The sequence below is a fragment of the Durotheca rogersii genome (assembly GCF_024521655.1).
Source record: "Durotheca rogersii strain YMJ 92031201 chromosome Unknown GGS23scaffold_40, whole genome shotgun sequence".
Lineage (NCBI taxonomy): Eukaryota > Fungi > Ascomycota > Sordariomycetes > Xylariales > Xylariaceae > Durotheca > Durotheca rogersii.
In genome coordinates, this window is record NW_026251271.1 from 117395 (window position 1) to 250213 (window position 132819).

Below are 132819 nucleotides of genomic sequence, written 5' to 3' on the forward strand. Positions count from 1 at the left end.
GTCAGGGGCTCTCTCTCTCGTTACCGTCATACCAAGTGCCCGCGATGCGAAAAGAGGATGGGGGGATGGGGAGGGAAAAGGAAAACAATAAAAAATAAAAAAAAGTCTGGTGAATGAAGGATCAAGGGGTGCCTCATTCGTGTGCTGCTGCTGCCGCTGCTGCTGCTGCTGCTACTGGTATGCCTACAGCACGGCGGCTGACGACCGCCTTCGGCGCCAGGACCCTCGGGAGAGCTCTGCCTTGGTGGTGGTAGACGGGTTGGGAGATGGAATCAAACTCGTGGTACAGGGTTGCTGTACCGAGACTTGCAGGAGGATCTGCGAGTCCAGGGCCGAAAGCATCCAAGGGACCCTATAGGGGCGCCATGGGCCAGCATGTAGGCGGCGGGCAGAGTATTGTATCTGGTTTCTTTCTTTCTTTTTTTCTTTTTTTTTCTGCTTTTCTTTTTTCCTCCCTCTCTCTCTGCCTCTCTCTACCTCCCCCCCTTCATCCGCCCTCGCGCTACTAGGTTTCCGATCAGTTCTATGGTGGACTACGATAAACTAAAAGTCGACGCTCTGGCAGGGAGGTCTCCCGAAGAGCAAGCGAGGGGCACGAGGTGGTGAGGGGAGGAGAGGGGAGGGGGGCGAGCGAGAACAGCAGTCCTTCTCCACCAAGCCATCAACGATACAGCCCTCGCGGAAAACGGCGGTTCTCTTCCTCGCAACGAAAATGGGTGATGATTAAGACACGATCTGAGCATTTTAAACTCCGGCGTTGCTGAGATGACCGCATCTGTCGGGGTCCAACAGTTGGTCGCGGTCGACGCCTCTCCTATGCAGCAGCTCTCTCCAGTCCAGGACCAAGTCTCCAGTCCTTGTCAGCTGCAGCTCGGAAAATCTCCAGGACAGCCCAGGAACTTTTCTCCCTCTTCCCATCTCTCCTCCTCTTCCCTCGCTTTCGTCGTCATGCGTGTGGGTACGGTATGGAGTCACCCGTCGATTCTAGTATATATAGACTTGAGTCAAGTCTTAGACATTAGCCACGATGGCAAGGGGGCCGCTGTAGAGGTAGGTATGTCCAGTAGGAAAAAGGCTGTGGTCTTTTGCGTCTCCCAAAGGATGGCTTTCGGTTCCTGTTTGACCCAGAAGAATGGTTTTTTCCCAGACGTAGATATGCGACTCCGTACTTGGATCCAAGCAGCCAACTAGCCAACTAACTCCCTACGTGCACTTGGCTTTGCTGCAGTAACAAAAGCACCTCTTCCCTCTCTCGTCAGCTCTGTCTACTCATAAGCCAATTCCAATTGCGCGCAGCCTACCTACCAAGCCGTCGCCGCCATCAACTCTCCCCCCTTCCTCTCCCCTCTCGTTCGTTATTAGCCTCTGCAATTCGTTTCCTCTCGCTCTACACCATTAGTCGATAAACTGCCTCCGTGTTCTTGCCCAAGTCGATGTTGCCAGGCATACCTGACGCGTCCTCGCGTACACGACACTCCGGCGAACTGGCCGCGTGGCTGACCAGAACTCTAGAGGCACAACAACCACGTCATCCATAGACACATTATCAATGTGAGCATCGTTGCGCGCCCCATTAACCTTTCGGAAAGGAGCTGGGGCGAGAGTATATCTTCGTAGCGCATTTTACGATCTAGGTGTAATGCACTCGACTCCTGATTTGGGCCACGCTCGCACTCATAGCTATGTGAGTGAGTAAGGGTGAGTGGTAGTAGCAGAACCAACCCCCTTTCCCTCTCGCCCCCCCCCCCCCCCCTCTCCCCCTCCCCCGCCTCCCCCACGAGGGCTTTTCGTTTTGCGGCGAGGAGCGAAGCAGGGAGGGGATCTCTCGACGAGAACAGGAGGTGCCCGAGATTCTGGGCCTCTCCGTCGTAGCTACGCACATATTGCGTGTCGTGTGCGACTTGCTAGTAACGTCGTCGTGCCTTGCTGCATGTCATGCTCATATAGACGTAGGCGTTCCTAGGTGTCGGCCCTGCTCCCCTCATGACCTCGCGTCAGGATGGATTGCGTCCATCTCCTCGCCTCTTCTTCACGAGGCGCACAAGGTGCTGGGGTGTTCTTCCCGAACCCGGGGAATAATTCACTTTATACGGTCGTACATTCACTTACTGACCCTTCGCTTGTACGCTTCACTCCGGCCTCTCTATTCGCCTCGCCTGCTCGTATGATATGATTAGCCACAGCCAGCTTGCGACAATAATTGGCACCTTTGTTTTAGATCCCATCTCCCTCAACCCCAGCCCTCCGGAAACACTGGGCCCGGGGTTCACTCGGAACATGGCCCCGTTGGCCCGGTTTCTCCTGGAGTTAATTTGAGGACGCGAGCTTGTAGGTCGTCTATCCCGATGGCTTGTGTAAGGAGTTGCCCTTGCCGCGAGCGTAGCCGAGCTGTGCCCGTCCTGTGTGTACCGTAGATATTTCTGGTAGAGAAAACCCGTACAGCTCACGGTTGGCGAGGATTTGCTGTTGCTGCTACCTGCAGCGTGACGTGTATCCGAAATCTCCCAGCTCGGTGTCGAAGCCATCAAAGTCTCGTACGGCTTGGCGTGGACGGCTGGATATCCTGTCAAACTGCAGCCCTAAAACTCCGCGTTAATCCAGACGAGGGAAGGGGGGGGGCGGTGAGATGTCCGACACTCTAGGCCAGCGACCGCGCTGGAAGCCCATCCTGAGCCAATATTATCATTCCTCTCTAGCCTCTATTATGCGACCATCCCGTCACCGAATATCACGCAAGCCGATGCCGAGGGGCGGCGGGACTGGGTGACCTAGCCGTCGTAATTGGCCTCCTGGAGCGGCAGTTCGCCGGCCCTTGCCGCCTGTGTACTTCGCCTTAACGCCCGCGCCGCGTGAACCCAGTAGGCTTTTCTTTCCTTTTCTCTCGTGACGCCGCCAGATTTGGATAGCCCTTTGCTCGGTATGGTAATGTCCCGTAAGTTAGGCAAATACGTATGAGGCGTCGGGACGCGAACGCCGCCGCCGCAATCACACCCCACAGCTATGCATCCCTTCGACCATGGGGGGTTTAGGGGATCGGCGCGTATGCAGTTCGGAGTTGTCAAGATATCGGCGCACGGCAACGAGTGTGGAACGCGAGAGAAAGAGGGAGGGAGGAGAGGAGGGAGTCCTCGATCCCGCCAGTCCCCATCTGGTTCTCAACCGGCTCGTATCCGACGACCAGGCGGGTAAGTATACTGCGAGTTTGTCAACTCTAGGCTCTGCCCTCCCCCTCTCCCCCTCTAAGAGATATAGCAGTTGGAGCGACTAGGTTCGTGAATTCTTGCCTCTCCCACAGCATGATACAGGCAGAAGCTGAGGCCCCCTCAAGCATAGGCAGCACAAAGAGCCGTCCCGTGTCGCACCGTGGCGCTCTCGTCCAGGAATTGTAGTGGCGCCTTGTACAATCCCGTAGAGGGGGAAGATGTGCCTAGACCTATCCTGACTTTATGTCCCGCGCTCTTCCGATAGGCCTCCGACTGAGAGGGAGAGAGGGAGGAACCCTGTGCTCATCCGTTCGGCAACACCGCCGCGATCGCATCCCGACAAATACGATATATGAGGGCGAGACGCGACGCTACGTCGGGACGGTGGTGTAGCCGCTGGCGTGGTATTTCATGCAGCGGTAGCGGTTGTGTGACGCGATTCGATAATTCCGTTATTTCGCATCCCTCTCCCACGAGGCGCGAGATCGAAGGGCCGAAGCTAGAATCTATCGTGACTAGCCCGGTCCCGATGCGTAGATAAGTCTCTTGTCAAATCTGGTGGCATCCTCCTGGCCGCGTGAGATCGACCGAGGACCGGCATGGGCAGTAGCGGCTTCGTCGTCGTCATGTCGTATCAAGTGTAAGCTATCCAGGAATCGTGTATGGTAAGTGGGGAGAAGGGGGTAGCGGTGTCTGATGAACACCTCCTAACACTTCCGACCGAATCCTCTTGCGAGCAGACGTGCTTCTGGCTCCGGCTTCGGGTTTTACAACCCGAATTAGTTGCTCTATTTACCATCCCCACGCTGTTATTAGCTACACACGTCCCGCTACCGCATGGTCTCCCACGTAAGCGCCCAGTTACGCCGTCTTGGCCTCGAAAAAGCGCATAGAGTTCTTACTGGGCTTGAAATTGGAGTCAAGTCAGCCGTCCTCTTGGGCGGCGAAACGGAGTGGACCACATCATCTGTGACCAGCTTTCGGTCTATGTTCTGGACAGCTTTGACAGGTCACCCTATTCTCGGGGCGGCACTGTTCGATGGTTGGGCGGTGATCTCCCAAAGCCGGTGGAGCTCGAGCCGGTACCATGGCCCGGAGAGACATCTCGGTAACGTGGGACGAGCTGGAGGGAGGGCTGAGAGGCTTTCGCCTATGATAGCAATGGTGGTTCTAAAGAACCCTGGCTAGGGTGGTGACGAAATACGGAATCGTCGCGATCTTCCTCAGAAGTTGAGAATCATGCTTCTCTGCCCAGGAAAAGGCCATGGGGCTCGATAGCAGTGGGTGTTTCGAAATATGCCCGTTGGGGTGCAGCATCTTTATCTTTTGGGGAGCACATACTGAACCTCTGGACACGTAATCGAGGGGCTGGGTGCTCCCTGATGGATCTCCGTGACGTTGATATCCTCCCGGGCTCCGGACTCGAACGCATGATTCATCCCGGATCCCCAACTTCTACCTCGGGATAGAGTCGAAGACATTATCGGGGGTGGAGGTATACGAGGGGCACCCCGTCAAGTTGAGCCCAGACGTGCTTCCATCCCTAACGACCCGGTCCGTTTTAGACGGATTTTATCGATCTAGGAACTGCGAAATCGGGGCACGAAGACGGTAGCTATCCTCAGTGATACGCCCTGGTTTAGTGATCTAGTAACTGCTTCACGAGTGTGTCCTTCTCGCGGTACCGGTCGACGTGAGCGCCGCCGGACGGCGCGGAGATAGTCCTCCTCAGGGCTCTAAAGGCCACCTTCGCCACTCTGAGGCATTCCTCAAAGACGTGCCTCAGCGAGCTACCATTCTACTCTCGGGTTCTCCAGAAGTGTTGAATATCTTAGCGTCTATCTACCATAGCAGAGAGTATACAGGGGCCATCGGCGGAAAGTGTACTAGTCATAACACGATGTAGGCGACGGTAGTCCACGAGCGGAAGTGAGATTGAGCACAGAGCAAAAAGTAAATTAATCTGAAATCGTACGGATAACCGAAGACTGCTCTTGCAATGTGAGCGTAAATTAACTATGCGCGTCCGGATAGCCTAGAGGAAGAAATCTATCTCGGTACCGCCAATGCCCGTTCGTAAATCGGGACAAGCCGACTCACCGACTATTATTGCAAAGACAACTGCCGCTTAACAGTAGCCAGGGAGGCGTAGAAGAGAGTGATCGCGTGTCATACTCGACCACTCGGAGGACTTCCCTTTCATCCCCTTGCGTCGCCGGGCACCTTTGGAAACGTGTAAGCCTATCAGTCACCGGGACGTCGTCTCCTACTCTCATCTTCTATCTACTCCTCTCATGTAAAACAATCAATGTCTGTATAGGTCGCTACGAGTGAAGGAAATTAGGGCCATCTCGGTGGGTTGCTTGGGAAAAGACATAGAGCTCGCCTTTTAAATATCCGATTACCTTTCCGAGTCCGTCAGGGGATGAACTGAGGCGGTGAGGCGGCCGTCAAATACCAAGCTGACATCGGTGCCGAGGAAGTACAGCTCCAGTCAGGTGCGTCTTTCTATATGCACTCTTCGGCCTCGTAGAGTTACATTCTGTGTCTTTGAAGCATGTACCGGTAATATTAGGGTGAAGACCCATATATAGAGCCACATGTTGAAAGGGTTCCCGCGCCTCTGGATTAGCCAGGTATGTATATGGCGCCCTAAAAGTCTCTCTCGTTGACCCAAGATGACGGCATACGGGAGTAGAGAGGCTTACGTAGAGCAGCGCAAAGCACAGCTGAGGGCTCTGCACATAATCACGCATGCCACTATACGTAGTCCTATTAGTGTAATGTCCCTCTCCTATCAGGTTTGGGAGGGATGAATGATCATCCAAGTCAGGCACTTCACCGAGGCTCGCAGGTCTAGCAGCCTGTAGCGCATCTCGTAAATGGGGGAGGCCCAACGGGCGCCCCTTCGAGCAGTGCACCTGATAGATGCCGTTCATGAATAACCCCTCCCGGTATGCAAGTTGCTGTGATGAACCTGTCAGCGCGAAGGAGGCGTACGCAGCAGGGGAGACGGGAGGGGGGGGATCTTACCCATTCAAGGAGCAGCGGTGCTTCAACCTCCTTAGCTGCACCGAGACACTTGCTATGAGTCGGTTTATCTCATTCCTCTGCCGTTTATGACGCACAGTAACCTTCCTAGGAACTGGCGGAAAGCGACATAAAGCATCCGTTTCCATCTAATTGGGCTATGAGCCGCTATACGACGGAAATTAAGGATACCCCTTAGTAAGGTGGACGGCCTTCTTATATATCTGGTCGAGGGCATCCGAGCCGTCACGATCGTCTAGCTGACTACCTTATTCCTAGCTGATAGGGGTTATACGGCATTGTTCCAAACGGCTAGGAAACACGATAACGATTCCCCTACGCATGCGCGTAGCACGAGGAGGGTCCTCGGCATGCCATCACCACTTCGGACTCCGGTGGAAGCTATCGCGATAACATAGGCCAGCCCTAAGGGAGGTATTACAGGGGCTTGGAAGGTATGGTGAAGGAGCATCGACAACAAGGAGTGTGGGAAGGACGTTGCCGCGCTAGAATAATCGACGTCGAACAGGAAGATGCGGCGATCAGCTCCGACGAGCAACCGGGACCGAGGACTGCCTTAGCCTACCCGAGAAGACGACGTGGTGGGCCATATGCGCCGAGTGGGCGAAGCATCCAACTATGTCGGAGAAAAAGCTAGAATCGGGATGAGGTCAAGGCAACCAGGTGGACGTTAGGCAGGCTGGCTTGGGAGGTGCGGATATATCCCCAATACCGAGTAGCACACAACCACTCCACGACTACCTCGAACCTGAAACTGCCAAGGACGCATGACACAGCGGATTCGTTGACAGATAGAGTAATGGGTGGTGGGTAACGAAAAACAAGTTACGAATATATCGACTCGAAGGGCCGTCGTGACCTGGCCCAGATTGAGGATCAAGCCACTCTACGAAACGATATTGCGACTCTGCAATCGATATTCCCTCGCTTCCTGCAAGCCTCGACGGACTAGGACGTGCAATTCTGGACCGTACCTACACCAAGGGGCTGACTGTTCTGCCCCCCCCTTTGCTGTCAGCGTTACGTATGCTTCGTACACCCGTGGTGAGAATACGTTTGGATACATCGCTCATCGAATGCTACACTACCAGACTGAAGGGTGATTGGAATTAAGGCTTGTGTGCTGAGCCCTAGCTTTCCTTAGGGAGGTGCACCACTGGTCCAGCCAAGGGAATCGATCGCTCCAGCTCGACGCCGACGCTGCGGTCATGATCTGGTCGACTTCGGATTCATCCGTATCGGATCATGGCCCTTGGTCCCCGAGGTTGGAAGCTGTGTGCAATAGCTGACGTCAAATCTAAGGTCAGTTGCTGACCACCCAGAGAGAGGGCTAGACAGCGAGCGGTAGCTTGATTCTCAGTTCAGGGTGTTTTCCCCATGCCCCTTTTCCTTTGGTCGTCGTGGACATCCCTGGTGGGATGGCCGAGAGGTTTGAAGAAAGTCCTACTCGGTTACTCAATCCCTTGATGGTATATACCTCTGGCTACCAAGTTTTCTCTGCTGTGTCTACCTAAGATACCACCCGACGCTACTACATGTTCCATAATGTGCCAGGCTGATCATCCTCCACAGTCTAAGCTTCAGGTCTAAAGATGGGGACCGGAACTGAAGTCCGCTTTATACACGTTTCCCGCCTATGCCTGTCTGCGTTGTCCGGTCCTCGATGGACCCTACCGAGTCTTTCCCGAAGAATAGGATAGTTCAGTAAGAGCCGCTTCATAACTCAAAATCAAGGTCCGGAACGGATTGCCTGGTGTGTGTAGTACTGGGGTGCCTCGGCATCTCGCGAGTTTCCTGGCCCCTTATATCATGGGACACAAAGGGCGACTCGTTTCTATTATGTTAACACTATGGAACACCCCGAAACAAGGAAACAAATGAGGGGATATAACCTGGCAATATCCTCGCAATTGTATATGCTTCCCTCCTTTGCCCCTATCATCGCCTGCCAGAGTGGTGAATGGGAAGAAATACAGATGCGGGGGGGAGAGAAGTAGACGAGGCTAGGAGGAGGAGAGAGAGGAAGAGTAGTCACATCGTGAATAAGACCTATTATTTCAAAGATACCTTGCATTGCTAGTACCTAGACTCCAGGCATGCGGTGTGGGTATATGCTACGGATCGCGGACTATAGAAAAGTAACTAGTAGCAACACGACAGGATAGGAGAGATCCTGAACCTGATATAAAACTCACACGCAATGCCAACACTATGCTCTTCTACAACCGACTGATTCTGCACTTGGACGAAGCCCTCCTTTGGATCCTCTCCCTGCGAACGTGCCCGGGGAACACAGCTTTTAAACGTCCGCCATCGGTCTGGACCGCTTCGTCGCCCTACGATATGCATCCTCCTCCTCCGCCCACGCATCCTCGAAAGCGGTTGGCAGACTGGCGAGATCCTCGTCGGCGAGGTCCAGCGCGCGAACCATTTGGAAGGCGCCCGTGCCGACCAGCATCGTCTGGCCCATGATGATCTTCTCGCTGACGCCCTCGATAGGATCGGCCTTCATTCCGGCCGCTGCGTCAAACAGGTGGTCCGCCGTCTTCTCGAACGACGCTAGCTGTAACACGCTATCCCGCATCTTGGACAGACCGAAGCGGGTGATGCCGAGGATTTCGCCCTTGTATGTCATGACATCGGCCAACAGCTGCATGTGTCGCGGGTCGATATCCATGCCTTTCATCACCAACGAAATCTCTTTGGCGATGGTGGTTCTTGCCGCTTCGATGCCGAGGACGTCGCGGCATTCTAATACACTGTTTGTACGCACTTTGGTGCCGATAACCCCTTCGGTATTCATGCAGTGTCGTAGCCCATAACCCTCCACCATCACTGTGAAACGAGGTTGGCTTGCCTTGTCTGACTCTTGAATGATCGCGCGAGTAGCGTCCGGATACCCAGAGATCGGCACCGACGGCAATACTCGTTTCAGGTAATTGACTCGAAGGAGCAAGTCCGCCATAGCTTCTGCAACGGCCGTCTTGCTTCTCGGCATCCGCTTGACTGCCGAGTCCGGGCCCGGAGGTCTGACCGTGATCTCAATGGATGCGTCTTGCTCAAAGACGTGCATGTCGGTTCTCTGTATCTTTAGCTTCTTCTGCTTAGCGATAGCATCTGCGATGTCGTGGATGCCGATACCGAGATGCATCCCTTCCAGAGTCTCGGTATTGATGTGAAGGGTAATAAAAGCTCTATACGGCTCCCATTCGTCATCGAGATATCGAAGCACATCTTCAACGTAGGTCTTCTCGATTCTAGCTCTGACAAGATGAGCTGCCTCGATCTGCTGGCTGTTCTCGAGCGGACAAGTGATAACCGGCGTACTGATCAACTTCGAGGCGTTTATGATTTCTTTGATACGCGGCACACCCTGCGTGATGCTCATCCCGGCGACACCGGCAAAGTGGAAGGTCTTCAGAGTCATCTGCGTCCCCGGCTCGCCGATCGACTGTGCCCCGACGGCTCCGACTGCGTGCCCCGGCTCCACGCGTGCTTTCGAGTATTTCTCTAGACACAATTCGATGAATTTTACGAGCGTACGCTCCGAGACTTTGGCGACCCTCTCGGATGCACGTCTCGAGACTATCCCTTTTTCTTGCTGCTGGATGGCGGTTAGAGAATAGCCGTCGGGTCTGGTAAGCATCCCGTCCAATCCTGCGGAAGCCCGAAACCTGGACAGCTTCACGGCCAGCTTTTCAATGTGGGTTTGTATGCTCTTGAGAAATTCTCGGGCGCTCTCGTGTTCGTCAACGGCGTAGTCGCTCTCATCCGTGTAGTCCAAGGGCTCCCCTCGCAACAAACCGCGCCTTTGGTAGCGCTTACGTTCCTCGTCGAGAATGGACCTGCAAAGTTCCATAATCTCAAAGGGCAACAAGGCTCTGTCGGAATTGCTCCAGGTCAGGTTTTCGACATGAGACCATGTTCGTGCAAAATTGACGGGGACAGCCATGCCTTCCATGTCGACGGGATCTAGCTTGTCGGCGCCGAATTGGAACTGCACGACAGCACCGCCAGAGGTTCTGACCGTGTCGTCATACTGGGTTGACAGATCCTCCAGCGATTTCATTAGGCGGCGGGACATGTATCCAGTCTCGGCAGTCTTGACCGCCGTATCGACCAGACCTTCTCTCCCAGAGATAGCGTGAAACAAGAATTCGGTGGGAACTAGGCCGGTGTAAAAGCTATTTTTAACGAAGCCCTTTGCGGGAGCTTGGCGAGTGTTCTTGTGAAAATGTGGGAGGGTCCGGTCTTGGAAGCCATCGGCTACACGCTGCCCCCCGATGATTTGCTGCCCAACGACAGCGACCATCTGGGCGACGTTAATATTTGAGCCTTTGGATCCGGAAGATGCCATGACCCAAGGGGCGTTGTTCTTGCTGAGCGTCATGATACAGAAGTCTCCTGCCGCCTGTCGAACTCTGCTCAGCGTCCCAGAAATCTTGCTTTCCAAGGTCTCCTCCATGCTACAGCCGGCTGATTTCTGTAGTTTATGGGCGTTGAATTGTTCGATGAACACATCCGACTCTTCGTACGCCGCAGCGACGAGGGCCTGTTTATGCTCTGTGAGGGCAGCGGACGGGAAGACGTCACCGATGCCGATCGAGAAGCCTCGGTTGGTCAACACTCGCGCGCACAGCTTGGCGAGCCGGTTCATGGCCGCGACGGCCGCGTCAGGGCCGAAGTCTCTCAGAATAACGTAGAAGATGGATTCCTTCTTCCCGGCACCCACGGTCGACTTATCCATTCTGCCGCACATGACTTCCGAGTTCCTCACGACAAGCCATCCGTCATTCGGGCACATATCTGGTGCTCTCGCCTTTTGCCCCGGCCCGGGCGGTTCTGGCTCCGCATACTCCCTACACTTGGCATCGAGGTTGATTTTGACTGGGGATGACTTGTTCGGCCGCATGAGCATGTTGAAAACCTGCTTCCCAGTCCACAGTCGCTTCGGATAGAGGATAGCCGGAGGTGGGAGATCGATGTGAGTAACGCCATCCATCATCTGCATGACAATATAGGTAAACGTTTTGCGGTCGAAGAAGTTGTCCTTACTGCTGAGCAGGTACGCGGCCGTGATGAAGTCTTGCGTTGCCGCAATGATCGGTTCTCCGTTTTTGGGGGTCGCCAGGTTGTATTTTACACCCATGAGAGTCATGGCTTCGGCACGGGCCTCTTCTGTCTGAGGTACGTGTAGGTTCATTTCGTCCCCATCAAAATCGGCATTATAAGGACCGCAGACACATTCGTTAAGACGGAATGTCCTCCATGGCCGTATTTTCGCGTAGTGGCTCATGATACTAAGCTTGTGAAGCGACGGCTGGCGGTTGAAGAGGACAATATCATTATCCTCGAGGTGCCGCTCAACTATGTCCCCTATGCGGAGATCCCTGGCAGCAGATTCTTTGTCGGCAAATCGTAAGGAGACCTTGAAGGCCGGGTGCTCGCCATCTTGCTTTAGGATATTCTGTGCCCCTGGCCACACGTTGGGGCCATTCAGCACGCATTGCCTAAGTTTCTCGATGTTTCCCTGGTAGACTCTCTCGGGATAAGTAAGGTTCTTTGCAACGAGCTCGGGTACAGCAACCTGGTTGATGGATAAGTTGGGGTCAGGCGAAATGACAGTTCGGCCGGAGAAGTCCACGCGCTTCCCTGACAAGTTGCCACGGAATCGGCCTTGCTTGCCCTTCAGGCGCTGGCAGACGCCCCTCATTGTTTTCATGCCACTATCCCGCAGGCCAGGGACGTCGCTATTCACGTAGACCGCAATTTGCAACTGAAGAAATTCCCATTGCTCCATGATAGTCTGGAGCGCCGTGCCCTTTTCCAATGCAGCACGGATTAAGCCGCATGCCCATACTATGTCGCAGAGGCGGGTTGTAAGATCGTCCTCGTTGCTTGCGCCCTCCTGGGCGACCGACGGCCGAATGCACACAGGCGGGGCGGGAAGATACTGCCACAAGAACATCTCGGGCCGGCCTTCCGAAGGGTCGAGCCCGAGCAATTCGCAATCGGCAGGGCTGATCTGCTTGAACAAATTCAAAACCCTCAGGGGGTTCAGGTCCTCGAACGCTTTCCTCAGATGCTTGTCGAGGTCGTTGACATGCTTCCTGGCCTCTCTGAACGAGTTGTCGAACTCGACCTTGCTGGGCGGTGGCTGCTTCTTCGCCGACGTTGACTTGTTGTATGCGACGAACTTGTCATGGACTAGTTTGAGAGCGCCGACTTTTCGAATCTGGCCGTTGACCGCCCCACAGTAAGGGCAGTGTTTTGCCTTCCGGCACTGCTGGTTGATCTTCTTGCAGATGGCAGTGCGGCGCATATTGTCGATGAAAGGCCGCCTCAATTCCTTCAGAAAAAGCCGCCGTTCCGGCTCCGTCAGCAGCACTCGGGAACAGTTCTTGCATATGTTCTGCAGGATCGTTATAGTGAACTTGATGTAGCCAATATGAAAGGCGGGTAGAGGCAATCGGATATGGCCGAAGTGGCCAGTGCAGTCCGCCAGCCGGAGGCCGCATGTTGAACAGGTACCGGTCTTGCTTGAAGTTCCCTGCGAATAGCGCCCGCGTCAGTCAGTGTTCTCGAGGCCGGCAGTCATGCCTCCAAGACAGTCGTCCGGGGATGTTCACTCACTAGGCGCTTGTCGAGCACTCCATTCTGAGTCGGCTCTCTCCCCCTGTCGACATCGTACAGGGTTCGATCGGACACCTCGATGACAGCTTGATTGACAATATCCTGGTTGGACTGGATGCCGAACTTGATCCGTTTGAACCTCTTGGGCAACTTATCAACGACCTGGTGTTTAACTGGCGCAACCGCGCTGGTGGTAGCGGTAGTAGTGGTAGACATTTCTGCTTTCGTTCGGCTTCTCAGTATGGCGAGGAGAAGGCGATGTCAAGAGTCGCAAGCTGCAAATCGAGAGGCTTGCGCAGTTCTCAGGTATTGGTGTAAGGAAACTGGCGTCGCGCGAACGCAATGGTGAACTCGACAGGCGGCTTCCTCATGGCCGTATAACCAGGCTGGAGAGCTAGACGGCGAGATGGCGGCGCGGCTGGGTGACGGCGTAGGCGGGAGGAATGCTTGTCGGCTCGACGAGACCCAGCGTTGTATGTGTAGATGGGTGGGTGGATGGAGAGACGGGCGGACAGAGAAAAAAATGACTTGGCGTTTAGAGTCGCCCAGTCGTACCCCACCATTCTGACCAGGTTCTGCTGCGGCGGGGGCCAAGCGAGTGTAGATAACCACATATACCAGGTACCTACCCACCTTAGGTACAGTAGGGTAGAAGGTAGGTACCTAAGCCACCACACGATAAGAGGTAGGTACCTAATTTGCAATGCCTTAGGTACCTCTCGCCTCTGTGCTCAAGCACTAACCTGCTGCTAAGGCTGCATGTGGACCCATACCGTTACATTAGGGGCAAGGCAGTACCTTACCCTAGGCACGTTCAGCTAGGTACGTGCATATACCTATTTAGTACATGCATCGGTTGGCCCATCCGCTTCACCCCCGGTTGCAGCATACCTTCGATAATGTCCCATGTTCATCGATAAATGTACCTACCTAATGCATGTATCTCAGGTGCCTACCTGCCTTCTGGCCTTCCAATGCCATGTGACAGATACTGCGACCGACGTAATCCCTCTTCCCACGATATACATTGAGGCCAGCTCATCCTTTGCTGTTCAGGTTTACACCTACATGTATATATCGTATATATTAACTTACATCTTATATATTTCGCACCCGATAGGCATTCTTCTCTCCCACCCGCTGCTTCGGGGAAAGGCTTTGTACCCCAAATTGCCAGCTCCCTCGTCGCGATCCGAAACCGTACCGAATGCCAACGAAATCTAGGCTGACAATGTGGGCTCCGCCATCGACAGCCAGCGAGCGAATATAACTGCATATTCGTCCAATATTCTGCTTCTTGATCCCAAGTCCCCGTCTCCCGCCTCGCAACCCTTCAAGTTGGCGAACTCTCTGGTTTATATCTCCCGAACTTGTCGAGGGGCCCGTGCCTTGTCATTCCGCTGGCCCGTTCGAAGCTCATTTCCCACAGCATCCGCGAGAAGCTTCATTGGATGGCCCTTTGGCCGCTCCAGCAAGATGACTCCGGAGAGCGGTGACACCGCCACGCCCGGCGAGAAGAAAGACGTAAAGAAGGTAGAGAAATCATACTTGGCAACCGCCGTCGATTCCATCAACCCTTGGACGTTTACCCGCAGCACTACACCGACTCCGAAAGACAACCCTCTCAAGCCCAAGACCACAGCAACGAGGAATGCCGAAGACCACAGCACCAACACGCTCTACGGCCAGAGCCTCAGAAAGTACCCTACCGACTGCCCGCCTTTCGACGTTATGTGGTTTCACGCGGTTGACGTAAGTGTGGCAACTCGGTAACCTCGTTCGTGTTGTGCAGTCTTCTGGCCTCTCTAACCCCTCCGGATACCAGGTGCCTAAACGGAAGCCCAACCTCTTGAAGACAAAAAAGAAGGAAGACGACGGAAGTAAACAACCCGCGCCCAAAAAATTCATCGCCTTCTCTAAAGACGACTCGCGATCGATCGAAGGCGCTTACCAAAAGCTTCTGGAGGAGCTCGAAGACGAGCGAGACAGGGGATCCCTAAGTAGAGGGATACGGTCTACGTCACAACGTAGGAGGGCAAGGTCGACAGATGACAGTCCCGATATTATCATCAATGACGAGAGTGACGGCTCCCGGGGTAGCCCACGAGTTCCGGTCAACGAAGATTTCTTATTTGACGTCGACATAGAGGAGCGCGAATTGGCGCCCGTGTATTGGCTGGGTCCAGTTTACGAAATTCGCCGTGGCACTTGGTTCTACCAAGAAGGGTCCACGTTGCGGCCCTGCGAGGAGAACTTGGCAGCTCAGCTCGAGGAGGGGTACCTGAAAATCAAACCCTGGACGTACCCTGCGCCTAGGACGCACAGTAACTCGGGGTTGCATGATGTAACCCCCAAGGCGTCTTCAGAAAACCTCAAGGCCACGGCAAAATCGCAGGCTGATGGCTCGCTAAGGCCTCCGCCGTTGACGCCCGCGTTGCAGCATCAGCCCCAGACTTACCGTCTCTTCGGAACCTATATGAATAGTATAGCGACGTATCAGGATTCGAACACGGCTTGGCTGTCTTCGGAGAGCGTCTTCTCCTGGGTTACGTCTACCGTGTACCAGAAATTCGCGGGTGGCGGGTACATGAATGGCGTAAAACTCGTCCGAGGGTACTCAGAACCCGGAAAAGCAAAAGATGGGAAGAGGCCAGTTACTCCCCCAACGGCCACGCTACCTCCCGAGAAAGAGGACGAGAAGCAGGAGAAATCCCTTAAGCGACGATCCGCCCCGGCCAGTGTGCGTTCTGAAATCTCAGCGGATAGAGACAGGGAAGATGAAGATTCCGCGATGGACATTGAACGGCCCGAGAATCGCCTGAAACGACAGTTCTCTTCTTTCATCGAGGCCTCGGAGGACCCAGAGAAGCAAGAGGAGCAGATAAGGAAACGCGAGGAGCAAGAAATCCAGGACGACTACACGGGCCAAGACGGAGAGACACAGGGGCGCGAGATCGAGCATCTTGTTCTGGTTACCCATGGTATCGGGCAACTCTTGGGACTCCGGTGAGTCTCAGTTGATATCCACACGTAGACATCTTGAGACATAATGCTGATGGGCTCGCTTATTTAGTATGGAAAGCGTCAACTTCGTCCACGACGTTAATATGTTTCGAAAGACTGTCAAAGCAGTTTACGCCCACTCAGCCGATTTAAAAAATCTCAATAAAGAAGGTGAAAACGGGCCAGGCAACTGCAAAATTCAAGTTTTGCCCGTCTGTTGGAGGCATCTGCTGGACTTTCCGAAACGGCGAGAGAAGAAAGGTGAGACAGATTTGGGCGACGCCGCGGACGACGAAGACGAATGTGAGCTTCTCTCTTTTTTTTCTCGTGACTCTACGTTGTCGAGTTCTGGAATTGACCAGCCTCCTAGACCCCTCCTTGGAAGACATTACGATTGAAGGCGTCGCGTTCGCCCGCTCCCTTATCTCGGACCTAGCCCTAGATGTTCTGCTTTACCAGAGCGCCTACCGGGAGCAGATTTCGGAGATCGTGTTAAAGGAGTCAAACAGAATTTACAAGCTATTCATCGAACGCAATCCCGATTTCAAGGGCAAAGTCCACATTGTTGGTCATTCGCTGGGGTCTGCGATCATGTTCGACATCCTCTGTAGACAGAGAGAAAAGCTTCAACCGCCAGAGACCCCTCGCACGCCCCTTCGTTTTTTCACAGCCCCGGAACGATTCGAGCCGCCGAAAGAATCTAACGACCTTGGTTTCGACTTTGAGGTTGAAGATCTATACTGTCTTGGCTCGCCGATCGGGCTCTTCCAGATGCTTAAAGGACGTACGATCGCCGCCCGGGGTACCCCTAACGCAGTCCCGTCCGAGAGTCCCCTCAATCCAGAATGTATCGAAGACCCGTTTCTCCCTTCCTCGGTCGCGGCGGACCAGCGAATTTCAGCAGTTACCGGCCTACCGACCTCGGTATCGTCCCCCAAAGTCGCCCAGTTGTTCAACATCTTTCACCCTTCCGATCCAATTTCGTACCGGCTTGAGCCCCTGATCTCACCCGCAATGTCGTCTCTCAAACCTCAGGTATTGCCATACACTAAAAAGGGAATTTTCGGCGCGGTGGCGCCACAAGGCTTATCCGGAATAGGCGTCAAGGTCGGCCAGAGTGTTAGCGGGCTCTGGTCTAGTTTCAGCGCAGGAATCGCCAGCAGTCTTCTCAATCGTAGTCTGGGGCTAACCAACGAAGACGTCGCGAATTTCAATGCGGCAAACGCCTCAACGAACAATAGCAACGCCTCGTCGCAAAGTCAGGCTCCAGCTTCAGGCGGAAGCAATATCACGACTTCTAACGACGTAACTCCCAACGCTAACGCACAGTCTGAGAAAACGGATGCGCGACAGAAGGCGCTTGCCCGGCAGAACAGCTCCGGGACCTTGCGGGCTAATCTCGGACACGATGCGACGCTTATTGACGACGAGCTCGAGACATTATACGCTCGCTTCCAGAAGAAGCGTGTCGAGGAACACAAGAACAGCGCTAGTCGCGCCGAAGAAGGTCGAGAGCTTGGAGAGGCGTGGGCCGCCGAGGAGCGCAAAGCGCAGAAGCTGCGCAGAGAAGAGATGAAAGTGCGCTCCCTAAACCGGAATGGGAGGGTCGACTATAGCATTCAGGAGTAAGTTGAACATTTTTCACACATCACCTAGAGAGAGGATCGTATATCGACGGCCGCATGCCCCGACGAACACAACGAGGCCTATGCTAATAGGTTTTCTCGACTCAGGGGCGCACTCGACTTCAACCCGATCAATACCATCGCGTCACATATGAGCTACTGGCAGGACGAAGATGTGAGCCACTTCATCATCTCGCAGCTCCTGGCGAAGAAGAAGGGAGACTCCGGCCGTCAGGGAGGTCAGCTTAAGGTTCGTATCTAAGAAGCGACGCGGACGAGCGAGAAGCCCGCCCCTAACCTCACTCGACGAGTACGAAGCAACACTGCCTCGCGTCGTCACGCATGCGGTTTAAGCATACCGAATCGCGCTTAAACGCCGCGCCCGGTCCCGAATCCGGTCCTTTGCAGTCACCGTAGCGGTAGCCCTCACGAGCACGGGAAAGTCCCGGCTCCTGCTTTTCCTTCTAAGCTGCTGCCGCCTTTCTTATACCTACGTAGCACCGCAGTCATGACCTGCTCTAGCACTCTTAAGTTGTCTGCACGGCGCAGATGGCGATATAAGGTCAGACATATGGCTGATCGAATACTGGACGGCACATAGAAGGGGGTATGTCGCACCCTCCCTGTGTAAGAGTCACGATATTGTACACGCGCTTGGAAGCTGTAGAAGCGACACCATATGCTCTATTTCAACGCGACCTGCGAGAGGGACTCGCCACTAAACCCCACCGGTGGTATTTTCCCCAGGCGTCTAAAGGGAAATCTGAGTTTCGGGGGGATCATGGATGTTTTCATTGTCCATCAGGTACCTCGGAATAGACATGGCATTGGCCAGCGTAGCCTCGGCGGCTTTCGCCCCCTTTAACGTAGCCTCAATAGAATAGACACGAGAGAATCCACGCATAGAGACAGGTATTTGTATAGTTATTCATTCTATATCCATTCGTGGACGCGTGCTTCCAGATGATCTTGGAATCGTCGGGATACTGCCAGATAGCCAGGCAGGCAAGACCGATTACCGTCCACCAAGTTGATCGTATGCTGCACAGGGCACATTAACACACGCACACAGGATATATATATATATGTATGTATGTATACGTATATAACAGACGCACATGAATCCCTATCCTCACCTCCCTACCGGCCTTTATTTATCGACTTGCTATAGACGAGATGCAATACCAAACTAATCACCCTCGCCTCCCTCAACCACTCCCGCCTCCCCTTCAAGAGCAAAGGCCGCGGAAAGTTTCAGGGCCTACCTATCTAGCCCTATAGCCCGGCCCAATTAGCCAGTCATCGAGTCAGCCCTCCGAACGAATCTCACGAGACTCTTAGGCCACGACGTCGAGGCGCTCTCATCCCCTCCACCGAACCCCCTGTGAACGGCTATATCGGGACGTGCACACACACACACACACAGGCTGTCAGACATCACAGGTACCTATATATCTCGAGCCTAAGTCAATCTACCCCATCAGTCATCGATATCCTTCTTACGTATGACATCGTCCATACATAAGTAGGAGGGAGGGAGGGAGGTATCTTCCCTTGCTTTCTCCTTACCGCACGACAAATCATCCGCCATAGGAAGCAGGGACGTGGACACAAAACACACCGACGAGAGGCACTATCACACAAGACTGGAGAAATCCATTAGGAGCGAGGACATTTCTTACTTGAGCCCTCAACATGCAGTCAAGTTCATCGTTCGCGAAACCACCCTTCTAACCAGCGTTACCCCTCCATCCTTTTCGGAGAGGCAACCAGTGCCATGGAAGAGTCCGCCCGTGAGACACCTCCTTAAGGATCTTTCTCTTCGACTACTGTTTCCTCGTATGCAACGCATCTTTTTTTTCATACGATACATGTCATGATCCATGAAGCCGACGCAACGAATCTCAAGACCCCGCAAATGCGTGACCAATGATGCCGTGACGAACCTGTAATAGCCCTTAAAAGCAAATCCATGAACAAATCCATGACTCCGTATTTCGTGGGGAACTTTTCCGGGTGCCGTGAGAGATTCATGTAATCCTCTCCTAATTTTTTTGGGTTGTTTTCCGTCGTGTTGTAGCCCCAACGCCAAGAAAATCAATATGAGAAGCGGACTTCCTCCCGTGTGCCGCAATGCAATGTGCAAGAGATATCTCGACTTTACCGGTGGCGCCCCGCCGTAGCGACCCACCGTTTGCGCGGAAGGTCAACCACAAGAAGAGACTATACAAAGGGTGCTTGAAGATTTCGAGGAGATCGGCCACTCCACTCATCCACCGCTCCGGTAACCTTTTCGAAGGTCAAGGTTACCATCCTCCTTCATAACTATCAGATGTTGGAATACCCATATCGTGTTTGAGAATGGGCTGCATCGGGTGCAGGTCGAGTTCTCCGGCATAGAGCTGCTTAGTTAGGACACTGAGCCTGAACGTGTCCAGGCTGCTGGCACTTGTAACAGATCTTCTCTCCTCCCGACGACTCTTTGGGGCAATCGCGGGAGAAGTGGCCATTCTCGCCGCAGTTGTAGCATTTGCTACCATTGACACACTCGCCTAAGGCTAGGTTAGAAATAGACGGCTATGATTTCTCGTATCGAATTTACTCACGAGACATGTGACCGTAACCACCGCAAGAGTAGCAAGTTTTGCTATTTTGCGCACCACCGCCGCCGCCGCCGCCGCCATAGCTGCTGAAGCCTCCGGCACCGTAACCGCCGTGGGCACCATATCCGTCGGGGCAGCTACGGGCGATGTGACCGATCTTGCCACACTATGTACAGATCGTGTTAGCTTTACCGCAGCGTATAGGCAAATACCTAGTATGATGATGACTTACCCGGTAGCACTCTTGGGCGCTTGACTGGCCGCCGCCCCCGCCCATGGGCATGCTGCCCTGAGGGCAATCACGGCTGATGTGGCCTGGTTGGCCGCAACGATAGCAGGTCTTGGCATCCTTGGGGCCGTCAGGACACTCGCGGCCTAGAGTTCATCGTTGGTAAGAAAAGGGCCAATCGGTCTAGGGAAATGCAAGGAAGCTAGCTCACTGATATGCCCTTCGCCGCCGCAGTTGTAACTATAATAAGTATGTGAATACGAGGCCCAGCTCGGTAGGCGTCGAAATAGTACTCACCATTTTGCCGCACCGCGGTTGGGGCAGTCACGGGCCTAATCGGTGTTAGTTGATGACAGACCCCCGTCCGGCCTGTTGCCCCTCCTCTGGACGTACCTGATGGGTAGTCTGGCCACCTGCACGGACGATGGAATGTTAGATCGTGTTTTGCTCGCAAGAGGTCCAGTACGTAAGAAAGGCCGGTATGGGGATGTCAAATGTACTTTGGAGAGTGACGGGGACGAGCCGGTCACAAACCACAGGAAATACGCATTAAACATGCGGACAGTGAGGGGATGAGGGCGAGAGTGCTTCGCTTGGGGCGACGGGATTACGTACAAGTAAAGCAAGCGCGTGGGTTAACCTGGAACTCCATGATAACGATTTCGACGGGTGTCGGTGCTGAGAGGCGAAGATGGGGTGATTGACGGTATCTATCTGTCGTCTTGGAATTGAAGGCCGAGTCTGTTTGAGATCGAGGACAACGTTAGCCATTCGAGAACCCAGATAGCTTCTCGCGCAATGCGATGCGACACGGCTCGGCCTGCGCTAGCCCGACGCATCACCCTACAGCATCCCACCCCGAGGAAATGGGGGTCGTCGTCGCATAGCTCCATACCGTCCCCTATCCGCAAGAGATTTCTGCAGCGTTGGCCCTCTCCTCGCACCCCAGCGCGGCCGAGGCGATTGATTGGGACAAACAAATACGCACACCTAGCAGGCGCAAAGGCTTGGACGGCGCGGGGGGGTAAGGAGACATCGAGCGAGAGAACTTTTGCGTGTCGAGGCCAGAGCGGGTGGCGATGCGAACGCATCACATCACCCCTCGCCCCAGGCGCAGAAATACTTGAGAAATGGGGGCAGGCGATGAAGGGAAGATGTACGTATGCCGTAGACGTCGTGTGGTGGGGCCGTACGGATTTCCGCGACCCCTACAGGCCTAGAGACGGAATGCGGGCACACACGACGACGACGACGACGACGACAAGTATCGCGATCTCTATGCGGGAGACGGACTGGGAGCGAGGAGGTTGGGCTTACCTAGGGGACCTTACGGGTTCTGTCGACGAGGAAGACTGCGAAGAGGCTTGGTCAATCTCGAATGGTCGCTGCAAGGTGGGATTGAGGCCCAGGTCAGCGTACGCGATAGGGACGAGGGTGTTGGTTCGGGGGTTGTCAGAGACGCCGAAGACAAGAGGCGAACTGGTCGATGTAGGAAAAGACCAGGTCAGGCGGAGCCCACGGGCGATATCGAGAAGGGGAGTCGGGGAGGAAGAAAATATGAGGTTGGCTGGGTAGAGAAGAGTAAAAATTATTTGGGATGTTGGCTGATAGGAATTTTGAATTTCATGGAAGGAGAGACCCGACCCGTGCAAAATTGGAAAGCGTGACAAAAAGCGGTATGGCGGGGAATTGCCCAGCTAGATACCTCAGGTACATAGGCGCTTTGCATTCCATCTATGGGAGGCGAAGTATTGTACTTAACCCCCCCTTTCCTCTGGTGGGAGGAAGGGGCAAAGTTCCCCAAGGAGGTGCCGGAGGTATAAATGAGAGGTACCTACAGGTAGGTATATACCGCAGTACTTAGGTAGGTAGGCATAGGCATGTACCACAGGTGCGCGTACGCCTGCGAGGCAGGAGCGGGCTACAGCTGTGGCCACGAGACTTAGCTGTGCCGCTGCCTAGGTACCTAGGTACCTACCTCAGGTACTTCTAGCTTGGGAGGTAGGTAAGGCAGGTAGGTACGTCGAGTACCTAGGGTGTACATACCTCTAGCTCGCTTCGACGCTCTGCTTTGCTGCGGATGGCTACAGGTCTCAAGTACCCTAGCCGTATCTAACCCTGGCCACCAGTACGAAGCAGCTTGTCCACATAGGTAGGTACCTACCCTCTTCCCAGGTTAGGTACTTAAGGTAGGCTGGGGGAAGCACGGTAGGTACCTCCAAGGCCAACGCTGTGAGGCACCCCGTTCACAGTGTAGATGTACCTACCTTAGGTATCCTAGGTGGGTAGGTACCTAACCTATGGTATCGGTATGTGGGTTGGTCTGAGACGGCATGTGTCTACCGAGGTTGGAGACATTTCAGGTATCCATCGAGATGCCGTAAGCAGGATGCAGCATGCGGAGCGGACAATCGGAGGGCATCGCAGCGAGACAGAGAGAGGGTGGGATTCGAGGGGTAAAACAAGGCTGGCTGGCACCGGACTCAAGGATGGGATCTCGACACAGCCGATCTGATGATCTGTGCGTGCGGGTGCGGGTTGTCGCTCTGATCGCTGTTGGGATGTGGTGCTCTGGCGCTTTGGCGGACGAGACCGCGGGCAGGAAACTAACTCTATGAGTAAAAAACTCTTGTGGGCATGGACCGGATCGCCAAGCTCGCCAATTTCCATTCCTGGAACCGGCTGCCCCCAGCCGCCTAGGCAGCACGTGCATTCTCCCATTGTCACGTTGTCCCGGCCATGCCCTGGTTGTTACGCCTCTGCATCGACCCATATACGTACGGGTCACAGTTCGATCCCAGACGATATTGCTGCGTAACATATCTCGAGATGGCCCGTTTCCTCCATCCGCGAAGATGCGTGAATTGTCAGCGTCGCACTAGGCCCTGGCATGGTAATGGTAACGGGCGCAAGGCGGTACAGTACCGGTCGTTTTCGCAAGGAAAACTCCTAGGGGTTGTGGAGAGAGAGGGCTGGGTAAATTTCCTGTTTGATGGCAGAAAATGATACCTACTCACGGAGGGTAGCGGTGGAGATGCCAACTCCGTACATGGCCGTAAAGAGTGCAGTTGTGTCTACATATACCCTCTCCTCCCCTTCTCTCACTCCCCCTATATACGCCTATATATATCAGCAGGGGGGCCCGAACACGGAAAGCTCTCGTTTCTATCTGCTGTCTTCGTAGTTGAAGTGAGCAGTCAAGGCGGAATTAGGTGCCCACGTAAGCAACCTACTACTTGAGGTACTTGGTACCTATGCGTACATCCAAAACATCTGCAGGTACCTACGCCTACCTTACTCTACCCGCATTTAGGAAGACATCCACTCGCACCACCCGCCCGAGGCTGTCGAGAAGCACTTCTTCTGCTTGCAGGTGATGGGTGGGCAGCACGTGTTTCCGTCTCCGCTGGTCTGAACGTGTTCCCCTTCTTGTTGCCTCACACCAGTTCGGCTCTGTACCTTTGTTTAGGATCTGGCTGGGTTAGGTATACACGGCCCACCTAGGTAGCTAGGATTGCGGGTGTGGGAGCTTAGCAGGAGCACAGACCTTACGTAAGGTACCCGGCGGGAGATGCGAAGTTGCTTTAGGGGAAACCATGCTACGATACCCCAGTTGAGGCGGGCAAATGCAACTGTGCTTATGTCAGCGAACTGCGCCGCCATATACCCATAGCCCGTGCATAGTACATATGCCATGTACCAACCTCCTCGCATCCCCCCTGTCGGGACCTCTAGTATCTAGGTACCTCCCAAGTACGTGACCTGGTAATGCGCCTGCACGTGGATGGGCGCGTCGCTGCGCCGATACGCGTCATACTTTGCAAAATCTACACCACGCCATCCTATCTGCATCTGTAGACGAAATTATACTCTACCGTCGTGCGATTCACCCTGTCCCATCTTCCTTATCTTCCACTCCACTCGGGCCCCCAGGATCGGTAGCCGTTGACGTCTTGCGGCCGACCTCAAGCTGTGCGGCAATGTGTAGGTATAGGTATATTGTCGAATCACTCTAGATACGGACTGAGGGAGAGACCTCCCGGTCAGGTTCTATCCCGTCTACATTTAGATGGAGGATTGGTTCGAGCAAGTCGGTAGGCGTGCCCTATTCGACGCCCTAGGGAGAGCCTGTGATCAGATTAATAACGAGCTGGGCAATGGTGTGTCGAACCTGGCTCGGACATTCTCACGAGAGGCGCGCAACTAACAAGCTGGCCGAGCAGGCTTCAAGTCGCATAGAGAAGAGGCTGAGCGGCTCGCAGTCGAGCTTGAAAGCCTAAGGAGCAGGGTCTCCGCTGTGCACCAATTGGAAGAAGAAAATCGGTCGCTGAAGAGGGAACTGCAGAATCTTAAAGACCTCCCCATCAAGAATGCGTTGATCAGGGACTCCGAACCCCACGATGTTGCTCGCAACCCTCGGACCCCTCTTGTTCCCCGGTCCGTCAACCAAGTCTCGAGTTCTATGGCGTCGATCAAGGCGAAGGGACCCAACGTCGACAAGCTCACGTTTTCTGAACTCAAACAAGAATATGAGAGACTAGACGAAAGCTACGCCAAAGTGCGTGGAAAATTTGCCGAACTAGAAAATGCGAATACAGAATTGACCCAACTGCTTCGAAAGAGAACCAAGGCCTATAACCAGTGGAAAGAACACGCAACCATACTGAGAGGATACTACGAGAGGCGCAGCCGGAAGATCAAGAAACTGGAAGCTCAAATCGCAGCGGCCACCGAAACGACGTCTCCTAGCCGATTAGATGCGGGCGTCTCTTCCAGTATGCCTGTGGAGTCGATGACTAGGCCGCAAGGAGGTACGCCTGGCGTCACCGAACCTGATATTCCCCAAGAATCGAGAATGGCTGGACAAGGCTCTATATCGGGGGAAGATACCCCGGGATCACTGCATGCGAGCACCGGCGATGGTGACCGCGAATCTTCGGCCGGTGTAGCTTCGCCACTTCCCATCGAAGTAGACCAAAGGGTAGGGGCTTGTGGAAGGAGAGGAATCATGGCTGGCGTGGAGCATCTTATCGGCACTGAGGAACGGGATGCGCCTTCATTACCCCCCCTTCCCGGGAAACCGCAGGAGGCTTGGAACGAGGCACCTATCAAAGGCGAGCCATCGTCAGATGCTCCGGTCATCGTATCGGAGCGTTGCTTGCGAAAGAGGAACCGTGGCGATGACCAGACGGAGGATACGCGAGCCTCGACAAAAATCAAAGTAGAAGATGGCTCTAGCCCACTGCCTACCGCTGGACGATACTGTGTGGTACCTCGCGATAGTATTGATTTTGACACAGACGGTGGTAGAGTGGAGACCCCGAGGAAGCCTAATAAGGTGAATTGCCGGTCGAAGGACGCGCCCCCCTTCCTGAGCCAAACAGACACCCCTCAGTCACAGGCTGATCGCAGTGATCTCACGAGTACAGAGGCTCGCCTGATGCGAGGCGTAGCGAGAGTGCCTAGCTCTCCAGCACCTCCCCGAGGACTAATAGATGAGGATTCTGGGGGCCACCTCATTGGCGAATGCGAGGTGACGGGTTCATTAAAACGACGTGATGCCCAGCCCTCGACCTCGACCCTCTTGGACCGTAATCCTCGAGCCCAGCCGACGCTGGAAACCAATAGCATAACAAAGCAGAGGGCGTCTTCCTCTAGATGGGCCAGCCTTGCTAGTCTCCCAGAGGATGGAGATCAGTATCAGGGCCCAAGAACATATACCAAGAAGACATCGAAGTCCGGTCGCCTTCAAAGGCTTCTCAACGGACTTCCCTCTGGACACGACGTTGCTAGCCCGCTCCCTAGTGCTCAACGGGGCCGCGGGCCTCCGTCAACGCCTTTCAAATTTTCTGCCCCGCAGAGGCGCGAGCTCCCTTTCGGCAGGGATGGTTCGAAAAAGGACATACACTCCCGTAGCGCAGAAGCCGCGCCGAACAGTAGGGAGTCCCCCAAGGTCATCAATACGAAGCGGGCTCCTGACCCAAAAGAAACGGTCGGCACCCTGGGTTGCACTCCTCTTCGAGCGCGTCCAATATCGCAACTGTCTGTCGGCGACTTCAAGATTAATCCCCATTCCAACGAAGGCTACGACTATGCGTTCACCGACGTGGTTCGAAATAAAGACGAGAGAGCCAGTCTATCAGGATGTATAAAGGAGTCCTGCTGCGGCCAAACGTTTCGGCTCCAAGCGCGTGTCGAGCGCGACAAGGCCAGCCCGTCGGAATTCCAAGTGCTGCTGGAGGCGTACCTGGGAGACGAAGCCTGGAAATTATCGACCATGACCCGGCCGGAGAAGGAGAGCCTATGGCTCGAAGCCAAGGCGCAGGCACTCGCCGACGAGCACGGCAAACATCGTCATAGGTTCCAACGGGCGCCGTCGCCCGAAGGCTTCTGGCGAACAGATTTCCCCAATACGCAAGAACAGCTGAGGGATAAAGAAGGGGCAGCTCGGATGGCACAGCAGATCGTCGAAGAGAGATATCGGGAGGCCATGCGGCCTGGCGGGAGATGGATGTTCAGGGACGAATAAGCTTGCTTTCGCACGTCGTCGTCGGCGTGGCAGGGGTATAGAGAGGACAACGCTATGGGTTCTGTAAGCATGAGCGGCTAGTATCATTATGCGCGTGGCATGGACTTAGGTAGAGAGGAGGTGGTCATCAAGGGCATCCGTCTGCTTGCTCAAGAGCCACAGGTATGTAGGTATAGAGACAGCCAGGTCGCCCTCCGCGGGCACTGCCTCTCGCCTCTCTCAACTAGAGGGCAGGTGTTAGGGGCTATCTTCGCATCCGGTTAGGCTTCAGCGATGTGAAGAAAATGGAGCTGCCTTTCGAACCACATCCCTATCGTCCCGTCCTGTCGTGGAATTGGTAGAATCATGCAATCGTCCTCTCTCCTGTGGAACTCTCGCCGTAGCTCTTCTTGCCCCTATACCATGTAGGTGTCCTGGGGATCAGGATAACGTCGTCGTGGGTGCGGCTACGAGGGTAGATTGGCAGGTAGGTACCTAGCCTTGTCGCGGTGTAAGCGGTATAGGAGGTGCATATCCACGGGTAGGCTACTGAGGCCAGGGGGGTTACGAGATCCTCACGTCTTCGGCCTAATCTGCTGGGTTATTACGTGAATACCTACCTAGGTACCTGACTACTTATTGTTTAAACTCGTAGGTCAGATCAGGTACCTGGAAGCAAGCTGCTCCGCAGCAGACACGCAGAGTATCTGCCAGCGTCGGCAATGTGCGGGTGGAAGTACCAGGTACCTGGCTCCCCTTGTGTGGCTGGTATGGAGCCCCCGTGGCGGCACGTTGTGGCGTGTATTTGTTGTGAGGGCCATTCAGCCAACGGTAGGTACGTCGCTTGAATTCTGTAAAAACTCCTATAATTTATTATTCTTTAATTCGGCCTTCTCCCCAGTCCCACCCAACCTCAACATCATCCTCCCACCTACGAGTCCTGCAAAGTCGCGCATCCTCTCTACCCGCCTCTCCTCGTCGCTCGCACTCCCCTCCCGTAATCTCTCTTCGGCTTTCCTATTTCGCTCTCCGAGCGTACACGTCTATGAGACCCGGACTCTCGTCGCTCTCGTCGCTGCCCTCGCTCTCTGCTGCGGCACCGCATCGGAGCCGGTAGCAGCCAGACCTGGCCCATCGCCATCGACCGAACGCGCGCCGCCCATCGTCAGCCGTCCACGCACGTCTTCAGGCTGGCGCTCGCACACCCTCGCGTCCTGAAATACTCGCGACTCAAAGAGACCGGCGACCAGACCTGTCGCGGCAGCGGCGGATAGCCACTGCTCCATCACACCCCCCCAAGCCGGCAAGATGAACGGTAGTCATCTGCCGGCTGGGCAGCCCATGCCAGGAGGTGTCGGCGGAGGAGCTGCGGCACGAGGTCAAGTCGATATGGGGTCGGGACCGGGACTGGGTGGTGGCCGACGACGGCCGGCTCCCCAGTATCCCACCCACCCCCAGTATCACCCCCAGCAGCACATCAACTCCATGTACCACAACAACTACATGAATCCCTACGCCGCCAACTATTATTCCCAGGTGCCGCACCACTATCCCAGCGGTGCTATAGCTAATGCGCCGTACATGGCATACAACCATTATCCTCAGCGATCCCCTCCCATCCACCAACAATATCCTCCCATCGTGTCATCCAGCATGCAGCCGCAACCCCTTCAGCCTTACTCTCGCCCGCCTCCGCCTCCGCCTCCGCCGCAACAGCCCTCTCCTGCTCTGTCGACCCCCCCTCCTCCCTACGCCCCCGTCACACTGCCCCCGCCTGTCCCCGTCCCCGAGACTCCGTCCTCGACACATTCTTCGCAAACTGTCCCACCACCCTTGACGCCTCCGACGCCGCAGAGCCAGGGAGTTGCTTCTACTCCCGCCGCTATCGAGGTGATACCAGTCCGCAATTCGCCGTTCAAGCCCCCTGTGAGTCCCAGTCTGTCCCTAGCCCTCGAGGCAGCGAAGCTGATTCTTGTTTTAGTTGCCTTGGTTGTCGCGACCCGACGAATCCTTCCCAAAGAGATCCAGGTTTAAGAGGAGGAGACGGATACCAGCCTCTGCCGCGGAATCGGTCGAGCTTCCCACGAACCCGGCGAAAGGTGTCGATGCCAGCGCCGAAACCCTCGAGAGAGCTTCGGGAGAAACCACCCCCCCCGAAACGCCCACCCCCAAGTCTGCTGCCGCTGCCGCTGCCGCTGCTACTACGGATCCAGGTGCTAGTTCCGTGGAGCTGTCCGTCCACTCCGAATCTTCGTCAACACAGGATGTACCCTCGGAAAATGCGCAGTCAACCTCGCCTTCTACCCCTCAGTCGGTCCAAGCAAATCAATCCACCACCGCTGCATCGGCTACTCCCACCAAGCCTACCAAGCCTGCGTCACGTGCGGCGGTCCCGGCAGTCCCGATTGTACCGGTGATCCCTAAAGCAGGCCCCAAAGATGGCAAAGTCGCGCCCGGTGCCGAGAACAAGCCGTCACAACAAAGTCAGGCAACACAGCAGGCGGCCGCGGATGTGTCCGCAGAAGCTGCCGACACCCCTAGCGATTCCTCCCAGGCTGAAACGAAGCCCGAGCCAGCTCCCGCCCCGGCCAAGGTTGGCCCAAAGCTCTGGACCGGCTTGTTTGCGCGCGCGGCATCTGCCGACTCCGCTCAAGGCGGTACCGCTACCTCAGACCCCACCAGTACCGGCGCTGTTCCGAGTGTTACTACCTCCGAAGATGCCGCCCCGACTAGCGGAGGTGCAGGTACAGGTGGTTTTTCGAAGTCAAACGCCAGCTCGCTGGCCGAGGCTCTGCGAGCCTATTGTGTCGACGGCGGCCAGAAGATTTCCTTTCTAGAGCCTAGGGGACTAATCAACCCTGGGAACATGTGTTATATGAATTCAGTAAGTACCCGATTCTCAACCCATCGTGGTATGCGTGGGAGAGTGGCGTCTAATGACCGATTCTGCATAGGTTTTGCAAGTCCTCATTTTCTGCATTCCCTTTTATGACTTCCTGGATCAAGTGGGCAAAAAGGCGGCGCATAGTTTTAAAAGCGAAACTCCTCTAATCGACGCAATGTAAGTACCGGTAACGCTCGTACGGTTGATCGTTGTAGGCTGATGGTTATCGGATGACAGGATTATGTTTATGCGGGAGTACAAGGTAATCGACTCCGCGGTGTCTGCGGAGCAGCTTCGACGAAGGCTCAAAAGCGAGGAGCTCGAGCAATACGGTGAACCCTTCACCCCGGAGTTTGTTTATGATGCTATTAGAAAGCTTCCAAGATTTGCCGGCATGAGGGTGAGTATTCCTATTCGTCGTCTCGATGCCGCGCTCTAACACCCCTATGTAGGCCGGACACCAGCAAGATGCCGAAGAGTTTCTCGGTTTTGTTTTAGAGGCGCTTCACGACGAATGCGCCAAGGTCATGCGTCGCGTCGCGGATTCGTCGGCAACTGCCAGCGTCGGCAACTCCTCCGCTGCTACTCCTTCGGCGGTGTCTCCTACGAGCACCCAGGATGCTAGCGATTGGCTGGAAGTGGGACGCCGCCAGCGCGCTGCCGTCACCCGGTCCTCCGGACACCCGGTCACGTCATCCCCCATCACCAAGATATTCGGCGGACAGTTGCGGTCCGAGCTCAGGGTCCAGGGGCTGCAAGACTCCGTGACGCTGGAGCCTTTCCAGCCGCTGCAGTTAGACATCGGCTCCCATCAGGTTCACAACATTGTCGACGCCCTCAAAGGGTTGACCCGGCCCGAGACCCTTCACGGCGATTTCGGATCGCCGAGGGGTAAGGACGCCGTAGCCACCAAGCAGGTGCTCATCGAGTCCCTGCCACCGGTTCTAATCCTCCACCTCAAGCGCTTCGACTTCGACACCGAGGGCACCGGGACTGTCAAAATCTGGAAGAAGGTCGGCTACCCACTCGAACTAGAATTACCGAAGGAGATCTTCTCTCGACAAAAAAGAAACGCCCTCACCGCCGAGGGCGCGGGCTTCCCTAAATACAGATTGATTGCCGCCGTCTATCACCACGGAAAGAATGCGAGTGGCGGCCACTACACCGTCGATCTCAGGCGTCAAGATGGCCTTGAATGGATCCGCTTGGATGACACGGTCATCCGGCGAGTCCGAAGCGAAGATGTAGCTGAAGGCGGTTTCGAAGAACCGAACCCAACGTCGACGGGCCGTACCGATAAGAAGGACGGCGCGGCGGGAACTTTGGGCAATAGATACGAAGGAATCGGCGACGACGAAGCCGCCGACGACGAGGGATGGAATAAGGTCAGCGCCCCAGTCAACGGAGCCAAGAAATGGAGCTCCGTGGTCAACGGCGCCTCGAGTAAGACGGCGCCAGTGAAGGGAAAGCAGGCGAAGGACAATATCAAAGACAACAAGGTCGCTTACCTGTTATTCTACCAGAAAGTCTAGGATCATTTCACTGCGCCAGATGGACCGTCCCGCTGAACATTACGACCGTCGGTCACTGGCGTGAAGGATGGCATGTACGTTTGGATGGAGGATTGGTACGCGTGCTGGTGGCAAAAAGCTGTTGGTACGACACGGTAGGGAAGAGACGTCGAAAACTATATGGCGCACGACGGAGAGGAGGCAATTTGGGGATAAGGAGGGGAGAAATAAGGAGGGGGGGGGGAAGGGAGGGCGGCGCCGTGATGGCTGTCCACTCTCACCAGTGACTTGGTGTTGTTTCCGCGGGGCGGATTAAACCCGCCGACGACGTCGACAGAGGAGGTTCGCATGCATATATCCTATCCCAGAGAGAGAACGAGCTGAGGTGTGACATCCCTCAGATCATCATCATATCCCTCAATTACGCGCCACCAACCCGATCACCTTGGTTCCCCCCCCTGCCTGCCGTCCCACCCCTTACTCATATTCGATAGTGGAGATTTGCCTTAACCATACCCTCTGTAGAGCAAAAAGGAAGAGAAAAGTTATAATCACGAGCCTAATAGATACGGTTTCATCTACGAAGCGTTTCCCTCCGCCGTGCCTACTAACCTGTAACAGCGTGCCAGCCGCCAAGGGACGGGGGAAATCCCTGGAGAACACTATTCGCCCCAGGAGCTAATGCCGCGTAGAACAGGACCCTGAGTCCGTAATGCTGGTCGACTATTACACGCCTACGCGTAGGCTACGTGTCGCGTCGGAAGCTGTGGAGGTAGTTAAGTCTGCGTCTCCCCAAGGGAAGTGTAGACATCTACATTTCCCACAGCAGATAACAGCAGGGGAATCGAGTAATATTGATTTGCAACCACCGCCCGGCGAGCGGGTTCCAGGGGAAGAAGGGGGAGGGGTCCAGCCCCGCCCGACTCCATCCACCGACCTCTCAACGCTGCGCAGCGTCGCCTCGTCTACCCGCCTCGCCTGGACTCGCTCCTCGTCGTCGTCGGCGGCGGCGGCGGCGGCGACATCCCCGGACCCGGCGCTCTCCTCGGGGCGCTCGCCGCCGCCGCCGCCGCCCGACGCTCCTCCTCGACCTCTTCCATCTCCTCCTCGGGCGGCAGCGGCGACACGGCGCCCAGCCTCTCGTACCGCGCGAGGCGCCGCGCCGACAGCGACGAGAGCGACGACACGACCGAGGGGTTCCTGCGCGGCGGCGGCACCGCCGCGCCCCTGCTCTCCGCGGGCGCCGCGCCGCCGGCCGCCGCCGCGCACGCGCCCCGCTCGCTCTGCGCGTCTGAATCGTCCGCGTCCGCCGCCGCCGCCGCCGCGCCCTTGTACGCGTGCTCGCGGGCGCCGCCCGACGCGCGCCTGCGCTGGGCCTGCGCCCTGGCGCCTCCCTCGCTCCTCCGCCTCCTCCTCCTCTGCCAGCGCCACCGCCACCACCCCGGGAAGAACGTGCTGAGCAGCACCGCCAGCAGCACCGCCAGTACCCCGCTCATCGCGATCGTCGCGATCGCCCACGGCGGCAGCCCGCCGCCCGGGGCCGCGGGCTCCTGCTTCGCCGCGAGCGCCGCCGCCGTGGGCGCCGTGCTGCCGCCGAGCCGCGCCGGCGTCCCCGTCGACGCCCGCGGCGCTGTCGTCGTGGTGCCGCTGCCGCTGCCGCTGCCGCCGGCCCCCAGGTCCGCCGGCTCCAGGGGCTCAGCGGCGCTCCTCTTCGGCCCGCTGGGCCCCGTCGCGTCCGGCGTCTCCGCGGCGTCCGGCCTGCCCACCAGGATCGGGTTCGGTGGGTTCGGCTGTGGCGAGTCGCCGCCTCCCGCGGGAGAATGGTGCTTGGGCTTGGGCCTGGGAATGAAGGCCATGTCCGTTCTCGGTCTCTCTCTCGCGCGTGCGCTCTCGTGGTTGGTGATCGCTCTCGCGGGGGTTGCAGCGTAGACGTCGCTTCTCGGTGTCGGACAGCGAGGGGCTCGGTCGTGTGTTTTCCGATGGGTGCTCCCCCTGTATTCGATGTAGGTATGTTCGTCGCTCTACCTAGGTAGGCAATCCCCTCGAGACGAGGCAGCTAGGCGGGCGGGCTTGGGTGGAGCACCCTATACCTATGTATGGACGGATGCATCCTAAGTAGGCCGCTGCTGGGAGCGACCTTCGTTATATATTTACGATCCTCCCCGGGAATCGCTTGGCGGTGTACGCACGGGAGAGGCACGGTAATGCGCATTTGGCCGCTCGCACAAGGAGTTGTGAATGGGCGAGGTCTTGCGTGGAGTAGCGGGCGATTGGCTCCAAATACAACACCGCCGGTTTTAAAAAGGGGGGTCTCCTCTATACAGCCATCCGAATGACGTCCAACCCCATTCACGCTGCCTTTCTATCTATATCCAGCCCGTCTTTCGCTTGTTCCACGCACAAGTAGGCTTGGGGGCGCAGCCACGCAGACAGAGGGTGCAGAATGCATATCTGCTTCCGCATCCGTCCCAGAAGGGCAACTCCAGTTAGCCTACCACCAGGTGTTTGGGGGCTATGCGAGCAACCCAGTCAATAAACGTCTCCAGGTTTCAACATGCCTCTCTCGCATTCGATGCCGCGGGCGGCGCAGCCAGTGAGCATGCCACGAAGAATACCACGACGACGACCCCGCCGGGTTCTCGTGCAAGCCACGCCCGGGTGACCCAACAGACATCGACCACGAGCGAAGATCCGGTTCCTCTTAAAGCTGCTGCGGCCGGAACACTTATCAGCTCGCTGCTACCCAACCCCAACTTGCGCCTATTTTTGACGGAAACATAATCTAGGTAAGCAATCAGAAGGCGGCGTGAGTGAGCAAGTGCAAAGAAAAAGAAAAGGAGAAAAGGGGAGAGAGAGAGAACACCTGCGAGGCTTACTTGAGCTTCTTCAACGGCATACTATTCCGGCTCTTACTCGCACACCCTTGCTCCTTACCGCCTATCAGCCCCTTTGACCATCCCCCTGCCAAGGTGGCCCCCATACCGCGCCCAAATTATGGTATGCTTCATATAAGCTCATTCGCGCGCTTTGGGGGCAGCGAATCAGACCCTCCCGTGGCCACAAGATAAGTATGCCTTTATGTAGTGATTAGATACCAAGTAGTCACGACAACGAGAAGCCAACATGCAATTTCGACCTCCCCATCAGCCTAGCGACGTCGACCGTGAGCGGATTACATCTTTTCAGACAAGAAAAAAGAGGTGTCCGATAGCTACACTTCGGGCTTTAGATAATATCAGCATCGACGTATGAAGCTAGCTGTGGGTCTAAATGACTACCTATGCAGAAACCTTCGAGTCACGCGGCCCCCATTCTATTGCCCGTGATGATGTCTGTCTATCAGGTCTATCACCTACTCGACCCCCTTAAGCCCTGAGCGGGCCTTAGCCTACCCTACCCTCCTTCGGCCACCCTCAGTCGACAAGCCTAGACAACGTAAGCCCATCCCACAGAGGGCACACAAACGTGTCGAGGCGCAAGCTAGCAGTAGTAGCGTCGTTGTATTCGCTGACGCCGTGGACGGCGCGGCGGTCACGGGAATCCTCGTTGCCGAAGTCGGCCGGCCGCCAGGGGTTGGCGGCAGCGCTCGCGTCCGCAACTAGACCGCGCCGCAGTGTGTTGTCAGCCGCGATCACGCCGCCCTGCCGCAGCAGCCTCTGCTTTGATCCCGCGGGAGACCGTTCTAGGATCGCCCGCAAGTACCCGGGATATCCCGACTTATCTGCGTCAATGAAGATGATGTCGTACGGTTCCTGGGTCAACGAGAGCTGCGGCAGACTGCGCGTACACGTACGGGTTAGCTCGGTGGGATTAATAACGTGTAGGTATAAAGGGAAAAGGAGGGGTGAGGGTGAAAGGGGTACATACGTCTCGGCGGCGGGGCCGACATGCACTTCGATGTTCGAATAGCCATGCTCCTTCCAGGCTGTCCGCGCCTGGTCGGCATACTCGGGGTCAAACTCGAGACCCGTCACGGTACCTTCGGGGCCGACGGCGTGGCTCCACACCATGGACGAGTAGCCAACGTAGACACCGACCTCGAGGACTACATAAGGGGAAAGCGTCAGCGTCGAGTAATATGACATGATTCGTATCGTCTATCGCAGACACGAGCCAAAGGAGAAAGAAAGAAAAAGAAGCGAAAAGACCCACCTCTCCTGGCCCCGATGAGCCGCGCCAGCCAGACCAGGGCCTGAGACTGGAAGCTGGAGATCATGTAATTGGAGTCCTCGGGGTGGTCTCTGATAATGCGGGCGTGGTAATCGCGGAGCGGCCGCGGGATCTCCAGCGACTTGGCCTCGGCATACTTGCTCACGCTCTCGGCCAGCGCATCAGTGGCGTAGAGCGGGGTGGTCCCAGACTTCATCTTGCCACGATTCCCGGTTTCGTGTCTTAGGCGTGAGAATACGCGACTCGGCCTGACCTTAGTCGAAGTTGCGGACGGTTGATCGTGGCGACTCGGCGGCTGACTAGCTGGCAGGGGGGGAGGGGAGGCAGAAGAAGAGAGCACAGGAGGTCGGTTATATCAAGCTTCTGGCTGCGGATCAAGGTCGGCGGAAGCGCGCGAGTGTCAGCCTTGGTGCCGAGGACAAAACCGCTTGGCCGCGTAGCAGCAGGGCTTGTTTAAATAGCTCTGGGGGGGCCGAAAACGCCGACGCGGATTTGAGGTTTACTCCGAGCTCCTGGCGGTGACTCCTCGTGACATATACCTAGCACACATAGGAGATCGTACGACGGCGATGCGCTGGGTTGTGAGACGAGGGAATAGATGAGACGAGAGACGAGGCGAGAAGCTCGAGACGAGAGACGAGCGCGAGCTGCTAGCCGGTCTACCGGACACAGAGCAGCAGAGAGCGTCGAGACACGGCCAGCCATCGGCCGTTCGCTGCATCCCGCTTAGCTCAGTCCGATAGAGGAGGCCAACCCGTAAGGCCATGGCGTCACCGCTGCCCAATCGCGAAGCTGCGATGGGTGCGCTTTCCAGGCAGCTTGCTAGCCCAGTTCGTGCCACCTTCCCTAGTCTTTATCTCGGTCAGACGCGGGGGGAGAGAAAGGGAAGGCAGAAAGGGAGAAAGAAAAGACAGGAAGGGAAGTCGTTGCCATGGGTGCTGTCCGGCAGGTCCATTTCACGTTGCCAGCGGGAGGCGTTCCCGGGTAGCGCAACCGACGTACCTAGGTAGGTATCTAGGCGGGTACTCAGGCGGCATTCGGTACCAGCATCGGTACCGTGTTCGCACGAATGCTGGAACGCTGGAACGTTGGTGGTACCTAGGTACAGGTAGGTAGGTGGGTACCTCCTAATAGGAGGTAGTAGGTATACTGCGCAGTACCTACGTACCCGCCGGCCAGGTGCCTGAGGTAATGCCACCCGGGCGTGACCTCGTACTACGTGGCACGGCCAGGGAAACCGCGAGCAAACTAGCCTGGCGCCGTCACTCTGGCGTGCCCGGCGTAGTACCACCGGTGTATATTGGGGGTATTTGCTGAGCCTTGCGCCACTGTCACCACGCAATGCTGTACACCGTGCTACAGCACATGCCGATCCCGGCCCTTGGCAGTCCCGAGCTGTCAGTCGCCCTTCTCGTCACATGACCTGTGACACCATGGAGGTAGGGTACCCTTACCTAACCTCATTCCCTTACCGGGGAGAAGCGAAACCCTCGAGGTCTGTCAGCCCTACCTACCTACGTCCTTAGCCAACATCCTTTAGAGCCGAGACTCGTTCGGGCTCCGAGGCCCCCAGACCATTCCCCATTCGAGTCGTCCGGGCTGGGCAATGAGCCGCCGGATAAGCAGTAACCAACGATCCATGTCAGCGTGTAGATAAATAGCTCTTTTATTTATATTATATACGGCACGGAAAACGAAGAGACAGAAAGGCCGAGGCTAGAAAAGGGGTGAGAGGGGGGGGGGGGCACCAAGCTCAGGTAAGGTCCCCATCCATACCTAGCTGTGACCAGGCCGACTCCGCCGCGGACAACTTCACTCACGCAGTACCGCGGCTCCCCATACGATAGGTAGGCTTACAATAGGTACATTGCAACACCCGTCTCCCGACGGTCCCTAGCACCCTTCACGCTCACCCAGCTGCTTGCCGACGCGCCGTCGGGATCACCTGACCCGCGAGATCTTAAAGCCTCCTGGGATGCGCTTCTGAAATACGCCGGTAGGGTCGTACTTGGCCGCCACGTCGCGTATGTGCTGGATGTTCTCGGCGCCGTAGCTTCCGACGGGGTCCTGGAATCCGTACGCGTAGTTGAGGTAGACAAACTCCTTATCCCCGCCCAGCGACTGAGAGAGCTCCTTGACCTGAGCCGTCAGCGCGTGCAGCTCCGCCTGCGCAACAGCGAAGTCCTGGTCCGTGCCGTCGACGATCCCCACGCCGCCCGTCCACATGATGATGCCTTCCGAGACCCTGTCCAACCCGAGCATGTTCCCTCCCCGCTGCTTACCGATCTCCGCCAGGTACGGGGGTATGGGCTGGAGGAATATCCCCGACTGGAACTTCTCGGGAGCCAGGTATTTCTTGAGCGTCTCAACAAACTCCGTGTGTAGCTCGATGACGCGACGGATGAGCTCGGGGTCGTTCTTGAAGCTCAACGTCGACGCCGCATTCCTATAACCCCCCCTAGTTAGCCGACGAACAAGCCGGGCGAAGCGATGCACGCTACCTACCTAGTACCCGTGCCGACACCACCGCCAGCAGAGGCCTCTGCCATGGTTTGTAGGACGGTCGAATTCGTCAGAGCTGGGAGTGCTCTCAATTTGTCAAACGGAGTCGGACTCTCGCCGTCACCCTCCACGTTGACATAAATCGTGTTCACGATTATGTCGGGGCGGTCCCGAGGTTCGAAGCTGTAGTAGGTCACGAGGTGGTTGGCGGAGAGGGACTGCTCCTGATTGGCAAACCCAACCACCGTCTCGACCACGGCGTCGGTGTGCTCGTAGCTCATGGTGCGTACGTCGTAAAACAGGTCTCGCGTGGGAATAGCCTCGATGTCGAACCGCGTCACGATCCCGAAGTTGTTGCCGCCTCCCTTTAGGGCCCGCCACAGGTCCGCGTTGGTATTTCGGTTTGCGTTGACGATGGTGCCGTCGGCCAGGACGACCTCGTAGTTCACGATCGAATCGCAGCCGAACCCCATCTTGCCGGTAAAGTACGACATGCCGCCGCCGAGGAGAAAACCGCCGACACCAACGCTGCCATCGCGACCACCCGTGACGACTACGCCGTTACTATCCAGATTCGCGTACACGTCCCTCCATCGAGCGCCAGGTTCGATGCTAGCGAGGTTGCTGGTAGGGTCGTACCTCGACGAGTTCATTTGGCTCAGGTCGATAGTCACGCCACGCTCGATGCCGTTGGATCCGGGGTAGCTGTGGCCGCCGCTGCGCACCGCGATGTGCCAATCGCCCGCGCCGTCGTTAATGCTGACCAGCGCCTTCAATGCCGTCGAGACCTCCTCCTTGTTGTGTGGTAGGACAAGACAGTACGGTCTCAGACGGGCGTTCTCAGCTGGCCAGGTCTCGATTTCGGGCTCGAAACGTGGGTCTCCTGGGAAAAGGAGACGATCGCCGAGTCCAACATCTCTCAAGGCATCACACTAGAAGGAGGTTAGCGGTAACCCCGTTAGCCTACAACTTTTACCTTGGGGGGAAGGAGGGAGGTATTGACGAGTTGTGATACTTACAGCCGGAACTCCGCTAGCCCTACCCTGGGCCCTTCGAGCGGATGTGACCGGTAGCCCACCCAGCGTGGCGGCAACAGTAATCCAAGTTCTCAACATAGCGAGAGTGGGATGGAAGGGGAATGGCAGATACAACCGGTGATTTTGCAGGGTGTAAGACTCGTAAAGCTGACAGGAAACCGTGTGTACACTAGCTGTATTGTTGTCCTGAGATTGGTGAGGACTGTGGCAGAAACGTTGATCAGTTTCCCTAGACGCGACCCCTTATTTATACCCATCTCTTCTCTGGTACTGCTGTCGTTACCCTACCCCTTTACCCTCGGGTAGTTATTCTGTCAGGGATCTCGTCCAGACGCGTCGTCCCATTAGCCTGCGTCGGGCCCGCGGCGCCGACTGTATGAGCCTATCCAACCCCTTGCGGGGCCCGAGGGACCGACAATAAGTAGACACGAGGCGTGCTAGGTGGTGAAGTCTCAGGGACCAGACGTGATGAGGGTTGAGGAGAGGACTAGGGGGCGGAACCTCCTGGGTTGGGCCGCTTCATTGCTCATCAGACCGGCCCTCTCGGCGGGAGGAACTGGGAGCCGCTTATTCGCTGGTTCCCGCCGGTTTTGAATGGCATTCTGGGGCCTTATCTACGTATGTAAGATGCCCTTGTTGATAGATGTTAGGGATGTAGGTATGCGGCGTAAGGCTGAGTTGTGAGGTGACTAGACCGAACAAGAACAAGACTTTGCCTGTCTCGCTGGGGCTCCGAAGTCGTTGCTACGGGGCACTTTCGCTCGTCGAGAGCTGAGGACGGAGGAGCGCTGCTCCTCTACCGACGAAGTCGCCTAGATGATGATCCATTGGCAAGACAAGAGAAAAAAATACCAGTCGCAGCGGTCTGCATAGGGCCCCTTATGGGAACGATAAGCCGTTCTGTCAAGCCTATATCCGCACCGCTGCCGCAGATTGCCCCCATTTCTATAGCTCCATCCCTATGCCGTGCGCATGCACGTACCACGTAGTATACATCGATGGCACCGCATCTATAGACTTGGCATGCCTATTTACTAGATGGGGCATAGATCGCCTCGGCTCCCGAGGGTTCCCTGGATCCTCTGCCACTCCACCCTGCCATACCGCGCAACCTTAGGACGTCACCGAGAGGCGGTCGCTTACGAAAATATTAAGTGCTGCCTTATTGGCCAAGGCCGGCGTCGCAAGCGCGCTCGACTTGTCGGCCTCTCGTCGCAGGCCGCGACATTCCTGGGCAGCAGCCTCGGCGTGAAGCCTAATATAGGCCCTCTTCCTCGTAGGCACCCGTAGCTTTTGTCCCAAGCTCAAGTCGGTTGCCTCTCCGTCACGGAAATAGCTGTCCTCGGGGCCGCGCGAAGCGTTTCCGTCCTCTTTCGCCTCGCGCCGGAGGTCCCGTCGAGTGGGGAAGGATTCGGCGCTGCTAGAGGCACGACAACCCCAGCATCGTCGCTCCGCCGACGCGTCAACAGAGATCCGTCGGCCGGCGAGGAGGAGGACAGAACCCGAGGATTGAGCGATCGGGCGACCTGACTGAGGTTCCCAAGTACCGCCCAGTTGCGTAAGGAGATAGGTACCTAGGTACATGCAGGTGGGAACGGCCTTTTCCCGGCACCCTGTTACGTCATGCTTGGCAACATCCGCCATCTCCGGTAGTCCCAGGATTACCTCAACTTTTTTTTGTCAGCACCGCCACAGAGCAATACCTATGAGTAGGCATGTAAGGTGGCTGCTCCGACGCCGCGACGGCTAGTCCCCCGACGGAGAAGGCCGCCACGACGCCATCGACGTCGGGAGGAATCCGCAGGACAGAGGCCAGAGCCTGGGTTCCGGATATCTATCGCCCAGCGAGCGGCCGACCCGGCAGCGGGGCCGGTGGCCGGCGTTTACGGCTTCCGCCGCAGAGAGCCAGCTCATCGCCCAAGCGTCTCGCTGGTCGGCCGCTGCGGGCTCGTTGGATGGGAGAGCCGCGCGCGCCCAAGTTCCTCCTCGCTGCCGTAATCCGGGGACGCGGCTGGGGATGATGCCGCGTCCGCACGCGAGGATAGGCAGACCAGACGGCGAGCTCTGACCTTTGCCGAGGGTGAGATAATGTACCTAGATCACTATGCCACCCGTGTTCCCGGCTCCGACCGCACCATGTTGACCGGTACTCACTTCATATAGTATATGTACTGTTCAAGCGTCTACGCACGCAGACAAATGCACCCGGAGAACTCTCCTCGCCGGGACCGCTGAGATAGATAGGGTGGGTAGGTACCTCCTAACCTGAGGTGAGGAGATATGTCCGGTTACCTCACCCACCCCCCTCCCAACTGAGCATATGCCTACCTAGGTAGAGATGTATTTGCGTGACTCTCGCTGGTACCAATCATGGCCAGCCGGCCTAGCCTCAAGTCTGCTGTATTCTCCCGGTTCGGCGCGTGTGCTTCGACAAAGAAGTATGCTTCGATGAAGAAGAGCGTGCTAGAGTTAGAGTAAGCTGCGCGCAGAGGAGCACCAGGAGCGTCCGGACCGGCTTTTCCTCGCGGAAGTCTCCCACACAGGCCTCGAAAATCTCGTTTCTGCTTAACCATGGTTGCTCCGCTATCTCAATCCACCTCCTCCCTTTGTTTCGTAAGTGATATAGGCTAGTTTTAGTCCAAGTAATATAGTTATGCTATCATGGGTTCGTCACCGCAGTCTATTACACGGGAAGCCAGTGAGAAACCCGACGCGCCAAACGCTCTAAACTGAGAGAACCCACGGTGTAGTCCCATTGCCTATTATTTGATATATAGGTGCTTATTTCCTAGATCCTCTTGAGACCTAGCGCCCATACGTATATCCGTCCCCGTATGCGGCCATCTAAGCTTCGTTTGAGTAAATCTTGAAGATGGATGTAAGCACCAACCAAGAATGTAGTCCCCGGAGACGTCGTGCGCTCGCGCAAGGCGGGGCTGGCTGGTTAGGAAGGGGAGAAGGTGGGCAGGAGAGTAAGGGAGGACCGTCTCCGAGCCAAGTCACGATAGACGACTACCGGCACGCACATCGTACACCCCGGCCCCTACAAATACTGAGCTTGGGCACAAATCCAGACCCGGAGTGGCTCTGCGGACTACGGAGCCGTATTCGGATCGGTGCGGGGCGCCAGCATCTCCGCTCTAGCGCATGCCCATACACGTCCGTCACCGCGGTGCCACCGCCGCTGTCTGGGGCACCGTGGTGTCGATGAGGCCGCGATAGGTGGAGGGGACGTATATCAAATCCTTAAACACGGTGTTGTCTCGATTGACTAACTGGCTGACTGTCTCCTACAGTTGAACGGCTCGACCTAGTTGGGTTGTCACCTTAGTGGCGCTTACATGATATCTTGCTCTTTTTTTTTTCCTTTCTCCATTGCTCCATTTTCTCCTCTGCTTCTCTCTTTTCGTCTCCTAGCGTCACTGCTTCATATCGATTCGCGGCCTCCCAGTGGAACTCCCCGATGCCTCGTCGAACATCAGCCCGGACATATCGAGCGCCAGTGATTAGTCTTCGGGGACGCCGGAGAACAAGCCCACTCGCATGCGATGGCTCTGGGGGGAGGGTAATGTTAGTCGACTCTTCCTAGGCCACGTGGTACAATACGGGGAGAGGGGGAGGGGGAGCTTACGAATGGTAATTTTGGTATGACCACCCCCAGGACGGCGAGGAAATTGATGGTGAAGTAGGTGAGGTCATAATGTGTATAGTGCGTGCTCAGGAGGAAAAGCACGATGGGGACACTGAGCAGGAACTTCTTAGCCGGCGTGTATTGTGCACCGTCGTCGATCTGCTCCCACATGTTGAGGTTGTCGTAAGCACCGCTGTTGAAATCAAACGGCACGCCGCGAACGTAGTGAAACATGATGTACGAGCCGAACATGTAGGATATGTTGGTCAGGGTCCAAGACGTCTCCTGGGAGACGCCAGGGATGACGTCCCATAAGATCTTCAGTGCGACTATTAAGACGATGTGAATAGTCCACGCTCCTGTTTGTGATCTCGCGTTAGCCTTGCCTGCGGGCATACTTTACAGTCGTGCGTCGCGTTCGGCCGTGGCCCTCGTCGAGGGCCGGCAGAGCACATGAGAGAAAAGGACGCGCGGCGCGACATCCACAACCTGCCCACGTACGTACCTTTGGCATTGACCCAGTTCGCGTTGAGGTTGGGAAGAGCGGACTGGTCGCTCAGCTGCTCGAGAGGCTCTTGCGGCTCCTGGTAAATCTGGAGAATGCTGCTCGACCTCCGTCTCCTCGTCGCCTGGGAATCGCGCATGCTTAGATAGGTACCACCTCGTCTAGGAGGGTTCGTACCGGCGTCGTAGGAGACGGTGCGGGTGAGGAGGATTGGGGAAGACACTTTGGCGGTATTGGACGGGGACGGGGGAGTCAGGTAAGAGGAGAAGCGATGTTCGGTCGTGGCCGTCATCCACCTTTGGTTGGTTGGCTCGGGATAACCAAGGCTTGTCCTTATCCCGCAGCGGGCGTACGAGGATTGGCGAATGGGATCGTGGAGTCGGGACGCGGGCAAGCTGGCACTATGGTCGTCGGTCTCTAGGCAGACAAGCGAAGCACGAAGTATCGCGAAGAAATGCGGCGGATACCGAGGACGGGGGGGCGGGATCAAGAAAGCTAGGCGTGCCGGATTAGAAGAGAGTCGGAGAGGGGATATGGAACTGGGCGCGGTTGGGAGGCACGATGTGGCAGGGAAGAGACGTACAGCGACGGTGCTCAAAGGCGCTCGAGGTCTTCCTTTCTTTTTTTTTTTAGTATCTCAAAAGGCCCACGAGGTGTGGCTAGTTCGTCAATGGATATAATAAGTTGAAGCGCATGGCGAATATGGTTGGGACGGATGAGGAGAAGTTAAGTAGGTTATCGAGGCTGAGCAGAAGAGAAGAATACGAAGACCACGGGAAAGGGTGGGAAGCTGATGATGATGATAGGTTGAGTCTGTGATAGGTCAGGTAGTATGATGATGGAAGGGTGTAACGAAGCAAATCGGACGTAGGCGGGTAGTATTATTTAGACTAGTCTTATGTACCTCCTAATGTAGGTACATGGGAGAGGTACTGCCTAGACGCACCGGGTACCTACCTGACCCAGCCATGACGGGGATGGAAGGGGACCAGTGCAGGGCGAGGTACCTGCCCAGCGTACATGCTAGCGCGATTCAGGGGAGGTAGCGCCGGTGTTAGGGACTCCAGGTACAGGTACCTAGGTACTTGAATGATAGGCGATATCTGCAGCTCCATACGTACCGGACAATAGGAGGTACCTGCCTAGGTAGGTAGGTACTGACATATACGTGTATGGAGGCAGTGGCAGTATCTGCAACCAGTATAAATATCAGATACATGCCTGGTACCTGGCTGCTACACAAGGCCTATCAAGAGACGATTCTCTCACATCTCCGATGGGTAACCTACCTCTATGCACAGGTATCTACATACCTGTAGTGAGGTGGTAGCAGCCATGTACATGGAAGGCGTTAGGGGACCTAGGGGGGCACCAAAAGGGGTCTAAAGGGGGAGCGAGGGGGGGGGGGACCTGGGGCAGAGAACCGACACCTGCGAGCAATTTCCAATCTCTGGCGTGGGACCTCGTACTGGACTTGGAAGTGGGGGCGCGGCGTGGCTTAGACCTGACGGGTTTCGGTGCAGAAATGGTCCCTGGCGTCCAGGTTCATTTCTGTCGAGCGCTCTCTCTTCCCGGTTGGCGCATCTCCGACGTCGAGGGCATGTAGATCTATCTATCTATGGGCATCCGTAGAGTCTACAGATCAGCCCAACTAGTCCCCTGAACCTCACCCCAAAGCGGGTCACGGCTTCCTGAAGATTCTATTGGCTCTTTCCTGAGACCTTACTCCACTAGTTGGTTGGGGTGAGATCCTTTTGATTACTTAAGCCTCTATCACCGCCACCACTGCCACCACCACCACTGCCACCAACCAAGTCAACTGCACCACCAAGTTAACTGCACCACCACCACCACCACCACTACCACCACCGCCGCTTGTTATATTATTTAAAGAACAGTTTCTAGGGCAGCTTTTCGTTGCGAAAAAGAATCAATTAAGTGCACGTTCGTACGGTGGTTAGAAATACATTTGAAAGGAATTTTTAAGGACCCCTGTAAGAAACAGGGATAAAGTCTGGGTGACAGGGAAAAAGCTCGGCATAATCGCCTAATCCGGTTAGAGGTTGGGGTGAGGTACAGGGGACTAGTTGGGCTGATCTGAGACCTCGCATCCGTACTCACGTTAGGCGAGGTTCCTTGCCTTGCTACTCACTAAGTGTCCTTGGGCACGTCGACTAGCGGAGCGCAGCGGGTGCGCGTCCAGGCACACGCACACATACACGTACAATAGGTAGGCAATGTGCCTAATGTGCCTAGTTATAGGTAGGTAGGTATATAGTGTGGGCGGTACTCGTAGTACTCGTCTGATGCAGTCACGTGATGACCCGCCCACGCTGCCATGTTCTCACCGTTCTGACCTGGGGTCCAATGCTTAGGGGTCCCCAGCGCTCGGTGCGGATAATATGAGTACAACTAATGCCTCTAACGTCGACCCGCCTCCCGCCCCATATCCCTTGTGCCTCTTCCCCCGTCTCCTTCTCCTTACTCCAACCCACGGCTTGAAGGGGTCAGGTCCTCCGGTTTTGGATGTTATACGTCCGCGTAATATTGGAAACGGCTCTATTCGAGGAAATGCAGCCGTGCTCTTTCTTTTCTCTCTTTCTCTCTCTCTCCCTCCCCCATCGCTTTCTTTCCCTTCTAGTCTTGTCCGCTCTTCCGGAGATACGCAGGAGAGAATACTACCTGCCTACCTGCCTACATATACGCTGCATACGATACGACAAGTAGGTACATGCTGCATGTGGCCACGTTGACGGGCAGCCGGCCACCTGAGTAATTCACCGAGACGTACGTACGCGGCCTAGCCGGGCCGGACCCGGTCCCATCAACCCGGACGGTACGAGTACCTAAGTAGATAGGCGGCGGTTCGCGAGACGGGGTGCAATTTGCCGCAGCCGTTCTAGAATTTCCATCAACTGCCTAAGGTGGAAGCAGATAGCAGACACACGTACGCATACCTATCTGGATATGGTGGCCCGGATCACACACGGGTCGTGAAAATAGAAAGAATCCATTGGTAGTATAGTGCAAGTGAGCTCACGACTGAAGATGCTCCGTGCCTCCTGACCTATATGTGAATAAAAAATAAAGTAAGAAAAATACGCGTAAAACCTCCAAAGTACCTGCCTACCTCTAGGTACCTACCTTACCTAAGTACCTCGGTACTTAGGTAGGCAATCTCGCCAAAGGTTCTTATCCAAGGCCCAACCAATAGATAACGGCCATTTTTACCTTTCGGGCCGGGAAAAAAGTCTACCCAACGTGCGCCACCCGCCCACTAACAAGTACCTGAGTACCGGGGTACATCCGCGCGCTGCAAATCGGTCCAAGAGCCGCATGCAATTCCAAAATATCTGCTCTCTGGTAAATATGTTCGTTCTCGTCGCGTTCTAGAAGTCGTAGGCTCGTGCCATTTCCTCCTCCTCCTCCCCCATCTCCTGGCTCTCGACAAGCGCTCCCCCCTCCTCTCCGCCCTCCTCCTCCTCCTCTGCCTCTTCCGGTCTGTGCCCAACAGGAGATGAATCGCTCCTCTTCACGCGAAAAAAAGACAGAAAGAGAGAGGAGAGAGAACAAAGTTAGGATTCGCGACTGGCATCTGATAACTTTCCCCGTCTCCGCCCCGTCTCCGTCTATCTTCCTCTAGCGACCCCTGGGAATCAGGTAGGCGAACTCTGACCGACACTCTATCATCTCCTTAGTAAGGCCCACGCGCAGCCTAGCCCTAAAAGCCTTGCAAAATTACCTTCTCTCCCCACCATCGCACAACCACCGTATTGGTGATGAGTCTGGACACGGAAGCGCCCACTGCTGGTCTTGGCCAAGGAGAGTCCCGCGCCCTCGATAGCCTACCTGCCGGCAAGCACCCGCGCGATCACGGAGAAGAGCTGAAAGGCCTGCCCCTCTCGGCTGACGAGAGCGACCGTTCGCCAGCCATCTCAAAGAAGCAGAAGACAGCCCACGCCGAGACCGGCAGTGGTGACGGTGCAGGCCTAGACGAAGGCGAGATGTCAGAGTCGGTCCCTAGCCTCGATCCCCCTTCGGCAACGCGCAATCCGTCTAGCTCTCGGGCCATGGAGGAAGTTGGTAAGGATTCTGTGTCCGATGCCACTACTCGTGAGCCCCCGGCAGATGGCGTGGCGAATGCCGACGAAGCTGCGAGTGGGCCCCAACCACCCAGCAACCCGGACGGACCGTCTTTCGCGGATAAGCCCGGGAGCAGACCCGGACAGCGTCCGGGCTGGAATCGGGGCGTTGCCCTGGGTGCCAGGACCTCTTTCAAGAAAGGGGCAACACAGTTGTTTGCTACAAATACGCCTATCCAAATAGTGTCCGAAGAACCTTCGTCGCCTGCGTCCCCAGGCCGCGAGCGCGAACCGGACGCAGGAAGCAAAGCAGCAGACTACGATGAGGCTGCTACTTCGCCAGAAAGCAGCACCCAGGCGCCTGCAGATGTGTCAAAGCCCCTGGACGGGCAAGCCTATCAAACTACATTTAACTCAGGTAAACACACGTGGCATCTCCCTCCCACAGCAGGATTCGAAGTTTCTGTCGAAAATGATGCTTTAACATCTGTATTCTGGGTCCAAAGGCTGGAGCCCTGGACGATGGGTCTATGCCAAGCGAATCCCGACCAAGCCGATCGTCTGACCGGCAGAGTCGTTCGGAAAGCGTTCGACCTTCAGATTCGCCGCAAGATGGGATACCTACAAGGCACTAGGAAACGGGTTCAGGCTGCCCGAGACATTGCCAGGGATGTGATTGCCTGTTTTAAGGACGACCAACTGGACACGATGGTTTCAAAAGTACGCGACCAATTCAGAGCGCGGGAAAACGGTTCTACGGAGGTACTCGAGGCGGCGGGGGCCAGCGTCGCCCCGACACGCGGATCTGGTGACGAGGGGGACATCGAGGAAAATGTCCTGACGGCGATTCTCGCTAAGAGCAAGCGGAATGAAATGACGCCCGAGGAGGAACTCCGACAGCTGCGGATGTACTTCCCAGGCGTAGAGGATCCGTCCCGGCACTGCCTGTTCTGCTCCGGGGTCGGACACGGCGCTCGCGAATGTCCACAGCTGCAATGCAAATTCTGCGGAAGCCTGGATCACAGCTCGTTTGGCTGCCCGACGAAGGAGAGATGCACCAAGTGCCGTCAAATTGGCCATGGGAACGTTACTTGCCAGGAGAAGCTCTCTCTAGCCTGGGGGGAGGACGGACCCTGCCCGATTTGCGGCGCCGAGCACACAGAGAAGCAGTGCACTGAGATATGGAGGAGCTTTGCTCCGGCAGCCACACACCGCAAGGTGAAGGATATCCCCGCCTTCTGCTACACATGCGGCGCCGAAGGTCACTACGGACCGGAGTGCGGGCTACCTGACAAGGGCGGCAAGGTGACGGGAACCACGACTTGGTCCCAGGCCAATCGTCTTATGTATGTAGACCCGGACAGCCCAGATACCGCCATAGCCTGGATTGGTGTCGATCTCTCTCAGCCACAGAGCCAAGACTTCCACGTTCCCGGGAGGGCCAGGAGACCGATTCACACCTACTTTACCTCGAGTGACACCTCGAGTGACGATGAGTCGGACGAGGACCTCATCCACGCGCCCGTCAACAGGCAACCGCCTCCTAACCCGATCAGGATAGCAAGCAACATCGGCTCCACCACGCAAGGGGCAAACGGCGGTGGCGCGCGCGGACAACCCCGCCGCAATCATGACCAGGGCCGCGGACGCAAGACAGAGAGACGGCCCGGTTCCCCGTCGGCGCCCTCATCAATCCAGAACAGCTGGGGCCTACCTCGGCAAGCTCCGACCGCCCCCTCGGGCCCGCCGCCTTCTCGTGGGAGGAACGGGGCTCGGGGATCGCTGGCGACGGCGCCGCCCGGGGCCTTGCCTCCACGGCCGCAAGCCCCTAGGCAAGGGCCTGGTAGGGTCCCCCAACCAGATAGGGGCGCACAGAATAGTCGCGGCAATCAAGGCGGCCGAGGCGGCCGAGGCGGGGGTCGCGGAAGAGGCCGTGGAAGAGGGCAATGATCAGGTTGAACCGCATCGCGAGTTTCGCCACTGTTTTAGTCTAGAACAATGGCGTGTACGTCTTTATAGGAACCTGCGTTATCGTGTGTCTCATGTCTCACGGGATAGATGAACCGGGTGCGGCCTGGCCGCCGGTAATAAACGCAGTTAGCAATGATGATTCAGGATACCAACTTCTTCATCGCGTTCCCGCGCGAACTACTTCCCCGAGTCCCGGACGCGTGCGAGTCCTCAACGGCTTATCGTAACCGACCATGCATTAATACGCACGCTTATTCTATGCTAGATTGGAAGCTGGACAAAGAGCGAGTGTCGAGCAGGACACATGGCATCAACCGAACCCGGCGTATTGAAGACCAGAATGGCGTTGCACGGAAATGGAACAAGGCTTTTATTAGTGAATCTGAACGAGCTACTCCAGAGTTAAGGGCCCATATCCTCCCTTTCCTTTCTCCCCCCCTCCGCCACCCCATCCACGGTCTCGCCTCAACACGACTACAGATACCTTGCGATTACTTATATGTGGACAGACATGCATGTTGTTGTATAGCAGGGGGGGGGGAAGACACGTCATCAGCGCTTAGCACTCGTAAGCCAGTTACGCGCCCTCTTCGCCCTGAGGGAGACTCGAGGGCCAAAGGTCGTGAAGGCGCCGCGCAGAGGCTCCCCCCGCCTCCATATCCGTGTCTCTCCGGGGGAGGGGGGAGGGGAGGCAAGACGAGAGACTAGGGCGGCGAGCGCTGGCGTCAGACGTGTCTGCGTAGGCAGGCAGGTAAGCATGTAGGTATTTATATCTGCGTGACACTCCTTGCTTACTCACCCGCCTATGCATCCATATACCTACGTATATATATATATACGTACATTTATATAGGTATAGGTATATACCTAGTATACACACCTACCTACGTGCTACGCGCCTCGCCCACGTCTCCGGGCGCATCGCACGCCCTCATCCGACCGACCTCTCCTCAACCCTTTCCCCTTCCTCACCCCCCCCCCCCCCCCTCTTTCTCTGTCCCCCCCCCCTCCTGGCGATCGGTAGCACTATGCTAACTGGCCGTGTTGTGCGGTTAATAGGTCCGAGGACAGGGACTGGTTCATGACGGTAAGTTCGTTCGCGTCCCTTGCCCGCGCGTCCGGTAAGGGAAAGCAAGGCCAGGAGCGAGGGCTAACCCGCGCCGAAGCACCAAATCAACAAGCCATACTACAAGGAGTATTTCGAGATCACCGAACCCATGTTCATCAAGCCGAGGGAGGTCCAGATCCTCGAGCCTATGGGGCCCGAGCTCTTGATGATCAAGAAGAGTCTCCTGAGCTAGCAAGACGCCATCGCTGTCGCGGCCTAAGTGCGCCAGCCGCTTAACGAAGCTTCGCAATGCAGTTCCCGTTTCTGCGCCGTAGATTTCGTCACTCGAGTCGAGAAGATGCCAGGAGGACCACGGCAGCATGTGAGGAAATATATTTCCGCGTATTCCTGTACATCGATGTAGCTCGACAGATAAACAAGACTACATACCTACATATATCTCTCTTTCATTTAAAAAAAATAGTATGCCAAGAATTCTCCAACTCGAAAGAAACGTGTGTAAGCAACGCCCACGAGGCGAGTTCCCAAAACGATAGCGAAATAGCATTGTCGCCGGTCTCGCCTCGGCTGCAACACGCCGTCCCAAGCGATGGCGTTCAGAGCACTGTCGCTGGCGAGTCTTCTTTTTCTCCTTGGCGAAAAAAAGGGAGAACCTCGAATGACAGCGTATCCAAATCAAATATGGGGTATCATAAGCAGCGCCGAACCAAGACTCCTAAAGAGATGAAGGAAGAAAAAAACAAGTCAACGCCTCCCAACTAGGTTGTGCCATGAGGTAGGCGAAAGGCGATAGCGCTTCAGCATTGTCACCCCGCTTACCTCCCACCGCAATACGCTCATCCCAGCGATGGCGTAACGGCACTTTCGCTGTCGAAGCTGGGAAATCCCCGTATGATTTGCGTATCAACCTTCCACCAGACATGACTCGCACTGCGAATCCATTATGAGAGAAAGCGCCTCGAAGAAAATGGTCGAAATGAGCGGGTTGAACGGCTTACAATCGCTAGAAGGAAAAGAAGGAGGGGGAAAAAAAGGGGGGGGGGGGGGGGGCTAACGTTACCCCGACTCCACAGATGTTCCAGCTCGATTGTTGAAGATCACTGCGTGGCACCACCGTGGTTGTTCCGGTATTCCACCGGGTAATCAGGCCGATAGGTTTATGTCCGTCGGTTCCACCACATGCGACCGAAGCCACGTTGCTCTAGCTCGCGGCGGGCGGCGCCGTCTTGGAAGCTATCCGTTCCGTCGAGAGTCGAACTCTCGCTGCTGTCGATCTTGTGACTTGGTTTGTTGCCGGCGATCTTGAGTGCAACAAACATGACGACGCTACTGAGAATGCTCATGCATAGAATGCCGATCATCGTCAGGTTGCTTCGACGGTACTGGTGGGGGCCACGAGCGGCATCCGCTGGCCATCCCGTATACAATGCGTAAGTCGTCGTGATACTCCCAAGGTTACCCAATCCGGAGACGAGGGCGGACGCGGCAGCAACGCCCACCTCTCCGTGACGCTGCTGGAATATCTCGTTGGTCCAAGTCATGCAAATAGGTACCGTGGGCCCGAGACCGAAGCCAACCATCAGGAGCCCTCCGTACCTCGCCCACGGGTTCCAGATAGGGGCAAAGGTAACGGTAAGAAGCCCAGCAATCTGGATGCATACAGCGCACGAGAAGAACAGGGGGCGGAGACGATGAAACCGGTCCGAAATCGGAGTAACGAGTAAGATGGCGATCAAATCCATCTAGCGACATTAGAAGACGAGCGAGAAACGTGAGAACTAGATTGACTTACAATCCAGATGGGCGCAAATAGCAGGCTGAGTTGCACCCCCGTAAAAGACGGATTGATGCCGCGGATGATCACCGTACCGTAGAGCTGGGTGCCAATCCCGACCCCGACAACGCCAAAGTACATCAGGGTTAACGGCCACAGCCTCCAGTCGACGAGGACATATCCCAAATCCTTGACAGTCCAGGACCTTGGGTGGTAGACTCGCTTGAGGTCTTGGTAATGAATCAGGGCATCCTCGCCCTCTAGAGCCTCGGGGGTCGGAGGGAGCCACCTCGCAAAGCCGGACTGAGGCCTCGTCTGCCCTGGCGGTAGCGGACGATCTGGTAACCACCACAACAGAGTCCAGCCGAGCACGACAGCAAGTAGGCCATAGATGAGAAACATCCACTGGAAGCCCACGAGTCCGCCCACGCCATCCATCAGCTGAAATCCCGCAGACACCAGCCCGACTACGGCGGCGGAGACCTGCGCGGCGGTGAAATACTGTCCGATTCGCTTGCCCGTCCGGGAGGGCGGGTAGAACAGGGTCAGATAGTAGGACATACCCGGCCACATGCCAGCAATGACCACACCAAGCAGGAAGCGCAACAGCCTTGGCCAACCGTTAGGGGAGGTTCACGGCTAGCGGGGGGAGAGGGGAGGGGGGACATGGAAACTTACTTCAAGCTCCAGGCGGCCTGTACGGCGGCGAAGCAGGCTCCTATGACGCCGACGGCGAAGACGATTCGGGCCATCCAGACGCGGGGACTGAGCTTGCTCATGACGAGGTTGGAAGGGCAGTCGAAGATGACGTAGGAGACGTAGAAGAGGGCCAGGGCGGTGGACACGTCGTTAGACGAGAGGTTGAGCATGGTGATCAGGTCGTGTCCGACATCCGCGTTCATAGTCTGGGCGAGTCCGATGTTGGAGCGGATAGCGGAGCAGAGGAAGTACAAGATCCAGAAAGCTGCCGAATGGGGGTTTAGCACAAGCGCTGCCACCGGGCGGCTGTGGCACGCAGCCTCACTCACGTGGGATGATGCGGAGATCGAGCTTTCTGTAGACCTGCTCGACCCTCTCCACGTCGTACTCGACGCGAGCAGCAGGTTCAGGCCCCCCGTCGCGAACCGCTGCCACATCCGGCTCCACACCGGATTTGGCAGGTTCCTGGCCATGCTCCGGCACAGCTGAGTCGGAAGCCATACTGGGACTGCGAAGCAATGGAGGCGCGTGCTGCCAGTCTTTTCAAGCCGCGAGCCGTCCGAGGTTGTGTGGGCAAAGGTGGCCTGGCGTGCTGAGGGTAGATATACCCGTCTCAGCTGGGCGCGGGTATTGGTTGTCTACGGCAACGGCTCTCCGTCTCGAACCATAAGACCTCTACGAGAGGGTATGGGCGGGAGCTTTAGGAGAGCGGGAGGGAAGAGGAGGGGGGGGACGGGGGGAGGTTGAAGGGAGGGAAAGGCGACAGTGAAAGAGAGAGGAGCTAGAAAAATTTGGCAGCATATATGTGCAACCTACCCGTACTGTAACTACCTCGTTAGGTAATCTAGTCGAGCTGCAGAGTGAGAAGGATTATAGAAATCGGCCTGGGCCAATGAGACAAGCCGGTGGCGGGCTGGGGCCAGGGATAAGGCATCTTCGGTACCTCCCTAGGTAGTAAAGGCAGGTAGGTACCTGCTACCTTGCCTTGGAAGTGCACATTCGGTACCCAAGTCGGCGCCTACACTCCGGACCAGATCCGCTTGATGTCGGAAGCGCCCAAAGTACCTGGCGTGCTATTACTATACCTGCTTCCTGGTATCGAACGACATAACCTACCTGGTATGTACATATGCGCGCATACACTACACTTGCAGACTTCCCCCATCCATGCCGTCCGTGTCCGTCCCCGGCTATCCCCGGCTAGGTGATGTTGCTTTAGCACACGCCAAGAGCCCCTAGTATATTAGTACTCGATATGCCGATATGTCTCCTCGTCAGTTGCATGCCACTTCGCCCATCTCACGAACCTCGATAACCCGCCAGCAGACGCCGCCATGGAGAACAAGCGATGGTTACATTCGGTTGCCTATAGGTTGCCAGCTTCTGCACTGGTGCGCTGTAAGAAACTCCGAGCTTCTTGGCTTTGTCAGCCATTGCCGGATCCTAGATGTCGGCAGAGAGTCCAGGCCGTAGACGGCTCTATCCGAACCGCAACTCTCAGCAAAACCAGATGACACCGAACGGCTTCAGCTATCCCTTCAATATCCCCACTGATCCAGCCAGATGTCCAGCCACTCAGAGCCGACTCGCTCTAGCCCCCGAAGCCTTCCACTTAGTCTAGTCGCTTCGCTCGTCTCAAACTCTGGCCCCGCGCTCGACCGTGACAGGCCGGCCAGGAAAGGGATCAACTTCGACGCGGACAGAATGTCTGAGCCCTGGCTGTCCGGTGAGGCAACCACACTCTGAAGTCCTTCGATCCATTTCTCCAGGGGCACAATCTCGACAGACCCTGTCTTTGACCTCGTGCCGAGCCGGGAGACGACAGTAGGCAGTAAAGACTGACCCCAGCCGGTTTTCTGGGGGTTGACGGCGTGGAAAACCTGCGGTCCTGTCGCATGCTCGGCGCCATCTTCTGGTTCGACCCTGGCGAGCTGAAGGATTATGGACGAGAGGAGGTCGACAGGTATCCAGTCAACTTGGTCGTTACGTCCCAGGCTCTCGGGGACAAGCCCCAGAAGAGCCGATGCGTCGACGATCTGGCCAGTGTTGATTAGCTAAAGGACAGGAAATCGCCATCACACAGACGCGGAGACTTACGCTAGGGAACCATTCGCTGCGTTTCCAAAGTCCTCTGCGATGCTCAGCTCGCACCGGACCCGCAATCTGACCAACGCGGCAAATGGTAACGCTCAGTCCATCCTTCTCGTGAGCGGCTAGAAGGAGCTGTTCGGCTACCAGTTTCGACTCGCCGTATCCTGACACCGCTGCTGACCCATCCCTCAGGGGCTTCTCAGCCACGGGCACGCCTGGCGAGCTGGGATTATTCGCGACGCCGATGGATGACGTGAAAAAGATCGACGTCGTCTTTTCTGCGGTCGAGCCTTCGACTGCTAGGGCAATCAAGTTTCGGACTCCTTTGATATGTGGCTCGAATGAAGACAGGGTGAGATTAAAGTCAACCTTCCATTGAGTGTCTAACAGTCCGATTAGTACATAACACAAATCAATTAAGGAGTCTTCACTCACGGATAATATGCGTCGCATTCTGGGCCAGGTAGGCGTAGTCGGCCGCTGATAGCCCCAGCAGTTGATCCGAGAGTATCGCGTGTCGAAAATGGACATTGTAAGACTGGAAGTCAGTCTCCAGCCCCTGACTGCGACTCCGGGACAACTGTCTCGCGGGAGCATCCGGGGAACGATTCAAGCACCAGATTTCGTCGACGGTGTCGCATTTCATTAGCGCATCCAACAAGTAAGACCCCAAGGAACCCGTACTCCCCGTCAATATCACGAATAGCCGGTCCCGTCTTATATTGATAACCGCGCCAAGCCTGTTGCTCGTGGATCCCGGCAAGGCGTCGACGTACTTAGATATGAGACGCGATAACGGGTTTGGCCGACCAAGCAGTTTCTCAGCGCTGTCTTCAGAAGTTTGCGTTTGGCTAATGAAGGCATCAGCTAGCATATTTATCGTGGGGTTCCTGTAAATGATGGACGCGCTGATAGAGGTCGATTGGGTTTGCTTCTCCCGGGATAAGCTGGCTGAGAACGCCCTCGACAGGCTTAGCACCTGAAGTGAGTTCAAACCCGCCACGGCGAAGAAGTCATCGTCGTCACCAAGCTCTTCGAGCTGCGTCTCAGCTTGAATAACTTTCTTTATACCCGTTCGCAGTCTATCTGGGCAGCCGAAATCCAGCACCGGCAGATCGTCCAAAGTGGGCGATCCCTTATCCCTGGAATAGACGAGCTCGAGCTCTTTCTCATACAGCTCAATCGCTAGCCCGCGCCGCACGGTGCCTTTGGACGTCTTAGGGAAAGGCTTGTCTGGCGAGGCGATGATGACGAAATCCCTATAGAGCTTTGCGTGCGTTGGGGCCGACCTGTTTGCTGCTTCTATCGAGGGCCAGAGTTCGTCGATGAGACGGCGGGTACCAACTTCGTCCCGTACGTATGCGCGTTCTACGACTTCTATCACTGCAGAGGTCTGGAATCTCCCGTGGCCTGCTATTACGACGGCTTTCACAAGTGGATAAGAGCCAATTATGAGCTCCATGTTGCTCGGTTGAACTTTCTCACCGTTTAAGAGGACAAGAATATTGTCTGCTCTGCCCTCGTACCTGTATAGATCTTGTTTCGTTGGGTGTCTCGAGAACAAGTCTCGGAAATAATATTCCTGAAGCTCGGGGAATGTCGAGAAGACAGGCTGCCACCGCGCTAATTCCGCTTTACGGATGGCGACGAGTTCGTAGAGGCCTCCGCCTCTATCTTGTAGCTCTAAGCCAGCGTTCGGATGGAGGCGGATGTAGTTCCAATCCTCTGGGTCCGTCTCGATGCATGGAAGCCATCCTGTCTCGGTGGTACCGATGGAAAGACGGAGTTTGGTATGCTTCCATATCCGGTTCCCTGCTTCCAAACTCACTGGTCCTCCACCGTAGGCCAATGCCTTAACGGTACCTATGAGGACTAGGAATTCTTCATCCCTGGATATTTCTTCCACGAGATATGGTGCGGTGAACACTGCGTCTGGCTTGGCCCGCTCAATCACCGACTTCATTAAATCGAGATTGACGGGCTTGTCCGGGCCAAGAACGACGGCAGTGCCATGGAAGAGGGGCCACATCATGGCATTGGCAAGCCCTGCCGCATGGTAAAACGGGAACGTCAGATAGACTCTCGAGCCGTAGTAGTCGTGAAGTAGTAGGGGACGTCCGTCGACCTTAGGGAGTAGGTTATTAGCCCCGATGGACGCTACGCTGTCGAGGAACCTAACAACTGGCTTCGGATGCCCGGTACTCCCACTTGTGTGCAGAACCCACGCCGGATCTCTCCTGCCCTGTTCCCAAGTTTTCCTGTATCCGTATTTGGCACTTCGTTCAGTGGTGAAGAAATAATCAAGGTCTGGCAGCGATACCGTCTTCAGAGGAAGCTGTCCTAGCACTCGTTCAATATTCGAACCCTCAGATGGAACCAACCAGATACTGCAGCTGGCAGCTCTTATGACGGCTATGTCACCCTCCGTGCTATTCCTCGGCGATGTAAAGAGCATCTTATACCCTGTCTTGATAGCAGCGGCGACGAGGATGAGATATCGGATATCCTGGGGGCCGGCGTACCCTAATGTTGGAAAGTCCGCGCCGCGGCCTAGGGTCTCGTCGAGCCACCAGGATGCGCGGCTGATGGCGTCGGCATAGGCCTGGGCCGTGACTTTTACGAAAGGGGCGTCGATGTCATCCTGAGTCGGAATCTCGTATAATATTCGCCCAGGCTCCAGCTCGCCTAGTTCATCTATAATATGGGGGAACAGTCGCTGTCCAGCGTCTTCACGATATCTGTCCATCTTGACGCACGGACGCTATTATGTCGACTTATGCTAACGTCTAGTGAGCTCAGAGGACCTTGTCGTCCCAAGGGCCGAACATACCTAGCACGCTGTCGACGAGAGTTTAGATCATAATCCCCAAGTTGAACCGACACACGACGAATTGCGTAAGAGAGTATAAGGCTAAAAGGCACGCGATTATTTCAACGATCTTAATACAGTTTGTCGTCGAGAAGCGTCCGAACTCAGCTGCAAGATAAGCCACCCAATCACAATGGGAGAGGCATGAGAGATTCCGGATACCACTTGCTATGTATTTTCTTATCTTGCCTCTGCTATGCACCAAGGGTTCTGGGTAGACCCCGAGAGCTCTCCCGCCTTTGGTCTATTGCGCAATTCAGGGGGTCCGTGACGCACGACAACCCTCGGGATCCCTCTGCCGCATTTTTGTGTTACCAACGTATTCGTTAGCTTGATTCCCAGTCACTGATAACTCTAGGCGGATTGCCAATGGTTTCTTGACTGCCGATAACGAAATAGACCCTCTGCTGGTAGCCCGTTTATAAAGCTCCGTCGAAATGGAAACTGTAGGTGGTGTATGGACGTTAGATATCTGGACATATTGTCTTCGAATCTAATCACCTAGTATTGTCGTCAACCTCGTGAGATACCCCAGCGCCGCGGTGCGTAACATGGGTCTTGGGATCCTAGAGCCCCACACGGACGAGCCCGTCCCCGGGACGGTCCATCTACAAGCGGAAGCCGGGAGACGCCTCCGGAATCGGTCTCGTTTGAAGCATGGAACGGGACGCCATGCGGATATCGTCCTCGCACCGCAGCCCTCCGACTCCCCGAACGATCCTTTGAACTGGTCTCGGGCTAGGAAGCTCTACACGTCCATCTTCCTCAGCATCGGCACCGGGTTAATGGCGGGAACTCACAATTTCGTCAACCCCGCAAATTCTCAGCTCGCGAAGACGTTCCAGACCAACATATCTACCATATCGCAAAGCGTCAGCATTGTCTTGCTAACTCTGGGAATCAGTGCGGTGTTCTCAAGCCCTCTTGCTCGCATCTGGGGTAAGCGGCCCGTCATCCTAGTCGGCAACGCCCTGGCTACCATCGGATACGTAATCGCCGTTTCTAAGCCGGGGAATCTTACGGCACTGTACGTCGGGCGAGCGATCCACGGATTGGGAATTTCGCCGCTGGAATATCTAGTCAGCTCCAGTGTCGGCGACTTATTCTTCGTCCACGAGCGTGGGGTCCACCTGGCGCTGTGGCATTACGCTCTCTCGGGAGGCAATGCTATCGGCCAGGTGATCGGAACGCAGATACTAGCTGCGCAGGGTTGGCTTTGGCCGTTCTACTATACGTAAGCGAGCACGCCTCTACTGTTGATGCAGGCGCGAGCTCACCTAGGTATATCCTACAAGAATCATCGCCTTCGCATTGTACACCATCATATACTTATTCACTTGCCCGGAGACTACGTACAACCGCCCGCACTGGCTTGACATCGATATCGAGGAGGAAGTGGCAGAAAATAGTAGTCTCGAAGGTGGAGGCTCGGGCGACAAGTCGGATAATAATAGGGTTGCCAGCCAGAAGAGCAGCAACCCCGTGACAACAGAGGTCCGAGATTTCGAGGGGGGGGGCTCTTCGGACGCGCCGATATCCTACTGGCAGGGCCTCAAGATTTACAATCGCAGGTTTAGCGACGAGTCACCCGTGCGCTCTCTGCTCACACCGTGGACTGCGTTTATGCTTCCGGCGGTCAGCTGGGCCGGGTTCTCCTACGGCTGTTCCGTCGCCTTTTCCGCGTCCTTCTCAGTAGCGCTGGGCCAAATTTTCACGAAGCCGCCGTACAACCTTACCACCTCGCAAGTCGGGCTGTCGGCTTTTTCCTCCTTCATCGCCGCGACTCTGGGCAACGCCATCCCCGGCCCTGTGTGCGACTGGCTGGTGAAGTTTCTCTCTAGGAAAAACAAGGGTGTGTACGAGCCGGAATTCCGGCTCATCTTGTCGGTCCCATCCCTGATTCTCGGCCTGATGGGGTTCTGGGGCTTCGGGTTATCACTGGAGGGAAAGTCGGACTTCATGGTTCCGGTATTCTTCTACGGTCTCTCCGTCTTTGCGGGGTCGATCAACTCGCTCATCTCGAATGCGTACCTGCTCGACTGCCACCGGCCCCAAGCGCAAGACGGCTACGCAGCGGTCACGATCACGCGCGGCGTATACTCGTTCGCCATGACTTTCGTCATCAACGGTTGGTTGTCACGCGACGGGTACAAGGTGGTGTACTTTTGGATCGGGTTCCTCCACGGCCTCAGCTGTATCATCGGAATAGCTCTCTACTTTTTCGGGAAGAAGGCAAGTCCCCTGGCTGGTGCGGAAGGCCTCGTCGCGCTTACACCCAAATTTAGGTCCGCTACGCGGTTGCGAAGAACAAGTTCATCCAGAGCAGAATCGCGACGAGGAAAATTATTTAAGAGTAGCGAGCGGGTTGCCACGTCCCACCGCTACCCATCCAAGCTCGTCGAGACGACAGGGCCAACTCATGTTGCCTTCCGAGTATGTTAGCAGCCCACCGCCGCGCCTTTAACGTCCTAGCCAACACCACAAGTCAAAGGATAACATACCTACCTTAGAAGCCAGCCCTCCAGTGATGGTGGAGTCATCACGACCGGATCTGGACCAGGAACCTATCCACGGTCAGCCCGTGAGCAATATTCCCAGGCCCAATCCAGCTCTCGACTCAGGCAGCAATGCAAATGGAGTTGAGACTTACCCATCGCCTTGTTCTAGGCGCACGGGGGAGAATACGGCGAATCTCGAGGAAGGCCGCGAGGTAGATGTTGGGGACAATAACTACGGTCAATGAAACTTTCCGCCAGCCTTCCCCGACCCCGCGTCGCTAGATGCGCAAGAGACCGCAGCATAGCGTGTCCCGATGCAGAGATTTAAAGCCTACGCCCAACACAACTTAGGGCTACCTGCGCCGGCTTTTCGCCATCGCCCCACGTTAGGATCATGGCAGAGCTCATCGAAACCCGTTTCTCGCAGGTACGCTTAACAGAACTAGTTATCAACTAAGCTGAGTTCCTATCCGGCTTCGCCAACAATAGAGTGTCCGGTCTTTTACTTCTATTTGCCATTTTCACTTTAGGCGCTCGAGCCTGTCTCAAAACCCTGCCCTACTAAACCATAAGGGCACCAACCAAATGGCCGCACAGAGGTTCTATAAAGCAACTAAGGTTAAGAACCCTAACATCAACGAACCCTCGCCCTCTCTTCGCCAAAGTGCTCTTTACTTCACAGTTTTCGACTCCATGATCAGCCCTCCGCCGCCACGAGCGACAACTCCCCCCTCTTATTCCCAGTTAAGGTTGGCAGGGCTACCTTAGCGCATCGTATGGTCGTAGCCCCCATAACACGCCGCCATGTCCTGGTTGGTTTCATCCCGTCACCACTTATAATAGATGGTAGGTACCTTAGGTTACATCGTTAGGAGCTCCGCTTATAGCCGGCTTTGGTAACACTAGCGAATGATGGCTCAGCGACATCGTAGCCATTAATAATCATACGTCTGACTTCAGGGCCGACTCTACGAAGCCCATTATCGTGCTCTCTAACTTGCTGGAGCCCTCGATAGATACCTACCTACATTTACAGGGCGCTTAACAATAAATTAAGGGTTTCTATCAGGTCTCCGCATATAGAGACGTTACAACTATGTATGTAATCCCCCCAAACCCGTACGATCGCCGCACAGAGCTCACTGGACGAGGCCCTGACGACACTAAGATATATCGTTTCCCGAGTGTAACAGGACAAAAAAAGCCGGCAGATAAGAGGCGGGTTTGCCTCACAGGGTGCCACTGACTTACCGACAACTAGACACGACGACGCCGTTCTAGCGCCAGATATATCACCAGTATACCCTACCCCGTCGCTTCGTCTCGCGCTACTAGTCCTTGGCGAAGATTCTAGTGCCTCAGCTCCCCAGTAGGCTCCGTATCTCGTGCAGAGAGATGTTTATATCCAGTTATATCCGGGGAAACAGCCACACCATCGCCGCGTCCGGCTAAGAATCCTTGTCCCTCCAGCATTTCGGCGATGCTTCATCGGGAAAGCCCACGTAGGACAAGACCCTCCTAGGTAGGTAGGTAGTATGTATGTAATACCAGGCGATCCCTACAGGGATATAGATACAGGGACGGAGATTCACTCGTCTCCCCACAGCTGCGAGGCTGTGGGCGCTCCCAGGTCGGCGACATCGAGGGCAACAGGTTGCTTGAGCAAATGTAATGAGGAATTTGCGTGATCACCGACGGCGGATACCCCATCCCGAGCGCGAGGCGAGACGGAGCGTAAGAGAGCTATGGCTGCATGGGGAGCGAATCGCGTCGGACCCAGATCTGGTGGATGGCGAGAGTCCGCAGAGAATCGATCACCTAACAGGTCTCAATCCTCCTCCAGCTCACTACTTCTCCAAACACTACTAGTATTCTACCTATTATGCTGGCTCCCCGGGACGTACAGAACGCCCGTGGCAGCGCGTCTCAGGGAATGCTTCTGATAGATTTGTTGTCAGCAAGGATCAACACTGCACACAATGGCCGCCATCAATGGGACGAATGGTATCTCGACCAGGTTGCTCACAGCCCCTGAACGAAGTGCGCTATTGCCGCGCAACGAAAGCGACATCGTTGGGGCGAGCCATGTTAATGAGCCAAAACCCGCCCGGGTTATCTTTATCGGCGCGGGCCTTTCTGGGATCGCATTTGCCTACAAGGCAAATCAGATCGAAAAACTATCCTACACCATCTACGAGAAGAACGCAGATACCGGTGGCGTCTGGCTCGAGCACCGCTATCCTGGCGTCTCCTGTGATGTGCCGGCTCACGGCTACAGTTATACCTGGAGAGCCAATCCCGACTGGAGCCGGTTCTACGCCAGCGGCGAAGAGATTTGCCAATGGTATCAGAAGCTGGCCAGGGAGTACGGCGTCTATGAGCATACCAAGTTCAATCACAAAGTAGTCGGTGCAAAGTGGGACGATGAGAGCCAGCTTTGGACCGTCGAAGTCGACAACCTGGCGGCGGGACACCGCTTCACCGACACAGCCGAGGTCTTGGTGAACGGAGGGGGCCCGCTGGAGTAAGAAATGCTGTTTTCTTCCTTTTGAAAAGGGATGACAGGGGATATTGTAGGGTCAGCCGTTGACTTAAGATTGTAGTAACTGGAAGTGGCCTGATATCGAAGGTCTTCATGATTTCCAGGGCCCTGTACTTCATACTGCGAAATGGGATAGCAGCATTACGTTGAAAGGGAAAAGGGTGGCAGTCATCGGATCCGGCGCGTCGGGGATCCAGCTTGTACCTCAGCTACAGCCCAGTAAGTCACTCCGTTGCCTCACTATTATTGCCTCTCGGGCTTGCACGACGCTGAGTGCATCTCCACCGATCAGTCGTCAGTAAGCTTGTCTCCTTCAACAGGTCACCCAACTGGATCGCGCCCCAGTTTGCCGGACAGCTTGCAGAACACGGGCGCGACACTGTGTACACGGCGGATCAGAAAGAGGAGTGGCGAAACCACCCCGAGAAACTGAGAGACTACCGGAGAGTTGTCGAGCACACCATGAATGCCCATTTCCCCTCGTTTTACAAGTACTCCGAAGCTCAAAAGGCGGATCGAGCAGCAGTTGCCGAGAGCATGCGAAAGCGACTGAACAACGACTCAATACTGTGCAAAAAACTCATTCCTAATTTCGAACTGGGTTGTAGACGGTGAGTGACAGTCCCGGATGGCCTTGGCCTCGGAAACCGCTGCTGATTCAACCACGATAGCGTGACGCCTGGAAATGGCTACCTTGAGGCTATAACTAAGGAGAATGCCGAGGTGGTCACCACGGGCATCCGAAAGGTCGTCCCTAGTGGCATCATCAGCAACGATGGACAGCTGCACGAGGTAGACGTTATCGTTACCGCGACGGGATACGATACCTCGTTCGTCCCCCGGTTTCCCATTATCGGGACGGGCACGGTGAATCTACAGGACAAGTGGAGGGAAGAAGGGGCAGCAGCGTACCTATCGGTCGCTGTTCCCGGCTTCCCGAACTACTTCACGATCCTTGGTCCCAACGCGCCCATAAGTAACGGGTCTTTGGTGACTGCCATGGAGCATTTGCTCGACTACGCGCTTACGTTCGTACAGAAAATTCAGAAAGAAGGCGTTACGTCGGCAGCGGTGAGTGATGAGGCGGCAGCCGAGTTCAACGAATGGAAAAACGAGATCATGAAGGGCCTGTCATGGAGCGGTTCGTGTACGAGCTGGTACAAGAATGGGATGGTGGATGGCCCGGTTATCGGGCCATGGCCAGGCTCGGTGAACCACTTCCTAGAGATCATCAAGCACCCCAGGTACGAAGATTTCATCTTCAAGTACAAGTCCAGGAACCGATTCACGTATTTCGGAGACGGGAGGTCTACTAAGGAAGCGAAAGGGTTACCGCTAGGCTGGTATATTCAGTAGTAACCGAGGCTCAAGGCCTCCAGGTTAAGGGGTCTGTAAATAACACGACCTCATAAATACATGATCATTTTTCGTCAGAACGAAGCAGCGGAGCTAGCCAGGGGGTCAGCCAGATAACTTGACTTCGCATTGCATTTCCTCCCTCTCGTGCCGCCCAGTTCTAGTCTCCAAATCGCAGATCATCCAAGCCGCCACGTAGCATGGAACGTTACCATTAATGGGTGGTAGCGATGAGTCTCAGTCGAGCAGAATTCCCACCAATATAAGGACGTGCAAATACGACACACCTGCTTATTACTTAGGCACGTAACTACACAATATCTACAATTTCCCTGATACCATTGCAACGGTGGGCGGACCTCGGTATCAATGATAGGTAGACAAATAACAATCTATTTTAAAGGGATTCTGCGTCGTGACCGAAAAGCCACCCTCGCCTCTCCTTGCAGCCCCAGAAAATCGGGTTCTTGGGGTCGTCCTTGGTTATCCAGTAATCTCTCTCCCTCTGCCTCTCCCCATCGTGCAGATGGTAAGCATCTTGCAGTGTTCTCCCCGCCTTCTGGACAACCGAAGCCCGCGGCTGTCTAACTTCCTGGTATTTCGACAGCGCCGAGGTGAGCGTTTCTCGGGTAGCCCCTCGGAGCGCTTGCTTCAAAGCGGCCGCGTCCTCGCAAGCCATCGCGGCGCCCGACGCCATATAGGGGAGCGTAGGGTGAACCGCGTCGCCGAGCAGCGTCGCTTTCCCAGACGGGTGCACCCAGTGATCTACTAGGTCGAGATCGAACAACTGCCATTTCAAAATGTTCTACAAATGTAAGCAGCCAGCCAGCCTCGAAGACGAAATCCCGAAAGATTTACCTGTCCTGCCAAGTCGGTAATCTTCTTGACCCTCGGCTCCCAGCCTGCGAACCGTCTGATCAGCTCGCGGTTGTCGGTGATGACCGTCTTGTTCTCGCCAATATCAAACGGGCGATCGCGCATAGACTTCTGCGAGCAGCAGAATACCACATTGTAGAGCTCTCCGCCACGGATGGGATACCCGACAACGTGAGCCTCGGGCCCGCACCAGGATGACACCCAAGGCTGGGAGACGAGGTCTCTCAAGTCCGGATCCGCTAGAATGTCCTGCCCAGGGATGAGCACCCTATAAGAAACATCCCCGGTGTCGGTGGGCGGGAGCTCACGGCCATGAAAAAGAGGCCGGGCCTTGCTTTGTACACCTAGGGATATAAGTCAGCTTCGCTGTTCGCTTCCGGAATCTTGCAGCACAATATCGCAGAAGGACACGTCAAGATAATTAATTAGATTACCATCAGCAACCACAATCAAGTCCCCTTTGACGCAGACCCCCCCCTCTAAGATGGCAGCTGGTGCATCCAAGTCGTAGTCGTCCACCTTGCTCCCACCCCTTATGTCGACGTTTAGCGACTTGGCCTTCTCCAACAGAACGGCGTGGTAATCAGCTCGGTGGACCATGAGATAGCTGCCGCCAAAATCCCATTCGGGAACCCCGTGCGGCATGTCTGCAAGAATCTCCCCGTCGGAGTATCGCAAGAAGCGATTGCCGTTGGAATAGGTCTTCTTCATATACGTCAGGTCGACGCCCCAGCGGTGAAGTATCTTGAAGCTATTAGGCGGGATCCGGATGCCGGCCCCGACTTCGCCAAACGACGAGGCCTGCTCCAGCAAGATCACATGGTGGCCGTCGAGGCGCAGGCCGACGGCTGCCAGAAGACCCCCGATCCCCGCGCCGACGACGACCACGTTGAAAGTGTCTCCTCGAGGGGCGTCTGCGGGCACTTCGAGATCTCGGTCTACCATCTTGTCCCTGAGGTCTCCATACGCGTATATATAAGTTCTTAGCGTAGGCCAAACTGAACAGGACCGAGCGACGGTGAAACCCTTCGGAAAATAAGGGCGCCACCGCTAAGAGTTTCGGCGCATGCGAATGGGATATCAGACTCGAGGTAGATAGCATGACCTCATATTTCAACTCGCTCTAACAACGAATCCTCCCCCCCCCCCCCCCTCATCCCCTCGGACCACCCCCAGCCCAGAAGCAGAAACGGCGCCGATGGTACTGACATCTGGCGAGTTGCGATTGCGCCACACCAATGCATCATGTTGAAATCCAGGATATGCTCGTGAATGTCACTGTTCCCCATGGGTGCTTCACCATCCCTAACGCGCCTGGAAACCACACGGGAATAGAAGAGATAAAAGGGTCAGCCTTCCAGATCTACTCGCGATAACGAAGTCGTATGCGCTAAGCTCAAACAAGTATTGCCGAGTACCCCTGGAGCGGGTGAAATAAAACAGCCCCTGAACAAAGGATCGACAGCAACACACCCCAAAAAGGGTCGCAGGGGTTAAGTCGAGAATAGGCGAGCGCCGCAGAGCAGCGCTGCGAATGCCAGTACGGCCTCGTCTCCCGATCCCCACCCGTCCCAAACGCCTGCCACGGCGAGCACACCAAGACGCCGGCGCCTTCGGCCTCGCGGGCAGGACCGCCGCGCTTCTCCCTCTACGGCCCGCTCAAGGCCGCCATGGGCGAGCTCACCAACGAGCTGGCCGACGAGCTCGCCGTGTATAACATCCAGGCGAACTGCCTGTACCCCGGGTGAGCGGCCGAAACGGCCCCTCCCCTCCCCAGCCTCTCTCCCCGGGAGGTAGTCAGCTGTCGCAACGGCTGCTGACGCGCGGCGCAGGTGGATCGATACCCCTCTGTCGCGGAAGATGGTCGAGAATAGAGAGCTCAGCGATCGGATCGTGTCTGCTATCCCGGCTGGGCGATGGGGGAGGCCGCAAGACTTCAAGGAGGTAGCTGTCCTCTTGTCCAGTTCCGCAGGCGGCTACATAACAGGGTCTCGTATATGGGCCGATGGGGGCACACATAGCATGTAACAGAATCGATAACATTATCGCATGCTATGTGGAACGCAGTAGGGCAAAGGCCTAAAAACGCGATCTTTTCTAGGAGTAGTAGCGAATACCGGGGATATATCGCGTTAGGCTGGTATAACTGGGCGAACTTTGCTAATTTCGCTGCGTTGATGAACGGTGCGTCGGCGTTCAGCTCCAGCGAGGTGAAGCCGTCCCTCACTGCGTCGACGGGGAAGTGATCGGGATGCACAGTAGCCAGGACGATGGGGATCAACCCCTTGACGGCATGGATTTCGGGCTCTTGTTTTTCCCTCACGTGTCAGCTTCGTCCAATACCGCCTTTCCACCCCGGGCAGCTTTCGTTCTTCAGCTAACCGTGTCAAGTGCCCGCAACGCGGTCGCGAGAGCCAACGTCGCACCCGCGCTTGTCCCTCCACGTGGATGCTTTCTGGGTCGATCATGTGCTCGGATGGCGTGTACGGCCTGACCGGCACGTGTGCGCCATCGCCTATGAGGATGTCGAAATCTTCCGTCCTAAATCCCTTCTCTATACTCCTCGATCTTCGCTTACGTTAGCGAGCAAAGGGCCTCGCCCACTTACCAGGCCGGCCCAAGACCGCCGCGTTGTTTCTAACCGCTCCGTTATTCGCAAACTGTCGAACCTCCAGACAGCTTCGCGATCTGGCCGTAGCAGGATCAGGAAACGCTCAGGTTTTCCACGGGTATAATTACATCTCCCCCCTACTGGTGTGTTCAGTTGTAGATGAGGCGTCATAGAGATAAGAACAGTTGTTTACTGAGCCCTCGCCGACGAACCCCATCCGTCTAATATCGAAGCCTATGTAGGCAATGCTAGTAATATTATCAGCCAACAGTGGTATCTCTGTCCTGCTTCCCTAATCTAACCCCCTTCGCCTTCCGCGAATCGACCCATGCCGTATTCTGCTTGCCGAGCCATGTCTCTCTTGACGCTTGGATCGGGTCCTCCAGCTCCGTGTACGTCCCGGCAGCAATGTAGAGTGTCTTTCCGTGATAATCGGGATTCAGGGCAAGGAAGCTGATCGCTCTCGCGACGTCTTCTGGCTGGTTTATAGGCCAGTCGTTGGCCCGCCATGTCTCGAGAAGATGCTGGGTAAAGCGAGTCTGCGTGAACGCTGGCGCGACGACGTTGGCGCGAACTAGCCCTTCGGTCTTCAAGCTGTCGCGCAGAGAACGTACTAGGCCGAGGACGCCATGTTTCGCTGCGTTATGGATGGGGATTCCCGGGGTGTCGAGATACGAAGCAGCCTATCCGGTCAGAACCAGGGTTTCCGGGTTTTTCTGACGACGGAAGAAGCTGAGAGCTAGCTTGGTCGTGTATATGACGCCGCGCAGGGTGACATCCAGGACGATGAGGGTAGACGGCTGAACGCAGCCGTTGTAGTCGAGACGATCCACGAAAGCATCCTCGACAACCTCGTCGATACCGGCATTTCCCACCACGATATCGATATGACCATGCCGCGCAAGAGTTTTCTCAAACATGTTTAACTGCTCATCCCAGTTCGGGACGGACCCGGGGAAGAATTGGACGTTTCTGTTTAGTAAATTATCCGTGGTTAGCCTATTTCTAGAGACAGTCTGTTTTATTTAGACCAAGGAGATGAGATTAACGGACTCTCCCAGTTCCTTTCCTAGCTTTTTCACCCTCGTTGCCATTGACATCGAGAAAGGCAACTTTCGCTCCCAACCGGTAAAGCAACCTCACTCTACGAAGTCCGTCAGCGAACCAGTACATCGATACTACAAGGAAGTATCATTCCTACGTTATGCTACCGATTCCCGACGCACCGCCTAAACGAGAGACAAATAAATCAGTACTCGCTCGCCTAGATCGACAAGAGTTCATCGATTGCCCGTACCAGTAAGGATCACCACCCTATCCTTCGCCTAGGCGAATAAGGGGTCATCTAAGGCGATTTACACGGAGGTCATAGTTTGGTGGATTCACCCAGCCTGCGATCGAACACTTAAATATATGTTATATATATCCAAGGCAAAAGTCTTATCCGGTGCCATCCGCGTACACATATCGCTATTTAAGGGTTTTTTGAAATGGGGCAGTGGGAATATTTACGAAATGAACAACGCACAAGTCGCAATGTAAGGTTTCCTTGGTCCAGCAGAGCATTACACGACGACGGCTCACCCGACACGCTTCATACTCGCAGAGGCTAAGCTAAGAGAGCGTCGACAGATTCTCTCCCTATTCCAATCACGAGCTCAATGCCAACATCCACGACCAATATGGTATAGTTACGACCTTAACGACCCGTCTCTATCAACCTCCGCAGGACGACTCCCACGCGGGCGAGACGACCAAGCCAATCGAGCTCACCAATTTGGGATGATGGAACCGGCACACCAATCGACAGCGGCCCTCCAATACTTACCAAATAGCCGGGATTAAAACTGCACGACGTATAGGCGAGTGGATCGCCGTAACTCGGCCGAACTGACTCAAAGGGCAGGCCTACGGTATCCCGGAATTACTGCTTTCGTCGAAATCCGCTCGGTATGGGGGTGGGAAGAGGGCGGGGAAGTCCATGCTAGGTGTCTGACCGTCTCGTCCAACTGGGGTGGCGCAATTCCGTAATGCTTACCGCTCCGTGAGCGAACGAATCGGCTACTCTGATATCTCAGTAAGGTGGCAATGGGGCAATGGTATATTCGCAGTGGGAATTCCCCCACCACGCTTGACTGGTGCATGCTCGTTTACGGCTGTCCATATCAGCTGTCGACTAAGCCAGAGGGAAGGAAGTGTTGTTCGGCTTAATGATCGGGAGTTATCACCCCCTGGGGATGGTGTGTGTTCTAGGTAAGTGATGTGACGACTCTAGGGCTCTCTTGGGTGGTTGATAGTGGCACATGCCTTACAGGACATGAGGGTAACCATGCAAATGTAGCCACACCGAGATGAACGTAGTATATATCTGCTGCACCCATGATATCGTCCATGCAAGCACAGTTTATGAGGGGGTGTAATCCTTGAGCAGCGGGCTTCTCGACAAGTAGACAGCCCGAAGCGCAGGAATAGCCAATCCTTCTACCCATCATGGGTCTATGGGTTCTCGAACCAAAGACCGGCGAAAAGGTGCCTGGGACCGTTCATGTCGATCGCGGGACAGAGCAGCAGCGAGTTCTTACTGCCAACCTCAAGCATGGTAAAGGCAAAGATGAAGGCATCGTCTTAGTCCCTCAGCCGTCCGATTCGTCCGACGATCCTCTCAGTAAGATATTCCCCCCTTTGGCCCCCCCATTCCTCGCCCCTCTTTTCGGCTATTCGTCTTCGTCTCCATTTCTTCTTGAGATACTAACGACCAGTCGTAGATTGGCCGGAAAGCACGAAGAATTTCCATAGCTGGTTCCTCTCCATCGGCACTGGGTTGGCGTCTGGAACATGCTTTTTTCTGAGCCCGTCGGCTTCCTTCATGGCGAAGGAGATAGGAACGTCGGTATCGCAGCTCTCTCGCAGCGTTAGCGTGCTCATGCTGTGCATGGGTATCACATCCATCTTGACGACGCCCCTAGCCCGCATCTACGGGAAGCGACCTGGTGAGCAATACTATCCTCACGACGCTAATACGCAGGCACGGACGCGCAATCTCTAACGGGGCACTTAGTATTCCTAGGTCTCGGAATTCTAGGAATCGTTGGGTACAGCATCGTCCTGGCCAGCCCAAAGGATATTCGATATATATATGCCGGGCGCGCGTTATGGGGCGCAGCGCAGAGCGGTCTCGAGTATCTCGTTAGCTCCAGCGTCGGCGACCTATTTTTCGTGCACCAGCGGGGCTTTCACCTCGCCCTCTGGCATTTCGGCCTGGCGGGAGGTAATTCTCTGGGCCAGGTCATAGCGAGCCAGATCGTGCAAGGGCAAGGGTACGCCTGGGCTTTCCGATATGCGTAAGTTTCATTCTGGGCCCCCGTTTGAACCGAAGTAGCAGAATGACGGCTCAGCGGACCGCCAGCGTTATATTCATGTCGGCGTACATTATCCTGCTCTTCTTGTTCGCCCCCGAGACAACTTACACCCGCGCCAAGAAGTACGACACCGACATGCACGAAGTCCTATTCGACGAAGAGACCCAGGCCAGTAGCGCAGGAGGAAGTCTTGACGAGCCGGTTGAGAAAGCCGACTACTCCGTGAACGTTCTCGATCCGGAAACGCCGGCTGACCGGACAGCAACCCGGAAGAAGTCGTGGGTGCAAGGTCTCAGGGTCTACAACGGCCACTTCAGCGACGAGAACTACTTCAAGGCCGTTCTCTCCCCATTCGCCACGTTCCTGCTGCCCGGGGTGTCCTGGGCGGCGTACTCGTACGGCTGTGCCGTTGCTTTCTCCGCTGCGTTCTCCGTAACCTTATCCCAGGTCTTCACAGTAGAGCCGTACAACTTCTCAACGAGCGCAGTGGGGCTGGTCGTGCTGTCGCCGCTCGTGGCGAACATCCTCGGCAACTTCATCCCCGGGCCGGCGGCGGACTGGATCGTGATCCACATGTCGCGGAGGAACAACGGCGTGTACGAGCCCGAGTTCCGCAATGTGCTGTGTGTGCCGGCGCTGCTGACGGGCTTGCTGGGGTACTGGGGGTTCGGACTGGCCATCAACGCCAAGGCGCACTGGTTCGTGCCTGTGTTTTTCTTCGGCGTAGCTGCGTTCTCGGGCTCGATCCTGTCGCTCATCTCGAACACTTATCTCCTGGATTGCCACCGCAAGTACGCACAGGACGCGTACGCGGCGGTCACGCTACTCAAGGCGGTCATGACCTTCGCCGTCGCCTTCTTCGTCAATTCGTGGCTCGCCGACTCGGGGCCGATCCAGGTCTACTTCGTGGTCGGGGCGATTCACGGGGTCGGCTGCCTCTTCGGGTTCATCCTGTACATCTGGGGCAAACGGGTAAGGAGAAGGCGTGGATTCCGAGAAAGCTCCCCTGCTAACGATACTCGTAGATCCGACTAGCGGTGCACAAGAGTGAATTCATCCAGAACGCCCTTCGCTGGTGTGGGAATAAGGGCTGAGGGGGGTCAAGCAAACGAGGGCACAAGTCGAGGCGATTATGAACGACGTGACGACCAAATGTGGATGGCTATGCTGTAGGTGGTATCGTGTTGTTGTTGTAGTGCGGTGAGTTGAGTTGAGTGCGCAAAATAGGTACCTAAGCACTAGCAATTTGCGCCTCAGTTAGGGGATTCTAGGGTGGACCTCAGGCACTCCGACACAGACGCCGCCCGTCTCCATCTCGCCCTTCCGCCTGCTCCATATAGGTACCTAGGGAGTATACGAGCCCGGCTGCTCGGTGCCTAGGTACCTGCTTTTCACCTTCGACACCTGTGCTGTCTCAATTTCGGAGACGCGTCAATTGAGCGGATGAGCGCGTGAAGGGGTGTTGATAGTAGGTAGGTGCCTTGGTCGTAGTCTCGTAGGTAAGGCACATCCAAGTGCGTGCCCGTCTGATGTCGTTTGGGACGGAGACAGGTGTGTTGATTACCCAAGGTTATGTAGTTGTATCGATTAGGTGTACTGATTAGGTGTATGAAGGTCGTGATCAAGGTAGCTGTACTGATAGGTAGCGGCGGATGTTGTCGGAGATGGGTTTCTCTCCTCTTCTCCGAGGAGATGCTAAATATTCCAGGTGCGTCGACCCGTATTTCTCGCTACTCGTATATCTATACTTATCTGCTAGACCTCCCTGCTCGTCGACCCGGTAGGATTGTTGCGTACTTCACACAATAATCATATCCGTCTAGCACGTACCTAGCAGCTACTCGCTACTCATCACTGGCGTTGGCAAAACGTTTTCGCACCGCCTGCCCTGGCCTAGGAATGGTCGCATCATAGGCGCGGCCGTGATCTGGCCATCATGTCGCCCATCGACAACAAGTTGACCGCGACCCGCGGGAGAGGGGGTAGCAACGGGGAAGCGGGGAAGAAGGCCGGAAAAGGGGGCAGGTAATCAAGACAGACGTTGAACGAGACTACGCCGAACCCCACACACGAGAACCATCTAGGTACCTATATTCTCATATCCTCCCGCTAAGCTCCTCTAGAAATATCCTCTCCTCCGGTGACAGATACAAGTCATCGGGGATAGAGACGCCCCCCCGCCTTACAATCAGCCGGGACTCTTCCACGATGGTCCTCCCTTCCTCAAGGTGGCGCGTCGAGGTGATCTCGAGCTTAGCCCCGTTCCCGCCGCCATCGCCGTTACCGCTGTCATTACCACTACCGCCACCGCTGCCGTCATCGCCGCTCTGCCCTCCCTCGCCGTGCTGGTGGTGAGCTGCCCGCTTTCGGCGGCAGAGGCAGAGGCGCTGCCCAACCTCCGCCGGGGTCCACCAGTAGACGGGAAAACGGCGCTGGACATTGTTGAGGAGCAGAGCGACGGCCTGCATGAGGGCACAGCCGAGGAGCATGATAGGCAGCAGGAACCAACCGAGGCCGGCGACGCCGCTATCGACCACGGCGAGCAGCGCCGTGGCTCCTGCTGGCGGGTGTACGGTGCCGGTAAGGGCCATGACGGCGACCGCGCACGCACAACTCAGCGAGCCCGCAAGCCAGGTCAGCTCGCGCGACTGCGGTCCCAGCGCGAATAGCTTGCTGATTGCGACGCCAACGAGCGACGCGAAGAACTGCCCGAGCACGGCGTTGCGCGGCTGCGAGAGCGGCGACTCGATCACGTAGAATTCAAGGACCGCTGCCGCGCCCTGGCACAGCGTCTGTGTTAGCCGTCTCGCTCGCTCTCATATGTCTCTGTTTATCCATCTCACCCCCTCCCCATCGTGCGGTGAACCCAGAGATCAAACCATCTCGGAGGAAGAAGGAGGGACTGACACCGGGGGAACTCACAAAGCTACCGATGATGATGGGGGCGCCGCGCTCCTCGAAGGAGGGGATCGCGCGGCCCACGACCTCGATGATGGTCAAAGAGCAGAAGACGCCGATGAACGCCCAGAAGATCATGAAGAGATTCCCCAGCGGCCGTTGGTGCTCAGACCTGTGGCCCATGAAGCGGGAGACGAGAGGCGACAGATGCTTCCATGGGGCAGAGGGGACCCAAGGATTAAGGTAGCCGTCGATTTCGAAATGCCATTTTGACGGATTAAAAGGCATCTGGATATGCGGCCTTGGCCAAGCTACTCACGACTCCTCGATGTCGAGAGCACGCAGGTGTCGGGGCGCTTTCCTGGTCGTCTCGTTACCTCGTATCACGGAGAGTTCTTTTTATAAAGCTAAAGGCCCGGGGACATGCTAGCAGTGGACAGCAAGGCTTATATCGATCCTAGCCTTCGCAAGACGACGAGCCCGGGCCAAGCTATTCCTCACCTCTCGCCTCCCTTCCTCCTCCACAGGACTATGGTGTCATTACGAAATATCCCCGCCAGAGGGTCAAGCCCAGGCGAGGATGGCGACAGTCCGTGACTAAGATATCCATGGCGTCTCAAGGATGTAAGAGACAAGATGGCCAATTAACTGTTTACCTGGCGTCTTATTGAGTAACAGTAATCCCGAAAGGGGTTGAGTCGAGAGTGGCGGACTAAATTTACGCAAGCCCCCCTGACTCCGTGACCCGAACGCCGAATAAGTGGACACCCCGACGACCACATCTCCGCGGAGCTCCTCTACCCCTTTTTTTGAATACCCGGAAGTCCATGGTCACTCGTCTAGCGTCTAGCACGGGGGGCAGCGGAACGCAGGCCTGCATCGCTAGAACGGCGAAATGATACTCTTGAGCTCTTGAAGTGCCCCAGGTCACATTTCTCGCCCTAAAGATAAAGAGAAAGAAAGGGGAGAAGAGGACCAGAGGCTCGCCGCTGACTTTATACAAGTTGGTGTCGCGATGTGCATTCTATCGACCCACTCCTGGGTAGCGCTGTAGCTCTGCTCAAGAATCTAGTTAAATATCTTCCTACCCTTACTCGAGTTGTTTATTGCCGCCTTCTAGCCCATTTATCCTCACATCGTATGGACTTGTTTCACTTCTCTCTACGACTGTCTGGAATCTTCCAATTCATAAGGGCTATCACAAGGACGAGCACCCTCTGTCTTACTGTTGACTAAATACCCAGTACGTTTGCGACCTAACACGGCTTGAGGTGTCCGAAGGGTTTCCTTGCTAGGGCGGCATGATTTCGTCTCCCTATGATAAAGCACGGGTAGCTGAGGTCCTCATGACGCCCTTGACCTCTCAGTCGGCCAAATAGCCGATCGATCGGCCATCCTAACTGCTCTACCTGGATCTACGGATGCTCGAGGATGTAGTTACGAACGACGAAGCCGGTAACCTAGACTCTACTCTTCATCGCTCCGCCGTGACCGTGACTGTGCATGTAATCCCATCCGCAATGGCTCTACACTAGGCGGCCCTGTCGTACTAACTCCCCCCCCCCCCAAATACAGAATCTCATTGCTAACACAGCGCGATCAAAGCATGCCAAATGTCGACGCCGATCCGCTTGCCTGCCTATACTCCCAACGCCTATAGAGCCAGGCGTCTATATCTGATTCCCAAATGTCGGCATAACAAACCGACACGTCGGAAACGACCGCTTAATGCCAGATAAGAAAGACAAAGGAAGTGTCGTCCTTCCCCTCCCTACTTCGCGCCTCGCCCTCCTAGATGCTCAGCCGACCCCATGAAAGTGGACCCGGCAGTGCCGTACGATGTGTAAGGCTCTTCCATCGTTGCGAGAGCGGGCATTCCGGTGGCGATAACGTCCCCACTGCTCACTTTCTCTCCCTCATAGTGACCCTTCAACATTACCGCCTCGACGAACGTTCGATTCTGGCTTAGTTTGTTCATGGCCATGACGCGGAACGAGGGCGGGTTCCGGCTCGGGGCGGGATGGCCGGCGAGAGAGAGAGGGTTAGGGATGCAGCTAGATCCGACCGTGCCCCTATAGCTGTTCTTGTGGACTACCTGGTCGGGGGGCTGGAGGGAGAACGCCATGATAGGTGACGCAGTAGGTTTTGTTGGTGTTTATGATGGTGACGCTGGTGTTTGCTCCCGTTCGCTTGGCCAGCTAGCAGAGATCAGGTTTGTAAGGCTGGACAGACGAGAGAAGTTGGATGACGGTCGATCGACTGATTGGCAATGGTGCTGTACTATTTTGTATGTCCTCGGCAGCGGCGAGGCTGCGAGGCAGAGGCTTAGGAGTCCATGGCCGAAGCGTGCTGTATGCACATTTCGGCGGCTATGATCACCAGCAGCTTCGAGTTTGTTTTCGTCTCTGCCGCATTTCCTCTCCAACTCCCGCAGCGGACCGGGCTGTCTATGTTCGCGACGGTAGATGCGTGGACGGGTTGCTTACTTTTCGTAGCCTACGGCTATGAGGGCAACTTACGGCAGGGGGTTTCTCATGACACGCAGGCTTGTCTGGATGCTACTATATAATCACGACACGAGGTGGCGGAGAGCGAGTGGCCGTCCCCTTCTCTCCGTCGCGCCCCTATCCTGTCTCACCGCCAAACATCGCCTTGGGTCGCACAACGAGAAAATAGGAGCGGCATTCCCGCATCGCCAGTTCCGAGGGGCGATGTCCGACTGACTCCAAACCGGCAATAGGTTTACATCCTAATTAGGCTCTGTAGATCGCGGTTATACGGTCCGCCCGCAGATCAAAGCCAAGGACTCGGCTCTCGGGTGACATAACATGGTATACCGTAGGTATGCCCAATGATTTCTCTCATCTCACGGACCGCGAAGGCACCCATCCCAGAGAACACGCTGCAAGACGCTATGGGGGAGGGAGAAGGGGGGAGAACACGTAGGAACGCGCGCGCGCGCAGGCATCTCTCGTGTGCGGCAAACCTACCCCAGCAACGATCATTGGCGCCGAGTTGTGAATATAGGGAGAGCGCACCAAGTCGGGAGACGTCGACGGCACTCTACTTGAGGGGGCGAGACGACACGGCACAGTCACCCGCGCCAGATAGCACAGCACGCAGGGGGACAAATGGAAGGATAGAAGAGGACAAGTGCATACATGCGTAAGTATTCAGCCGCAAGATACCTACCTGCCGCGTAAGTCATGCGGACGTGTAGGCGGGTCGAAACTCGCAACGGCGAGGTTGTGGGGGAGGGGGTGTATAACCCATCCGATCGTCAAGCATGCGGCCGCCCGTCCTCAATGGCAAGTACCTACCACTTTCGCGTTTCACCAGCGACGGGTAGTATTAAGGGGGAGGCAAGCAGACGACAAGCAGGCTAGAAGGCATTGACGGCCCCCAACCTCTCACCGCCGACGAGGTGTAACTCCGCCGAAGTAGGCAATACATGCATATCGCGCCTGGGCTCACGCGCCTCAGCCCACTCTCCCGTGCCGTCCCTCGCCCTCGGCGCCACACCCAAAAATAAATAATCTCGCAGAGAAGCAGGAGAAGGCCTGGGAGCTCGGTGGTGGGCAAGTTATGTAGGCAGGCCGAAGAGAGGATTGGCTGGCTTTTTTTAGGAAAAAAAAAAACAAAAACGACACGACCTCCCCGCCTTACCGCATGCACAACCTCGGCCGTCTCACCACACCACTTATTTCGCGACGACCGGTCATCGTCCCCGAGATGCCCAGGGCTCATACCGAGGCTACGAAAATCTACCTCGCCTGGCATGGGGAAAAGGCGGTCAGATGGGTATTCGCGGGCGGCGTGCAGCCTCCCTCGACGCGCGTTGGACAGAAGGACGTAGATATGTGCCCGCGGTACGGCTACACGCAGCACGGCAACCCGGCCATGAGGGCTGGCACATACGTTAGTAGGCAGGTCAGCTAGATATGCCTACCTACCGACCAGCCAATATGTCGCGGGCCACTATCTAGCAACGGGGGGGGGGGGGGGGGGGTTGAAAGCGAGAGGACGCTCTCCCTGCCCGGCGAGAGGCGTCGAGGGGCTACGAGGAAGCGAGTAGACAAGATGAGAGGGCTTTTTGAGGATGTACGGTGAGTAGGTGGGCAAGCACGCGCGCGAGGGGAGCCAACATACCAAACAATGCCCGCTCAAGGATACCGCGTTGTCTCGGAAGCAACGGAGTCAGGTAAGTAGATAGGCGAACGGGACAAGGATGGCCTCGACGTCGCACGGCAGCTACAGAGCGGCCGTTTACAACCCCCCTCCCCCCCCTCGGCATGATGCAGAAAGGGGCTTGGTCGCCTTGCGGCAGGCAAGAGAGCGAGCGGCACCACGGGAGTGAACTAATAAGCCGAAACGACGAGGGCGAGGGTTCTGGGTCCCGACGCTGAGCATCGCAGTTTGGCCTGTCCGATCAAATCTGTGCGCAGTATCAGCATATCCTAAAGAGTGTGAGGGGGGTAGGGAATTTTGGTCGCTAGATGGCCAAGCTAGCATAGGCGTCGCCCGAGGTCAGGTTGCACGCAGGTTCGCGTGCTCAGCAATAACCTGCACATCGGGCAGCCTCGGCTAGGTAACGGGTACCTATGTAGACTCCGGCGCTGAATGTGAAGACGGATCACCAGCGTCAGTTCGTCCTACCCCAAGCCAAGACGGCGGGCGAAACAGAAAAGTCACCTAGAGCCGATGCTGGCTCATAGCTGCCGCGAAGTCGTCTCCAGATTCCAGGTCCGTGGGATGTCAAACGGCCGCGTGTCCAGGTCTAGGCCAACTATGTGGAATGTTCAAGTGACATACGTCGATGAGTTCTCGTTGCGTACGGCCCCTCGCCTCCCCCGCTAGGTCTCCGGGCTAGGATGGATTGGCAGGTTGGTCGACGATGTTCGGAAAATTCCGCTCAGGCCTCGGTTCAGCTGGGTACGCCTTACCACGGTAGAGACCGCAATATATTGCGGATGTCTCATCCTTCGCGTTGTGACGGTCGCTCTGTGCGGAGAACGCGCTAAGAGGAGAAGATGGTTACAACCCACGAAGAAACCTCAACACGGCGGCGACACGCACCCTGGGGGGCGGAGCACGGCTTTGAAGTCTTTAAGAATAAGCGTGATAGAACTGCTGACGTGATTGAGAATTTATCTTGAACTGGACGTAAGCGAGGAGTAGTGAGACAGTACGAGGCTTGTCGATGAAAATCAGCTTCTATGGGGTGTATCGGGGGCACACAGGGTCATCTAACTGTTATGATGATTGGGCTAGCCTCGATTGGGGGGGGGGGAGGGGGAATCGTATTCCCTGGGACAGCCTTACCTCTCAAAGGGTGACATTCGCAAGGCGATGTCCTAGTCACGACGCCAAGACCCCCCTTCCCCTCTTGAAGAGTAAATATTACCATGACACCTTCCGGAGGGTTACATAAGGAGAGCTTGTGTGCGAGTAAGCGAGAGGGAAAAGCAAAGGGAGGGGACGTCGAGGTTTGAGAATGTATGTAGTGGTGACGAACCACTTCGTAGAATGGCAGGACGGAGGATATGAACACGGGAACGGGACCATGCAGGCGAGGGAAAGCGACCGACTCTAGCAAATCCTCAGTTAAGCCGGCGGCAAAAATGGTTCTACGATGTCTTACTGGCGCCGCCTGGTCGAGACCCGAGACGAGGACGGGACGAGGACGATAGGAACATCTCCGAAGCGGGATCGGTTCCAGGAGCCTTGCGTAGATCGCCGTCGGCGGTGGATCTGTCCGAGCGAGAGGACCCTGGTGAGGCTTTCCTCGTGCCAGGGACCAGTGCAGTTTATGTATGCATCGTCACTTACCGGCGGGTTGCGGCATCCAGCACGGGATTCAGAGGGTGTGCGTGTATGTATAGAAGGATGCGGGGACGGCGGATTACTGTTCGAAGTCTCGGCTTCCTGGTCTAACGACGGCATCTTGAGTGCCTCCCGCTTGATGTGAAGAATGCATGCATCTGGCTATTTTGGGGAGGGGATGAGAAGGAGGGTGAGCCGGGCGGTGAGATCGTCTCTATAGGGAATCGCTTCTCCGTATCTCACCTATTGATCGGCGCAAGGTGTGTGCCTGTGCCTGTGCGCATGTAAGCAAGCATATAGGTGTGTAAATGTGTGTGTGTGTGTGTGTGTGTGTGTGTGTGGTGTAGATCAATCCACCAAAAGCCGTGGCGGCGTTTTAGTTGTCATCGACGCCTAGGCTTCTTCAAACCGGCCGAGAGCCTGCGGCAGAATCGAAGTCAGCAAGCTCGTAATGGATAGTGGTTGGTATGCAGCACATACCTACACAGCAGCCGTCGTCATGCGGGTAGGACGCGTTCGGTGTATGATCGCCGGTGACAGGACGGAGGACGTCCTGGGGGCTTGGAGGATCGCAAGATGGCACGCTACAGTGACGATGACCCGTTCTTGAGAGGTCACCTTTAGAAGACGATGGTGGCAGTGATGGTGGTAATCGATCCTACGTACGCATCCTTAGCCGGGTAAGATGTCGCTACCTAACCCCCCATATGCCAACATATCTACCTACCTCTCTGGCAGAATTATGGCTCACACGGTGCAGCCGTCGCTGGTGGGAATCTGACTGTGCCGTGATTGTCACGAGGGCCTTGAGGCGAGACGTCAAAGTTCTACCCACCGTCCCATACTAGGCTTGCTGTCCTACAGCAGGCTGGTACGGAGTCGGTAGATAGGTATGTCCATGTACGAACAAGCAAGCCGAATCACATCAGACGAAAAACACGTACCGGGAACAACGACCGCACGAGGTCGGCCGCGGCGACGCTATGTCTAGAAGTACTCAAGCTCGTCCGGAGGGTCATTTCGGATTCCATCCGACCCCTGGGTAGCGCCGATGTTAGTTCGCGGGGCCAGCTGGAAGCAGTCTAGGTAGCGCACGATATGGGCAGGACGAGAGGGGAGGGGAGCGAGCAGAGGTGCCATATGCACACCGTCTGACCCGGTGAGGCGCATCTACGCCGGCCCTATTTTGCGCATGGTCGTCGACGCTGCGATACCTCCGAGTGGACCGATCCTTGTTGTTTGCCATGTGGTCCCACTGGCCACAGAAGAAGGGCCAGGATCGGTTGAGGTGGTCCATCAGTGGCTGGCCCCTCCTCCGCCATCGAAAGGGGGGGCAATTTATTCAGCCCCCAACCCTCCAGTTCCCCCTCTTGACCGCGAGGCCGTCGTGAGTCTCCGATGAGTGTGTGTGTGTCCGCAGCAAATAGACCTCGCACTAGTGGGACTAGCAGCCACCGAGAGGCTTGGGGGAGACTTAGGGCAACGTGAAAAACGAGGAAGGAAAAGACAGGACCAGAACAGGGAGGGAAGAGAGTGGAGAGTAGAGTGACAGAGAGATATCGTGTGTGGAGAAGGATCCAAGTATGAGGGAGGATGTCGTATTGTTGCGGTTGCGGTTGCGTTTGAGGAACATGTGCAGCTATACTCGCATGGAAGGATTCGATCCAGTCCCGCAGGACGTCCCAGATCGGCAGCTCTTTCGAGGGAATGGAGGGGCGTCCCGGAGTTGGATTCTCCCAGCCGGCTCTCGCCAGGAATTATTACTGTTGAGGATTGGAGAGGCGTTGCCAGCCGGGGCGAGTAAGCTCTGGGGCGCGTCGAGAGGATGGTGGCTTTTGAGAAGCCGAACCGGCATGAGGATCCTTCACCTCTTCTTTTCTCTAATACCCAGGTGCCTAACCTCTACCTCTATATTGTGGAGGTACCTAGGTAAGCCAAGGCACCTACAGGCTCTCAACCATTATAGTAGATGAGCTAACATAGCGAAGACTACCAAGTAGCGCTGTTAGGAATCGAACCTATCCTTCGTTAAGTAACCTACTGATCTATAGTATATCATAGGAGAGGTAATACCTACCTCTAATGGTATGCGCCTGTGGACCTGATGGGGTGGGTACCGAGGGTTACGTGATACATATCAGGTACCTGACGCCGAACCTGGAGGCTATATAGTCCCTATGTATATGAATGCACCCACCTGCAAGTAAGTACATGGATCTAGGTGTGTTGGTGCTGTTCCCTGTACCCATGTAGGGCCATCTTTGCATGTCGCGTCGACGTTAAGCCCGCAATGCCGCGATACAGTAATACATCCGGATAGAGAGAAACAGAGAGAGACCTTGTGAGACAGAGAGCCCTTCTCTCGCCCCGAGTGCGACGCTACGACTCCACCTCCAACCCCTATGCGCATACTTAGGTACCTCTATATGCATACCTCTACCTAGGTAGGTAATATATCGAGGCATGTTTGTTGTCTGCTTGGATCGCGTTGTTGGCAGCCTGAACATGCATGTTGGGATATGTATGTACGAATGTGTAGGTATGTACGGAATCTTGATACAGACAGAGGCCGATGCTCCCCAATCCACGCACATACGCCCAAATATCCATCCAAGTTGGTCCCTCCCCCCCCCTCCCCTAATGGTTCTGGGTCCGGGACCAGTAAGCCGATTTGGAGTTGGGTCGAGATGAGAGTTCCACTCTCCACGAGGTTAAAACCTCCACTGCGGTGGGCTCAACGATCCCCTGAGCAATCTGCTACGTAGTATCCAATCCAAGTCCAGCCGGCCCCCCCCCTTTACTACCTCCTCCTACGCGTGTAAGTATGTATGGTACGCATGTGGTAGTCCGTACTGGCCTCTTTTTTTCTTCTTTTTTACGTGCCCCTAATCTTGTCGGTCCCAAGGAAGACTTCGGTATGGATGGAGACCTTGGTGCCGACACCAGGTCGGAATATTATCTTAGTTGGTTGCCTACATCTTACCATCTTGGTTATTGTCGCTATCATGTCGCGAAGCCTGGTGCGTAACCGTGCCTCGGGTATAGGAGGACACCGACATAAGAGGCAAGTACACATGTATGTATGTATGTATGTCAGACGGGAATTCTCCGAGGCATCGTCAGGGCCGAAAGGCGGGAAAGTGATGGTCTGGCCCCCTTCATCAAGTATATGTGGAAGCAAGAATTAGGGGACGTCGAGGGCAACTGGCTGTGAGTGGTTCGGTAGGGATAGGATATATATATTTATTGTTATACCTCTATATATTAGTACCGCAACCTGGGTGGGGACAGATGTACGTCTGCATGTACACGTATACTCATAGGAGGTAAGGAGGTCAGCGCGAATACATCAAGTACCTACCTAGGTATATAAATATATATATGCAGATAAGAATCTAAGCCGAAAATCTCCCAGCGGCGTGCAGTATTTACCACCCAACGTAGTATGTATGGGCATGCAAACCGCTGATGAAGGGACATGTACGCACCGCCATACATGCAATATTTGTCAAATATATAGAATATATATTTCGTCCGCGGCACATGCTGGGTAGGGTGCGGTCTCCCGGACCGAACGCCACCTCATGTACCATGCATGCTAAGGCTGGCCGTTAGAATAACCGGCTGCAAGGTACCTACCTATCTAACGAGGCGTTACAGAATTCCACGAACCCCAGTCCAAGAGAGGGGCCACATCCCTTCCGTTCTCTCCCTTCTAAATTCCCACATAGGCAGGCAGGGGGCTGTGGGCTATAGTAGATTCTACGTCGTATGTACATATGTATGCATGTCCCCGGGGTTAAGCTACCCTGCTACCCCCTCAAGTACTATGTAGAAGTAATTACACGGAATCGTTTCGTTTGCGCATTGCCTACCCGAGGCGGGCGGGCGAATTACCTGAAGGCAATACCCTAATGATCTGAGAACACAACGACGCGAAGTGATTTGTATAGGAGGCGCCTAATCTAATACCTGATGCCATTGTATGCGTGTGTGGGCATATATTTACCTACACACGCTAGGCACGTACCGATATACCTACTAATATACGATGAGTACCTTAGGGGGAGTTACTGACCTGACGTCTCGGCCAATTGGCCGTTTCAGGCCCCCGAGCCGGGATTTTGATGGACTTGTGTGGGCGCATTAGGTACATATGTACGTCAGTTAGTTACCTAGGGTACTTCTTGTACATAGGTACAGGCTGCCCGTACCGTATCTAAAACGAGACATGGCCAGCAAGGCGATGCCAAAAACGCCACCAAACAACAGCTTGCTGTCGCTGTCTCTCTGTCTACATGGTCTAAGGTGGTAGGGCACCCTTCTTTACTTACCGACTCGGGTACGTCCTACATTAGGTGCTGCTGCTGCTGCTGATGGGCTAAAAGTAGAACCACTTCCAGCTACATGGATCCCATAAGTAAAAGATGATCGGTCAATCAAGTCATCTCTTCAAACCAAGTCTGGGTAATCTGCCTAAGATAGGCATGTAAGTCCCGCCTGCGTCTACCTCTTCCTCCTCCTCCTCCTCCTCCTCCTCCTCCTCCTCCTCCTCCCTCTCCTCCCAGTATCTTTCTATCTATCAACCTGTCCATGCCTTCCTCCCTCCCTTCCCCCCGGCCCCTCCTGACTCCTGTCTCTTCCTCTCTCTAATTATCCTCCCTCCGCCAGACTCCCGAGACTTCTTCGTCGTCACCATCGTCCCCCTTGCGACGAGCGATACCCTTTAGACAGCTGCAAACCTGAACGACGAAAGCTTTCGTCAGCTTGCTTTTAGGAATAGAGAGCGCGAGAGAGAGACCTAGCACTTGCTGGTGGTGCTTCTAGATTAACACGGTACGTTGCTTGAATTCTCTACGCGCGCATACACCTGTATACGAGTATATACAGTACGACTGCTGCTCTTCTCTTCCTACCTATGTTACCTATTGTATCTCCCTTTTCTTGGAATTCAAGCAGGGTAACTTTTGCCCGTCGCCTATACATGCTCGTACCTTCTCGCACGTACGCGTTAGACTCTAGGTCGTGTGGTCATCTCTGGCTGCTAGCGAGGTTAGATGGTGTTTTACGACACGCACACGCACACACGCACATACACCCGCAGAGAGGGGGGACAGAGAGCGAGAGAGAGAGAGCATATTCCCCATCCTGATCCATACCTGCGTACCTGGTATCTCTCCCTATTGTTGATCTACCCAATTTACTTCCCTTTGCGGACCCCTGGCGTGACGACCGGGGCTGGTTTCTCTCTCTGCAGGGCTTGATTATTTCCATATTACATCTCAAATAGGGGAAAACTGATAGGAGGCGCAAAAAGTGGCCATCCGGTGTTTTAACGGCCAAGCAAGTCGTCGCAGTTATCTATCCTCATCTCTTGTAAAGCTTCGTTCGCATATCATCATCATCACATCACATCCTGTCACATTTCTTCCCGTACGTTGACTCGCCGCTGTCTACTTGCGCTCCCTTCCTGCTTCCTCTCTCTCCTCCCCGTTGACGTCCTGCTCTTCCCTTCCACTCCTGCGTCGCCGAATAGTTCGTCATGATGCACACCACATGAGGGCGCTCATGGCCTCCAGCCAGCCAGACCAGACCAGACCATTTGTGGCACACAATCCACACGTACATACCCACGCTCACCCTCGCACACTGCAAACACTCCCTGTCTTGACTCGCCGCCCGGTTTCCCCAGTCTCTCGGCGGAATGTTTCATCTGCGTGCTTCCACTCGCTCAATTTACCAGTGATCTACCTGATCTCGGCTATCGTTTTGCTGCACCTACTAACTCCAATTTTTATTCTTTCAAGAATTCGCGGGCTCTTGAGCCTTTATAATTTCTTTTCCCATACGGTCCTGACCGATTCGCGTCGCCTGCGGCTTCGCCCTCCTCAATCGGTCGATATAGGTGGTTCGGGCAGCCTTCGCTTTGACTGTGGATTAGTCCGCCGTTCCTCGCTTCGCCCTGTCGTCTCACCCTAACCAGGGCGGCCCCCCAGGTGTCTGCCATTACTACAGATATACCTGTCGCGGCCTTTCCCAGTCGTGATTCCATCATGTCGAGTTCATCTTCCGTCGGCGTCGCGAACACGCCGCGAAATGCCCACTCCAGAACCCAGAGCATCTCGAGCGATCGCCCGTCTACGATTGGCCTCGGCACGATGTCTCCTCCCCTCTCTGTGTCGCCTGAGGCTATCTTCATCGCGGCGTCTGCGGCGTCGCAAATAGTAACAAATGACCATGATAGCCATTCCGAGGCATGGTACGATCAAATGGGCATCGCGCCTGCCGAGGAGACTGCCCTGGTGTCCCCTGCTGCGCTCCAACTGGCCAATAATTTCGTTGATCAGCTCCTATTCAGCATAATCGCCGTCGCCAAGTCCACTGCGCTCTCGGCTCTACGGCCAGCTGTCAGCGAGGTACTGAAGCCGAAACTGGCCAAAGATGCCACGAACCAGGCCGACGAAGAACTTCGAGAATACCTGGGCGGTGGTGAAGTCGAAGACATGGCGCATTCCGCGAATACGGAGTCGCCCGGCGATTGGGATCTCGAACTGGTATGGAAGAGGACCAGATTACGATGCATGGTCTATTCTTCGCTCGGAGATATGGAGGAGGAAGACGAAGACTACTACATGGAGCAAGAGCATCTCAGGGGCGAGTCGGACGACCTCTTATCGGATATCGTATCACCGGCTGTTGCCATATTCTTGACGTCGATCCTTGAATTCATGGGCGAGCAGGTTCTGGTTGTGGCTGGACAAGCGGCATTCAACCGGATGCGGGTTAAATATGAAAGGGACGTGAAGGAGGGTTCCCGCTCACCGGGGGAACCCCTCGGCCGCGTCGTCGTCGAGGAATTGGACATGGAACGCGTTGCCTTAGATCGGACTTTCGGCAGGCTTTGGCGTTCCTGGAAAAAGAAGATCCGGTCGCCCGTAGAGCCTAATTACTCCCGCCCCTTCTCACGTAGCTCTATGAGCGCCTCCGGGTTACCAAATACGCGGCGCGGAAGTGCCGCTACAGACAACGGTCAATTGCATCTGGCGCCTAGAGACGTGGAACCCGAACTCGAGCTGCAGGAAACGAAAGATTTCGGCGAGGAAGCAAGCCAGAAACTGAGCTTGCGGGCGACGGACCCCGCCGATCTGCCTCTTCCTGACAGCGACGTCGAAGCAACGTATAGCGACGAGGAGGAAACTGAAGACGAGGAAGACCACCGCCCACGGCCCAAGAGTCTAGTTATTTTCAATCGACACACAGCACCCGAGTCGGCGTCCTCAGCCTTGATAAAGTCTATCCCAATTCGGCGAGCGCGGTCCCTTCCTGGCCGAAAGCGTCCCCGTTATCCATCTCCCCAAGCATCGCGCCGCGAAATCGGAACTGCGGAAGCGGAGGCCAAACCGGGAAAGAATGAGCCCATATTAGATACATCGACTCTAGAAGTGGCACCTGACGTCATGCCCGAGGTCGAAGATCGAGACACCAGTGCTAGCGCTGGTGAGGATCCCTTGAACGAGGCCGAAGACAGCTCCCCCCTCGCCAGTATTCCACAACCGAAAGCCAGTGCCGACAGCTTGGTTCCAAGGATTCAGACTGATTTCACTGCCGTTAGGCCGGCTGAAACCGCTAGCGACAACGTGCGAGCCGAGCCTGATGAGGACGAGATTGACGACTTCACCGAGGAACCCGAAATCCTAACCTCATCTCGGATCTCGATGGGGGGTAGAAGCACGTCCTCCACGTCAGAATCTGGGAAACCGCCCGCAGTTGTGCATGCGAGATCTAGTAGCGTCCGGTCGGTACGTGTGATTGAGGTTCAAAGCCCTCGTAGCCCGACTGTCACGTCATGGATAAGCTCCCTGGATACGCATGACTCCGGTTACGTTGCCCATAGAAACGCAACCCCTCCGATTGCGGAGGAGGACGACTCGGACGAGCCACCTCCGAGTGCTAACAAGAGAAATGCCATGGTTCTCCCGGCATCACTTGACGATTCCCAAGGTACCGCCGTTACCATTACCCAACCAGTCCGAAACCCGAGCCCGCTGAAAAGTGTTCACCCGCAAGCGGCATCCAAACCACCAGTATCAACCAAAGTCTCAATCCTAGGCGGTCATGAGTTCGAAGGACTCCGAGAAGGGAAGGCGGTTGTCCCTTATAAATCATCAAGGAGTCCACCCTTGCCGACTCTGCCGGAGAGAAGTACTAGCCGGCCGGTGTATGGGTCATCGGGTTCGAATGGCAGTTCAATAGATAAGCCCCCCGGCGCGGCGCGAAGCTCACCTGAATCGCCTCAGCTGCCGCGGCCTGCTCCGGGAGAATCGCCGCCTTCGACATCGGCTAAATTCAAGGCGGTCCGTACCTCTGAGGATAGTGGTCCCCATCGACCCAGTGATATGGCTCGGAACTTCGAGGAATTAATCCACAGTAACGAAACCCTACAATATACTCTCACACCCGAGAATATGCGTGATATCGATGCAAGTCCCCCCTCCAAATCTCTGTCGTTTGTCGTATGTTGCGCCTAACAAAGAAAAAACAGTCGGCGTCATCCCAACACACGGGAAGCCCCAGGCCTTCCCATAAATCCCTGAGGAACGAAGACGCCAAGTTTGTCGAGCGGTCGCGATCTTCCTCCATCAAGTCCATCAAGAGGTCTGTGTCTATAACGAAGCAAACAAGCCTAGGCTCTCATCCGCCAGGGGACTTGCCGCTCGGCGTTAAGCTCCCCGGGTCAGTTTCGAATTCATCTCTCGGTGTCCTGCCAAAAGGCCGGTCGGGTTCTGCGCCACAGGCGAGGGATGCTCGGATCCCCCGGGAATCGCTACAGGACTTTGCCGATTTCATTCGATCGACAGGACCTCCTGGCGAGGCCGGCCCCCACTATCATAGAAATGTGGGAGCGAAAACGACGGCCCGAAACCCCAATGGCCCTACTCACGTGGCGAAGAGCGCGAGCGTTGATAGCAGACGGACGGAGACAAGCATGCGGACGCGGCTTCAAGCTAGGGATGCCTCCGTAAACCCCTCTGGCGAGAATTCTGATTTGATCGACTTCATCCGACGGGGCCCACCTAACGGTAACGACAACAACCCGCGAATCCCTCGCCATGTTGCCCCCTTCCGGACTACTATGGACTCGGACCAGATGCAAATGACCGGTGCCGTCGGGGGAAGGGCGATCGATGCGATTATCCCTAACATCCGAAACAGCGAAGCGTCCACGAATATCACCGAGACGTCAGCCCCTTCGTCGACAAACTCGCAAAGTGCCCTCTTGAGCCAGGCGAATAGGGCGCAGCAGCAACCTCCCGCTAACAACTTCGACGACGACGATATGATGCCGAAACGGACGCGACGGCGGGTCCGGGACCCCTACGCGATCGAATTCAGCGATGAGGAGGATGATTTGGAACTGACGCCGAAGCCGAAGCCGAAGCAGGAGGAAAGCCTGATCGATTTCCTCAACAATTACCCTCCTCCTCCCGAACCCATTCCCCAACCCGTATCTATCCCGAAAAAGAAGTCGAGCGCGCCCAACTTGATAGCGCGTCTAAGGTCGAGCGGAAACTCCAGCGGCAAACCCGTCTCGGGTCCGAGTTCCAAGGGACTCACCGCCACCGAGACGCGATCCCTGAGCAGTCGTGCGGGGGGTGGTCGGGGATACACTCCTATTGTTATCCCGACTGGCGCGGAGAAGTTCGGGGCTGGGAGCAGACCGCCGCAATCCACCCATACTGCTAGCCCCATCGGCCGCGTCCCAATGAAGAGGTTCGAACCCCGAGAGGCTGTTTCCAGCAATAGCCGCACGTCAGACCTGGCTACATTCCTCCGTGACTCGGAGCCGCCGCCGTCGGCTATAGCATCGCTGCCTTCTCCTACCGAGACAAAGAATGGCAATGGCTTCTCTCGCATGTTCGAACGCCGCAAGAAGTCCACGGCATACTAGCCAGCATGATACATTTTTAATATTTCGTGTACAAACCTTTTATCGTCGTCGTTTTCCAGAGGGGTTGTATAGATATCGACGAGCCTCAAGACTTTCTCGGAGGAACGGCGGTATGCTAATAGCATTTGTGCCTTTTATAACGGGAAATACTGACGGATTTGGTCACGAATATCTCTTGTGTATTATCATCGGGCCATTCTTTTTCCCTTTCCTCGGTCGATTCCGTCGGCCTCTCTTTGTTACTAGGTTAGACCGGCCCGTCGGCTGGAGGTAATCATGTTCGATACCACCCGTTCCTTGTTTTTATTCATTGGTCGTTTGTTCGGGTCGCGGAGGCTAGAGGTTGCCAAACGTTACCGGGCAGAGGGAGGGAACACGAAAAAGCAGGCACAGAGGAAGACGAGGGGGTCACCGCAACTGAGGATCATATCGACTGGCGTCAACGCACCGGCTGGGTAACCCCAGAGGAGAGAGGATGATGACGGACTAAAACAAAACAATGAATTACACCCAGTCACACCTAACCGTCTCCGATGAGGGGACAGCACATATATACCTGTCCCTGCAAAGAATCTAATCGTGAGGGGTTCCAGAAAAGTTGCTTTTATATGCTCGTGATCCATGACCACTTGACGCAGGATTGGGAGTGTTGGAATATAGAGCACTGCTACTACATCGTCTATACGTTCACCTATATACACCTACGCGGTGGCCAGAGACAGGTGTCGTAAGCTCATCGGGGACCGGGGGGTTGGGGCAGATCTGACTTATAGTCTCTCGCCCTATTTACTTCAGGTCCCTAAGGGAGTTTAGCTAGCCAATTGTGCATGGTACCGGTCTACCTCTCCGTCGGGGGCGTATCCCACAACCAACGCCTCACCTGTACTCTTGTTAGGCCCAGCCGAGCCCTCGCTGTTGATCGAGGGGTATTGTTTTTCTATGGAAAGAGGTGGTTAAGTCCTCGGTCGTCTGCTACGCTTTCTGCTTGGCGTCTTTTCCCGCTATGCCGACTATCCTACCGGCGGCGCCCGCAGCACTCGCAAACCCGGCCCCGATAGAGGCCCAAACCGAGCCGTTAGCGGTCTCAGCTTCGGAAGGCCCCGTTTTCGCCTCCGCGTAGCTGCTCTTAGCGGCAGGGGCCACGCCCGACCCCTTCTCCGCCGCGACGGTCTTGCCCTCGGCCAGCTTGTCCCCGGGCGCCGCGACGCCGCCGTCGGCGTCGGCGAAGGCCCTCGCCCAGAGTCTCGCGGCGGCGGCCTCGACGTCCTCGCGCACCTCATCCCAGTCCTTCTCCTGGGCCCAGCGGACGGCGCCCTCGAGCTCAGCGTTCCAGCGGTCCTTGGCGCGCTCGACGAAGTGGGCGCGTTCGGCGGCGGCGAGCTCGGCGCGCGTCGGCGGGAGGGCGGGCGGCAGCGGGTCGACGAGGGCGGACAGCGCGTAGGTCTGCTGGCGCAGGACGGCGGCCTGGCGCACGCGGTTCTGCTGGTGCGACCAGACGGTGAGGTAGGCCACCGAGAGGGTGATGGCGACGCCTCCGGTCTACGTAGGCAGGGTGCGAATGAGCAACGTGAGCTGCGAGCGCAACGGACATGCAAACGTCGGGGCGGTATGGAGGGGGAGGGGGAGATGGGTGGGACGCACAAAGCCGGTAGTAAAGCCCATGACGAGCGACAGAATCCCTTGCGGGTCGTGTAGTCTTCTTCTGAGTGCGCCGCGCAACGGCGCGATTTGTGCAGGAGGCCAATGGGAGGATGGTGGAGGAGAAGGTGAACGCAAAAGCGCCAGCTACTTGAGTCTAGAAATTAGGTAATCACATAATTGACCCTCTCAATTTCATCTAGAATCCTGAGTATTTTAATCATGCAGGAGATCTGATGTGTCACGTGACCAAACACGGGCCACACTCCCTAAAGGAGAACAAAACTTACCAACTTAAACTGTACACAATTAACTTAATTTAAAAGATACCTATGCCTCACTAGCTTGAGATTTATATTTATTTACTTAATTTACGCAATACTAAAAGCAGTTGTAATAGTGATATACACTCCCCAGGTAAAAACGTAAATATATACCTATATTTAAAAATATTTATACATAATACATAGAAATTAACTTGACGGATGGCCTAGTGCGCTCTCCGATACTGCCGCCCACGGCGATAGACCGACCCCGATGACAAGACTACACCAATCCAAGACCAGGAGACACATGATCCAACGCGTTATCTAATGCCGCCGTCTGCCTCGGCACTGCCGCGATGATCGTCTGCGTCGGAAGTCCTGTAGGCGGAGCGAGACCAGCCGGTGCCAGCATCACTTACAGGACCTGAGTATTGGCAATGCTATCCGCAGGCGTGTGTTGCTATCAGGGCTTCCGATCTCAGGATGTGCGCCGGCAACCAGATAGTCATGCCACTACAGGACATCCCAGGCAAAGGCCAGGGAGGGTCTTGATGTAGGTAGGTATTCTAGTTCTTGCTCTCTTTTTGACAGATGAAACATCATTAGGCAGCTCGTCATTTGCTCTCCAGTACGGCCTGCAACAAACCGTCATGTTCCCACCTCACAAGCGCTCTTGCCATCCACCTCTCCCACTCTTCTTCCTCTCTCCCTCGCTTTTCTCCTTTGCTACCATGCCCCGGATCGAGTGCCCGCTTGAGGCCCATGAAAAGACGGGCAAACGTCCTCCTGTCCTCGTGCGACGCGCCGCCTGGGCCGAGTGCAAACAACAACCTCTGGACCTTCCGTCCGTCGAGCACGCAGCGGGCGAGATCCTCGCGGCCCCTCTCGCAGAACACGCGGGCCAGGAGCAGCTCCTCGTCCGCCAGCTCGTTCGAGCCGTCGTAGAACTCTGCGACTGGCCACATCACGCACGGCGAGGAGAAGGCCTCTTCCCTCGACGCGGTGCTGCACCATTCCCAGTCGATGACGCCCACGATGTCAAAGTCGGCGTTTACCAAGATATGGTCACCCTTGTCATCCGCGTGCTCTAGGAAGAATTTCTCGTCCTCCTCCGCCGCTACCGTGGCCGACTTCCAGACTCTATCTAGAACGTCGAGTCGGAATCGGTGAGCCAGAAACACACTCACCGCGTTCTCGGCCGTCCCGATTTCACCACCAGCGATCATCCGGAGGTGTGCCTCCACGAGAGCACGCGAGGCCTCCCGCGATGAGCAGAACGACCCCGGCGGTCTGCCGTCCTCGCCCGACCGGAACGTGGAATGCTGTGCCAGACCCTGCACCTGTATCTGGGGCTCGGCTGCCGCCGCCGCCAGTGCAATCTCGCCTCCCGACATTGCTGTCGTCGCCACGAGCGATCCGAGCCTGTCAAAAGGGTGCCTTTCGATTTCGAGCATGATATCTGCGAGCTGCTGCACGACCTTCTCCCTCTGTGCAGTCGTTGCGCCCTGCCAGCCCAGCGGCGCGCCATGCAGCTTCTCCATCAGTATATAACCAACGCCTACCATATTCGCCGGATCGCACTCGCAGGCCCAGTCGAACACGCGCGGGGAGGGGATACGCGTATGGCGCTGCAGAAACTCCATGGTCGCAGCCTCGCTCCGCAACACGTAGTCACGCACCTCTGGCGGCGGCGATATGGGGCTGGACAGCCGGAACCGCGCGAGCCACACCACGCCGTCCGCGAACACAACCTCGGCATGGCAGTTCTGTCCGCCCATCATGACCAAAAGCTTCTTCGGCGAGAGGTCAATCGCGCACGGCACGTTGGTGCCACCGCGTACCTGTGACGCGCGCGTGCACAGCTTCTGGCCGTCGATCCGCCGGCACAGCTCGTCTAGCCGCCAGGACTCTGCTGCAACATACCGAGCGCTGTACTCGTCCCAGTTCGTCTAATCGCGATGACCAATGGCGATTTCACGAAGCAGAGTACTTAAGGTGAAGCATTTACCTCTGGCTTCGGGCACGTGTGCCACTCGTCCCGCAAGTGAGTTCGGCAAAGATGCCTGTCGCAGAGCAAGCAATTCCCGGCCCGTTGAACGGCTGGGGATTGGCAACTCACCCAGTCACATATCCACAGAGAAGGCATCTTAGAGTTGACCAAAAACAAAGCGTCCTTGAGAGAATAGAAGGAGCTATTGATATCAACCTAGTCGAGTGGCTTTTTACGGCGTCTAGAATCTCGCGATTTGGCATTGAAAAATGAACTTGCTGCAAGTTTTTATGCCAACAAACGTGAGGCCATCCTACACTAGATAGCGTACCGGAGCCTACTCATAGAGGTGTCAAGGTTGATTACCCTCTGAGAGGCTACCACCCATAGCAAAGTGTGAGACCATATGTGTGCACTGTGGGTGTTGATTCTATTCTGAAACCAAGCTGTTTGACGGAATCGCTCCAGGTCAGCGTTTAAGCACGGGCACAAGTGTGCATGTCGACAATGCCCTCTTCTACGGAGAGTAGGAAGATATGTTAACTCATCAGATACAGAGCTTCCGCAAGAGCGGGTTAGTAGTCCACCCTCACTAAGCATTCAACCCCACGCTGCTCCATTCGCGCATCTCTGAAGTTTCTCCGATTTGGCGGCGGCACCGCAGAAACCTTCCTCGCCTGGGATCTCCGGATTCCTGGAAGCGTCAATATTCGGTCACCGTCTATTTTGGGAGTCACGACGTGTCTATTCAGCCCGAAGCGTCTCGGGAGAATCCCCCGCGACTCTGTCAGCGCCTAGGAGAAACGTCAGCGGCCCCCAACTCTCTCCCCAGAGCGACGACGTTGTGGGGGAATGTTCCTCCCCCCAAATTTTCGCAGACGTCAATGGCCCCAGCGGCTTCTTCCCAGACTTTGTCGGTCTGGGGACGAGAGAGAGAAAGAGAGAGAGAGAGAGAGAGAGAGATTGAAGTTGGTGTAAGTTTTCGTTTTCAAAGATCAGGCAGGAGAACAATGCATGGATGCGAACTGGCGAATGCTATCAACCGGCAGCGCGTTGAGTCTAATGCCAACTTCCAAGGCCACCTTAACTACCCAATCACCAAGCTCTGCACCGAGCTGGGATGATAACCAAGCACGCTCGCCAGAGTAACTCCGTAGGCACTTGGCGGTCTCAGCCCGGAGAAGTTCCGGGAATGGCAGTGCCGCAGGTACAGAACGAATCACATTCGAATAGTGTACTCATATTGCCGAAGCAGTGGACCTGGGCCTGCTCTATGGGCAGCGTTTCGCCCTGATATATACCTAGATCGAGGACTTCGGCCTCTCACCTTAGGACACCAATCATGGCCAGATTTGGCCGAACTTCAAGATACCGCATGGTAGGCATCGGAGATCCCTCCTGCCACGCCGCACGTTGCTCAGCACTAACACGTGTATCACAGACTCGGTCTGTCCTGAGACGACATTGCATCCTGCTCGTGCAACGCGCTGGCGCGGGGCTGTCTGGCTCACCTCGTAATCGCAGTAGTGTTAGCAACGATGACAACGGCGGAGGCGCCGGCTGGCGAAGCGCATCGTCTAAGCTGCTGGAAGGTGGCGCGACCGCTCTCGGGTCTGTCTTCGTTTTAGGGTTGGCCGGGTACACGTACCACTGGTACTACAAGTCGCTGGTCCTGCGCAAGATGGAGAATGCCTTCGCCCCAGGTTACTCAAGCCTTGAGCTGGCCGCTCTCGGTCGTCAACCGGCCCTCGCCGATCCGCATTCGAGGTCGGACGTCGGCAACGTCGAAGACGACGATTGGATCCCCAGAACCGAGCAGGCCATCATCGACGACATCGTCGACGGAAGCACCCAGGGCCAGTACCATCTAGTCACTGGAGAAAAGGGCACTGGAAAGACATCCATGCTACTCAAGGCCATGAAGAAGATCGACGGCGACGGAATCGCTATGCTGGAAGCGCACCCGGACCTCGAGATCTTCCGCGTCCGACTCGGCAAGGCCCTTGACTACGAGTTCCACGAGGACTACATCGGCAGCCTGTTTAGCTTCAAGGGGCCCCGGGATACTACGCCACTGCTAGATATCGAACGCGCTTTTAACAAGATGGAGAAGATCGCGCTTAAGCGTCAAGAAAAGGCGGGAAAGCCCCTGGTTCTCATTATCAACGGTATACATCTTCTGCAGGACGACGAGGGGGGCCGACACCTCCTGGAGCTGATCCAGCAGCGGGCAGAGCTCTGGGCGGCGAGCAGTCTCGTGAATGTCGTGCTTAACAGTGACGAGTATTGGATCACGGAACGCCTTATGATGCGAGCCACCCGCTTACGAGTTCTCCCCGTGCGCGATATTCCGAAAGGTCCTGCCATCGCGGCGCTAAGGAGTTTTCGATACGCAGCCTTCCAGGAAGACGTCTCTACGGATATCTTAGGGCAAGTCTACGACAAAGTCGGCGGTCGTCTTCGATTCCTTAGCCAGATCGCCAAATCGCCCAATATGATAGATGCCTGTGATTCTATATGCGAGAAGGAAAAACGCTGGTTCCTAAGCCAATGCTGGATTCTGGGGAAGGAGATGGATAGCAACGCCGAAGGCCAGCAGGAGTTCTGTGCTGCCGCTATGGTCATTGCTAAGGCTCTAGTGGAGAGGGAGGAGGCGATGGGAGAAGACGAGAAGCGTGACGGCAGGCTTCCGCAGATCCCACTCCACGAGGCGAGGCAAATTGTGACGAGGGCGGACTTCATCCAGCACCACGACCACCTCAACATCGTCACCATCGACCCCCACTCCATGATGGTGCAGGCCGATTCTGTCGCCATGCAGAATGCCTTTCGGGAGGTCTGCGGTCAGGACGGCTTCGAGGAGCACCTCCAGGCTACCATCGACCGACTCGACGAGTTAGAGAGTCTGGGGCGGACCAGAGAGCTGACAATCAAGGATCTTTGGGGCAACGGTGCGTATCGAGCTGTCGTCGAGAGGCAGGAGGGAAGGCAGAACACCGTCGTATCCCTAAGAGCAATCCCACCAAAGGCAGATAAGGCCCAAGCATGACTGAGTAGAAGCCTCGATACCCTGTCGAAAATCGAATGGTGCAATATTCCGTTCCCCTTCACGGAAAAAAGTGCCTGCATACACAATCCTCCTTGGTGATTGATGTGAAGCTGCTGCCACACCCTTGAAGAACCTGACAAGCATGCAAGGAGCGGCCTTCACTGCAACCATGGCCACGATGAAGATATCAACGGCGTCACCACTAGAGGCCGCTATCATAACCACAGGCCAACACTTGTGACAGCTCCGCCTCTCTCCTTTGAGAAAAATAGCGTCTGCTGTCGCTCCCAGCACGTTCTAACACGAGGTACCATCGCCCATAATACCGGAAATTGTTAAGTTCATAGGCAGGCCTTGCGAGGCCGATGCAGCAAGGACCGACCTCCTCCTTGCCTTCGGGGGCCTTGACGGCCTGGCGGCAAGTCTCCAGACGGACCGCTGGTGTCACCTCCTTCGCTATCATGTTCGCCCGATACCTAGCTCGCCTTAAGGACATCGAAGGTGACCCCGCAGCTAAGGGACAGGAATTCCTCGAACTGTTCATACTCTCAGTAACTATCGTCGTCATTGATATCCCAGAAGGCCTGTCACTGACCATCACATCGGCGCTCGCCTTTGTGATGACGAGGATGCTTAAGGACAACAACCTTGTCCGCCTGTTATGTTCCTGCGAGACTATAGGCCGCGCGACGACTGTCTGTGCCGACAAGGCCGGGACATTAACACAAAACAAAATGAGTGTCACGGGAGGTATCCCGAGAGCATCTACCAAGTTTGATGACGCAACAACGAGAGCGGACGTTGATGACCAACCATACTTGGACCCCAACCGCCTGGTCGCGGTCCTCTCCTCCGAGACCATCCAGCTTGTCAAGGCAAGCTTCGTCCTCAGCTCTACCGCTATTTAAATACATACATCTGGCGGATTCATCTGGTCAGGCACAGAAACCACCTTGAGTTCGCGCGTGATCGTCTTACTACGAACGTCGTCGGTCAAGAGAGGGCCCAGGCAGATATCGTACGCATGATTCCGTTCGACTATGCTCGCAAATGGATGGCTGTTGTCACCAGGACAGGCTCAGGCCGCCCCGGGCTCCTGGTTGTCGTTTTCGACTGGCGCAGGCGTTATCACCACTAATGATGTGCCGTTTTGGGGGTTCACACCGGCTCAGTCTACCGCTCCAGCTCTGGATTCGTTCGACCTTGAGGCGGCAATAGATGCCTCGAGATACGGAACTTCTGCGACTCCTGCCGGCTTCGAACTGCGCCCTGCCACTCTTAAGGAGGATCCGGCCCTTGACTTGAAAGACCGGCCAAAGGGCCTACCGCCAAGCCAGAGCATAAAGCTGCGACGGTACATAAGAATAGATGGCCCAGCTAAACTTTGTTCAGTTGAGCGCGGGAATCTAGGGCCTCCCTAAGCTCTCTGCGATTACCTTGCTTAATGTAGAAGGTATGGACTTTAGTACATTGCTTCGACGATAGTATGTGGCGTTGCCGAGTTGCTGATACTGTATAGAAACAGTAGAGTATCTATCTTTTCTAACAGCTAGTTGCAGCAGTCGTTGATTCTATGTTCTTATGTAAGGCTAGCAATAAAGAGCATGTTGTAAGCATTATAGTTGTCAAAGCTAGGCTTAATATCTAACTATTAGTATGCTACGTAGCAGTCTTATTCGAGAAGATTTATATAATTACGGAATTTGAATCTCCACTTATACTTAATACTAACTAAATTAAAATTAAATATTTAATATATATTTTATAAACTATTAAAATAACCTATATACTTTTAAGAATTTTCAATAAATATAATTATAATTATAAATTAATAAATTCATTAGTTGATTTCATTATCAGTTACTAATCAACATTCACTGCTCTTAATACTGTATCTTCGTCTAAAGCACCCGGTCGTGTTATGTAAGCTATCCTTTGTCGGAGGTTGGACAACTACGCCGGGTTAAGCCGTCAAAAATTCTGGCGGTTCACAGTGGTCCTCAACCCGTTGCCTCATCTTCACCACCGCTGTCCGGCGCGGCCGAATCGGACCGCGACACAATTTGGCAAGCCAAGCTACCCAAACCATACCGACAAACTCTCTCCCGATTCCACTACCGAGTCGGTTCTCATTGTTTCGACGCCGTTCTCCTTCTTCCCCCCCCTCGCGTGCGACTACGGCTCGAGCTCGACCGACCGAACCTACCGCACGATGGCGGGCGGCGTCGTGAAATACCGGCACCTGAGCCGGAACTCTGCTCACCGCCGGGCCCTGCTGCGCAACCTCGTCACCTCCCTCATCCAGAAAGAAACCATCCGGACGTCCTATGCCAAGGCCAAGGAGGCCCAGCGCGCTGCCGAGAAGCTCATCACCCTCGCTAAGCGCAACAACGAGACTAGCAGGCAGAAAGCCATGGGCAAAGTATTCGTAGGTCACCCTCCCCCCTCACCCCTTGGATGTCGGCCCCAAGGCGAATATCCGGGGCCTTTGTTAAAACCCCAATAACTCCAACCGCGCAGACCCCCGACCTCGTGCTTCCCAAGCTCTTCGGCGAGCTGCGGCAGCGGTACGCGGAGCGCCCGGGCGGCTACACGCGGGTGCTGCGGACGGCGCCGAAGTCGGTGTACGACCAGGGCGACTCGGCCATCCTCGAGCTCGTCGACGGGCCGCGGGACCTGCGGTTCGCCATGACGGCCGGCGCTGTCGCACTCGACACCCGCCTCGGCCGGCCCTCGCGGCCCCTCACCCTGCTCAACCGCACCAAGGTCACGCGCTACCGCCCCGACGGCGCCGCCGCCTTCGAGGAGATGGTCCGCCGCGTCGCTACCCTGCGCCTCGGCGGAGGCGCCTCTAGGCCCGGCTGAGGCGCCGCGCCTTAGGAGCTACGCGGACCAGATCGATTAGGAACGAGACGGGCGCGGAACCAACCGATAAAGGAAACGAACGCGATAGTCGAGACTCCCCGGGTCGGAGACATGAGTGCTTATGGCGAAATGCTAAGTGGAGCGCATGTAGAAAAAAAGACTATGCTCCTATATGTGCCTCTCTATGCAGGCTCTCCTATCGTGCGGTACCTATGTCTAGACAGGGCAGCAGATGAGCTAAATAACGAAGACTACCAAGTAGCGCTGGTAGGAATCGAACCTATCCTTCATTAAGTAACCTACTGATCTGCAGCATGCTACCGCTCGAGGGGTATACATGTACTACAGCCATGTACGAACTAGGGGTATCAATACCACAATTACAAAGGGGAATCAATCCCTGTTTGAGATCCCCGTCTCAGGCTCATCTGCTTCTCCGCCTCTCTCTTCACCTCTTCACCATCAAACCAGCATCAGAAACAATCCCCTCCCCTCCATAAAAGCCGGGCACCAGCCCTTCCCTTTCTACTCTATACGAAATCAAACGTATCCCCCTTCTCGTGAACCATCCTGCCAACCCGGGCGGTGCCGACGACTCGCTCAAGCCGGAGAATGTCGTAGCGTGAGAATAGGACGCGGACGGTACCGCGGCCGGGTTCGAGCAACAGGTCGCGTTCGCTACGCGCCAGGTAATTGCCCACGATCTCGCGGTAGAAGCGCGGGTCATCGGGCAGCCCATACATGATGATGCGCCGCACGCCCCGCAGGACCGCGTACCGGTGAAAGTGGTGTGCCCGCCCCGAGTATAGCAGCAGCTGGTGCCTACCGCTCGCAAAGTGCGACCGTGCACGCGACGCCGCCCCGACCCCGACATACTCCGATAGCGCGCCGAACGCGACGTGCGCCGTCGCCGCCGACGTCGCCAGGTAGTTGCGCACCCGCACGAAGTCAAGGTACGACGGCACGAAGATGAGCGTGCCCGCACCACCGCCGTCGTGGCCGTCACGATGGTGGTACTTCTTAAGTAGCGACGGTAGCGCCGCGCTTGTGAAGTACTGGAACCGGGCGTCGGGCTCAGCCGCCGCTGACGAGGCCGCGAACCGCGAGAAGGTCTGCCGCACCTTGACACTACCGAGATCGTCGATGACGCCAGCGTAAGACCCGGGTTGGACGCGCACGCGGCCCTCCCAGTTTTGCGCGTGGCGACGGTGTAGTTCGGCAAGCTCGGGGGTGTGGAAGGCCGAGAAGACGAGCGTCTGGCGGAAGTGGGCGGCGCGGCCGTCGAGGTACCACTCGCGAACGCGGCTGAAGTCGCAGTTGTGGGCCTCACGCGGCTGGCGGTTCAGATGGTCGAGCACGAATTCGACGTGCTCCCAGTTTTGCATGAGCAGGGCGTCGGCCTGGTCGAAGACGACGACCTCGATAGAGCTGAGGAAATCGAAGTCGACGGCGGCGCTGCCTTTGCGCCTTCGCCTCTGTTCCTCCCTACCCCCCTCCTCGGACCCGATGGCCATGCGCAGGCCTAGCGGGCTAGCCACGAGGATATCCGAATTGTAGAACTGGGCGAAGTATTTGATGGTTTTGCGGGTGAACTTGATGCCAATACGGAACATGTCGTCGTCATTCCCCGCGAAGAGCTCGCGGAAGTCCTCGGGCCGGTCCGCTGAAAATTTAGCCTCACTGTCGAGGTACGAGTCGTCGAAACGCTTGCGGTTCTCCTGCTGCTCCGGCTCACATAGGTCACAGATCATCTCGATCATCTTGGCGGCCGAGTTGCGCGTCGGTAGGACCATCAGAACCTTGGGGCGCGTGAAACCCTGGTCCCTCGGCTCGAAGTCGCCGTTTTCGCCTTCCTTTGCCAGCTTAGCGCTATTCTTGATCACCTTGCTCCGGGTCCTACGGCATAGTACAGTTAGCGGCGTGCGGCTTCGGGAATAATAGAGTCGATTCCCGATTCGGCCCCAGAAAATGACGAGTTCGGGGAAGGGTCGTACTTAAAGACGTGATTGACGATGTGAAGACACGCCATGCGCCGTAAACTTTCTGCATTCTGGGTAGTCCTGCCGCAGAACAGAACATCGCGGTAGGCAAAGGTTGGTGGATAGAGCACTTTTTCCAACTCGTCGAACGTCGGACATTTCCGATTGGCCGCTGCGGCGAGTCTATGCTTCAGCTTCAAACCTGGCGGCCCGGGTATAGAAGGAGCAAGTTGCGCGAAGAGGGCGGGATCGCTGCCGGGGAGACTCGTTATGGCCCTCCAGCCGGCCTGCAGGGAATTCGACTGAGAGTATTCGCCTACTTCGATCCTCCCCAGCCGTCTCTGTAGCTCGTCCTGATCAGGATTGACAAAGTGGGCCTCAAAGGGGTCCGACGAATCCGGAGCGTCGTTGTCATCATCGTTGTCATCGTCGTCATCAGTCATGGCCTCATTATCCGAGTGCTGCTCGGCCTCCCATACATGGTCGATATCTCGTTCTTCTCCGTCGCCATCATCCTCTCCTGCCGCAGCGGTCTCCTTCTCGGGCTTGGTACTCGACATGTCTTCTTCAGGTTGGTGATTGAGTTTCCTCCTCTTGGCGCGTGGTGCCACCTCCTTTTCCAAGCTCTGCATCAAAGCAAAGTAAGGCCGATTCGTGGGTTGGAGCTCTTCCTCATCTCCTGACCCCGACACCTCGCCTTCTGACACGCTCTCGGCCCGGGGCTCCTCTCGCTCATCCGACACCCCGTTTTCGACATGCCTGGGTCGGTCAAAGGTGTAAGTAATTGTACGTGATACAGTGGGCTCTCTGATCAAGGCACTTACCGGACATCTGTGAGCCTCGCACTCTCGAACTTGGGAGCGACCCGGTGAGGTCTCTTTCCGTGCATCTTGGCTGCCCTCCCTCTAGGCGGCGCTCCACGGCGAGCAAGGTCCCGCATTCTCGCCATGATCCACGCTGGTTGACGAGAAATACACCAGTACGTTCTTTTATTTTAAGTACTTTAGAACTGGTGTGGGACAGGATAGAGGTAGGTATTAGGTAGAAAGGCATTCGGCATGTGAAGAATTCCCAGATAGAGCGACGACAGCCTCGCAGAATATTTCTTGAACAGGTACCACCTACCTTAGGTACCTACGTACTTATCTACCCACCTAGCCGCGCAAGCCACAGGCGTCTAAGCCACCGCCGCGCGGTCGGACATTAGCTTAGGTAAGTTCTGCCCCGCGCTTGCTCGCGTCTCCCTCGTGGAAATCTGTCAGCCTCGCGCACAACCCACCAGCGTAACCCCACTTGCGCCGGCAGGGTGAAAATTCCAAGTCTCGGAGACCCAATTCGATGAAGAGTAGAGGAGTTTGAAGATCACCAAAAAATCGAATCCTCTGCTCAGACGGCCGACCGACCTAGCCAGCAACGACGCCAGGCCACGGTGCGATTCGTTTCTTTCCCAGGCCAACTCCAAGGCGAGCAAAACGTAATCATGGCCGTCGACACCGAGTCCTTCCTGCATCTGTCGCGGCCGCTGGCGCCGACGCACCTCAACTTCCAGAGCAACATTGCCCCGCTGTCTGTCAATATACAACCCCAGGTCTGCCTCCCTTTATATGGCCCCGTGATTTCGTGTTATCCTTCTACAGAGAGAGGAGCGAGGCTAATTTCGGGATCGCACGCACCCCGCCCTCACGCCAGGCCATCCTCACGATCCTTGACCATGCCACCCGGCGCGATATCCGCCCCAACCAACCATCCGCAACGGCAAATGCCAACACCGCCGCCTCTTCTTCCGCAGCTGCCCCCGCGGCCCCCTCAAACTCGTCGCGCGTAATTGGCGCCCTCGTCGGCAGTCGCTCCGAGGACGGCTCCGACGTCAGCGTCTCGTCCGCATTCGCCATCCCCCACACCGAGAACGAGGACCAGGTCGAAGTCGACGTCGAGTATCAGAAGAATATGCTGTCCCTACACCTGCGCGCCCACCCCCGCGAGGTGCTGCTTGGCTGGTACACCACCTCCCACGAGCTCAATAGCTTCAGTGCCCTCATCCAGAACTTTTTCGCTAGCCCCGAAACCGGTACCTTTCCCCACCCGGCCGTTCACCTGACTGTCTCCGCCGAGCCCGGCGCCGACGTACGCCTCAAAGCCTACATCTCCGCCCCCGTCGCCGTCAACGCGGAACGCGCCTCCGAGAGCTGCCTTTTCATCCAGGTGCCCCACCGCCTAGCCTATAACGACGCCGAGCGCTCTGCCCTCGATCTTATTTCCTCTGCCCGCGACGCCGGGGGGCGCGCTGCCCCTGTCACGTCCGATGTTGAGGCCTTAACGCGTAGCCTGGAGCACACCCTGGGCCTGCTCGAGCGCGTTTCCGACTACGTCGGCGCCGTCATAGACGAGGAGCGCGAGCCCAACAACGCCCTTGGCCAGTACCTCATGGGCGCCCTCTCCCTAGCTCCGAAGGTTGATCCAGCCGGCATCGAGTCAGATTTCAACAACCACATTCAGGACGTGCTCATGGTCAGCTACCTCGCTAACAGCATCCGCACTCAAATCGACCTCAGCCAGCGCCTCGCCACCGCCACCCTTGCCGCTGACGAAAAACCCGATCGCGACGGTGCCGAAGGCGGTAAGGGTGAGGCCGGTGGTAAGAACGACCGCGGCGAGCGGGGCCAGCGCGGCGGCAAGCGGGGCGGTCGCGGTGGCAGGGGGGGCGCCGGCGGGCCGAGGGAGCCACGAGAGCCCCGCGAAAACGCCGACTAAAGCACGCTTGCTCCGATCCCGTAGCGCGGCGCAATTCATAGCGGCAGCGGACCGGAGCTGCTGTGCGTTTCGTGTGCTACGATATAGAATGGCGCCTTATACCGTGGCATGGTATGGTAGCACAAGGTAGGGCAGAGTGCAGCATGCACAGTATCATATCGCCCCGGGGTAGGATATGTACGGAAATCTTCCTAACATAAGAGAAAAAAGGGGCCCTGATTGAGAGGCGAAGGAAGAAAATAGGGAAACGCAATACGATAAAATAAAGAGGGGGGTTTTTTTTATTGACAGACCTCAACGCCCACAGTAAATTCGGAATTAAAACAATGATAAAGCCGTATCACATACGTACTCTCCTATTGTTACATCTTATGTAAAGAAGTATACCCAAACACACGTCTCGTCTCTTCGAGGGACCGATAATGGTGATTATACCGTCGATAGAAAAGCTAGGAGCAGAGAGAGAAGGGGGGAAGATACCTAGCTAAACATGTTGAATCTCCATAGATACAATAGGTACAGATGCATTTATGGTTGGTACGGATAGCTAATGTAAATGTAGCACAATATTTCATGCACTATTCTCCCGAGGCAGGGGGTTAAGCGATGGACCCTATATGCTTGCCCGGCCTGGATGAAGGCAAGGGATAGGCTGGTGATGACGGAGTGTAAGGGAAACCTCTCTGACGATTGCGCTGCTAGTAGGGGCGAGACGAGTTGCCGCTGTGGACCTCAACTCACGCGTCGACCCATACCAACTCGACGTATGCAATATGCCTGTACGTTCAGAGTTGCTGGCGACAACGAGGTAGCGGTGACGTTAAGTGGAAGTGGAATTGGCTGTTTTGTAGCAGGATTGCTCTTCCTTTACCCGCCGCCCTATAAGTAAATACCGCCCACCGTCCGCATCCCTTCGCGCGTTATAAAGCAAATAGAGCCCACATACAACCCCCCCTTCCCTTGTCCTTTCGCAAGACTTCCTCCCGCGTCGCGCATGGCGTGCAGTTAACCAGCAACACACGAGCGCTCTGTCTGGCTCGCGCACCTTCCTCCCTCCATCTGTTTTCCATGCGATGATATTGACACATCGTGGGTTTGCTTCCGCTTTTTATCTTTTGTCTTTTCGTCTTCGTAGTCGTTATGGTCGTCGTTGCCTTTCGTTGCCTAATAAGGCATTCTGAAGGTCCCTTCATTCCCATCCACATGTAACACAAATCTCGAGTGATAAGCGCCACCCCCTAAACCTTTTCGCCCAAAACGCCAGCCGATGGTACCATTACAACTATCCGCCCGATTACGCCGCTGTTATTGTTTCTGTGGGTTCCCTTTATCCATCCCTCGCAGTGTCGAGTCCTCGCCGGAAATACACCACCACCAATGCTTGCTTACACCTTTCATGTATGTATCGCAATGCGTGAATTCTGGTCTAGATTCCGGAAGGGGGTTTCTGAGGTAGGGTGGCTGGGTTGCCGTAGTTAGGTAGGTGACCGAAGGTCTGGCTAGGTCCGGTCGGTGGAGCAAGACCCGGTTTGTTAGGCATCTGAGAGGGCGCCTGTGGCAAGAGCGCAGAAGGGTGTTGGGGCATATGTTGAGATGCATGATAAGCCGGTAAGGAATTGTTGGAACCCTGACGACTCATTCCGTAACCCGACGCGCCTATGTACGGTTGAGGCGGAGTAGGGGAGCTGAATCCACTGTAGGCTAGATGGGGGGAGCCGACCTGAGGACTGCCATGACCGCCGACGCCGTAGGGGCCAATTGCAGGCTGAACTTGCATCATGCCAGTAGCAGGCACGAACGACTGAGTCTTAGGGTTGAACGCATGCCGGTTGTAGCTACCAGGGATAGGGTGCTGGCTCTTCGGATCGTGTGGATTGGCGTTAGCAGGAAGTTGTCCAAACGCATAAGGAATACCGAGAGGTCCTGGGTTTACCGGGGTTGGAGGCTGAGGTCCGCGACCCTGATACGAGCTGGAGGAGGGTGCCGGATTAAAACTGGGCGGCCAGGTTTGGGGCGGAGTCGTTTGAACGGGACCGCCGTATGCGGCCACGGATCCGTTGGATGACGGGTACCGCGGAGGGGTGGGCTGGGTCTGCGGTGGATACTGGAGAGATATCAGTCGCTCGCATCGAAATCCGTGGTGACGAAGGTACTCACGATGGGTACGTTCACGTACGGGGGGAACGCATTGTTCGGTACCATGGCAGGGTACCCCTGAGGAGCCGCATACGGCTGGGGTATCGGGCCCTGGTAAGGCTGTTGAGTTGGGCCAGTGTACTGCGGATGGCCGATAGGGATATACTGAGGCGCTGTCCAGTTAGGCTGGTGCGGGTGATAGTATGCTGTGTACTGAGAGCGTGAGTCGAAGCTCTCCGAGTCATCTCTGCGTTGTTTGCTGGTCTTTCCTCGCTTGCTCAGATTCGATTTGTCCTTAGCGGACACGGAGCTCGCTCGGGAAACCCCATTCCCATCATCATTATCTGACTGGTGGTCAGCGCGTCCGGTATGCGTACTGAGGCTGGTATTGGGGAACAAACCCGCCAAGGTTGACTCCCCCTGTTTATCCGCACTCCCAAAGATCCTCTCACGGGCCTTGAAATAGGCTTCCGCGCGTTCCTCCCTCGTCAGTCTGAAGCGCGGTTAGCACGTTTATGGGCGGCCGAAATCTGGAGCGCCTACTTTTCTTTCGATAGTCCGGCTTTTTCCCTGCCTTCGCTTCCAACTTCCGAGGTAGCTTTAGACGGGGCGGTACTAGCTTGTCCGGATCCACCATCCTCGCCTCGTCGCATAATCTTCTTCGGCAGCACCTGCGGCAGTGTCGCATTCGAGCTACTGCTGGTATTGTTTCCCGCGATACTCGCCAAGGAAGGAGGCACCCGGCAGAACGGCGTTCGATAGATGCGAACAGAACCCTGCACCGCCTCGAAGGAATGCGTCATGTGATAGTAGTCAGCCAGCTTATGGGTTAACATTCTGCAAAACGAGTTGTTGGGTGGGAGATCCATATAAGGGTCCCTAGGCTCGAGTTAGTCTCAGCGGATCCCCTAACGCCAACGGCGAGCAGGTTTGTAGCACTTACTTAGAGCATTCTACAAAGTTGATGAGGTCTTGTTCTAGCCGAAGAAGGAAGATTCGGTCTTTCGGAGATTGCATGGCTTCAAGAAGCTTCTCATCCGGGTTCTGGCCATATATCGAGTTGTACGCATCAGAAGCGCCGTTGGTTACAGGTATGACCGGGGTTTGCTCCGCTGGAGGTTGATGGCTAGAAACACCGCTCTGCGGGGTGATCACACCCTGACCTTGTACTTCGGGAAGTATCTGAACAATTCGCCGCTCGGGCATGTCGCCGATCCGGAGTCGATGTATGCGAGCTACTTCAGAGCCAATTCGAGAATTGGCAAGTAGAGAACCTCGTACGGAGAAAGCCTCGTCGTCATCGGCAGCGGCCTTCACGCTGGCACTGTCATCAGGACGCAACGATTCCTTCTCATCAAGGGCAAACGTGGTGCCCGAAGTGATGCTTTTCCCGTCTAAGCTGGGGGGTTTGGTACCCATATCGGAGCTAGAATCTGCTCGTTGCGAAGCATCATCAGATACCGATGTCCCGTTTTCATGCTTGCTCTGTGAATCCCCTGCGGAGGACGAAGAGCCGTTTACAACGAGGCTAGGCGTGGATGAAGCGCTGGCGCCGGAAGATGCAGTGGTAGGGAAATCCTTCCCACCCGACGCAACCTTAGCGTTTTTAGCACCGTCGTGGCTGGTGGGCGGAGTGGCCGGGACCCCGTTTTCCGAAGAAACCGGTGGAGGCTTGGAGACAACCGTCGAGAGAGTCGGAGAAGCTAGCGCTGCCGCCTTGCTCACCATGCTGAGGTTAGATGCGGCGTTTAGAGACTGTGCGCGGTGCTCTATCGTAGGCACGGCCACTCGTGAAGCTGTTACTGCAGAAGCGTTGTGAGACGCAACTACCTAAGGGGACGGGTTAGTGTCCAACCCACGCGACGGCGTGGGCGGGATTTGGATCGAGGAGAGCAGAGGGGTACACTGGATAGAGATGAGAGGAACAAGAAGTGAGGAATCTGGTTGGAGGTCTCCATTTCTATGTGTCTCAGAGGACATACCTTGGCGAATGACAACTTTTTAGGACCAGCGGTCGCGGGCGCAGTCGCCATGATTTCTTCGACCCGGTGTATGAAATTCGTTAAAATACGGCAGACACGTCGCTCGTTGACGTAAATATCAGCAAGAAACACGGTATCCTCGCAAATATCAAGAACCCCGGCCGAACAAAAGCACGCTGGAGAATCCAGGTACCGGGTGGTATCGGTGGAATGACGTCGGAACAGCCGAAAATCAGGAACGAAAATGAATAAAAGCAGCCCTCGGGGAGTACGAAATACGGCCAATCATTGTTGTGATCCGAGGTAGCCCAGGTGTATCGTACAAGTGGGAGGAGGCCGGGAGCTGGGTCCGGAAGGGTAGGTCGAGGCAAGGCCGACTATTTGCGGCTTCCACGCCGGAGACGACAAGATCGCGGTTCGTGCGATGTGCCGAATGACGCTAGTTAGACGGATGCAGGCAGGACTAGAGTGAGGGCGCCGTCAGCAAAGGGTAAGCGGTTAGGACTAAAAGGATAGGGAATAGCCAAGTAGGTACGCAAGTATGGCAAATTAGAGAGAGGTGATGTATGGAAGATCACACGAGGCAGGTGAGGTTGGTTAGACAGGCAGGTAGACAGATATATGAGCAGGTAGGGGAGAGAGGGGCGATCCTATAGAGAGGATGGGGTGAAGATGAAGAGGAGGACCAGGACAGGGACGAGGACGGCAGCAGGGGGGTTGGATTGGCTTAGATGCAGAGGTTGGGTTGCACGAACAGGAGAACAGAGAATGCTCACATAGGAGCCCTCCCTAATCTGCTGGACTCGGTCGCAAACTATTCAAGCCGATGATGCGCAGTGGCAGGACCGTATATGCCGGGATCTGGCTCAGGCTGTCAGCCGCCTCAGGCACCAGCGTCAATGTTCGTGCCGGTGCGTCTGCGTGATGACAATGCAGATTCGTCCCGGGCCAGATAGATATGCTGCTGATTCGGACAGACCGCTGAATAATCCGAGAAGGGTTATGCCGGCAAGGATGGATAGGAAAGGCGAGGAGACAACCGTGAGAAGGCGGCCGGCAAAGATGGAAATAGGTAATCAGGTGATCCTCTTCGTTCCTGTCTTTCTGTCTCTCCCCTGCTGATATTTTTGTCTTTCTTCTCTTCTGCGAAGATGATGTGCAGTCACGCTTAGCCCTGCTGGATGAGGGAGGAGGGGGACGACGTTGTGCTGCGAGGTGGTGTTCTCTAAAGGATGCGAAAGAGGGAGGAAAGACGAGCCTGGAATCAGGTCAAGTAGGAGGCGGGTTTAGTGGCGGCCGCAGTGGTGGTATAGATATAAAAGTGTGGTTAGGTACACCAACAATGGTGGCGCTTAGAGTGGTAATGGTACGTCGAGAAACGGCAAAATCCTGGAACAGAATCTTAAAAAGTTATGATACCTAGGTACTATTACGCGAAAACCGGTTATAATAATAAAATTCGTTTAAATATTAAATTCTAAGTTTTCAATCGAAATATTTGTTTCTTAAATTATTAATTAAATAAATAATATTAATTTAAAGTATACTAAAAGGAGACAGTATAAGTACGCTATTAAAAATGTAAATAAATTAAATTATAACTACTACAGCTAGCTTAATATTGATTAAACGATATTATACCTATAAATAGCTTTAATTAATTAAATAGTATGCTTGAAAATACTTGAAAAATAGCAAAACTAGAAAGTATTATAATTTATAATTATATTAATACTCTTTGACAAATGTATTAGAAAGGAGTATAGTATATGTAATAATATAATCATATATAGTAAATACTAAAGTATAATCTATCAGTAATTATAATATATATAAAAATTTAAAATAAATAAAATAAATATTAATTTACTATTGAGAAGGTAAAGAATTTAATATAATTATCGTATTTTAAGTTTAGTTTATAATTATGAAAATATAATAATTACTAGTGTAGTGGTGCGGTAAGACATGCCCTCTTGATATATTACGTGATACGCTACGATAGGCCTTGTGCCTATATAGAGTAACCATAGCTCCCGTAAGTACGGGCTATACTATACTTATTATCGAATTTATTACCTAGTTAGATTACTATCTTTATTATTTTTACCTTAATTAAAGATTCGTTTTTATTAATAGATTCGTCGTTTTCTAATTAGTATATTTATTTTAGTTATAGGCGCTTAAGTTACTTCGTCGTACCGCTATAGCCGAATAAGTAACTTTTACGTTTTACTTCTTTTCCCTTCTTACCTTTTATACCTTCGGGCTAGCGACTACTATATCTCTACGACTAAGGGGCATAACTAAGATATGATAATTACATTAGATTCCTTATCTCTCGATTAATATAGCGGTACTAACTTTATCTTTTTTAGATAATCGTACGAGCTATAGTCTTCGATAGAGTATACTTTTAAATAAACCTATCCGGGTTTCTAATATCGCGTACGCTTTACTTCTCCTTAGTAGCGACTACCTTATAACTTTTCGATACCTTAACCTTTAGTTTACGGAGTTTTTATTACGCTATTAAGATTTAGAGGATACCGATCGCCGTCGGCGCCGCTATTTAACCCGCGAAGTAGTCTGCGTTTTACGTTAAATAAAGTATCCCTATAATGAGATCCTTAAGCTAGGTAATAAGTATATTCCCGTAGTAACGTAAATAAGTACTTGCCTCCTGAAAGGATAAAAGGGCGAGTACCTAGCGATAGGTAGTTACTTATATAGCGAGGAACGGGGTAAGCTAAAATGGTTACCGCTTAGAAGGTACCTTCGTACCGGTATAAGTACTATAGTACCTTATACCTTAGTACTTATCGCGCGCCTTTTTATCGCTTCCTTATAATTATTCCTCCCTAAGTTAAGTAATCGTTCCGATTACGAATCGATATAATATCGCCCGCGCTATACTACTAATCCTATTAATTACCTTAAGGTATTAAATATTAAATCGGGCTTTATTAATATAGCCGGTTAATTTTACCGATTAATACCGCTAACCGCTATCTTTTAGGCGTATATAAAATTTTTCTACCATTATATTTCCTCCTCTTAACTCTTTCCCTTCCTTTTATCCGTCGGCTTTTCTCTTTTTCGTTACGTTCGCTTATCTTACTCTCTTTTAATTAAATAACTAAATAAGAGCCGTCGAGCTATCCTCGTATTACTATTTCCATTTCCTTATCTTATTATTAATACGCTTACGATACGCCGTTCCTTAATCTCCCTTTTCCTTCTTAAGCTAAGCCCGGCGTAGTATAGTCGAAGCGCCGTCGTTAATATAGCTTATAATCCGTTTACCGAGTACGCTACGCTAGTAGAAAATACCGACCTACCGTATATAATTTATTTCCGGTATCGCTTAAAGTATTTCGAAATACCGTTCCGCTTTTTATATATATTTCCTAACGCCGCTTTTTCGAAATACGGCCTTTATACTTACCGCCGTAAGAAATATACCCCGGTAAGTTATTATTATAGCGCGCGTTCCGGACGCGTTTCGCTAACGTATCGGTATAGTTAATTAACGGTATTACCGGCGATACGCGCGGCTTATTTACCGTAATTAACTTTATTAATCGCTATTATGCGATAAAGGTTAACGAGGATAACGAATTTAGCGAGTTCGTATATTCCTCCGACTTACGAAACGCCTTAGCCGCCTTTATTTACCGCCTCCTCTACGCTTTCGAATAAATAAAGAAAAGTTATAAGGTTAGTTTTTATAAGAATAATATTAAGCGTAATTACGCGATACGTTATCCTTATAATAGCGACGTATTATCGACGCGTTAGCGTTTATCGTATATATCGCGCGTATTAATTCCTATATATAGAGGATTTAGGAATACGAGTTATAAGTAATAAACCGCCGTAACCTCTTCGCTACCCGTTACCCGTACCTAGGCCCCGAAGCCGTAAGTAACCTCCGTTTCGTATATGCCGCGTCGTTTAACCGTTATCTCTAGGACGACGCCGCTTTTACCCGGTAATAGCTTTAAGTTACCTACCGCTTAATAAGCGGCGACGCGGGCTTCTCCGCTTAAATTAACGCGAAAGACGCGTTTATACGCGAGTTAAACGAAATTATAAAAGGATACCTAATTAATATAAAATATTTCGGCGACTAAGACGAATTTTCCGACCTCCCCGCCGATAATTAAACGACGTATTAATAACGTAAAGCTAAGCGCAGCCCTTTTTTTTAATTTTTTCGTCGTTACGGCGACGCCTTAATATCGTTTTAATAATACTTTAATAAGGCTCTAGCGTTTTATCGCTATTCTTTTATTCCGTTTTCGGGTATTTTTATAGAATAATTCTTAGGTATTTCCTTTAGGGAAATTTTAAAACCCTTAGTTTTAAGGCGACTTCTTTTTCCGCCTTTTCTAATTCTTTACTTCGAACTACTTAATTTTAACCGCTACGTTATCCGTATCTTTCTTCCGAACCTATTAGTTATATTCTAACGGCTAATCCGTTTATTTTACTAAGTAAAAGGTATCCTTTTCCTTTTATCGCTTTCCCCGGACTTCTTCTACCTTTTATTCGTCGTCGTTTTCTTCTAGCTCCGGTATAGTTAGGAATTAAAGCTCTTATTCTTACTTCCCTATCTTCTAAGGTTTTAGTAGGGAGATAAGGAAAATATTATATAGCGATTAATATTTTTTGGGTAAGGCTAAGCGGTACGCCGCCGATCCGATAGTATCGAAAATCCGGAAGGGTTTAATAAATCTAGATATTAACTTTAGGCTTATGCCTTTAAGCTTTAGGTTTTTCGTAAAAAGTCTTACTAGGCTTCCTTTCTTTAGCTTAAGGGATTTATAGCGTTTATTATAATATTTCGCTTACGATTCGATAACCTTTTATTAATATAGTCGTGCCTTTTCGCGTATATTTTCTAGGATTTCTATCTTTTTTTTTACTACCGGTACCCCCCTTTTAAAAACGTCGTTCCTAACGTTAGAATCTATTACTAAGTAGTATCCTATTAGGGATATAAATAATAATAATCCTATTATTACGTTCCTTACGTTATTATAAGTAAATTATACTTCGCTTAGTATATTCGATTAATTCGCCTACGTATCGCTAACGAAATATCGGAGGTAATATTCTAATATTTAATTTACCCTTTCCGTTTATTCGTTTATCTACGGGTAATACGCTATCGAGAGCTTCCTTTTTATCTTCGAATAATAATATAAGCTAGACTAAAAGTCGCTCGTAAATAAGCTTCCCCTATCGATAACTATCCCGTTTAGGTAGCCGTATCTTATATATATCTTTTAATATAGTAATTTTATTAGTTCGGCGGTTAATAAGGTAGTAATAATAAGAAAGAACTCTATTATTTTCGTATAGCGATTTATTACTACGAGGATAGCGTTTATTTCTTAACCTTAATACTAGACTTCCGGGAATCCCGTTATAAAGTCTATCGAGATTTCTTTCTAAAGGCCGGTTAGTAGGGATAAAGATTATAGTTCGCTATAAAGGCGATACCGAGGCGCTTATATCCCTTAATAAACCTAATATCCCGTAACCTATTCCTTTATATCTAGCCCTATACCTTTCTAGTAATACTTACGTAAGAAGAGCTTATGAGTTTTCTTTTCATTAAAATATCCCGCTAAGGGGTCGTTATAGTAGCGTATTATAAGCTCTTCCCTAACGCCCGGCTCTATAAGGATATAGACTCGGCTTTAATACCTAATTAACTTATCTTTATTTACCGCTTATAGGAAGCTATCGGCTCTAACGGAGCTATCCGCTACCTCTAGTTCCTTTCTTCGCCTTTTAAGCTTAGGGTTACTTTTCTAAATGCGTTAGAATAATGCCCTTATAGTTTCGGTAACGTCTTCGTATACCGTTTCTTAAATTATTATCTCGCTAGCTTTTCGCCTACGGATCGTTTATAGAATATACCTTAAGTATTTTCTTTTAAATGGTTCCTTATCCTTATTAAATACTTTAATTACGACTAGCTTTACTTCTAGTAATAATAGTAATTCTATTTAGGCTTTCTTTTCTTTATAATAATCGGGTCGCTTCGACGGCGTATCGGCGGGGTTACGCTTACCGTTACGATATTATATTACGAAATCGTAAGGTATTAATTATATATATTACCTAGCCTACCTTTCGTTAAGCCTAGGTTATCTTATAAACGTTTAAAAATTATAATAATCTAATAATACCTCGACGGTATATCGACTTCCTTATACGTAATACCTCTAGTATTTAAATAATTTTACGACGGTTATTAGTTATTAATTAAGAGTACCATACTAAAGCTCTATGCCTTTAAACTTCTTCGATTAAAACGCGATAAGGTAATATAGGCCTTTTTCGTTTAGTTACGATAGGATTACCGATATAGCGTACCCGGAAGCGTTAGTTTCGATCTTTATACGCGCCTCGGGATCGAAGTATCGAAGTAATAACGCTTTCGTAAAGGCGTCGCGTAGCTATCGGAACGCTAGTACCTCCTCGCTCGCGAGCTAGACTTTTCCTAGTTTTCTTTTATTAATACTTCCTTTTAATAGTTCGTAAAAGGGCTTTATTATACGGGAATATCCTTTTATAAATTTACGGTAGAAGTTATAAAACCCTAGAAATTATTATATCTCGTAAAAGATCATAGGTTTTAGTTAGTTTTTAATAGTATTTATCCTTTTCAGGTTTATCGAAACCCTTTCCTATAATATATAAAACCCTAGAAATTCGATACTATCGCGATAGAAGGAATACTTCGCTACGTTAGCGTAAAGGTCGGCTTCTCGTAACCTTTTAAGGACTTAACGGAAATTACGCGTATAGGTTTCTCGGTCTTATACGAAGATAAGGATATTATCGAGGTACGTTATATAAACGATATCGATTAATCCGTAAAACGCCTTATGGATATAATTTTAAAAGGTAGTAAGGGCGTTAATTAGTTTAAAGGGCATTATTAGATATTCGTAATAGCCGTATCGGGTCCGGAAGGCGGTTTTTTATTCGTCGCCTTCTTTAATTCGTATTTTATAATACGCGTCTTTTAAGTCGATCTTCGAAAAGATCTTCGCCTCCGAAGCCTTATCGAGGATTTTAGATATAAGAAGAAGGGGGTATCGATTTTTAGTCGTTAGTCGGTTTAACCCCTTATAATCGACGCATAGCCTTAACCTTCCGTTCTTCTTAGGTACGAAAAGGATAGGGGCTTCTATAGGGCTTTTCGATTCCCGTATACGTCTAAGTTTTAGGTTTTCTTATATATATTCTCGTAGCGTATCGAGTTTATTTTAGGCTAGAGGATATATTAGGCTATACGGAAGCGCGAAATCCTCCGGCGTTTCGATAGCGTAGTCGGCTTATTTATAAGGGGATAATATAGCTACTTCCTTATTATTAAATACGTCGATAAAGTCTCGTAGCTCCTCGGGTAAGCCTTCGATACGCCTTAGTATTAATACCTCTTTATCGGATAATGCAATAGATTCTAATAGTTAGATTATTACGAAAACTCTTGCTTCGTTTTTTCGTACGTATTTTACGAATTAGTAGGGTTTTATAAGCTCGTACGTAGGTTTTATGATTTTAAATTACTATCGACCCGCCTCTGCGTCGAATAAGATACGCTCGTCCTTTATTATCGTTATAAAAAGTAATATAAGGCTCCCTTCTAGTTTAAGGTCTCGGTCGATCGCTATATACGGGCGTTTTAGCGTCTTTATTATACCTCTACTATTAGTAATTCGTATTAATATAATATATACCCCGTAGTTTAGATATTATAAGTCGCCGATAACGCGTAGTACCGGCGCTATAAGTTTAATTCGCTAAAGCCTCGCTTATTTAGCGAACTCGACGTTAATATAGTTTATTTTAACGCCCGAGTCGAAATCGAGGTATATTTTAATAATAATTAATACTTTTACTATAGCTTTAACGTAGAACCGTATTATAACCTTTATTAACGGATACGACTTTATAAGTTAGGGTATACTTAAGGAGCTTAGGCTTTTCCCTTTCCTTTAACGAGGCTTCCGATATAAGGCGAGTTTCTCTTAAGGTACCGGTTAGCTAAGTACGCCTCGCTATCGTAAATATAATACCTTAATATATTCCCGTCCTAACCTATTAGGTTCTTTTTAAGCGGGGTCGTATTATCGTCGTATCGTTAGCGTTTCTTTAGCGTAACGGTATTATTACCCTTATTAATCTTCCGCGGAAGCGTATCCTCCGTATCGTTTCTCTTTTTCTAAGTCGGGCCTTAAATAAACTTAGCTACTTATTAGGTATCCTATTTAATCTCTACCTAATCGACGATATTTACGCGGTTCGTCGGCCTTTCGCTACCGAAATCCTTTAGGTATAACTTAAAAGATACGTAGAGTTTAGCGTAAAACGTTAAGGCCTTTTAGCTTTTTAACTTAAGTTCGCTTTAGTTTTCGATCGAGCTTAAGTAAATATCGAAATCCCGCGAAAATTAGTTAGAATATTATCGAGCGTTTTTTATTTAATCCGCTAGCTTATATTCGTAGTTAGCCGCGTTTTTTAGAAGGGATAGGGCCTATATCTTAAACTATTCGAAGTCTTCGAGCGTTACGTTTCGCTATACTTACGTCGGTATCTCGCTCGTATAGCGTCTCTATAGTACTTTCGCCTCTAGTTCTATATAACGGATAGCGTATAGGATCCGTTTTTATATCGATTTAAACTTCTTAGGGACGTTAAGGTATATAAGGTCGAGATTTCCTAGCTATTCTTCGAATTTCTTAAAGCTAAAGTTCCTTTAGAAGATAGGGGTTCCTTTTATCTTAAGGTCGGGGTCTTAGCTATCGTTTAACGAATTAGTATCGCTTCGATAACGCCTACCTTTACCTAGGCGTTTATTAAAGTTACCGTAAACCTCGTTTTTTAATTCCTTAAGGCGTTACTAGGCTTCCTTAAGGGCTTCTAGCTAACGAATCTTCTCTTTAACCTCTTAGAGGTTCTTTTATAGGGTATTTAATTTAATACGGAAGTTATTACTCGCTTCGCTTTCGTAGGTATCGCTCTCTTATTAGCGAAGCCGCTCGTTCCGGAAATTACTACGAGTTACTCGCGATTCGTTTCCTACGGGCTCGTTACCGCTTCCTTTTATAATATAAGCTATCCTTATTAGGTAGCTTTTAAAGAAGTACTTAAATTATAATAAAATCCTTAAGCTAGGTAATAAGTATATTCCCGTAATAACGTAAATAAGTACCTACCTCTTAAAAGGATAAAAGAGCGAATACCTAGCGATAGATAGTCGCTTATATAGCGAGAAGCGGGGTAAGCTAAAACGGTTACCGCTTAAAAGGTATCCTCGTACTGGTATAGGTACCACAGTACCTTGTACCCTAGTACCTATCGCGCGCCTTCCTATCGCTCCCTTATAATCCCGCCTTATGGTTATTTATTTACTATAGGAAGGTACGTATAAGCCCGGGAACTTTTACGATATTACTACCGCTAGGATATTACCTAGCCCTTAATACTTATAACGTGATTAAGCTATCGATATTACGATATAATATAACGACTAAACCGCGTTTACGCCGATTAAGATAACCCTCATATGATTATTTATCTATGATACGGAAATACTCGTAAGCCTAGGAAACTTTCGTCGTAATACTATCGCCCCTAGGGATAGTACTTAGCCCTCGATACTAACCGCTTCCTCGAACCGCTAATAATATAGTATATCTCGCGTAAGTAAATAACGCTTATAGCGATTAGGGTAGCTATCTTATAGTTATCTATTTATTATATAGAGGATATACGAGCGCCCTAATATAAATTACGATAACCTATACGACCCGTTACTTCTTTATTAATACTAAAGGCAGATAAAGGCTAATAATAATTATACTTTAACCGAACTTACGATAGCTTCTTTTTCCTTCTAAACCTTTTAATTAATATAGATTAAATATATAGATATTAATAACTCATTATACTAAAGGTATTTTAGGATACCTAGGCGTAGCGATTCGACGATATAATATACGATATAATATAGATATTAGTATTAATAATATAGATAGGATTAATAGATTAATAGCTATTAATAACAGATAGTTTTAAGGAGAATTAGAAATTAATATTAATAGGACTACGTAGATATAAAAGATTAGGAAAACGGAATTAAAGTCGAATTAATAGGTATACCTATATATAAGCTAGCCTTATATTACTAATTAATAACTAATATAATGAGATATATTAATATAGGCGTAAATCGGCGCCTAGCGGTAATATAACTAATACTAATAAATAGCTCCCGTTAGATCGAAACCGGCTTATGGCTATAGCCGGTATCGTATTTAGTACGATTCTTTACTCGAGATCTATTCCTTATACGTATTACCTTAACGAAGGTTATACGTTAGGAGTTCTAGACCTTAATAAGAGGGATTATCGTCAACTTATTTATAATAATTAAACTATTATTTTAAGGAATACGCCTCGTACTTTAGTTAGGCGTTAACCGACTAATGAAACTCGTATAATACCTAGATATTATCGATTAAGATAATATAATAAATAATAATATACCTATACTAAAGGAAAAGTATTAGGATATAAATAATAGCTATCTTATCTTTATTCTTATATTAAATAATAAAACCCTTACTACCTTCCTTTTTACTTTATACTTCGTATTAATAAACTAAACGGAATCCGTAGCTAGGAAACGGAGTAAATCGCTATCGGGACCCGAAATAATAAAGATTAAGCTATTAATAAAGACCTTAAGAGTCGATATTAATTCTCCGCCCTTATATCTACCCGAAGAGAAGGAGGACGACGATAAAACTCTTATTTAGCTACTCCTTACCCGTAGCTTTATACTTATCCCGTTAATTTTTATAGCATTACCTTAAAATAATAATAACAGGACCTTTAGTAGCTTAAATATACCGGTAGCTACCCCGATTATCGTAATACTAGTTATTAGATTCCTAAACCCTATCGATTACCCTAGGCTTAAGTTTAATAAACGTAACGTAACCTAGGAACTAAAAAGGGTAAATCGATTATTTAACTACTACCGTATAAGCGACGACGATAAAATTAAGGAGATCGGCGAATGGATTACGATTAAGACTATTAAGGAGCGTATTAACGACGTTATAAAGGATTAAACGATCTAGAGAGTTATTATTATAGCCATAAAGTATCGTTTTAGGATTACCGATAGACTAGGCTAAGCTAACGTTAAACGAAAACTCGTATAGCTAGAACGAAGTAACGTAATTTATAATTCCGAGGCGATCTTTACTTATCTTATAAACTATAAACGTCTTTTTAAGCTCGTAAACGATAACGGAAAGCTTCTCTAGAAAGTAGGATACCTAACCGATAGATTCCTAATGTCTTTAATTATAAAGTTCTATAAGACGGAAGACTATAACTATAATAAGATTAGAGATATCGATTACCGTATTCTTTATATATAGCTTTATAAGTAGATGGAACGTCGTATAATAATATAAATTACCGATAGAAACTAAGCCGAAGAACGACGATAGCATAAAACGGTAACTTTCGAAGAACCCGAGAAGCTTATGATATAGATAATTTAACGATTAGCGACTCTTAACCTTTAAATGCCTTTACTACCGCCTTCCTCGTAGCTTAAATCCTCTTACGGCTACCTAAGTATTAGTTAAAAAGCTAATATATAGGCTCTCTACGACCGATTTAATGCTCTAAAGATAAAGATAACTTCGTAAAACTACCGTTAAAAGAGTAGCTCTTATAATCCTAGAGATACGTACGGTACTAATTAATAATATTAATAAGAAAACCCGTTCCTAGTAAACGCGGTTCGGAACCTAAGTCTTTATAATCTATAAACTAACGGAAGGACCTTAATAAGCTTTAGACGTAGTATTATATTAGACTACCGAGGCATACGTAGTAGGATTTTATTAACCTAGTTAAATAATTATAAGGAATTCGAATATTAGTTTTATAATACTTTCGATCGGCTTTATAACTATACCCGTTACCTGCTACTAACGGATATAATATAGAATCGGTTCTACTATAGGAATAAAGAGCGATTATATTACCTCGAGAACGAAGACCCGGATAAGTTAGAGTTAATACTAGTCCTAGGATCGATTATTACCTAAACTAAGCGTAAAGAAAAACCGATCGCCTATTATATCTTATTTTACGTATATTAAAATAAGAAATCTCTAGAGTAAATACGTAGGATGGTATATTACTATCTAGCCGGGAAGCTAAAGCTTATATCCCTCGACCTACGATACTTTAAAAACAAAGAAGTAATACTAAAGTAAGAAGAGATACCTAGAGCTATATCAGAGATTAACGTTATTTAAATAATTAAACGTAAATATAACTACGAATTATACGAGATTAAGATCTTAGGTTATAATTAAACGAAGTATTTTATTAACGATAAAGATATCTATGATTATAAAGATATTATTAAAACGAACTTAGTCGAAGTTAACGTAGTTAAGCGAGCTAGAGGTTCTAACGGCGAATATATCGAGAAAGAAATACCCGATTAAGAAGATATAGAAGTCCTATCGTTATAACCGAAACGTAGACCGGCTAAAGCTAGGAAAAATACTACTTCGAATATGAACGACTAAGCTAGGAAAACGAAGATTATTAACGAGCTATTAAAAGAGTTTTAGCTAGATAAGATTAATAAGAATAGCAGAAAACGCTTTTAAGTTTCATAGAACGACCTAATTAAGTTTATACCTAGATTTTCGGAATAGGTAGTTAAGTACCTTACGATACGCATTATAGAAATTAATAAAGGTTAGCCTAAGGTTATTAAGATTATAAAGGAATAGGTATAGAAGGATCGGGAAGAAAGTATTAAAATACCTAGCGTACCATAAACTACCGCCCCGTTTATTAATCCTTCAAGTAAAATATTAGTAAATTATATTATCGCAAAGGATATTAGGAACTATATCCGGCCTTTCTTTAAGCTAGTAGTTAACGTAGGACCTAACGGGAACGAAGCTCTCGTATCTATAGTAATCGATATAAGGGCGTAGTTTAATATAATCGTAAAAAGTTACGTAAAGAAGTAGCGTTTCCTTATAACCGGTATTAAGGCGATATAGCGGAGTTTTAGGTCCTCTGTAAGGGCCCTATACATAGGAATAATTAACGGTTTTATCTAGCTCGCCGATTACTACCTTCGCTTATTGATCTACGTCGTTAAAAATATGTTCGTTAGTTACCCCTTATTACTTAATATAAACTTTATCTTTTAGTCCCATATAAAACTCGAATTTAACGAAAGTACCTTTATAAGAACCGTTAACTTTAGCTTAGCCCGGATAATAATCCCTCCCGCTATCGACGTAAGAAACGATACGCTATTAAGCCTAGTACTCGGCGATTAGGAAAACTAGATATTATTAATACCTTAGGCCGCTTTAATAATACATATAGGCCTAAAAACGCGTCCCTAATTAAGTACTTAGAAACCGACGCTAGCCTTTAAGTTAAAATTAATTATACCCGCCTTTACGATAACGATATAGAGGTAGTACCTATCTCCGAAGCTAAGGACTTATCGGCCCTAGAACTCGGTTTAGATAAGGAAAATAAAACGATTACTAGATCAAGCGACAAAGAATTCCTTTACGTCTTTAGTAAAGCCGTTACGAAGGTAATTCGATATACGACGTAAGAATCGAAATAATATAAGCGAGACTTGGCCCTTATTTCAAATTTAACTTACTAAGTTAAATGTACGTTTTTAATTAATACTATATATAAACCTAAGTTACGTAAAGTTTAGCCTATAAATAACGCATTATTAAACTACTAAATACCGCTAGGAATACTTAATTAAAAGGATTAAGTATTAGGAAAGGTTAAGTCGAAATACGAACCGCTAGAGGTATCTTAACGCGATAAACCCTATAAGAATATTATACTAAGATTCGCTAATAACTCCCGAGGTATTAGATTAATAACGGAAAGACTTAACGCTATTAAAGTAAGTTTATTAGATACGGAATTAACTAATTAAGAGAAAGATGTATTTATTAAGATCGTATACTGAAAAAAAATAGCTCTAGCCTAGGATTTCACTAAAATCGGGAAAATCCAACCTAAGGTTTACTACGACTATAAGATTAGAACGGTATTATATAACGCCTAGTAAGCTAAGAGTATCCCTATCCTAGTACCCTTTAAGAAACGAATAATTAAAGTCTTACGTATACGACTAAAGAACGAAATCCTAAAAGAAAGCTACGGTCCTTATCGAAATACGTAATTCGTAATCGAATAGAAAGATAATAACTTATAATTTATTAACTCTACGATAAAATTTAACATCTAGATTATTCGCGACGCCTTCCTATCCCGAAATAAAGACTTCTTTACCTAAGAATTCGTTATGTATTTAATCTTTATAATCGTCGATTTTTTCTCTAGGTACGACTAGGTAACGCTAATAGAAACGAGCCGTAACCTAACTACGTTCGCTACTTTTATTAGCCTTTTACGTATAACGATTTTATTATAAGACGCGATAAATTTAATTACTGCTTTTTTCCGAGCCGTTATACGAATCTTTTACGATTTAATTCCTATTAAATACGAGTCCTTCTTCGACGACGTCGGTATTAAAGGACTGGTATCGAGATACGATAACTAAGAGGCTTTTCTAGAAATACGACGCTTTATCTTAAAGTACTTAAAAAATATCGGCGCCGTTTTCCAAAACTTCGAATTAACTAATGTTATTACTAGCGCCGTTAAGTTTACTTAATATAAAGGTAATATAGTAATCGTCGGATATTTATACGGTATAAACGATAGGAAGTTCTTAGAAGCGAAGATAGTTAAGATCTTAAAGTAAAAGTAATATAAGAATATTGTAGTGGTGCGGTAAGACATACCTTCTTGATGCATTACGTAATACGCTACGATAGGCCTTATGCCTATATAGAGTAACTATAGCTCCCGTAAGTACGGGATATGTTATGCTTATTATTTAATTTATCGCTTAGTTAGATTACTATCTTTATTATTTTTACCTTAATTAAAGATTTATTTTTGTTATTAGATTCGTCGTTTTCCGATTAGTATATTTATTTTAGTTATAGGCGCTTAAGTTATTTCGTCGTACCGCTATGACCGAATAAGTGACTTTTGCGTTTTGCTCCTTTTCTTTCCTTACCTCTTATACCTTCGGGCTAACGACTATTATATTTCTACGACTAAAGGGCATAGCTAAGATACGATAATTACATTGGATTCCTTGCCTTTCGATTAGTATAGCGATATTAGTTTTATTTATCTTGGATTATCGTACGTATTATAGTCTTCGATAGAGTATACTTTCGAGTGAATATATCCGGGTCTTTAGTATCGCGTACGCTTTACTCCTTCTTAGTAGCGATTACTTTATAACTTTTTCGACCCCTTAACCTTTAGTTTACGGAGTTTTTATTACGTTATTAGGATTTAGAGGATACCGATTACCGTCGGCGTCGTTATTTAACCCGCGAAGTAGTCCGCGTTTTACGTTGAATAAAGTATCCCGCCTTATGGTTATTTATTTGCTATAGGGAGGTACGTATAAGCCCGGGAACTTTTATAACGATATTATTATTATTAGGATAATACCTAGCCCTTCATACTTATAACGTTATTAAGTTATCGATACTACGATCTAATACGACGAGTAAATAGCGCTTACGGCGATTAGCGTAAACCTCGTATGACCTCTTACCTGCTTATAAGGAGGTACCCGTAAGCCTAGGAAATTATCGTCGTAATACTACCGTTACTAGGGATAGTACTTAGCCTTCGATATTAACCGCTTCCTTAAACCGCTAATAGTATAATATATTTCGTACGAATAAATAAAGCTTATAGCGATTAAGGTAGTTCCCTTATAATTATCTACCTGCTATATAGAGGACGTACGAGCGCCTTAATATAAATTGCGATAACTTATACGATCCGCTACTTCCTTATTAATACTAAGGGCGAATAAAGGCTAATAATAATTATGCCTTAACCGATCTTACGATAGCTTCTTTTTCCTTTGAATTTATTAATCGATATAGATTAAATATATAGATATTAATAACTTATTATGCTAGAGGTATTTTGGAATACTTAGGTATAGCGATTCGACGATATAGTATACGATATAATATGGATATTTATATTAATAATATAAATAGGATTAATAGATTAATAGTTACTAGTAACCGATAGTTTTAAAGAAAACTAGCAATTAATATTAATAAGATTACGTAGATATAAAGGATTAGGGAAACGGAACTAGAATCGAATTAATAGGTATACCTATATATAGGCTAGCCTTATATTATTAATTAATAGCTAGTATGGCGAGAAGTATTAATATAGGCGTAAAACGGCGCCTAGCGGTAATGCCGCTAATATTATTAAATAGCTTCCGTTAGATTGAGACCGGCCTATGGCTATAACCGGTATCGTATCTAGCGCGATTCTTTATTCGGGATTTATTCCTTATACGTATTACCTTAACGAAGGTTATACGTTAGGAGTTCTAGACCTTAATAAAAGGAATTATCGTCGATTTATTTATAATAATTAAATTATTAATCTAGGAAATACGTATCGTACTTTAGTTAAGCGTTAGCCGATTAGAAAAGCTCGTATAATACCCGGACCCTATCGATCGGGATAATATAATAAATAATAATATACCTATACTAAAGGAAAAGTATTAGGATATAAATAATAATTATTATATCTTTACCCTTATGTTAGATAATAAGACCCTTACTATCTTCCTTTTTACTTTATACCTCGTACCGATAGATTAAACGGAGTCCGTAACTAGGAAACGGAGTAAATCGCCGTTAGGACCCGAAGTAGTAAAGATTAAACTATTAATAAAGACCTTAAGAGTCGATACTAACTCTCCGCCCTTATATCCGCCCGAAGAAGAAGAGGATAACGATAAAACTCTTACTTAGCTATTTCTTACCTGCGGCTTTATACTTATCCCGTTAATCCCTATGGTATTATCTTAGAATAGTAATAACGGGGCCTCTAATAGTTAGAATATGCCGGTAGCTACCCCGATTATTATAATGCTAGCTATTAGGTTCCCTAACTTTACCGATTACCTTAGGCTTAAGTTTAATAAATATAATATAATTTAATAACTAGAAAGGATAGATCGATTATTTAACCGCTACCGTATAAGCGACGACGATAAGATTAAGGAGATCGGCGAATAGATTACGATTAAGATTATTAAGGAGCGTATTAACGACGTTACGAAGGATTAAACGATCTAAAGAGTTATCGTTATAGCCCTAAAGTACCGTTTTAGGATTACTAATAAATTAAACTAAGTTAACGTTAAACGTAAACTCGTATAGCTAGAACGAGGTAACGTAATTAACGATCTTAAGGCGATTTTTACGTATTTTATAAACTATAAACGCCTTTCCAAGCTCGTAAACGATAACGGAAAGCTTCCTTAAAAAGTAAGATACCTAACCGATAAATTCCGGATATTCTTAATTATAAAGTTCTATAAGACGGAAAACTACGATTATAATAGGATCGGAAATATCGATTATCGGATTCTTTATACCTAGCTTTATAAGTAGGCGGAACGTCGTATAGTAATATAAATTACCGATAAGGCCTAAGCCGAAGAACGACGATAGTAGAAAACGGTAACTTTCGAAGAACCCGAGAAGCTTATAATATAGATAGTTTAACGATTAGCGACTCCTAGCCTTTAAATGCTTTTACTACCGCCTCCTTCGTAGCTTAAATCTTCTTACGGCTACTGTAGTAATGCGGTAGATCTAGGCCACGTAGCCTTTTCGATATATATTTATATGGGTCGCGTACTTATATTTTCATTAGCTAGACTTAGACCTGTAGACATTACGACCTATAGCTATTCACTCGTTTCTTGCCATACCTTTCTAGCCTTCCTCGTCTTTGCCTTTTCTAGTCCCCTTTCCTAGCTGCCGTTTTTAGCTGGCCGATCAACCGATTATAGCTATTTATAGCTATGATCTTAGGTTGATCGGTACTAGGCTAGTTATTGGTAGTTAGGCAGTCCTTTTCGTACCTCCGTTAGCGTGCCTACGCTGCTCCTGTTCAGTAGCGACCACCTAGTAGCCCGAGCCGTAACCTTACCAGTCTTAGGAGCGACCTTTTGATCGACCGTTTTTATAGTTAATAGGTTTAGGATACGACGATTAGGAGATTCCCTATTTTTTAGTTGATTAGGAGCTATTTTCGTAGCTCTAGAGCCGTTTTTTTTTCGTAGCTTTCGGATTAAGCCTTTTTAGGTGGCTGGATTAATAGGAAGGGTAGATAACCATGGCGACTATTTTAATAACCTACGCCCTCCCATTAGCTTTTAATTAGCTTACCTAAAAGCTCGTTCGCCGATTAATGGATCTATTTTATCCTCGTTTCTTAGTTATCTCTTTTAAAGGAGTTATACCCGTTTTTATCTGGTTTTGCCCCCGTTTTTAACAGTGCCTAGATAGTAGTTTTTCGCCCTTAGTTGATCTGACTAAATCACCGCTACTACCCCCTTTTTTATAACACGCGCTTAAAGGTAGTTAGTTCTTTCCGATCGGTTTATTTTAATTATAAGAGGCTTGCCATCCGATCGCCTTTATTTTATCCCTGCTAGCTAGTTACGGTACCTAGGGAGGTTTCTCCCTAACCGATAAGGTGCTACGATATCCTTAATTACCATACGAAGATACCGATAGACCTTATACCTACGAACTTAATCGGGGAACCTACCGATTAGCGCGATAGACCTATAAACGATACCGATACGAGATAGATAAGATATTAAATAAGATAGCCTAGAAATAGCTATAAGAAAGAAACGAGTCATAGGTTAATGCCCGGAGACCTCTCTTATCGCCCTTACCGATATATGGTTAGTAGGAAGAGCCAGAGCCCCTAGAACTACGTATAAGGGAGGGATCGAGGGTCAAGGGAAGCCCGGTAAATGCTACCGGACGAATAATAATTAGATACGAGTTAGAAACGGAAATAGTCGGGTATGAATAAGATATATTAGTTAGTTTATAGGATTAGGATTAGTTGAAAGGATTAATAGCTATGGACGAGAAGGACGGAGATTACGTTGTATCGTATGGGATTATTTCTTTATTTCTTACGGGAGCTACGTTTATTTTACTTACCCGTTATAGTTCCTGTTTTCCTAACGGATTCCTATTGTTTCTTAATGGTCCTAATGGACCTGGCTCGCTCCTAGTTAATTAAGGTTAATTAGGAATAGGTTAATTAGGTTAGTTTATAGGTTATAGCTCCGCTAGCCTAGTTCTTATTATTAGATCTTTCTTATTTCCTATTAATCGTTAATTAAACTGGCTTAGCTTCTAGTTAGTAGCGATTAAATAGGTTCGGGATTGATTAGGATTAGGCATAGTTAGGTACGGTTATAGTTACCTACCCTACCACCTACTTATTGCTGTTGTAATCGTTCCTAGTTAGAGCCCTGTTTCCTAACTTATCCTATTAGCCTTTAATTAAACTGGCTAGCTTTTAGTTAATCAGGGTTAATCGGGATTAGGATTAGGTTTAATAGGAACGAGAGCTACCGCACCTATTACTATTAGGAGTTTAATTACTCCTTGCGGATTAATTAAACTAGGGAGGCTGTAGTAGTGCGGTAGATCTAGGCCACGTAGCCTTTTCGATATATATTTATATAGGTCGCGTACTTATATTTTCATTAGCTAAACTTAGACCTATAGACATCACGACCTATAGCTATTCACTCGTTTCTTACCATGCCTTTCTAGCCTTCCTCGTCTTTACCTTTTCCAGTCCCCTTTCCTAGCTGCCGTTTTCAGCTAGCCGATCAACCGATTATAGCTATTTATAGCTATAATCTTAGGTTAATCGGTACTGGGCTAGTTGTTAGTAGTTAGGCAGTCCTTTTCGTGCCTCCGTTAGCGTGCCTACGCTGCTCCTGTTCACTACCTAAGTATTAGTTAGGAAGCTAGTATATAGGCCTTCTACGATCGACTTAACGCTTTAAAAATAAAGATAACTTCGTAGAACTACCGTTAGGATAATAGCTCTTATAGTTCTAGGGATACGTACGACGCCGATTAATAATATTAATAGGAAAACCCGTTCCTAGTAAACGCGGTTCGGAACCTAAGTCTTTATAACCTATAAATTAACGGAAGAACCCTAATAGGCTTTAGACGTAATATTATACTAGACTACCGAGGCATACGTAATAGGATTTTATTAACCTAAACGAGTAATTATAAGAAATTCGAATGCTAGTTTTATAATACTTTCGATCGGCTTTATAACTATAGCCGCTACTTATTACTAATAGATATAACCTAGAATCGGTTCTACTATAGAAGTAATAAGCGACTATATTACCTCGAGAACGGAAACCTAGATAAGCCGGAGTTAATACTAATCCTAGGATCGATTATTACCTAAGTTAAACGTAAAGGAGAACCGATCGCTTATTATATCTTATTTTACGTATATTAAAGTAAGGAATCTCTAGAGTAAGTACGTAGGATAGTATATTATTATTTAGCCGGAAAGTTAAAGCTTATATCCCTCGACCTACGATACTTTAAAAGCGAGGAAGTAGTATTAAAGTAAGAAGAGATACTAAGAGTTATATCGGAGATTAACGTTATTTAAATAATCGAACGTAAATATAGCTACGAATTATACGAAACGAGGATCTTAGGTTATAATTAAACTAAGGGTTTTATCGACAACGAAGGTATTTATTATTATAAGGGTATTATTAAGACGGACTTAGTCGAAGTTAACGTAGTTAAGCGAACTAGAGGTCTTAACGGCGAATATATCGAAAGAAAAGTACCCGATTAAGAGGATATAGAAGTCCTATCGTTATAGCTTAGGCGTAGACCGACTAAAGCCGGTAAGAATATTACTTCGAATACGAACGACCTAGCTAGGAAGGCGAAGACTATTAACGAGTTATTAAGAGAGTTTTAGCTAGATAAAATTAATAAGAATAATAGGAAACGCTTCGAAGTTTCGTAGAACGACTTAATTAAGTTTATATCCGGGTTTTCGGAATAGGTAGTTAAGTACCTTACGATACGCGCTATAGAGATTAACGAAGGTTAGCTTAAGGTTATTAAGATTATAAAGGAATAAGTATAAAAGAATCGGGAAGAAAGCGTTAAAATACCTAACGTACCGTAAACTACCGCCCCGTTTATTAATCCTTCGAGTAAAATAACGGTAAATTCCGTTATCGCGAAGGATACTAAAAATTATATCCGGCTTTTCCTTAAGCTAGTAATTAACGTAAGACCTAACGGGAACGAAGCTCTCGTATTTACGGTAATTAATATAAGGATATAGTTTAATATAATTATAGAAAGCTATATAAAAAAGTAGCGTTTTCTTATAACCGGTACTAAGGCGATATAGCGAGGTTTTAGATCCTTTATAGAGACCTTATATATAGAAATAATCGACGGTCTTATTTAGCTTACCGATTATTACCTTCGCTTACCGATCTACGTCGTTAAAGATAGGTTCGTTAGTTGCCCTTTATTACTTGGTATAAACTTTATCTTTTAGTCCCGTATGAAACTCGAATTTAACGGAAGTATCTTTATAAAAACCGTTAACTTTAGCTCGGCCCGGATAATAATTCCTTTCGTTATTAACTTAAAAAGCGATATATTACTAAGCCTTATATTCGGCGATTAAGAAAACTAAATATTATTAATACCCTAGGCCGCTTTAATAGCGTATATAGGCCTAAAAACGCGTTCCTAGCCGAATACCTAGAAACCGACGCTAGCTTCTAAGTTAAAATTAATTATGCCTACCTTTATAACGACGATATAAAGGTAATACCTATCTCCGAAGCTAAGGACTTATCGGCCCTCGAACTTAATCTGGATAAAGAAAATAAGGCGATTATTAGATTAAGCGACGAAGAATTCCTCTACGTCTTTAGTAAAGCCGTTACGAAGGTAATTCGATATACGACGTAAGAGTCGAAATAATATAAGCGAGACCTAGCCCTTATTTCGGAATTAGTTTATTAAGCTAAACGTACGTTTTTAGTTAATATTATATATAAGCCTAAGTCGCGTAAAGTTTAGCCCGTAGATAACGTACCGTTAAACGGTTAAATACCGCTAGGAATACTTAATTAAAAGGATTAGGTAATAAGGGAGGTTAAGTCGAAGTACGAACCGCTAGAGGTATTATAACGCGATAGATCCTATAAAAATATCATACTAAGATTCGTTAGTAATTCCCGAGGTATTAGATTAATAACGAAAAGACTTAACGTTATTAAGGTAGGTTTATTAGATACGGAATTAACCGATTAGAAGAAAGACGTACTTATTAAGATCTTATACCGAAGAGAGATAGCCCTAGCTTAGGATTTCTTTAAAATCGGGAAAATCCGACCTAAGGTTTATCCCGATTATAAGATTAAAACGGTATTATATAACGCTTAATAAGCTAAGGATATCCCGATCTTAATATTCCTTAAGGAACGAATAATCGAAGTCTTACGTATACGACTAAAGAACGGAATCCTAGAAGAGAGTTACGGTTCTTATCGAAATACGTAATTCGTAATCGAAAAGAAAGATAGTAATTTACGACTTATTAACTCTACGATAAAACTTAACGCCTAAATTATTCGCGACGCCTTTCTATTCCGAGATAAAGATTCCTTTACTTAAGAATTCGTTATATATTTAATCCTTATAATCGTCGACTTTTTCTCTAGGTACGACTAAGTAACGCTAGCGGAAACGAACCGTAACCTAATTACGTTCGCTACTTTTATTAGCCTTTTACGTATAACGACTTTATTATAGGGCGCGACGAACTTAGTTACCGCTTTTTTCCGAGCCGTTATACGAATTCTTTACGATTTAATCCCTATTAAGTACGAGCCCTTCTTCGACGACGTTAGTATTAAAGGACTAATATCGAGATACGATAACTAGGAGGCTTTTTTAGAAATATAACGCTTTATCTTAAAGTACTTCGAGAATATCGACGCCGTCTTTCTAAACTTCGAATTAGCCGGTATTACTACTAGCGCCGTTAAGTCTACTTAGTATAAAGGTAGTACGGTAATCGTCGGATATTTATACGGTATAAACGATAGGAAGCCCTCGGAAGCGAAAATAGTTAAGATCTTAAAGTAGAAGTTATATAAGAATATAAACGAAGTAAGGTCTTTTATCGGTATTACGGTTTTCTTTAAAATATAGATCGATTATTATGCCATAATCGCTAAACCTCTCCTAATATTAATAGGTAAGGAAATATACTTTATTTAAAGTATCGATTAATAATATACTATAAATTCGCTTGAGACTATTCTTATTAACGTACCGGTATTAAACAGGAGCAGCGTGGGCACGCTGACGGAGGCACGAAAAGGGCTACCCAACTGCCAACAACTGGCCCAGTGCCGATCAACCAAGATCACAGCTGTAAACAGCTGTAATCGGTTGATCGGCCAGCTGAAAACGGCAGCTGGGAAAGGGAGACTGGAAAGGCAAAGACGAGGATAGCTAGAAAGGCATGGCAAAAGGAGTGAATAGCTGTAGGCTGTGATATCTACAGGTCTAAGTCTGGCTAATGAAAATATGAGTGCGCGACCCATATAAATAGGCATCGAAAAGGCTACGTGGCCTAGATCCACCGCACCACTACAGTATTAATTATTTTAAATTATACTATCGAATAATTAATCCGAATAAAAGTCGACGCATTAAGAAACGGTTAAGGCTACGTATTAGGTTAGGATAACGATAAAGGTAACTTTAAACCTTCGAGATACGAGTTAAGGATCTAAAGAGAGGCGGAATTAAATTACGACGCTACGAAACGAGAGTACCTAGAAGTCGTTAAGTTCCTACGACGGCTCCGAAACTACCTTTACGGCATTTACTTCGTATTTAAAACCGACGCTAAAGTATTAATCGCCTAGCTTAACGACGGATTCTTTAATCTTCCGGGCGTTATCCTTATTAGGTAGATAGCTTATATTAAGATATTTAGCTTCGATATTTAATATATATCCGGTAAAAGATATTCCGCTACGGACGGTTTCTTACGTAAACCTAGCGGCCTAAGTAACGACGACGATAATTAATAGGAAGGCGATATAAAAGACTTTATTAATATATAACTTAATATAATATACGCGAATATAATCGTATTACTTAACGTCGTTAAATAATCTAGCGATAAAGTCCTACCGTTATAACCGCCGGAAGAATAATCGATAAAGTCGTAAGAAATAGTAACGTTTCTTACGCGATTTTAATTACTTAACCGATTAAAAGATAACCGATTAATAAGGTATTAAAAGCGGTAAACCCGGTTTAAAAAGGAAGCGCTTAAATACGTCGTTTCGAAGGATATCCTATAGAGGAAGGCCGAGAAATATAAGGATATACGACGAGTTATCGATTAGGAAAAATTACGTAAAGTTATAATTAAGGATTACTACGAGGATTTCGGTTAT

The 132819-nt window shown here is 52.1% G+C and overlaps 29 protein-coding genes across 29 annotated transcripts; 13 read left to right on the forward strand and 16 right to left on the reverse strand.

Moving 5' to 3' along the window:
* Positions 1–8440: 8440 nt before the first annotated feature.
* Positions 8441–13198, reverse strand: GGS23DRAFT_387175 (beta and beta-prime subunits of DNA dependent RNA-polymerase). The gene is made up of 2 exons (XM_051513484.1): positions 12888–13198; positions 8441–12804 (listed from the first exon to the last, which is right to left on the reverse strand). The coding sequence occupies exons 1-2, from the start codon at positions 13101–13103 to the stop codon at positions 8554–8556; spliced, it is 4467 nt and encodes a 1488-aa protein (XP_051367617.1). The 5' UTR covers positions 13104–13198; the 3' UTR covers positions 8441–8553.
* Positions 13199–14263: 1065 nt separating this feature from the next.
* Positions 14264–17951, forward strand: GGS23DRAFT_387273 (DDHD domain-containing protein). The gene is made up of 5 exons (XM_051513485.1): positions 14264–14639; positions 14713–15893; positions 15961–16193; positions 16261–17515; positions 17624–17951. The coding sequence occupies exons 1-5, from the start codon at positions 14364–14366 to the stop codon at positions 17775–17777; spliced, it is 3099 nt and encodes a 1032-aa protein (XP_051367618.1). The 5' UTR covers positions 14264–14363; the 3' UTR covers positions 17778–17951.
* A 1690-nt stretch (positions 17952–19641) lies between these two features.
* On the reverse strand, positions 19642–20547 carry GGS23DRAFT_387359 (uncharacterized protein). The gene is made up of 3 exons (XM_051513486.1): positions 20351–20547; positions 20122–20284; positions 19642–20067 (listed from the first exon to the last, which is right to left on the reverse strand). The coding sequence occupies exons 1-3, from the start codon at positions 20464–20466 to the stop codon at positions 19822–19824; spliced, it is 525 nt and encodes a 174-aa protein (XP_051367619.1). The 5' UTR covers positions 20467–20547; the 3' UTR covers positions 19642–19821.
* A 477-nt stretch (positions 20548–21024) lies between these two features.
* GGS23DRAFT_387369 (uncharacterized protein) lies at positions 21025–22254 on the forward strand. The gene has a single exon (XM_051513487.1). The coding sequence runs from the start codon at positions 21146–21148 to the stop codon at positions 21920–21922; it is 777 nt and encodes a 258-aa protein (XP_051367620.1). The 5' UTR covers positions 21025–21145; the 3' UTR covers positions 21923–22254.
* Positions 22255–24008: 1754 nt separating this feature from the next.
* Positions 24009–27434, forward strand: GGS23DRAFT_588153 (SAE2-domain-containing protein). Its single transcript, XM_051517531.1, has 2 exons — positions 24009–24507; positions 24571–27434. Exons 1-2 carry the CDS (start codon positions 24417–24419, stop codon positions 26874–26876), a joined length of 2397 nt encoding a protein of 798 aa, XP_051367621.1. The 5' UTR covers positions 24009–24416; the 3' UTR covers positions 26877–27434.
* Positions 27435–27722: 288 nt separating this feature from the next.
* GGS23DRAFT_588155 (cysteine proteinase) lies at positions 27723–31840 on the forward strand. Its single transcript, XM_051517532.1, has 5 exons — positions 27723–28781; positions 28837–29739; positions 29810–29916; positions 29977–30139; positions 30192–31840. The coding sequence occupies exons 1-5, from the start codon at positions 28164–28166 to the stop codon at positions 31269–31271; spliced, it is 2871 nt and encodes a 956-aa protein (XP_051367622.1). The 5' UTR covers positions 27723–28163; the 3' UTR covers positions 31272–31840.
* Positions 31765–33295, reverse strand: GGS23DRAFT_617560 (uncharacterized protein). Its single transcript, XM_051520881.1, has one exon. The coding sequence runs from the start codon at positions 33104–33106 to the stop codon at positions 32216–32218; it is 891 nt and encodes a 296-aa protein (XP_051367623.1). The 5' UTR covers positions 33107–33295; the 3' UTR covers positions 31765–32215.
* A 998-nt stretch (positions 33296–34293) lies between these two features.
* GGS23DRAFT_387613 (S-adenosyl-L-methionine-dependent methyltransferase) lies at positions 34294–35767 on the reverse strand. Its single transcript, XM_051513488.1, has 3 exons — positions 35403–35767; positions 35118–35295; positions 34294–35027 (listed from the first exon to the last, which is right to left on the reverse strand). The coding sequence occupies exons 1-3, from the start codon at positions 35614–35616 to the stop codon at positions 34664–34666; spliced, it is 756 nt and encodes a 251-aa protein (XP_051367624.1). The 5' UTR covers positions 35617–35767; the 3' UTR covers positions 34294–34663.
* A 1594-nt stretch (positions 35768–37361) lies between these two features.
* Positions 37362–39037, reverse strand: GGS23DRAFT_600938 (FAD binding domain-containing protein; the record flags this gene model as incomplete). The annotated part of the gene is made up of 3 exons (XM_051519143.1): positions 37362–37866; positions 37926–38854; positions 38942–39037. 3 exons carry the CDS (start codon positions 39035–39037, stop codon positions 37362–37364), a joined length of 1530 nt encoding a protein of 509 aa, XP_051367625.1.
* A 3428-nt stretch (positions 39038–42465) lies between these two features.
* On the reverse strand, positions 42466–43234 carry GGS23DRAFT_600939 (ORMDL family-domain-containing protein; the record flags this gene model as incomplete). Its single annotated transcript, XM_051519144.1, has 3 exons — positions 42466–42513; positions 42591–42949; positions 43096–43234. The coding sequence occupies 3 exons, from the start codon at positions 43232–43234 to the stop codon at positions 42466–42468; spliced, it is 546 nt and encodes a 181-aa protein (XP_051367626.1).
* Positions 43235–46432: 3198 nt separating this feature from the next.
* GGS23DRAFT_588164 (uncharacterized protein) lies at positions 46433–49300 on the forward strand. Its single transcript, XM_051517533.1, has one exon. It carries the CDS (start codon positions 46875–46877, stop codon positions 49125–49127), a length of 2253 nt encoding a protein of 750 aa, XP_051367627.1. The 5' UTR covers positions 46433–46874; the 3' UTR covers positions 49128–49300.
* Positions 49301–51374: 2074 nt separating this feature from the next.
* On the reverse strand, positions 51375–53191 carry GGS23DRAFT_600941 (MFS general substrate transporter; the record flags this gene model as incomplete). The annotated part of the gene is made up of 4 exons (XM_051519145.1): positions 51375–51959; positions 52010–52601; positions 52670–52955; positions 53020–53191. The coding sequence occupies 4 exons, from the start codon at positions 53189–53191 to the stop codon at positions 51375–51377; spliced, it is 1635 nt and encodes a 544-aa protein (XP_051367628.1).
* Positions 53192–53954: 763 nt separating this feature from the next.
* Positions 53955–57527, reverse strand: GGS23DRAFT_617566 (acetyl-CoA synthetase-like protein; the record flags this gene model as incomplete). The annotated part of the gene is made up of 3 exons (XM_051520882.1): positions 53955–54726; positions 54788–55164; positions 55217–57527. 3 exons carry the CDS (start codon positions 57525–57527, stop codon positions 54229–54231), a joined length of 3186 nt encoding a protein of 1061 aa, XP_051367629.1. The 3' UTR covers positions 53955–54228.
* Positions 57528–58159: 632 nt separating this feature from the next.
* GGS23DRAFT_617572 (MFS general substrate transporter) lies at positions 58160–60001 on the forward strand (the record flags this gene model as incomplete). Its single annotated transcript, XM_051520883.1, has 3 exons — positions 58160–58884; positions 58946–59912; positions 59936–60001. The coding sequence occupies exons 1-3, from the start codon at positions 58202–58204 to the stop codon at positions 59999–60001; spliced, it is 1716 nt and encodes a 571-aa protein (XP_051367630.1). The 5' UTR covers positions 58160–58201.
* Positions 60002–61993: 1992 nt separating this feature from the next.
* Positions 61994–64117, forward strand: GGS23DRAFT_387799 (FAD/NAD(P)-binding domain-containing protein). The gene is made up of 4 exons (XM_051513490.1): positions 61994–62672; positions 62752–62909; positions 62983–63301; positions 63362–64117. Exons 1-4 carry the CDS (start codon positions 62128–62130, stop codon positions 64044–64046), a joined length of 1707 nt encoding a protein of 568 aa, XP_051367631.1. The 5' UTR covers positions 61994–62127; the 3' UTR covers positions 64047–64117.
* A 210-nt stretch (positions 64118–64327) lies between these two features.
* GGS23DRAFT_588179 (FAD/NAD(P)-binding domain-containing protein) lies at positions 64328–66059 on the reverse strand. The gene is made up of 3 exons (XM_051517534.1): positions 65357–66059; positions 64905–65266; positions 64328–64851 (listed from the first exon to the last, which is right to left on the reverse strand). Exons 1-3 carry the CDS (start codon positions 65865–65867, stop codon positions 64444–64446), a joined length of 1281 nt encoding a protein of 426 aa, XP_051367632.1. The 5' UTR covers positions 65868–66059; the 3' UTR covers positions 64328–64443.
* A 533-nt stretch (positions 66060–66592) lies between these two features.
* Positions 66593–67168, forward strand: GGS23DRAFT_600946 (uncharacterized protein; the record flags this gene model as incomplete). Its single annotated transcript, XM_051519146.1, has 3 exons — positions 66593–66666; positions 66755–66946; positions 67024–67168. 3 exons carry the CDS (start codon positions 66593–66595, stop codon positions 67166–67168), a joined length of 411 nt encoding a protein of 136 aa, XP_051367633.1.
* A 625-nt stretch (positions 67169–67793) lies between these two features.
* Positions 67794–68453, reverse strand: GGS23DRAFT_600947 (NAD(P)-binding protein; the record flags this gene model as incomplete). The annotated part of the gene is made up of 2 exons (XM_051519147.1): positions 67794–68170; positions 68255–68453. 2 exons carry the CDS (start codon positions 68451–68453, stop codon positions 67794–67796), a joined length of 576 nt encoding a protein of 191 aa, XP_051367634.1.
* A 1570-nt stretch (positions 68454–70023) lies between these two features.
* On the forward strand, positions 70024–71986 carry GGS23DRAFT_600948 (MFS general substrate transporter; the record flags this gene model as incomplete). The annotated part of the gene is made up of 5 exons (XM_051519148.1): positions 70024–70198; positions 70299–70523; positions 70592–70874; positions 70940–71864; positions 71918–71986. The coding sequence occupies 5 exons, from the start codon at positions 70024–70026 to the stop codon at positions 71984–71986; spliced, it is 1677 nt and encodes a 558-aa protein (XP_051367635.1).
* A 904-nt stretch (positions 71987–72890) lies between these two features.
* Positions 72891–74293, reverse strand: GGS23DRAFT_387904 (HPP family protein). The gene is made up of 2 exons (XM_051513491.1): positions 73815–74293; positions 72891–73672 (listed from the first exon to the last, which is right to left on the reverse strand). Exons 1-2 carry the CDS (start codon positions 74076–74078, stop codon positions 72989–72991), a joined length of 948 nt encoding a protein of 315 aa, XP_051367636.1. The 5' UTR covers positions 74079–74293; the 3' UTR covers positions 72891–72988.
* Positions 74294–85277: 10984 nt separating this feature from the next.
* On the forward strand, positions 85278–89700 carry GGS23DRAFT_388033 (uncharacterized protein). Its single transcript, XM_051513492.1, has 2 exons — positions 85278–88093; positions 88156–89700. Exons 1-2 carry the CDS (start codon positions 85667–85669, stop codon positions 89560–89562), a joined length of 3834 nt encoding a protein of 1277 aa, XP_051367637.1. The 5' UTR covers positions 85278–85666; the 3' UTR covers positions 89563–89700.
* Positions 89701–90359: 659 nt separating this feature from the next.
* Positions 90360–91386, reverse strand: GGS23DRAFT_388038 (uncharacterized protein). Its single transcript, XM_051513493.1, has 2 exons — positions 91204–91386; positions 90360–91101 (listed from the first exon to the last, which is right to left on the reverse strand). Exons 1-2 carry the CDS (start codon positions 91222–91224, stop codon positions 90535–90537), a joined length of 588 nt encoding a protein of 195 aa, XP_051367638.1. The 5' UTR covers positions 91225–91386; the 3' UTR covers positions 90360–90534.
* A 694-nt stretch (positions 91387–92080) lies between these two features.
* Positions 92081–93612, reverse strand: GGS23DRAFT_607908 (uncharacterized protein; the record flags this gene model as incomplete). Its single annotated transcript, XM_051520118.1, has 2 exons — positions 92081–93415; positions 93475–93612. 2 exons carry the CDS (start codon positions 93610–93612, stop codon positions 92081–92083), a joined length of 1473 nt encoding a protein of 490 aa, XP_051367639.1.
* A 568-nt stretch (positions 93613–94180) lies between these two features.
* On the forward strand, positions 94181–96606 carry GGS23DRAFT_388198 (uncharacterized protein). The gene is made up of 3 exons (XM_051513495.1): positions 94181–94430; positions 94601–94834; positions 94898–96606. Exons 2-3 carry the CDS (start codon positions 94799–94801, stop codon positions 96503–96505), a joined length of 1644 nt encoding a protein of 547 aa, XP_051367640.1. The 5' UTR covers positions 94181–94430; positions 94601–94798; the 3' UTR covers positions 96506–96606.
* GGS23DRAFT_388155 (uncharacterized protein) lies at positions 96402–97456 on the reverse strand. The gene has a single exon (XM_051513494.1). The coding sequence runs from the start codon at positions 97365–97367 to the stop codon at positions 96708–96710; it is 660 nt and encodes a 219-aa protein (XP_051367641.1). The 5' UTR covers positions 97368–97456; the 3' UTR covers positions 96402–96707.
* A 930-nt stretch (positions 97457–98386) lies between these two features.
* GGS23DRAFT_588221 (ribosomal protein L17) lies at positions 98387–99691 on the forward strand. The gene is made up of 2 exons (XM_051517535.1): positions 98387–98933; positions 99026–99691. Exons 1-2 carry the CDS (start codon positions 98718–98720, stop codon positions 99368–99370), a joined length of 561 nt encoding a protein of 186 aa, XP_051367642.1. The 5' UTR covers positions 98387–98717; the 3' UTR covers positions 99371–99691.
* GGS23DRAFT_588222 (DUF1253-domain-containing protein) lies at positions 99550–102446 on the reverse strand. The gene is made up of 3 exons (XM_051517536.1): positions 102174–102446; positions 101365–102108; positions 99550–101266 (listed from the first exon to the last, which is right to left on the reverse strand). The coding sequence occupies exons 1-3, from the start codon at positions 102296–102298 to the stop codon at positions 99901–99903; spliced, it is 2235 nt and encodes a 744-aa protein (XP_051367643.1). The 5' UTR covers positions 102299–102446; the 3' UTR covers positions 99550–99900.
* GGS23DRAFT_388263 (Mov34-domain-containing protein) lies at positions 102445–104417 on the forward strand. Its single transcript, XM_051513496.1, has 2 exons — positions 102445–102937; positions 103039–104417. The coding sequence occupies exons 1-2, from the start codon at positions 102830–102832 to the stop codon at positions 104098–104100; spliced, it is 1170 nt and encodes a 389-aa protein (XP_051367644.1). The 5' UTR covers positions 102445–102829; the 3' UTR covers positions 104101–104417.
* Positions 104418–105415: 998 nt separating this feature from the next.
* GGS23DRAFT_388336 (uncharacterized protein) lies at positions 105416–108559 on the reverse strand. The gene is made up of 7 exons (XM_051513497.1): positions 108219–108559; positions 107180–108066; positions 106780–107115; positions 106638–106729; positions 106258–106580; positions 106034–106204; positions 105416–105958 (listed from the first exon to the last, which is right to left on the reverse strand). Exons 1-7 carry the CDS (start codon positions 108267–108269, stop codon positions 105527–105529), a joined length of 2292 nt encoding a protein of 763 aa, XP_051367645.1. The 5' UTR covers positions 108270–108559; the 3' UTR covers positions 105416–105526.
* Positions 108560–132819: the final 24260 nt, after the last annotated feature.

Excerpts from the sequence above, each read along its gene's own strand:
- GGS23DRAFT_387799 (XM_051513490.1), top strand. The coding sequence starts at position 62,128 with ATGGCCGCCATCAATGGGACGAATGGTATCTCGACCAGGTTGCTCACA. Across the intron at positions 62,910-62,982 it reads TGTACCTCAGCTACAGCCCA|TCGTCAGTAAGCTTGTCTCC; the intron begins GTAAGTCACTCC and ends TCCACCGATCAG. Across the intron at positions 63,302-63,361 it reads TTCGAACTGGGTTGTAGACG|CGTGACGCCTGGAAATGGCT; the intron begins GTGAGTGACAGT and ends CAACCACGATAG.
- GGS23DRAFT_388038 (XM_051513493.1), bottom strand. The coding sequence starts at position 91,224 with ATGGGCTTTACTACCGGCTTT. Across the intron at positions 91,102-91,203 it reads TGGGCTTTACTACCGGCTTT|ACCGGAGGCGTCGCCATCAC; the intron begins GTGCGTCCCACC and ends CTGCCTACGTAG.
- GGS23DRAFT_588164 (XM_051517533.1), top strand. The coding sequence starts at position 46,875 with ATGAGTCTGGACACGGAAGCGCCCACTGCTGGTCTTGGCCAAGGAGAG.
- GGS23DRAFT_387369 (XM_051513487.1), top strand. The coding sequence starts at position 21,146 with ATGCGATGCGACACGGCTCGGCCTGCGCTAGCCCGACGCATCACCCTA.
- GGS23DRAFT_387175 (XM_051513484.1), bottom strand. The coding sequence starts at position 13,103 with ATGTCTACCACTACTACCGCTACCACCAGCGCGGTTGCGCCAGTTAAA. Across the intron at positions 12,805-12,887 it reads GAGTGCTCGACAAGCGCCTA|GGAACTTCAAGCAAGACCGG; the intron begins GTGAGTGAACAT and ends CGCTATTCGCAG.
- GGS23DRAFT_387904 (XM_051513491.1), bottom strand. The coding sequence starts at position 74,078 with ATGCCTTTTAATCCGTCAAAATGGCATTTCGAAATCGACGGCTACCTT. Across the intron at positions 73,673-73,814 it reads CCATCATCATCGGTAGCTTT|GGCGCGGCAGCGGTCCTTGA; the intron begins GTGAGTTCCCCC and ends ACGCTGTGCCAG.
- GGS23DRAFT_388336 (XM_051513497.1), bottom strand. The coding sequence starts at position 108,269 with ATGGCGACTGCGCCCGCGACCGCTGGTCCTAAAAAGTTGTCATTCGCC. Across the intron at positions 106,730-106,779 it reads GCCGGACTATCGAAAGAAAA|ACTGACGAGGGAGGAACGCG; the intron begins GTAGGCGCTCCA and ends ACCGCGCTTCAG. Across the intron at positions 106,205-106,257 it reads CGTACGTGAACGTACCCATC|TATCCACCGCAGACCCAGCC; the intron begins GTGAGTACCTTC and ends ATATCTCTCCAG.
- GGS23DRAFT_617560 (XM_051520881.1), bottom strand. The coding sequence starts at position 33,106 with ATGGCCTTCATTCCCAGGCCCAAGCCCAAGCACCATTCTCCCGCGGGA.
- GGS23DRAFT_388263 (XM_051513496.1), top strand. The coding sequence starts at position 102,830 with ATGGCCGTCGACACCGAGTCCTTCCTGCATCTGTCGCGGCCGCTGGCG. Across the intron at positions 102,938-103,038 it reads CTGTCAATATACAACCCCAG|GCCATCCTCACGATCCTTGA; the intron begins GTCTGCCTCCCT and ends CCCTCACGCCAG.
- GGS23DRAFT_387273 (XM_051513485.1), top strand. The coding sequence starts at position 14,364 with ATGACTCCGGAGAGCGGTGACACCGCCACGCCCGGCGAGAAGAAAGAC. Across the intron at positions 14,640-14,712 it reads TGTGGTTTCACGCGGTTGAC|GTGCCTAAACGGAAGCCCAA; the intron begins GTAAGTGTGGCA and ends TCCGGATACCAG. Across the intron at positions 17,516-17,623 it reads GTCGACTATAGCATTCAGGA|GGGCGCACTCGACTTCAACC; the intron begins GTAAGTTGAACA and ends TTCTCGACTCAG.
- GGS23DRAFT_388155 (XM_051513494.1), bottom strand. The coding sequence starts at position 97,367 with ATGGTCTCGGAGGAGAGGACCGCGACCAGGCGGTTGGGGTCCAAGTAT.
- GGS23DRAFT_588179 (XM_051517534.1), bottom strand. The coding sequence starts at position 65,867 with ATGGTAGACCGAGATCTCGAAGTGCCCGCAGACGCCCCTCGAGGAGAC. Across the intron at positions 65,267-65,356 it reads CTTGATTGTGGTTGCTGATG|GTGTACAAAGCAAGGCCCGG; the intron begins GTAATCTAATTA and ends TTATATCCCTAG. Across the intron at positions 64,852-64,904 it reads TTACCGACTTGGCAGGACAG|AACATTTTGAAATGGCAGTT; the intron begins GTAAATCTTTCG and ends TTACATTTGTAG.
- GGS23DRAFT_588155 (XM_051517532.1), top strand. The coding sequence starts at position 28,164 with ATGAACGGTAGTCATCTGCCGGCTGGGCAGCCCATGCCAGGAGGTGTC. Across the intron at positions 29,740-29,809 it reads ACATGTGTTATATGAATTCA|GTTTTGCAAGTCCTCATTTT; the intron begins GTAAGTACCCGA and ends GATTCTGCATAG. Across the intron at positions 29,917-29,976 it reads ACTCCTCTAATCGACGCAAT|GATTATGTTTATGCGGGAGT; the intron begins GTAAGTACCGGT and ends ATCGGATGACAG.
- GGS23DRAFT_387359 (XM_051513486.1), bottom strand. The coding sequence starts at position 20,466 with ATGCCAAGACCTGCTATCGTTGCGGCCAACCAGGCCACATCAGCCGTG. Across the intron at positions 20,285-20,350 it reads GCGCCCAAGAGTGCTACCGG|TGTGGCAAGATCGGTCACAT; the intron begins GTAAGTCATCAT and ends ATCTGTACATAG. Across the intron at positions 20,068-20,121 it reads TGGTTACGGTCACATGTCTC|GCGAGTGTGTCAATGGTAGC; the intron begins GTGAGTAAATTC and ends ACCTAGCCTTAG.
- GGS23DRAFT_588153 (XM_051517531.1), top strand. The coding sequence starts at position 24,417 with ATGGAGGATTGGTTCGAGCAAGTCGGTAGGCGTGCCCTATTCGACGCC. Across the intron at positions 24,508-24,570 it reads TAATAACGAGCTGGGCAATG|GCTTCAAGTCGCATAGAGAA; the intron begins GTGTGTCGAACC and ends CTGGCCGAGCAG.
- GGS23DRAFT_588221 (XM_051517535.1), top strand. The coding sequence starts at position 98,718 with ATGGCGGGCGGCGTCGTGAAATACCGGCACCTGAGCCGGAACTCTGCT. Across the intron at positions 98,934-99,025 it reads AAGCCATGGGCAAAGTATTC|ACCCCCGACCTCGTGCTTCC; the intron begins GTAGGTCACCCT and ends CCAACCGCGCAG.
- GGS23DRAFT_387613 (XM_051513488.1), bottom strand. The coding sequence starts at position 35,616 with ATGAAGTCTGGGACCACCCCGCTCTACGCCACTGATGCGCTGGCCGAG. Across the intron at positions 35,296-35,402 it reads GCTCATCGGGGCCAGGAGAG|TCCTCGAGGTCGGTGTCTAC; the intron begins GTGGGTCTTTTC and ends CCCCTTATGTAG. Across the intron at positions 35,028-35,117 it reads GTCGGCCCCGCCGCCGAGAC|TCTGCCGCAGCTCTCGTTGA; the intron begins GTATGTACCCCT and ends GTGTACGCGCAG.
- GGS23DRAFT_588222 (XM_051517536.1), bottom strand. The coding sequence starts at position 102,298 with ATGGCGAGAATGCGGGACCTTGCTCGCCGTGGAGCGCCGCCTAGAGGG. Across the intron at positions 102,109-102,173 it reads GCGAGGCTCACAGATGTCCG|GCATGTCGAAAACGGGGTGT; the intron begins GTAAGTGCCTTG and ends TGACCGACCCAG. Across the intron at positions 101,267-101,364 it reads ATCGTCAATCACGTCTTTAA|GACCCGGAGCAAGGTGATCA; the intron begins GTACGACCCTTC and ends ACTATGCCGTAG.
- GGS23DRAFT_388033 (XM_051513492.1), top strand. The coding sequence starts at position 85,667 with ATGTCGAGTTCATCTTCCGTCGGCGTCGCGAACACGCCGCGAAATGCC. Across the intron at positions 88,094-88,155 it reads AGAATATGCGTGATATCGAT|TCGGCGTCATCCCAACACAC; the intron begins GCAAGTCCCCCC and ends AAGAAAAAACAG.
- GGS23DRAFT_388198 (XM_051513495.1), top strand. The coding sequence starts at position 94,799 with ATGGCCAGATTTGGCCGAACTTCAAGATACCGCATG. Across the intron at positions 94,835-94,897 it reads GAACTTCAAGATACCGCATG|ACTCGGTCTGTCCTGAGACG; the intron begins GTAGGCATCGGA and ends CGTGTATCACAG.